A 144,179-nucleotide genomic window follows, 5' to 3' on the forward strand; every position below is an offset into this window, starting at 1 on the left:
AGACTTAAAATGATCATGGCTAAAGACACAATTGACAAGGAAATATGGCTGTTTATGTGGCATAATTAGCCATAATTATGACTTATAACCTATATCAAGACATATTAGAATTGTAGGAATCTCATATAATTCTGGAACACATATTAATAGCATATTCATGCAATTATAATACAAATAAAGTTTACACATCATTTCTTATTTAATAATGTTTAATAATACTTCCTATATAATTTAACATATCAAATAAGCCTGTTCATTATTTCTTCAGATATTTCAAGGACTTGGGACATCCCAAAGTTAGCTTCAGATCAAAAAGACTAAATATAGAATTTGAAATTTGATTTTAAGAAGCCTCTCAAATATGTCAAGGGTTTAAAACACTTTGTGTTAGCAGCAGCAAATCCATATGAGTCTGCAGCAACTCAATTCTTGGCTCCTCAAAGGAAATAATTTGCCCAAGGAGCATAAGGCAGAGTGAGAGATCAAGGCATGTTTTTGAGCAGGAGTGAAAGTTTATTAAAAAGTATTAGAGCAGAAATGAAGGGAAGTAAAGTACACTTGGAAAAGGGCCGAGCGGGCAACTTTAAAGTTCCAAGTGTGTTATTTAACTTTTTACTTGTGGTTTTATGTATTGCCATGGCACTGGGATTTGCTAGTTTCTTCTCTCCCGATTCTTCCCTTGGAGTGGGCTTTTTGAATGTGCGGTGATCTGTCTGCACTTGGGAGGGCCCACGTGCACAGTGTGTTTACTTAAGTTGTAAATGCACTCAAATGCATGCTCACTTGAGGTGATTTTCCCTTACCAGTCGAGTGTTCCTAGAGGAAGGTGATAAAGGAAAACTTCAGCCTAATTAAATGTAAAGGAGTTTAATTGAGAAAAGAACAATTCACCAATCAGGCAACCTTGCGAGCCAGAGTAGGCTTAGAGACTCCAGCACAGCCATGTGGTAGAAGAAAATTCATGGGCAGAAAAAGGAAAGTGACATATAAAAAACAGAAGTGAGATACAGAAACATCTAGATTGGTTACAGCTCGGTGTTTGCCTTATTTGAACACAGTTCAAATAGTTGGCTACATACAACTGGCCTAAACTCGGTAATTGGCACAAATGTAGGCACAGTCTGTTTGTACCTCCACTTGTTATAGTTCACAATGTGCAGAAAAACATTTAAGTCAAACTTAAAATATGTAAGGAGACTGCTTTAGGCTAAGCTTGATTTAACAATGGTCATATACCAGTTAAACTCCACCATTTTGCCTCTTAGTGCACGTGCTTCAGCCTGCTCACCCAGCTCCTGAGATCTTATCAAGAAGTCGTTGCTCATCAGCTTCATATGTTTTCTATCTATTGGAAGATTGCTGTGCCCTGGTGCCAGCTGTAACCAATTATTATTTTACAGAAACAGTTTAACAACCTCCTGACCATCACCTGGTGCTCACCTGACACTCCTGGTGGAGGGACATTTGTTGCCTGCTTATGTCCTCCTAGCTTGAACACTTGGTCAAAATGGGATCACAGGTCACTGCAAAATAATAGTCATTCATTTAGCAGAGGTGAGAATTAAAAAATTTTTAAAAGCAAAAACCTTTCTCATTAATATGGTTTGGCTGTGTCCCCACCCATATTTTATCTTGAACTGTAACTCCCGCAATTCCCATGTGTCTTTCTTGTACTGTTCATGTGAGAGTGAATATGTCTCATGACATCTGATGTCTTTAAAAAGAGAAGTTCTCCAGCACAAGTTCTCTCTCTTTGCCTTCTGCCATCCATGTAAGATATGACTTTCTCCTCCTTGCCTTCTGCCATGATTGCGAGGCTTCCTCAGCCTTGTGGAACTGTAAGTCCATTAAACTTCTTTTTTTTCCCCAGTCTAGGGTATGTCTTTATCAGCAGCGTGAAAATGGACTAACACAGTAAATTAGTACAAGTAGAGTGGGGTGCTGCTAAAAAGATACCCAAAAATGTGGAAGTGACTTTGGAACTCAGTAACCGGTAGAGTTTGGAACAGTTTGGAGGGCTCAGAAGAAGATAGAAAAATGTGGGAAAGTTTGGAACTCCCTAGAGACTTGTTTAATGGCTTTGACCAAAATGCTGATAATGATATGGACAACGAAATCCAGGCTGAGGCGGCCTTAGATGAAGATGAGGAAATTGTTGGGAACTGGAGCAAAGGAAACTCTTGTCATGTTGTAGCAAAGAGACTGACAGCATTTTTCCACTGCCCTAGATATTTGTGAAAATTTGAACTTAAGAGAGATGATTTACAGTATCTGACAGAAGAAATTTCTAAACAGCAAAGCATTCAAGAGATGACTTGGGTGCTCTTAAAGGCATTCAGTTTTAAAAGGGAAATAGAGCATAAAAGTTTAAAAAATTTGCAGCCTGACAATGTGATAGAAAAGAAAATCCCATTTTTCTGAGGAGAAATTCAAGCTGGCTGCAGAAATTTGCATAAGCAATAAGAAGATGAATGTTAATCCCCAAGACAATGGGGAAATTATCTCCAGGGCACATCAGAGACCTTTGCAGCAGACCCTCCCATTACAAGCCTGGAGGTTTAGGAGAAAAAAAATGGTTTTGTGGTCCAGGACCAGGGTCCCTATACTGTGTTCAGTCTAGGGACTTTGTGCCCTGTGTCCCAGTCTCTCCAGACATGACTGAAAGGGGCCAAGATAAAGCTCAGGCTGTGGCTTCAAAGGGTGAAAGCCCCAAGCCTCGGCAGCTTCCATGTGGTGTTGAGCCTGTGAGTGCACAGAAGTCAAGAATTCAGGTTTGGGAACCTCCATCTAGATTTCAGAAGATGTGTGGAAATGGCTGAATGTCCAGGCAGAAACTTGCTATAGGGGCAGGGCCCTCCGGGAGAACCTCCACTGGGGCAGTGCAGAAGGGAAGTGTGGGGTTGGAACACCCACACGGAGCCCCTACCGGGGAACCGCCTAGTGGAGCTGTAAGAAGAGGGCCACCATCCTCCAGACCCCAGAATGGTAAATCCACCAATGGCTTGCAACGTGCACCTGGAACAGACACAGACTCTCAATTCCAGCCAGTGAAAGCAGCCAGGGGTGGAGCTTCCCAAGGCCATGGGAGCCTACCTCTTGCATTAGCATGATGTGGACATGAGACATGGAGTCAAAGGAGATTATTTTGGAGCTTTAAGATTTGACTGCCCTGCTGGATTTTGGACTTGCATGGGGCCTGTAGTCTCTTTGTTTTGGCAAATTTCTCTCATTTGGAACAGCTGTATTTACCCAATACTTGTACCCCCTTGTATCTAGGAAGTAACTGGCTTGCTTTTGATTCTACAGGCTCAAAGGTGGAACGGACTTACCTTGTCTCAGATGAGACTTTGGAATGTAGGCTTTTGAGTTAATGATGAAAAGAATTAAGATTTGGGGTACTGTTGGGAAGGCATGATTTGTTTTGAAATGTGAGCACATGAGATTTCGGAGGGGCCAGAGGTGGAATTATATGGTTTGGCTGTGTCCCTACCCAAATCTCATCTTGATTTGTAACTCACACAATTCCCATGTGTCTTAGGAGGGACCCAGTGGGAGGTAATTGAATCATGGGGTTGGGTCATTTTGTTCTGTTCTCATGATAGTAATTTATTGTCATGAGATCTGATGGATTTAAAGAGGGGAGTTCCCCTGCACAAGCTCTCTCTCTTTGCCTGCTGCCGTTCATGCAATAAGTGACTTGCTCCTCTCTCCTTTCGACCATGACTGTGAGGCTTCCCTAGCCATGTGGAGCTCTAAGTCCATTAAACCTCTTTTTCTCCCCAGTCTTGGTTATGTCTTTATCAGCAGCATGAAAATGGACTAATACATTCTTTGATACAGAGGAGTCAGTTTTCAAATAATTAAAAGATCTTAAAAAGACAGCATAAGGCAACTTTTTTTTTCTCTCTCTCTCCTCTCTCTTTTTTAGTTTACTCAAAAAGTGAACAATAATTTCTTACTCTTTATTATCAATATTACACAGAAATCTTATGTAAAAGAGAGAAACAAATATTACTTTTGTCAGTGTACTATCGATACTAAAGTTAATTTTGATAAAATCTAATAATTCCAACCTCAGTCAGATTTGGACACACAAGATATCCATAAATCTTTTATAACCTCTAATAATTTTTCATTCTCATTTTACCCCAACTCTTTAATAATCATTTAGTTTAATCTGTATCATTTTTTCTTCACTTATTTTAAAACATCCTTTAAATAATTTTTATCTAGACAAAACTATGTGTTTTTTCAACAAAATCATGTTCTCGTAGCTTATAACATCATACTTTTCTTGTACACACTATAAAAAATTGTCTCTCTTATGTCTAATAGTTTTAACTACATATATTAATTATAATTTTTATTGCTAGTAATCCTAATTTCTAGTCAAAAACCTAGAGAGTAAGCAATTTTCACTGCTATGTACCAAAACATTTTATGAATTCATATGTAATAATTTCTAGAAACATAGGCTTTTTTAATATAACAATTTATGAATATGGAACAGGATAAGTTTACTAACAAACCCAAATATCTTTTGTTTCTGTGAAATAAAAAGCCAAAAGCATATCAGCTTGAATTTATATTTAATAATTAATGTTTTAACATTATATCTTATTTGGTTATTATCTAGATTTTTTTTAAATGAATAGCCATTATTTAATTTGACTTAGGCCTAGTGACCAAAGTGATTTGGACTAAAGTTACATAAACTTAAAAGGCATTTGGGCTTATTTGTTTAATTTACAAGTGCTCATTATTTTAATTCAATTTGGTACCATGAAGACAATATAAAAACATCAACATGTACAAATGTGTATGTAAAATGCCAACCAATATAAATAAACAATTAATAGCTTTGATTTTAAAATTTTAGCCATGAGACAAATAAAATTCACTAGCTTAAAAGGACAATTGAATTCAAATTATGCCCTGTGAATGAAACAAGTAAGAGTTTATCTGTCTTACATGGCTAAAACCATTTATCAAGTTCAATTTACATCTTAAAAGCACAGAGAAATAATGCAACTTTTTTTTCCTTAATAGAGAGTTAAGGGTGTGTCACTTAGATGAGACGTAGAGGAAGATTAAAAATGGATGACAAGGTAATATAAAATCATAGTAATTTATTGCAGGATTATACAGAGGAGCCTAGGAAAAACAATTTCAGAAGCGCTTTCAAAATAACTGGCTAAATGTCAAAAGGTTATATTTTGGAGACCAATTTTGTTATATAAGTGGCTTTTGAATTTAGTTTCTGTTATACTTATTAACTGGATTACTGAGCTCAGGGTGAACTCACAAATGAATTGAGCATTTGCAGGTCACAACGCCTAACATTTATACATATAAAAGGCAGACACAGCTGGAAAGTGGAGCACCTAGAACTTGAGAAAGAAAGAACCTCATTCATACACTAAATCCCAGGTCCCTCAGAACCAAGGCGAAAGCCCAAGATGGAAATGCTATGAGACTACAGAGCTGCACAATGCTGTCACAGTGCACCTCACTGTCAGGATATCCCCCTAATTGGTGGGAGATCCAATACCAACCCGCCCACTCTGTTACCAGCCTGTCCCCCATGGGAGCTGAATCTTTTGATGGTGAGTTCTCCCACAGCCTCCGAGTGTCCAAATTGTACCCATTGTCAGGTCATGGCCCAAGCTCTGAGATTCCCCTGACCAACCTAGAAAACAACTTTTCTGTTGCCAGTTTCCCATTTACCATCAGTTTTTTGTTTGACTAAGTCAGAAATCTTAGGCTTTTCTTATCCTGATGTATGAAGAAATGAATAGCCCCCTGCAATGATAACTCTTCACTGAAACTTTTGTTTGTCACTTTTAAAATTGCAGCCAGTAACTCATCAGTTATCACACGCCCAAAAGTTAAATGTTCTCTCACAATATGAAGTTACTCTTGGCACCCCCAAATGTCAAAGAGATCAGGGTACTCAATGCAAAAAGAAAGCAGAGTTTCAGACTTAAGAGGGACTTGCCCACAACCCTTGGTACATGAGGAAGACAGATGATCCCAAAAAAGGGGGATTTAGTTGTGCCTTCTCAATGTTCTTCAAGGAGTCCCATGGCCGATAATAGTCTCCTTCGGACCTGTTCATATGACAGCTAGAACTGTTATGTTTCCTCTTATATTGAAGGGCTTCATATCAAGGGAACTGGATAAAGGATCAAAGGTGGTAAATGAAGGAGGAGAAAGAACGAGTTTCAGAGGATCCAGTTTCAGGAGATGTTAAGTTTTCTTAAAAAGGCCAATAAAGGTCTCGAGAAAAAGTGATTCTGTTGACTGAGAAGTTTCTACAGAAAAAAGCAAAATCCAACACAGAAAAATAGAGAGGTCTTAAATATATATGTACATATATATAGCTTGAATATGAATTATGAATTAAGCCAACTTTTGATTATAGTGTTCTTTAAATAAATTATTTTTGCCTTAGCCAAGGGAACAGTGATGGCAGGAGCACCACTCTACCGGCTGCTGTCTTGGAAGGGCCCACTGTGCTTGCTCCCAGTTCCCAGTGGCAGCAGGAAGCATATCTCTCTGTCCCAGTAGAGAAAGCAAGATAAATGAAAAAAAAAAAAAAAAAAAAAAAAAAAAGGAAAAGAAAAAAATTGCTAGTATGACCTAAATATAAACCTAAATTTTAACCAAAGGCATATCTTTAAATGACTGAAAACTGAAACAAAAAAGCATGCATAAGAGCAAAACCAAGAAGCCATTGATTACTTTAACAAAAGCCTCCAAAAAGAAAGCAAAAACCTGCAACCCTTTCAAGACCCAGAAAACTCCCAATGACAGCTTAAAGAAAGGAAATTTTCACAAGCTGCAAATGGAGTAGAACCCACATCTCTGTATGGCTGTATTCTCTATGGTCCTCACCTCTTAACTAGCCATCTGCACACAAAGGCCCAACAACAACCTGTGTTGGCCCCAAATCCTAGCCATTAGATCATAGACTGAAGTGCTTTTTTTTGGTAAATCCCATAGCAGGCAGTTTGAGTGCTCAAAGGATTTGGGCTTTGATTTAAATCTAAATTGTGCTTTTAAATTCTTGCTGAGGGAGTTTCTAATTCTATATTACTTTCATGTCCTTTATAGGTATCAATTAGATAGCCGTTTAAGACATGGGCACTCTAAAAACTTTTTTTTCCTTTTTAACATAACCAATTTATGTATTTTATAAGCAACTCAAGCCAATAAGGCATTTTTTTTAATGGAAAGCCCCAGAGGTAACTTTCTAGGTTTAGAATACATGGACATTTTAAAAAATGAGTGCAGAAGATGCATCCACCATGATAAAAGCACACCAGAATTACTAAGCCTAAGACCTAGTCCATACAAATGCTTTCATCCATTCATTTGAATTTAGAAAGGAAAAAAAATGAACAATGATTCTTACCATCTGTTCTTCCAGATTTACAGACAGACACCTAGGCACTCTGACTGGTAATTTTTTTAAAACCCTAAATAGGGTTTCCTTGACTGTGGCTTCCTAAAGATCAGAGATATTTTGAGTTTTCCTGATCACAACACAAAATCTGCAGAGGCCAAGGGAAAGCTTTACTCTGAAGGTTCACTGAAAATAAACTGATAATAAACAAATGAATAGCAGAAAAGACATACAGATTTATTCAATACTCATAGCACAGGGTTAGCTAACCGTTAGCTAATAACACAATGAAGTGTAGATCCCTATATACCCTTTTTTTACAGAGGAAGGGGAGATGAGGGTTGGAGGAGTAAATGATTTTCAGTAGAAATGAATGAACCCAAAGAATAATGACTTGGAATAAATTTTCTCTGAGCTCTGGAAGAGGTGATGGAAAGATAAAGGGCAGAAATTTACTGTGAATAATGATGATGTTATTATGTAGATAAAATCCCCCAGGTAATCTCTTGGGGCTGCCCTCAGAAAAATGGATAAAATGTCTCTTTGGGTGTACTGAGAACTCCCAGTCTCTTCTCTTTTTCAGTGGCTAATCTTTCCTAATTATTTGATGAAACTCATAAGAAAGAGGTCTTAAGAAAATTGCATTTCTTTTGGAAAGAAGTTTTCTTAGATAAGGAAATTCCAGAGAAAATGCCTACTGGTGCTTTGGGAAACACTATCAGGGAGACAGGGAAATCCGGATAGATCAAAGACAGACCTTGAGGCTGCACCTTTAGTACAGTATGTCAAAGTACCATATTTTAGGGTATTGTTTCCTGAACCCTAACAATAAGAAAGATTTTGGTGAATGATAGAACCTGGTGATAGTGGTTCCCACTTTAGCAAATGGATACAAAACCAAAAATAAATACAAGTTAATGTCCCTGATAAAGTTTTCATAAAGCATAATATGGAAATTTTTTAATGATTCAGAAGATAACATCAAATTGTCTAAGGTTTTCTTAAACTTTCTCTTTTTAATCCCAAAAAATTGTTACTATTCTAGATCACGTGAGGAAAATATTGAAAGACATTTACATAAACCAGAACATCAGAGCTATAATTTATTGACTGTTGTAAAAAGAAATAAATGTATTGACTAATTTTTAGATGACTGATTTCAAAATAATTCTGAGTTTTAAGATAATAAGAAATGATTGACTAATGTAATTATTAAAATATTTTATTAATTAAAAATATAGCCAACAGTAGCTTTTATTTACTCTAAAGTGTACAACCTTGATAAGAAAAAGACACCATATTAAAATTATTGAGAAAAAAGATAAAATGAATTTTCATCACCACACTTTAATCCAAATCGAACTGGTAATCTTTGCACTGCTTTATCCAGGTATTTAAAATCTATTTGCAACTTCCAAAAAGTAGACCTCAGGAAATGGAACGTAAGAACCATGACCCAGTTCTCTGACATCTTTCTGTGTAAAATTCTCAGACATTAAGAAAGAAAGAGGGTCTTCAAAATGGCAGCACTTTTTCTTGATATTATAGCTCTTGCCTTGCACCTCCTTGCATAGTACACACCTTTTAAAAGTAGTTAAATATTTAATAATTTGATTGTAGCAGCAAATTATTGGTTAATTTGACATGTATGTTGCTTTCTTCTCATCACTTTCTCTACCAGTGATCCACTCTATGTGTCTTTCTACACATCAAAAGACAAACTTTATTAATCCAGGCATTAAATACAGGCATTATTTCATTCTATACCACCAAATATGTAATCACCTGTTCTGATGTGCATCTGTTACTGTGAACCTTTTCATTAAGCTCCAGAAATGAGTAAATACTCAAAATATTGCCTTAGCATTATAAAAACATGAAACAAAACAAAAAAACAAGAAAAAATAAATAGACTTCTTGTTTTACCTCAGAAATGAAGAGAGATGGAAGAAAATAATTCTCATTTATACAGAGAAAAGAAAGTAAATGGGTACAAATTAATAACTGCTTATAGTCTGGGCATGGTGGCTCATGCCTGTAAGTCCAGCACTTTGGGAGGCTGGCCAGGAGGATTGATTGAGGCCAGAAGTTCAAGACAAGCCTAGCCAACATAGTGAGACCCCGTCTCTACAAAAATAAAAAATAAAAAAATTATCTTGGCATGATGGCACACAGCTGTAGTCCTAGATACTTGGGAGGCTGAGGTGGGAGGATCCCCTAAACCCCAGAGGCGGAGGCTGCAATGAGCTATGATTACAGAGCAAGACACTGTCTCTAAAAATATAAAAATAATAATTTATAAATACATTAGAAAATTCAGGTTCAAAGAAAAGCATAATACTGAAATATGGAGACACAGAATCTTAGCATTTACTTACCTAAAGCAAAGTCACAGACAAGATACAATCTGATAGAACATTAGACCACATCATAGATTTAATATTTTTTTCCTCCCTAAATTCAAACGTTGAAATCTAATTCTCAATATGATGATATTTGTAGGTGGGTCTTTGAGAGTTTAGGTCATGAGAATGTAGTCCTCATGAATGAGATTAGTGTTCTTTGTGTCATGCGTATCTGTGTGAAGAGACCACCAAACAGGCTTTGTGTGAGCAACAAGGCTGTTTATTTCACCTGGGTTCAGGCAGGCTGAGTCCAAAAAGAGTCAGGGAAGGGAAATAGGGGTGGGGCTGTTTTACAGGATTTGGGTACGTAGTGGAAAATTACAGTCAAGGGGGGTTTTTCTCTTACGGGCAGGGGCAGGGGTCACAAGGGGCTCAGTGAGGGAACCTCTGAGCCAGGAGAAGGAATTTCACAAGGTTAATCACTTAGTTAAGGTGGGGCAGGAACAAACCACAATGGTGGAATGTCATCAGTTAAGACAGGAACTGGCCATTTTCACTTCTTTGTAATTCCTCACTTGCTTCAGGACATCTGGATGTATATGTGCAAGTCACAGGGGATATGATGGCTTAGCTTGGGCTCAGAGGCCTGACATTCCTGTCTCCTTATATTAATAAGAAAAATAACATAAAATAGTGGTGAAGTGTTGGGGCAGTGAAAATTTTTGGGAGGTGGTATGGAGAAATATTGTGCAATGTTCCTCAGGGCTGCTTCGAGCAGGATTAGGAGTGGCATGGGAACCTAGAGTGGGAGAGATTAAACTGAAGGAAGATTTTGTGGCAAGGGTTGATATTGTGGGGTTGTTAGAAGAAACACTTGCTGTATAGAACCATTTGCCTTGTGTGGGAAGAGATTGATAGGTGGAAGTTTCAGTGGGGGAGTAGGTGGAAGTGACCGATGAGAAGGAGAAAAACTGACCATGAGGGATAGAAGTTGGAACGCTAGCTGCTTCTTTAGCTACCTTATCAGCATAAGCGTTGCTCTGAGCGATGGGATCTGACGCCTCTTGCAGTGAATGACTCCAGCTTCCTTTGGAAGTAAAGCAGCCTTAAGAAGAGTTTTTATTAAAGAGGCATTAATGATGGAGGACCCTTGTGTAGTGAGGAAACCTCTTTCTGCCCATATAACAGCATGGTGGTATAGGATATGGAAAGCATATTTAGAGTCAGTACAAATATTGATGCGTAGTCCCTTTGCAAGAGTGAGGGCTTGAGTTAAGGCAATGAGTTAGGCTAGCTGAGTGGTAGTGGAGGAGGGCAGAAAGTATATGTGTTAGGTGTGAGGAAGAAAATAGATTTTCGAAGTTACAAGAACTGTAGAGAGTGAGTTGAGCAGTTTGTGATTTTGAGGGCCTCTAAAAGTATTAAAGCAGCGGCAGCTGCCACAGACAGATATGAGGGCTAGGCTAAAACAGTAAGGTCAAGTTGTTTGGACAAAAAGGCTGCAGGGCGCGGTCCTGGCTCTTGCATAAGAACTCCGACTGCACAGCCCTGCACTTCAGCTGTATGTAATGAAAAGGGTGTGATGAGTTAGGGAGAGCTAGTGTGGGAGCTGTTTTTTAAGGAATAGAAAGGGGAGTGGGGAAGGATTTAGGATCTATGGGGTCAGCTAGGTTTATCTAGAACAGAATAATGGGTTGTGGAGGGAGGTATTGAGTATAGTAGAGTATATGGGTTTGGCACCACAGGGTGGACAGGCAAAATAATTTTGTTGATAAGGCACAGAAATAACTTACAGGTTAGTTCAGGAACTAACCTGTAAGGCTTGTCCGGTTTTTGGACAGATAAAATGGGGGAATTGTAAGGAGAGTTTATAGGCTTTAAAAGCCCGTGCTGTAACAGGCTAGTGATAACAGGCTTTAATCCTTTTAAAGTGTGCTGTGGGTTGGGATATTGACATTGAGTGGGGTAAAGGTGATTAGGTTTTAATGGGATAGTAATGGGCTTGTGATTGGTTGCCAGGGAGGGAGTAGAGGTGTCCCATACCTGTGGATTAAGTTGGGAGATACAAGGGGAGGATGCGAAGGAGGTTTTGAAGTGGGGAAAAGGGCAGCAATGAGGTGTGGCTGTAGCCTAGGAATAGTCAGGGAAGCAGATAATTTAGTTAAAATGTCTCTACCTAATAAGGGAACTGGGCAAGTGGGGATAACTAAAAAGGAGTGCAGAAAAGAATATTTTCCAAGTTGGCACCAGAGTTGGGGAGTTTTAGGAGGTTTAGAAGCCTGGTCAATACCCACAACAGTTACGGGGGCAAGGGAAACAGGCCATTGAAAAGAAGGTAATGTGGAGTGGGTAGCCTCCATATTGATTAAGAAGGGGATGGACTTATCCTCCACTGTAAGAGTTACCCAAAGTGTCTGTGATGGTCCAGGAGGCTTCCGAGGTGATCAGGCAACATCAGTCTTCAGCCGCTAAGCCAAGAAGATCTGGGAAGGAGTCAGTCAGAGCCTTGGGACAGCTGGACAGTCCAACTTCCAGTGGGGTCCCACACAGAGGGGACACAGCTTAGGAGGAATCCCAGGCTGAGGACATTCCTTGGCCCAGTGGCCAGATTTCCAGAACTTGAAGTAAGATCCTGGGGGAGGAGGTCCTGAAGGAACACCTCACCACTGTGGCTTAGGCATTTTGAAGTTCTTGTGTGCTGGAGATGTGGCTGGGGTTTCTCTCACAGCAGAGGCAAGTAATTGCAACTCTTCTCTATTATTGTACACCTTGAAGGTGAGGTTAATTAGTCCTGTTTTGGGGTTTGAGGGCCAGAATTTAATTTTTGGAGATTGGGAGAGATTGTGTAACAAAATGTATATTGAGAATAAGACAGCCTTCTGACCCTTCAGGGTCTAGGGATGTAAAGCGTCTAAGGGTTGCTGCCGAAGAGGCCATGAACTAAGCTGGGTTTTTATATTTGATGAAAAAGAGCCTAAACGCTAACTGATTTGGGAGAGGTCAGATAAAGAAAAAGGAGCATTAACCTTGACTATGCCTTTAGCTCCAGCCACCTCTTTAAGAGGAAATTGTTGGGCAGGTGGGGGAGGGCTAGTCGTGGAATGAAACTGTAAGCCAGACAGGGTGTGGGGAGAGGAGGTGATAGAAGGATTATGGGGTGGAGGGGCAGAAGCTGAGGAAGAATTGGAGCCTGATTCAGCCTGATGGGGAGTGACCTGAAGAGCAGTCTGGGGATGAGGGGAGAGGTCAGATGGGTCTGTAGAAAAGGAAGATTGAAAACACTCAGCAATGTTTGGGGTTGGGTCTGAGGGGCAGGTGGGAGGGAAAGAAGGAGGATTTGGGATGAGTCGCATTAGGAACAGAGACTAAGGAGGGACAGATGTGTAAAAGAATGCCTGGATGTCAGGCACCTCAGACCATTTGCCCATTTTATGACAAGAATTATCTAGATCTTGTAGGTTGGAAAAATTGAAAGTGCCATTTTCTGGCTATTTGGAACCACTGTCAAGTTTGTATTGGGGTCAAGCGGCATTGTAGAAGATAATAAGGCATTTGGGTTTTAGGTAAGATGTGAGTTGAAGAGGTTTTAAGTTATTGAGAACACAGGCTAAGGGAGAAGAAGGAGGAATGGAAGGTGTAAGTTTGCAATTCCTAATCATCTCTTTGCAATTGTACAGGCAGCAAGCTTCTGCCTGTACATCTAGGAATTTCCATACATTCTTTGAAATCTAGGCAGAGGTTCCCAAGCCCCAATTCTTGACTCCTGTGCACCCACAGGCCTAACACCACGTTTAAGCCACAAAGGTTTGGGGCTTGCACCCTGTGAAGCAAGCCTAAGCTGTATGTTGACCCCTTTTAGGCATTGCTGGAATGTAGCACACCAAGTTCCAAGACTGAAAGAAAAGGAGCAAGGCCTTGGACCCAGCCCACAAAACCATTTTTTCCTTCTACTCCTCCAGGCCTCTAATGGGAGGGACTGCCATGAAAACCTCTGACATGCCCTGGAGACATTTCCCCTGCTGTTTTGGCAATTAACATTTGGCCCCTTGTTACTTATGCAAATCTCTGCAGCCAGCTTTCTCCCCAGAAAATGGGTTTTTCTTTTCTATCTCATTGTGAGGCTGCAAATTTTCTGAACTTTTATGCTCTACTTCCGTTTTAAATATATGCAGGATGTGTACATAGACAAATACAAAACACCAATAAAACAACTCAAAGAACATACAGATAAAGAAAAAAATGATTAATGTGGTGTGATTTAAAAGAGCAGTAATTTTTTCTTCTAGATATTCACAAGTGCATTCTAAAGTTTATATAAAAAAATCAATGGAAAAGAACAGTGACACCAGAAATAAACTTACAGAAACTTAATTATCGATATTTTGACAAAAGAAAAAAGAAATTCAATGTAGAAAGTCTTGTTAACAAATGATACTAAAAAATTGAATGTCAATATACAAAAACAAAAATAAAAAATAAAGTTCAACAATACCTTACACAATATTATCAAAGTGAATTCAAAATGTACCCTATACTTAAATGTGAGATGTTGAATTCCAAAATTTATAGGAAAAAATTCATATGGGCTTGGGGTCAACTGTGAGGTTTTAGGCATAATGATAATAATACTACCTATAAAAGAAAAAAATATAAATTGAATGTTATTAAAAATTCATATTTTTGTCTTACAAAGACACAGTTATGAGAATGAGAAGTCAAAAATGAGGAGAAAGTAGTGAAAACTTTCATGTCTGATAAAGAATTTATATCAAGAGTAAAAAGCACTTAAATCTTAATGATGACCCTATAACTGCTAAAAATAAAGAAAAGTAACCCAGTAAAAAATTAGATTAGGCTGGGCATGGGGGCTCATGCCTGTAATCCCAGCACTTTGGGAGGCCGAAGTGGGTGGATCACCTGAGGTTGGGAGTTCAAGACAAGCCTCACCAACATGGAGAAACTCCATCTCTACTAAAAACACAAAATTAGCCGGGCATGGTGGCGCATGCCTATAAATAATCCCAGCTACTCGGGAGGCTGAGGCAGGAGAATCGCTTGAACCCAGGAGGTGGAGGTTGTGTTGAGCCGAGATTGTGCCACTGCTCTCCAGTCTGGACGACAAAAGCAAAACTTTACCTCAAAAAAAAAAAAAAATTAATTTAATGATTTGGACCAACAGAACATATAAAGATGGCTAATAAACACTTGAAAATATGTCCAACATTATTTCTCATTAGAACAATGCAAATTAAAACCACAGTGAGTTTACACAACTACTCAATTTTTTTTAAAGTTGGCGAAAATGCAAAACCTGAGAATACAAAATGCTAGGGAGGATGCAAAGCAACACTAATTTTTATTGATGGCATTGATAAATGTTGCAGACACTTTTGAAAACAGTTTGGCAGTTCCTTATAAAGTTAAACACAAGGAATACATGGCCCAGAAATAACATTCCTAGGTATGTCCACACTAAATCCCATAACTGAATTATCATGTAAGCTTTATTGACAACTGTGAAGAACTGTAAGCTACCACGATGTATTTCAACTAGTGAATAGGCAAATAAACCGTGGTACAACTATAAAATGGAAAGCTATTCAGCTAAAAGAGGATCATGCTATTGATTCATGTAATAGCATGAGTGAATTTCAGTGCATATTGCTAAATGAATGAAGTTAGACCCCAAAATTCACATATCATAGGATTTCATACATACTATATGTTGAAAAAGAAAGAAAAAGAAACTGTAGGGACTGGGAACATAGTAGCTGCCAAGGGTTGAAGAAAGAAAAGTATTTACTGTAAAGAGTAAACAGTGGGGAAGCTTTAGGGTGATGGAACTATTCTGGATGATACTGAGCTTGTGGAGGAATGATTTTATGCATTTATAGAAACCCTGAGATGGAACATCACAAACAGTAAACTTTAATGTTTGCAAACTCCAGGAGATATCAGCTATGATGTTGAGCCATTTGTGTTAGGAGTACAAACTGTAATGTAATTTCAATTATAAGTTTTATTCTTCTATTTTTCTACAACTGAAATTTTTGAAAAGGAATTTGATATAGACCAACACTTCACGCTGGGAGCAAACGTTCAGGCAAATAGAAAAATTAGATATGGAAATGTGATGTGCTTAAACCAATAAAATGTGAGATGTAGGGGAATGTAGCACTTTTAAGTGAAAGCATTTAAGAATTGCTTTGTGATTTTCATATCTATTCCTGCCATTATGATATTGGAATTGAAGGCTAGTAGGAGGGTGCCATAACATCAAACCAGCCTGAAATGATTGACAGTGTATTGATGGATGCCTTAAAAAATGTTTGGATATACAGAAGACTGTGGGTATAAAAAGAAAAAAAAAAGTTATGTTACAAAGTCACTAATAACTCAAGGTTGTTTATTATTACAGCATAATCCAGTGTACTTTTACTGATATAAAAAATTTGTATTTAATTTTGTAAATATCCAAGACCTGACATAAATTGGTTCTATTTTCAGCCTTCTATTAAAAACAGTATCTTGAATATTCTTATTAATACATTTCCCAGTGTCTTTCCCTGGAAGAATTTTTAATACCATTTTACATTGATAAACACTTTTATTTAAAATATTTCCAATATAATGCTTTCATCAGTATCTAAAATAGTAATACAAATAATGATGAGGAATATAAAATAGGAAAGATTACAAAATATATACTAAACATAATATGTTATATTCTCAAACCATTTAGAGATTGATTAACATGTTGCAAAATTTGTTATCATTTCTTAAATGTAGTTTTGTGCATTTATAAACAGTTGACCCTCAAACAATCTGAGTTTGAACTGCACATGTCCATTTATACTTGAGTTTTCTTCTACCCCTACTACTCCTGAGACAGAAAGACCAGCTCCTCCTCTTCCTCCTTCCCCTCAGCCTAATTAACATTGAAGGCAATGATTTACTCCACTTAATGCAGTGGATCCATATCATGATCCACTTTCACTTAACAAATAGTAAGTATACTTTATCTTTTTAATGATTTTCTTAACAACATTTTTGTTCCAGCTTAGTTTAATGTAAGTAAAATACATGTAACATACAAGATATGTGTTCATCTGCTATTTATGTTACTGATAAGGCTTTCAGACAACAGTAGGCTATTAATAGTTAACTTTTGGGGGATCAAAATTGTATGTGGATTTTTCATTGTCCAGAGAGGGGTGTCAGTGCCCCTAAGCCCCATGTTATTCCACAGTCAACTGTATATTCAATTTTTAAAAATAGGTTAACTTTTACACATATTATTTTGAAATATAGGGGTATGTACATGTTGACCAAAATTAGGTCATGAGAAATGATAATTTTCTACACATTTCAACAGAACTTGCTTTTATTCAATATTCTACTTCTTGTAAATGTAACAAATCTAAACGTCAAATTCCTACTGGCCTTCCTTTTGACAGCTTTTCTTAATTGTCTAGTGTTGGGAATAGGCCCCCCCAAAATCTGGCCACAAACTGGCCCCAAAACTGGCCATAAACAAAATCTCTGCAGCACTGTGACATGTCCGTGATGGCCATAACACCCATGCCGAAGGTTGCGGGTTTACCGGAATGAGGGCAAAGAACACCTGGCCCACCCAGGGTGGAAAACCACTTAAAGGTGTTCTTAAACCACAAACAATAGCATGAGTGATCTGTGCCTTAAGGACATGCTCCTGCTGCAGATAACAAGGCAGACTCATCTCTTTATGTCAGCTCATCCCTTTGTTTCCCCTAAGGAATACTTTTAGTTAATCTATAATCTATAGAAACAATGCGTATCACTGGCTTGCTGTTAATAAATACATAGGTAAATCTCTGTTCGAGGCTCTCAGTTCTGAAGGCTGTGAGAGCCCTGATTTCCCACTCCATGCCTCTATATTTCTGTGTGTGTGTCTTTAATTCCTCTAGCGCCACTGAGTTAGGGTCTTCCTGATTGAGCTGGTCTCGGCAGTCTAGGAAATAAATAATATATGTTAATAAAATAAATCTCATTTTCCACTATCATCACATTCTTCCTCCATTTGCCATAGCATTACTGCACAGTCTCCTGCTTAAGATGATTCACCTTACAATTTTTCAACTTTATAATGGTACAAAAGCAATACACATTTCGTAGACACTGTATTTCCATTTATTAATTTTGATCTTTTCAACACTTTATTGTAAGATAAAGATTGTGTTAGATTTTTTTCCAACTGTCGGCTAATATAAGTGTTCTGAGCACATTTACGGTGGGAGAGGCTATGTACAGTAGCTTAGGTATATTAAATACATTTTCAACTTACAATATTTTTAAGTTATGATGAGTTTATCAGGACATAACCCCATTGTAAGTCAAGCAGCATCTGTACCAAGTTTATTGTTTTTGCAAATAGTCCCAGAAAACAAATTTTTGATGGTCCCAGTTCAATAATGCCCTTCCTTGACTACTTCTCTAATATTTAACTCAGAATTAATCATGTATGCTTCTATGTTTACAACCAATAAAACAAAGCAAAACCAACTAGAAAGTATTTACGCATTTTTATGACTTCTTAAATATATAACTAAAAAGAAAGCAGGGGTCTATATACTTTCCAACTTGCATCCAGTGTTTTCACTTTATAGATGTTTAATAAGCATCTGGTTTACAAATTAATAACCGTTATTACTTTTACTTAGAATCAAATAAAAAGGAAAATAACTTTTAAGACATTAGCAAATGTTTGGAAATTGATCTGCTTTGCTAATGCTTTTAGTCTAAATTAACTTTTACAGAAAAATAATGAGCTTAATTTCTATTATAATTGAGAACAATTAAATAAAATATCATGCAAAGAGACTTTTAGCTACAATCATTACAAATACATCCATTTAACTCCTAGTCTTTTGCACTAGTCAGCTTGGGCTGACATAACAAAATACCATTGACCAGTAGATTAAACAACAGACACAGGTGTGGAAGCTGGAAGTTCAAGTCAGGGTGCAATCATTATTGGTTTCTTTCTGAGGCCTCTTCTTTTGGCTTGTAGACAGCTACCGTCTCACCATGTGATCACATAATATCTTCTTTTTGTTCACACTGGGAGCAAGAAAGCAAGCTCTCTGGTGATTTTTTTTTATAAGGACATTAATTCCGTCAAAAGGGCTCCACCTTCATGACCTTATCTAATTCTAATTACCTTCCAAAAGTCCCATCTCCAAATATCATAAAATTGGAAGTTAAGGCTGCAATATATAAATTTTGTGGGGGACATCAGTTTTCATCCCATATGCCTTTTTAGAGTTGTACTTTAAATTATATGAGATGAAATATAAATGAAAGAAATTTGTATCTACAGTATTGTTGCTTTTTTGCTTGCTCGCTTTATTCTTTTTTTTTTTTTTTTTTTTTTGACAAAATCTCACTCTGTCACCCAGGCTGGATTGCAGTGGCAGGCTCTTGGCTGACTGCAACCTCTGCCTCCCAGGTTCAAGCCATTGTCCTGCCTCAGCCTCCCAAGTAGCTGGAATTACGGGCCGTGCCATCATGCCTGGCAAATTTTTGTATTTTTAGTATATACAGGGTTTCACCACGATGTCCAGGCTGTTCTCGAACTCCTGACCTCAAGTGATCTTCCAGCTTTGGCCTCCCAAAGTGCTCAGATTACAGGTATGAGCCACCCTGCCCAGCTTGTTTCATTTTTTTGTTTGTTTCATTTTTTTTTTTAACTCCTGCCCCAAGTACTGGCTTTCAGGGTTTGCTCTTTTTATTGTCATTAGTCTCTCACCTTTATATATTTAAAATGTCAGTAGATTTCAAATAAGTTATGACAAGTATATTCAATATAAATATTTGTATTTCATTTTAAAAGTTTGCAATTGCATCCCATTGTTTCTGAAGAATTGCTAGGTAAATACGGCTTCAGCTATTGTTTAAGCAATGTGTCTTCACAGAAATACTGGAGGTAACAGGCAATTAGAACAGCAAAACTAATGTATTCATATAATTTATTTAAAATGTACACATTGCCCAAAGCCACTGGAACAATGTATGGAATGTAAGTTACAATACTTAAATGAAATCTTCCACCAGAGTGAAAAAAAAATACTTACAGGATTAGCATATATGGAAACAGTAGACCAAAAATAAAAGTAAAAGTCTACTCTGATACAATGTTCACTTTATCATAAAAGTAGTTAAATTTCAGAGATAGTTTATATGCAGAAGATTATTATTAAAAGATGGATGTAGATTTTCAGCAAAAGAAGTACAGGTAATCTTAATTTTTATTTATTTTACTTAAATATGATAAAACAAAATACTCACTGGTCAAATTATAAACAAACTATTAATCCTCTCGAATGTACTAGAAATTAATATAAACAGATTAAATACAATTTAATAAATCACTGAAATAACCCCAAATAGGCCGGGCGTGGTGCCTCACGCCTGTAATCTCAGCACTTTGGGAGGCCGAGGCAGGTTGATCACCGGAGGTCAGGAGTTGGAGACCAGCTTGACCAAAATGGTGCAACCCCGTCTCTACCAAAAAAAAATACAAAACATTAGCCGGGCAGTGTGGTGAATGCCTCTAATGCCAGTTACTTGGGAGGCTGAGGCAGGAGAATCGCTTGAACCTGGGAGGCGGAGTTTGCAGTGAACCAAGATCGCGCCATTGCACTCCAGCCTGGACAACAAGAGTGAAACTCCGTTTCAAGAAAACAAAAACAAACAAACAAACAAACAGATGGACTAACTTTAGAAAGAGAATGTCATAGAAAAATTGTTACTTAATATTTCCTAGGAGATCTTTTTGTAACATTTCTCACTAGAGTTTAATCTACTTCATACTTCTGTGTAACTACTTCAGAAACGTTACTTTTAAATTTCCACTAACAAAAGGCTCTGGCTTAATTAAAGCACCAATCTAATAAATTTTCAATAATAGAGTGACTTAGAACATTTTTTAACAAAAGTAATGTTTTAATGAGTTTATGAAATAACTTTATAATAGTTTGAATGATAAAAATATGTCCCAGTAGTAATACCTGGGACCAGTGAATGTTACCTTATTTGGAAAAAAGAGGCTTTGTGTATGTAATTCGTGAAGAATCCTAAGATAATGAGATGACTCTAGATTATCTGGGTGAGCCCTAACTTCAACAGCATTTTTTTTTTGAGTGAATCAGAGGTAGATATGCAAATTGAAAATGAAGACCCATTCACAGAGCAGGAGCTAATATGAAGCAAGAGACAAAGATTGAAGTGATGCGGCTCCCAGCCGAGAAACATCACTCACTGCCCGTAGCAACCAGAAGCTAAGAGAGAGACATAGAGCAGATTCTCCTCCCAAGCCTCTGATGAGAGTGTGGCTCTGCCGACACCTTGATTTTGAACCTCTCAAACCTAGGCTTTTGAGAGCACGTTTCTATTGCTTTAAACCATCAGATTTGTGGTGAGTTCATTTACAGCAGCCGTCAACTCTTTTTACTTATCTAAGTTCTTCATGTGGATCAAACATTGGAAAGTGTTGCAATTTATTCTTAATTATATTCTGAAATCAGTGGAATGCTGATTACAACAGCTTTAATTCATTAATTTGCATATTCCTACCATCAATTCACATTCCCAGTGTTTATTAGAATGTTGCAACGAAATTAAATGGCATTTATTTTTATTTGGAGACATCTTCTCGTAGTATATAAAAACAAAAGGGATTGTATGTAAAGAGATAAAAGTAAATTTTGGGGAATCAACAATAAGAATAAGTTTTAATTTATGTTAACATTATAAAAGGTAGATTGTAAGGCCAAAACACTTTAATAACGATAAAGAAGATAATAATATAATGACAAAAAAGAAGAATACTGAATTTGAGTGCACCTAGAAAAATATCTGAAAAATTATATTGGTCAGAATTTCAAAAACATGACAGTAATACTCATAGATTTTAGAATATTTCACTAAGAAATGTGACATGTAACTTCTTCATCAAGTAGAAAATTGATATGAATAGAAAAGATTTGAACATCATCATTAACAAGCTGGACACAGTAGGTATCAATATATTAACAATCTAAAACTTAAAAGATATAAGTTCAATGCAATAATACTGAAATCAGTTTAAAAGTATTTTTAAAATAATTTATGATATAAATTAACAAGTATCTAGAACTGAGATGCAATGACAAATCAGTCGTGCTACATAAAACTGCTCATACCATATCACCTGAAAATTTTGCTTCTCCCTATACATCTGATATATCTTCTTGCAAATGTCCATTGAGAAAGTTACATAAAGTAATTTCTACTTTAAAATTGTTTTTGTTTAAAATGCAAACTTCTGGTTCCACATGTAAGAAGTTTGGAAATCACCACTCTGTTCTAACAAGAAGTTTAAAGCTGAACAAACTGAAAAATCAACAGCTTTTCTTAGCTGTATCAGAGAAATGAGGTCCCAGGGAAAATTGCAGCTCCTAACATTGGAGAGACAGGCAAGTAGATACAGAGACTCACAGTGCAACAGAGTAAAAACCTATGAGCATAAATATTTGTGGGAACCAGTGCCAGGGTAGAAATACCTGAACTATAATAGATTAATTGTTTGAGGCTCAGTGTGGACCAATCCAGGGGTTAAAAATTCAACGGGATCAAATTATTAGAAGGGGCCCAGACGTTTGTGAGATTTACCTCCAGGATTATGATCAGGTTCTCACAAGAAATATCAAAGAAAAATTGTCTCATGCTTCCTGCAGGGGAATGGAAAAGGAATCATTTTGAAATATGCTACAGCATTTTCTTCTTTTGAGTAAGGTAACCAGAGCTTAACCTGCTGGATTTTTGTTTGTTTGTTTGTTTGTCAGGGTATAATTGGCATGGGGAAAGAGAAACACCCCACTCTAGCCAGGTCTAGCCTTTCAAGTGGAGTGTAGACATATTCAACTTTAACCCACTATAGCCACCCTATTTTAGCTAAGAGGGAGCAGAGACTGAGAAACACTTGGGAAGTTCACAGCCTAGAGTTGCAGGCTTCCTAAAAGACTAAGATCTAATCACAGGACTATAGAATGTTTTCCTCCCCCCCACACCTTATCAACACTTCACTAAAGGCCTATTTATAGCAATTCCTTTTATTCGGTACATCATATCCAGCTATCAAAGAAAAGTACAAGACATACTAAAAAGGGGAAAAGTAAAGTTTGAAAAGATAGAAAAAGTATCACAACTGGACATGGCAGGGAGTTTGGGATTACCAGACAGTAAATTTAAGACAAGCATGATGAATATAATAGGGCGCTAATGAATAAAGTAGATCTGCAAGAACAGATGAGAAATATGCATGGAGATATAAAATTCCTAAGAAAGAACCAAAAAATGTTAATGATAAAAAATAACTATAAGAGAAATGAAGAATGCCTTTGGTGGACTTATTAGTAGACTGAATATGGCTGCAGAAAGAATCCCTGACCAGGAGGCTACATCGTTAGAAATCTGAGAAGTAGAAAAGCTAAAAAGAATAAAGACTGAAACAAATAGAACAGAATATCCAAAAAGTAGAACATTTACAAAAGGTGTAAGTAATGTGTAATAGAAATACCAGAAGGAGAAGAAAGAGAGAAAATAAGACAATAAATATTAATGAAACAGAATTTCTGCAACTTAATGTCAGACATCAAGTTACAGATCCTGATGTTCTCAGTGAACATCAAGTAGGACAAATGCAAAAAAATCCCATATATCTGTGCATATAATATTCAAATGACAGAAGTCAAGATAAAGAAAAAATTCTGAAAGATAGAGGAAAGTCACCTTACCTATGGAGGAACAAAAATAATAATTACAGCTCTCTTCTCAGAAACCATGCAATCAAGAAGAGAGTACAGTGAAGTAATTAAAGTGTTGAGACAAAAAAAAAATCTACTAACCTAGACCTAGAATTCTGTATACTGAAAAAGTATCTTCAAAAGTTAAATTGAAATAAAGACTTGCAAAAATTGACAAACAAAACAAAACAAAAATTAGGAGAATTTGTTGTAAGTAGACCTGCGTTTCAAGAAATGTTAAAAAAAAAAAGTATTTTAGAGAGAAGAAAAAAATAGTATATGTCAGAAAAGTCAATTTACATAGAGAAAAAAGATCATGAAAGAAGAAATAAGTGAAAGTAAACTAAAAAATATTTAATTGATTTAAAAGAGTACAGTTTGTTCAATATAATAACAACAATGTATTGTATATGCGTTTGTATATATCATATACATGTCTATGTAAGCATATATATAAATGAGGTAAATGACAGCAATAATAAAAATGATGAAAAGAAGATATTTGAATTATTTTATTATAAGATACTGACAATTCCCATGAAGTAGTATATAGCATTATTTGAAAACACATTTGAATTAGTTTTAAATGTAAATTGCAAATTCTAGGGCAAAAATGTGAAATAAAGAAGTATAGCGTAGACTAAGGGGAAAGAAAGGAAGATTATACAATTCTCAAAACAAAAGGCAGGCCGGGTGCGGTGGCTTATGCCTGTAATCCCAGCACTTTGGGAGACGGAAGCGGGTGGAGTGCCTGAGGTCAGGAGTTTGAGACCAGCCTGGCTAACATGGTGAAACGCCATTTCTACTAAAAATACAAAAATTAGCCAGGCGTGGTGGTGCATGTCTGTAGTCCCAGCTGCTGGGGAGGCTGAGGCAGGAGAATTGCTTGAACCCAGGAGGCGGAGGTTGCAGTGAACTGAGATTGTGCCACTGCACTCCAGCCTGGGTGACAGAGCAAGACTTCATCTCAAAAAAAAAAAAAAAAAGCAGAAAAAGAATGGAAAAATAAAAATATGAACAATAAAAATAATCAATAGAAACAGTAACAAATACAGAAGGTTCTAAGCCAATTATGTCAATAATTACTTTGAATACCAATGGTCTACATGCATCAATTGCATGACAGATTGTCACAATGGATTAAAAAGTAAGACTCAACTATATTGTCAATACAAATACTCAATTTTAATGTAAATAGACATACATATTAAAAGCACATGAACATAGACAAATATGCCATGCTAACATTTAAAACTGAAGTGGAAACAACAGTATTCATTTCAGACAGACAAGACATAAAGCAAGAAAAGTTATCAGGAACAAAAAGTGGCATTATTTAATGATAAAGGAGTCGATTCTTCAAGAAGATAAAACAATCCTTAACATAGATGCAACTAACAACAGAGCATCAAAAAATACGAGGCAAAAACTGACAACAGCAAGGAGACCTTAATAAACCAACTATTACAGTTGGATATTTCAGTGGTCCTCTCTGAGAAATACAGATGCCTAGCAGGCAGAAAATTGGTGAGTATTTGAACATAGTTGAACTCAACAGCACCACAAATTAACTAGATATAATGGACATCTATAGACAACTTTATCCAACAACAGCCAAATATGCATTATTCTCAAGCTCACATGAAACATTCACCAAGATACATCACATTCTGAGGCATAAAATGCTAACATATCTAAAATAATAGTCATTCAAGACCTGTTCTAAGGCCACAATGGAATTTAACTAGAAAGCAATAGTATAAAGATAAGTCAAAAATCCTCAAATACATGGAGATTAAGCAACACATTTCTATATAACGCTTACATCAAAGAAAAAATTTAAAGAGAAATTAGAAAGTATTTTTAACTAAATAAAAAAAATCAAAGTGTGTGAGATGAAGCAAAAGTAGTGCTTAGAGGGAAACATGATGTTGAATGCATATATTAGAAAAAAAGTCTAAAATTAGTCATCTAAATTACCAACATAGGAAACTAGAAAAAGACAAGCAAAGTAAATCTAAAACAAGCAGAAGAAAATAAATAAAAATAGATATATCAATTAAATGGGAAAGAGAAAGTCAGTAAAGAAAATCGATGAAACTGACAGCTGCTTTTTTGAAAGGATCAATAAAATTGATAAGCTCCTTACCAGGTTAATTAGGGGAAAAAGAGAGACGACACAAATTACTAATATCAGAAATGAAAGAGTATACATCACTACAGATCCCATGAGCATTAAAAAAATAATTAAGCAATAATATGGACAAGTCTATGCCCACAAATATGATAGCCTAGATGAAATGTACCAATTCCTTGAAAGGCACAATTTGCCAAAACTCACACTAGAGGAAATAAACAATCTGAACAGATTTTTTTGCTATTGAAGAAATTTAATCAATAATTAATATTTTAGAACAGGAGACACAAGGCCTAGATGAGTTCACTGGTGAATTCTACCACACATTTAATATACAAATTATACTCATCCTCTACAATGTCTTCCAGAAGATAGAAGTGGGAGAAATAGCTCCTAATTCTTCCTATGAAGGCAGCATAACCCTAATACCAAAACAAGACATTAAAAAGAAAATAAAATTAGGAATAAATATCTTTTATGAACACAGAAGCATACATTCTCAACAAAATATTAGCAAATTTAATTGAACAATGTATAAAAATAATTATATACCACAAACAAGGAAGAATTATGTCACATATATAAGGCTGGGTCAACATTCAAAGATCAATTAATGTAATTTATCACATCAACAGGGTAATGAAGAAAAATCACATGATTATGTCAATAGATACAGAAAAAGCATTTGAAAAAATTTAACAGACATTCATGATAAAAAAAAAACTCCCTGTAAACCAGGAATAGAAGAGAACTTTCTGAACTTGATAAGAAATATCTACCCCCCAAAATATATACATATAATTATATATAAATATATATTAAAAATACATCCCTCATTATTAATGTTGTAGTGAAAGTCATAACAAATGCAAAAAGAAAAAAAAATAAAGATATACAGATTATTAGGGAAGAAATAAAACTTTGTTTGCAGATAACACGATTATCTATGAATAAAGCCTGAAAAAATCATCAGAAGAATGCCTGGAATTAATGAGCAAGTACAGCAAGGAATCAAGTTACTGATTAATATGCACATCAATCATGTTTGTGTACACCAACAATGAATGAGTGTAATTTGAAAATTAAAACATACTACCATTTACATTACCTTCCCCCAATGTGAAAATTTTAGGTAAAAATCTAACAAAATAGGTATAAGATCTAAATGAAGAAAACTACAAAACTCTGATAAAGTAAATTAAAGAAAAACTAAACCAAGAGAAATTTCATGTTTATGAATAGGAACTCTCAGTATTATCAAGATGTGAGTTTTTTCCAACTTAAACTATAGACCCAATGTAATTCCAATCAAATACCAGCAAGTTATTTTGTGTATATTCTCAAACTAATTTAACAGTTTTTATTGAGATGCCAAGGAACCCTAGTAGCTAGTAGCTAAAACAATATTAAAGGAGAAGAACAAAGTCATGGGACTAACACTTCCTGAATTTAGCACTTATTATAAAACTACGATAATCAAGACAGTGTGGTGTTGTTGAAAGAATAGACAAATTGATAAAGAGAATGGAAGGGAGAATCCAGAAACTGATGCACATACATATAGCTAACTGATCTTGTATTTAGGAGCAAAAGCAATACAATGGAACAAAGAAAAACAAAACAGTGCTGGAACGGCTGGACATCCACAGACAAAATACATGAATGTAGGCAAAAACATTGCACCATTCACAAAAATTAACTCAAAGTGAGTCACAAACCTAAGTCTAAAATGCAAAATTGTAAAATTTTTAGTAGAAAATGTAGGAGAAAATTTACATGACCTTGGGTTTGACAACGACTGAATATAACACCAAACAACAATTGATGAAAGGAAAAATTAATATACTAGATTTTATCACAATTAAAATTTGTGCTTTGTGAAAGACAATGTCAAGAGAATGAGCTGGAAACTGAAGAAAAATATTTACACAATACACATCTGATAAAGGACTGTTGTTTAAAATATACAAAGAACTCTTAAAACTCAACAATAAGAAAGCAAACAACCTGACTAAAAAATAGGCCAAAGACTTTAACAGATACTTCACCAAAGAACATATACACATGGCAAATAATTATATAAAAAGATGCTCTAAATTATATGTCATTAAATCCAAGTTAAATCAACAATAAAATGCTTCTACACCTATATCAGAATAACCCAAAACCAAAACACTAACACGAAATGCTGGCTGAGATGTGGTACAATAGAAATTATCATTCATTGCAAAAGGGAATACAAAATGCTACAACCACCTTGGAAGCATTTATAAAACTAAACATACTCATTATAAAATACAGTAATCACTTTCTTTGATATTTATCTAAATTATTTCCACGCAGAAACCTACACATACATGTTTATATCAGCTTTATTCAAAATTGCTAAACCTTGGAAACAACAAAATCATCTGTCAGTGGCTGAATAAATAAATAAACTGTGGTAGATCTAGACAATAGAATATTATTCATTCCTAAAAAGAAATGAGCTATGAATTCATGAATAGAAATGGAGAACACTTAAATGCATATCACTAGGCAGAAGAAGCCAATCTTAAAAGGCTATATACTATATAACGGCAACTACATGACACTCTGCAAAACTATGGAGGCAATAAAAAGATCAGTGCTTGTCAGTGATTAGGGGAGGGGGGGATAGGTGGAACACTGAAGATTTTTAAGGCAGTCAAAATACTCCTTATGGTGCCATAATGGCGGACATTTTTAATTTTATACATTTCTGCAAAGACATAGATGGTACAATATCAAGAGTGAATCCTAATATAAACTATGGACTCTGGGTGATGATGTGTCAACGGAGGTTCATCAGGTGTAACAAATGTACCACTCTGGTGGGGATGTTGATAATGGGAGAGGCTATGCATATGCAGGAAAAGGGGATATTAGGAAATCTCTGTACCTCTTTGTTTAGTTTTGCTATGAACTGAAACTTCTCTCAAAAAATAAAATTGAACACAAAGCAAAGCAAAACAAAAAAATGTAAAAAATTAAATTGTCCTTTCATAGAAAATGGATTAATCCTATGTTATACAGAATTAAAATTAACAAAATAGTTCTACATAATTAATCATAAACTTCAAAATGTGAAAAATATTCAAAGTTATGGAAATTGATAGGTGTCACATAAAATTTAAAAACATGCAAAACTTATTACTTAAATATTACATATAAGTTCAGCAGAATACCACAAAATAGGAGTGGTTTGTATTTCTGGACAGTCAAGTTAGCTGGAAAAATAGATTTGATGTTAGAATTTTAAACTGATTTCACAGTTTTTGTTCATATACATATATGCTAAATGTCTAATGTCTGTTTTAAATTAAAAAATGATCATGACAAAGTTTATACTATTGTTTTAAAAATTTTTGAATGTTAAATATTTATGTTAATTGATTTAAAATAAACAAAAAAATTGACTTGTGATTTATATTTTCTTAATTTTTAAAATTTTGAACAGGTCTGCCTTTCCTTCACATATAAAAACTGATAACTTGGCTTAGTCAAAATAATTGTAGCTTTTGGCTGGACATGGTAGCTCATGCCTGTAATCCCATCACTTTGGGAGGTCAAGCTGGGTGATCACCTGAGGTCAGGAGTTTGAGACCAGCCTGACCAACATGGTGAAACCCCATCTCTGCTAAAAATACAAAACTTAGTCAGGCGTGATGGTGAGCGCCTGTAATCCAAACTACTTGGGAGGCTGAGGCAAGAGAATTGCTTAAACCCAGGAGGCAGAGGTTGCAGTGATCTGAGATCACGCCATTGCACTCTAGCCTAGAGACAGAGCGAGACTCCATCTCAGAAAAAAAAAATAAAAAAATAAAAAAGAATAAAAAATAATTATAATTGTCACTTTTTTTCCTTCTCTAGACTCTGTATTGCTCAGTTATATTAGTCACTTTTAGATTTTTTAAAAATGTGGACTATCTGTGTGTCATGCATAGATTGTCACCTATTTTATTGCCCCATGAGTACAAAATTTATTCTTTAAACTTTACACGCTTCACCTTGATATACACTGATGTCAATCACTCTTGCATTTTGCCTGGCACTTGGTGAGCCTTTTTCTTTTTCTTTTGAGACAGGGTCTCACTCTGTCTCACAAGCTGGAATGCAGTGTCATGATCGTGGCTCACTGCAGGCTCAACCTCCCTGGAATCAGGTGATCCTCCCACTTCAGCCTCCCAAGTAGCTGGAAGTACAGCTGTGCCCCACCACACCCAGCTAATTTTTCTATTTTTTGTAGAGGTGGGGTTTCTCCATGTTGCTCAGGCAGGTCTTGAACTCCTGAGCTCAAGCAATACACCCACCTTAGCTTCCCAAAATTCTGGGATTACAAAAATGAACCACCATGCCTAGCCTGATGAAAACTTTTTATAAGCTGATTTAGACCTTTTTTTTTTTGCCAAAAAATTTATAATAACTAACTCTTTTCCTCTTGCTGTTTTTTAGAGCATTTTTCATTTTTTTAAACAGAGTTTGTGTTGCTCTGAATGTTACTAATTGGAAAGTATTTATTTGTATAAATTTTCCATTTTGTATATTTCCTTAATTTCAACTACATTTTTTTCTTAGCATCCATAGTATTATGATTATTATCTTTTGCACTAGAAAATGTCTGTATAGCTGCCTTATGGTGATTTTTTCCATGTTTATTCATCTTTAATTAGATTATTAAACAATCCATTCCTTTTAAATGGGAGCTACATGTAATTTAGATTACTTTTGTTTTTATGTAGTGGGCTCCTAAGTGCTACCGGATTTTTATTTATTTTAAATCAAAAGTCTCATTGGTTTTTATTGCTTCTACATGTTCATTTGGCATATTTGCAGTTCTAAATATTAAAGTCTAGTGACTTAAAAGACAATATCCTGGTCATACTATGAATATATTTATGAGAGTAAGAGTTTATGTATGAATACTCTGAGAATATTTAAAGCAATACTTTGTAAGGAATTTTGAATTAAAATTTATAGCCAGCAAGTCCTACCTATGACTTCTTGAGGTTTAACATTTTCTCCTTCAAACTTCTTTTCCTTGGAAATGAAAACTTTCCTTAAATCATTTTTGTTGTAATATTCATTGAATAGGTTGAAATACAGCCTAAAATTATTTAAGTACAAATATGTTAGTGGGCCTTATTCAGGAGTGAAATTCTTTACTGTCTTGGAAAGCAGTTAGAAAGCTGGTTTCTTTTTCAGGTTTATCCTTTCCAAGGAGAGAGATATGAATTGATCAAAACTGCATACTGATTTTTTTCCCCAATGGCTTAATACATATTTCTGGTTTTGATTCTAAAAATTTTTCATCTTGACATGCAGTCTATTAGACAATTTTCTTTTTAATTTTTAGGGCTATTGAAATTTGCATCACTAATATTCTTTTCCTTAATCCTTCAACGGGAAGATTTTATAGAGTACATCAGAACTTTTAGTCAATTCGACCTCAAATTGTAGAGATAACACTTAGTTTCACATTTATGTATCAACTTGTTCTTATATTTTCAACTACTCAAAAGCAGGGATCATTTCCTCTCACATTTGTTGCTTTGATTTTAGTGTTTAGTGCAGTGGATACACGTGGTAAACTCTTAATAATTTTTGTTTCTGAAAGTAAATATTAATTTCATGTTATCATAATCGGAATAAAACTAATAGGTAATTGAAATATGAAAACCAATTGACATTAAGTTTACATCTCTGGTTAGTTCCTAGATCTCTGTCAGTATAATTGACTTCTGATTGACAATTATGTAAAACAATAGTAGTAGAATTCTATTTATTTATTGTCTATAAATAGAATATGAAATATATTTAAAATAGGATATAAAATAGATTACATTCTAAAAAGAAACAAAATTTTACAATGCTTTAGGCCAACAAAACACATACAATTGTAATGACGTGTTATTCCGTTTAGCACACCAATTTGTTATCTAAGTTCTGCAATATTTTTATCAATCTTATAAAAACTGCAAAGGAGAGATTAGAAAAATAATTAATTTCACCTTCAAATTATCTAAAATGATAGAGACTAGAAATTCCACTTTTATGGTGTCCTAGAACAATCTAATAAAAATGGTCATAGTTACTAGTCTGTATAACAATAAACCAAAAGAGTGTGTGTAAACTTGTGTATATTGAAAAATTCAGTGAAGGCAACTGAGATGAATTTTCAGCAAAACAATATTGAAATCAAATTATAAATCAAGAAATTGTTTTGTACAGTGTAATACATCCTATTAAAGTGGGATGATAAAACTGCTGAGAGAAAACATGGAGAAGCAGAATATACCTGTGTTTCACCAGTGCTGGCCTCCAAGAAAGTTGCACAAAGAAAGATTTTAGTACTTTCAGCAGCTCTCTGTAAATTGGAGATGGTTACATAAAGCTATTATAATTGTATACAACTAGACATTAATATCATTCTGATTTATCTGATTTGATTATATATTTATTAACAAACCTGTATTTGTCTGTTTTAATGCTGCTAATAAAACATATGTGCAAATGGGTTATTTATAAAGAAGTTTAATTAACTCACAGTTCCACATGGCTGGAGAGGCCTCATAATCATGGCAGAAGGCAAATAAGAAGCAAAGGCATGTCTTACATGGTGGCAGGCAAGAGGACTTGTACAGGGTAACTCTCATTTCTAAAACAATCAGATCTTGTTAGACTTATTTACTACCATGAGAAAAGTATGGAGGAAACCACCCCTATGATTCAATTGTCTCCACCTGGCCCTGGTCTTGACATGTAAGGATTATTACAATTCAAGGTGAGCTTTGGATGGGGACACAGCCAAACCATATCATTTATCCCCTGGCCACTACCACATCTCATGTCCTCACATTTCAAAACCAATGATGCCTTCCCAACAGGCCCCCAAAGTCTTAACTCATTTCAGCATTAATTCATAAATCTACAGTCGAAATTCTCATCAGAGACAAAGCAAGTCCCTTCTGCCTATGAACCTGCAAAATCAAAAGCAAGTTAGTTACTTCCTAGGTACAATGGGGGTACAGGCGTTGGTAAAAACACCCATTACAAGTGGGAGAAACTGTCCAAACCTAAGAGTCTACAGGCCCCATGGAAATCCAAGATCCAGAGGGGCAGTCATATAGTAAAGCTCCAAAATGATCTTCTTTGACTCCATGTCTCACATCCAGGTCACACTGATGAAAGAGGTGGGCTCCTATGACCTTTGGCAGCTCTGCCCCTGTGGTTTTGCAGTGTACAGGCCCCCTTCCGGCTGCTTTCATGGGCTGGCACTGAGTGTCTGTGGCTTTTCCAGGTGCACAGTGCAAGCTGTTGATGAATCTACCATTCTGGGGTCTGGAGGATGTTGGCCCTCTCCTCCCTGCTCCACTAGCCAGTGCTCCAGTTGGGACTCTGTGTGGGGGCTCCAACCCCACATTTCCCTTCTGCACTGCCCTAGCAGAGGTTCTCCATAAGAGCTCCACCCCTGCAGCAGACTTCTGCCTAAACTTCCAGGCATTTTCATACATCCTCTGAATCTAGGCAGTCGTTCTAAGCCTCAATTACTCTCTTTTGCACACCCATAGGACAAAAAACACGTGGAAGCTGCCTAGTCCTGGGGGTTGCACCCTCTGAAGCAACAGCCTGAGCTGTATCTTGGCCCCTTTTGGCCACAGCTAAAGATGAAGCAGCTGGGCCACAGGGCACCATGTCCCAAGGCTGCATAGGGTAGGGGAGACCGGAGCCCAGCTCAGGAAACCAAATTTTCTCCTAGGTGGCTTGTGATGGGAGGGACTATCATGAAGTTCTCATTGTCTTGCTGAATAACACTCCTAGTTACTTATGCAGTTTTTTTCTGCTGGCTTGAATTTCTCCCAAGAAAATGGGGTTTCTTTTCTATCACATAGTCAGGCTGCAAATTTTTCAAGTTTTTATGCTCTGTTTTCCTCTTGAATTCTTTGCTGCTTTGAAACTTCTGCCAGATACCCTAAATCATATCTCTCAAGTGCGAAATTCCACAAGTGTCTAGGACAGGGGCAAAATATCACCAGTCCCTTTGCATAGCAAGAGTGACCTTTAGTCCATTTCCCAACAAGTTCCTCATCTTCATCTGAGACCACTTCAGCCTCGACCTTATCGTCCATATCGCTATCAGTATTTTGGCCAAAGCTATTAAACAAGTCTCTAGGAAGTTCCAAACTTTCCCACATATTCCTGTCTTCTCCTCAGCCCCCCAAACTGTTCCAACTTCTGCCTGTTATCCAGTTATGAAATAGCTTCCATGTTTTTGGGTGTCTTTACAGGAGCACCCCACTCTCTGCAGTAGCAATTTATTGTGTTAGTCTGTTCTTAACCTGCTAATAAAGACATATGCGAGACTGGGTAATTTATAAAGAAAACAGTTCTAATAGACTTGCAATTCCACATGGCTGTAGAGGCCTCACAATTATGGCAGAAGGTGAAGGAGAAGCAAAGACATGTCTTACATGGTGGCAGGCAAGAGGGCTTGTGCAGGGGAACTCCCATTTATAAAACCATCAGATCTTGTGAGACTTATTCGCTACCATGAGAACAGTATGGGGGAATCCAACCTTATGATTCAATTATCTCCACCTGGCCCTGCCCTTGACACATGGGGATTATTACAATTGAAGTTGAGATTTTAGTGGGGACACAGCCACAACATACCACCTCCTAAATATAAATTTATATTATTTACAATTATTTCATTGAAGGGAAAAATGTGGCGCAGTGAAGACTATTTTCTTTGCTTTATATAGGTCTCTTTTACAAGACATTAATAGATAGCATTTCAGCATAAGTATCGCTTTATTCAGTAAGGGTAAGAATATAAGAATGACAATTTCTATTTTTTCTCACAATGCTGATTTTCTTATTTATAAAAAGCTGAAGACCAGAAACTGTTTCCACACAAAAGTAATGCCTCAAGACGAGATCCCACCTTCATGTACAAATAGTGACTATAAGTAATAATACTTGTAAATCATATTATCTCTTTAAACAATACAGACTTTGATTTTATTACTGTATTGAAGAGAACTTTGTTGCTGTTAAGTGCATACTACAGAAAACATGGTGTTCTAGGACTGAAAATTTAAAATGAGTTTTTCTCTGTTATGTATTGCAGGGAGAAATGATTTTATCTCTAGGTTTTTTGGCTAGGTTTTTTTGGCTAGGCCTGAGAATTAAATTTACATAAGACAGATAACAGGAGAAAATCATACGAATGTATTTAAAACAAGATTTAATGGAAGAAAGAATAATTTGAAAATTCTGAAATTTGGCATGGGAACATTCATAAGGAAATGAACATCCAAAGACAGATAGATTTGAGCACTTACATACACTTACATAGTAAATTGGACAAACAGTAGGAAATTTTGGAAATAAGTCAATGGAGCTTGGGCTACCCTAGTTAAGTGGATAGAGAAGAAATTAGAAAGATAAGAGTGAGTTCAACAAGTTTTGTTTGTACAGATTTCCCTCAGCCTCACCTTTCCAGCTTTTATAATAAGAATGATACTGATAATTTTCTATTGGTTTAGGGAGAACATCTTTCATATGGCAATTTCATTTCTTGCTTTTAAGAAGGAAGGTCAGAGTGTTCTTGGAACTGCTGTTTTACAACTACCTTTAACTTAAAATAGTCAGTATTCCAGGGAAGCGTGTTTTAGGGTGGTGTGTTCTAAACTTCTTCAATATTATGAAGTAAATTTAAGCATGTCTTCTGTCTGCTCTCTAATCTCTATGTCAATAATATCTTTTCAATTTATTTCAAAGTGATGTCAAGATTTGCGAGTTAAAAAAACAAATATAATAAATTTTGAAATGTGCTAGTGAAATGAAGAAAACCAATGCATGAAAATGCTAATGAATGGGCTTAATTCATTATTATTTTTTTTTAGATGGCATCTCTTTCTGTTGCTCAGGCTGGAGTGCAGTAACGTGATCTTGGCTGACTGCAGCCTTGACCTCCTGGGCTCAAGCAATCCTCCTGCCTATACCTCCCAAATAGATGATACCACAGGTGGGTGCCACCACACTCAGCTAATTTTTGTATTTTTAGTAGAGACAGGGTTTCATCATGCTGCCCAGGCAGGTCTTGAACTCCTGACCTCAAGTGATCTGCCTGCCTCTGCCTCCCACAGTGCTGGGATTACAGGTGTGAGCCACTGAGTCTGGCATGGTTTAATCCATTTGATACAAATTTATCCTCTCGTTGTTTAAGATAGTCACCAATGATCTCCTCTTTGACTACTTTATTGAATAATCATTAAATTAATAGAGCATACAAATTATATTCAGGTCATTTAATTTTCCTTTTTTATTTTTCTTACTAGAGTATAAAAACAGTTACCAGAATACCATTAAGTACTAAGTTACTTTTATTAGTGATGAGACCAAAAGGAAAAAAAATATACTATTGATATTGTCCAAATGACTTCAGAAAAATCTTGTAAGCCCTTGGGTGAATGGTTGCTGGTGATTAGAAAGCAATTCTGATAGGTATAGAGAAATAAATCCAGAACTCAGTAGTTGATACTCAGGAACAGCCAGTTTGCATCCATAATTAGATTTGAGCAATTGTCAAAATGTAAACATAAGTAGTTGGAGCTTTTCTAAAACCTGCAGTGTTTCTACATATAGGCAGAGCACGGTGACGTTTCTCCCTCTGATCTAATTAGCAACAAGAAAATAAATTTAAAATATAAGGGAACAAAGAAGAATTTGAAAATTCTGTTATTCTTTGAATGTACTTGGTCATTTAGAGGTGAGTTCATATTAAGGCAAATTATTTTACAATAACAAAGGAACAAAGAAATAGAACTGGCTAAGGTAATACATTTCTAGTTAAAGGCATCTCAAAAAATGGAAGGTAAGAACTTCTTTTATCGAGAAGCAAGATTTATTGGGCCATATAGTAAATTAAAGGAATAAGTCTAAAAACTTTATATCATTATGAAATGTCATTGTGAGAATCAAATTCTGTTGTTTTTTATTCCAACTATAAATAACATGTGTTGCTTTGCTTATTTAAAACATTAGTGGGTGAAATTTTTGTGTTCTTTAACATTTTTATACAACTGAAACTTTAAAATGTTTTGTGTCTAACTATATTTATCTACTTTCCACCGAAATTTTTCCGACATGTTTATATTTAAGCACACCATTCTAATGCCACTGTAATTAAAAAACAAAGCAACATGGATGTTTTTCTGACATGATATTTGTTCCTCCACATATATTTATTAATTCAGTAAAGATCTTCCCAATGTAAAAATCCTCACTTAATCAAATTCAACTAAACTATTAGAATCATATTTTAATCAATGATGCTTATCAAGAATGAAACTTACACATTTTGATCAAGGAAGGTAGAATATATTGGGAATCTATACAAATAGTACATATCAACACGAAAACCTGATGTAATATTCCAGTTTTGTTTAAAACACACACACACAAAGCACACACACACCCTTACCCCAAAGGTAAGAATTTGCCTTTTATTTTAGACTCATAAGAATTAATTTTTAAGGATATTTTTAAATAAATAGGGGTTTAGTACATAACTCTACATTTTTAAATCTGTCTTCATATTCAGTAATCAGCCCACTTGCTTTTCAATTAGTTGAGGTTACACAGTTTCATTTAATATTTGAATTATTCAGTTTAGTTCAAGTAACAAATTCAGACTTAAATGTGCTCAAAGGGGTAGAAAAATTAATTGCAATTTAGAATGTAGCATTTACAAAAATATGTCCTCCAGCAGCCTGGAACTTAAAAATATTTGGGTTAAAATTTGAAAAGTTATTCATTTGAAGCTCCAAAAGTATGCCAAGTTTACAAAAATATTAAATAAACAATATTACTCATACATTACTTGATAATTTCATAATTTTTATTTATTTGCAAAGTGAGTGGCACAGGGACATAATAGGCATAACTTAAAAATACGTAATGTAAATATTACAGCACTGTAAACAATTTTTATGAAAGCATTAATAAAATACTATTTGTATTTAGAAATGTATTTACAGATCAGCAGTCCAGTACATGAAGGTGTTCAGCATTGAAAATCACAACAATAGTGCAAGCTTACATGTTTTAGAGTACTTACTATATGAGCTACTGTAATAGAAATTTTGCAATGTGCTAGAAAATGGTACTGCCTCCTTTTTATGTTTCAATAACGTGATGAAGTATGTACTATTATGTTTTCTAGAATGTGTGGATGTTGATATCATAAAACATTGTTTGGATAAAAAATCATACATTGTAAAGCATGCATGCCATTTATTATTTAAAATTAACAACAAACCCAGATACATACATTGCATAGACAACATCAGACCAGATTTGAAAATCAGGAAGATAAGAATTAGAAAATAAAAATGACTTCCTTATGTACACATATCAAACTCTCTAAAATTAAAAATCTAGCTTTATAATTTACATCTTGCTGTTATTACTGTCTAGACCACATTTGGAATAGTATTTAGTGCTGATTAATGCTAATAACAATAATTAATGGTGAAAAATATAACCAATAGTATTTACTAAAGGGAAATATGGTTATTATTGATGTATCTTTATGATCAATTCATATTTAATATATTATCAAATTTATAGAAATATCTACTTCAGTATTTTTCAATGAGAGATGGATTTTTAAAAATTATTATGCTGTGCCCTTACCTTTAGTTTATGGCAACACATTGCCTTTGATGGACTGTTTTTTTTTTCACCTATCGATCTTTGAATAATTAGAAGACATTGTACAATCAATGTGTTTATTTAGTGATTTATTGTGAGAGTGTAACCCCCCCATACACCATTTTAATAGAGATAACAAAAAGTTATTATAAGATTAATAATAATCCTCTGGTCTGTGGCATCTTAAAATTATAAAAATATAGTAATTCCTCTAAGTAGTGTTTTGCTTGTTCTTTGTTAGTTTTCTATCGGCTGAATTTATGCACTATAGAAAATTATGTAAACAATCTGCCAATTTATGGCAATATTAGTTTTCTTTCTTTTTTAAATAAAATATTATATTAATTAGTTTATACTCACATAATGACTCTATTTCCTCTCAACTGACAGTGAGAATATAATATTAGTAAAAGCCGTTCTTCCTATGCCCCCATATAATTATTCTTGGAACACCCTTGGCATGTATAAACATCTCCAGAATTTGCTTTGACTAATGCACAACTCTAGAAAAAAAATTATTTGAGGTAAGGTGTGAATTTGAATTTAACAATGCAAGTAGAAGAATTTAGAGGAACTAATCAGGTTGCAGATGGGGGCATAATTAGTTTGCCAAGCATGTTATAAACTATTGAGAACAATTGTCAACGGCTCTTATTGAAAGTGGAAGGAAGGCTAACGTAGAGAAAAGTTTGATACAACTCTATCCCATTTTAGGTAATCTGTTGGGATTGTATTATTACAGATAATGGTCTATCTAGGTACTTGTAATCCTGTGATACTATTTTCAAATAAGCAGAAATAATCTGTTTCTTACAAATATAAAATTTAACAAATATGAGAATAATCTAAAAGAAAGCACATCGCAAAAGTCTAGGATAAAGTTTCATGCATTGCTACTTTGTTAACATTTCAAGCATAATAATAAACAAATCTTCCGAAAATTTTCTTTGCTTCACATATAAAAATGTACAGAAGTTAAATAATTTTATCCTTCTTTATTTCCCATTATTTTTGCGTCTTTTGGAATTAAATGCAAGCTAAAATAGATATAACTAGAACTTATTAAAACTACATCTTCAGAGTAATCCTGTTATCTAAAGTTTAAATTTAAGGGAGGCAGAACTTTACCTATATTCATTTTAAATTCTCAGCTGGGGCTTTTTAACAAAAAGATTAACAAGAGAAAAATATGCCCCATGCAGGAGAAATCTCAATGAACAGTAACTAAAAAAGATGGCTTAGAACCCCAACTTGTATAACTACTTTAACAAAGAATAATAAAGTTGTAGAGAAATGACAGGACAGAGAAAAACAGTTTTAGGCTTCCATAGCTGGAAACTTAAAACTCACCCATATTTTCACATTGTTCTTTTTCCCCAGAGACTTTAGCAAGCATCTCTTTATTTCTGTTGTCTCTGAGTTACAGATCTGTGAAGGCCAATTTTAGGTGTCAACTTGATTGGATTAAGGATACCTAGAAAACTTGTAAAGTATTATTTCTGGCTGTATCTGTGAGGTTGTTTCCAGAGGACAGTGGTGAACTAAGTGGGGAGGGTCTGCCCTCAATGTGGCGTGGCAACATCCAATTGGCTGAGTCCAGATACAACAAATAAGGCAAAGGAAAGGTGATCCTCTTTCTCCTCAAACTGGGCAATATAGATTGGCTGCGTCCCCACCCAAATATCATCTTGAATTCCCATAATCCCCACATATCGTGGGAAGGACCTGATGGGAGGTAATTGAATCACGGGGGTGGTTACCTCCATGCTGTTCTCGTGATAGTGAGTTCTCACGAGACCTGACGGTTTTATGAGGGGCTTTTCCCTCTTTTGCTCAGCATTTCTCCTTGCTGCCGCCAGGTGAAGAAGGACGTGTTTGCTTCCCTTTCTGCCATGAATGTTTCCTGAGGCCTCTCCAGCCCTGTGGAAATGTGAGTCAATTAAACTTTTTTCCTTTATAAACAACCCAGTCTGGGATATGTCTTTGGTAGCAGTGTGGAAATTGACTAATAAAGTGGAAACTTCACAACTCCAGGTTGTCTATCCTCTGGGCTTCAGGACTTATATCAATGGTCCTCCAGATTCCTAGGCCTTCAGTATCAGACTGAGAGTTACACCACCAACTTCCCTGAGGCTTTCAAAAATGAACTGCTGGACACTAGCAGCATCCCTGGGTCTCCTGCTTGCTGATGGCCAGTCATGGAAATTCTCAGTTTACGTGAGCCGATTTCCCTAATATATATAATTTATGTATATATATGGATATATCCACATCTATATCCGTATTTATATCCTATTGGTTCTGTGAATGTGGAGAATTCTAATACAATACCCATGTTAAACTTATAATATTGGAAAAGTTTTGGGATCTTTATTATTTAAGTTTCCCCATCCCCAACCAGTTATTGCCAGAATCTTTTATACTTTTATGTATTTTGACTTTCCAAGAAGGGCATTTGTTATTCTTATTCAGAAAATTACTTTACCAGCCCCCTCTAGTTTTTCAGAAGAAGGTATGAACTTCTGTAGAATTTGGCAAAAGCAGTTTTCATTTTTAAAATGTCCTGGACTGTGCATTTAGGGAGAAACGTTATTGGTATTTTCAGCAGGGAATAGATTTAAGAATATCTGTTTTTTAGGGGCAATAAGGCTCTGTGTGTGTGTGTGTGTGTGTGTGTGTGGTTTGGGAAGAAACAAGTGGGGAATTATGAAATTGAGCAAGAGATGAATAAATACAAGGAAGAGAGAAGGATTTTGTGAATAGGTTGTCCAAGCATCCCAGGCCTTGATTTATCATGCATACAACAATCAGGGTTGTTGCTGTTGTTGTTCTAAGCCAATAGAAAAAGGACATATAAAGTTATTCTTTCAATATACTGTTGAATTTAAATAACAGATATATAATGCATGGTATATTCATTAGAGAAATTAAACTATAATTTCCATGTCTATCTCTATATTTTTATTGGAATATTTGGATTTGAAATATTTAAAATTTTTAAAGTGATCAACAAGACTTCAGGTAAAATGAGAATGTACTGCTGTGTAAAATGTTAAATAAAAATCTCCACACAATAAATTAGAAACCTACATATATTTATATATTTTTTAATCTACAGGTTAATTCTACTTTAGGGGATGAATTGTGTAACTTATTTTACAAATATGCATGTCGTCCACTTAGAAAATGCATTGCTATAAAATCTTCATTTATGTAAGATTTTAAATCAAAGGAACACTCTACCATATCTGGGCTTACCTTTTGGTGTTTCTACCTAAGCTCCTATTCCTATTCTGTCACCAGAAATAAGTTTCATCCATTGACACTAAAATTACTTATCTTCATTGGGTTTCTTTGTCTTACAAGGGCCAACTTACCTTCTAACTTTTGTCCCTCCAGATTAATGAGTTTTCTGGTTTTGCCAGGATGCCTTTTAACTTTCTTTCTCTAGAAGGCACTTATTTCTGGATGCTTCAATCTTACAAGTTTTTCCAAGTTGCTGCCGTGACTTTGGCTCCCTCCCATAATTTTAGGGCTGATGTATGTGTGTTATTTTGCCCTTCATTTATATTTATCTTTACCTATTTTGTCAAATGTTTGAAAAATATATTGGAAGCTTGTATTCATACTGCAATAGTTTTTGGACAAATTTTAACAATAATTTATGAAAACATTGTTGAATATGTTATACATATATTCAATAAGTTACAATGCAGCTGATTTATGAACAAAAAACTTGAAGAGACTATTTTTTATGTCTTGGATAATTTAATATTTTCAAACCATTTACATTGTTTTTATTTTGGTATGAGTTTTTCTTCATTTTATTTTCAGATATGGAATTCTCAAAAATGTTATGTTGAAAGAATCTGAGATACAATGTATGGATTGAATATTTTATTTACACAGTATTTTGTCATAAAATTTAAACACGTAATATTGACCAGATTTTATGAATTATGATTACTCTCTCCATATGCAGTCTATGCCATTTTCCGTTGTGAAATACTATAATTTTATATTACTGGAAATTCCTTTTACATGATTCTAGCGTTGTATATGCAGTTCTGTTCATTAAAGTGCTATTTTCATTCAACACTATTTGCAGAAAACAACAATCAAGTGTTCTTATTCTACAAATTAGATAATTATTACTTAACACTGACCTTTCTTTTCATTAAACACTTACTCATTTCGTTGATGTAAATAGCATCATGAAAATTAAAGATGCAAGTTTCTTCAAAAATTAGCTCAATGAATTAAGACTAAGTAAAACATAGTATGTCCCATCAAATTATTAAAGTTAATATTTTCCAGTTCATAAAATTTAGTATAAATATAATTTTTCAAATTTCACCTTTTTACTAACATATTATTTGTTTTTCTTACGTATTAGTGAAGGTATAATTAAATAACAAGTCAAATCTTATTTGAGAAGTAACATAATTTTTTTAATGTATGATATTCCCAGTTTTTCACAATGGAGAATTTTTTATAGGAAGAAAAAGAGTTTAACTATTAATCCCTCATTTTTAAGTTGTTTTGTTTTTAACATATTGGTTTATCTATCAATGGCACGTTTTCTGAACAAAAACATTTTGAACCAGATAATTTCTCCTGTTCTATTTTAATGATAACATACTTAAAAAGTACTTTGATTCAGAGAAATAGTTTATATACTGACAATGCTAGCTTTTATAAAACCTATGTGTCTATTATAATCGATCAATTCCTACGTGTTAAATGATTTCTAATTTACATTTCTTGTAGTATGAATATTGAAAGTAATGCATATGGACTTAAAGTTCACATTTAGTTTTCAAATGTAGTATCACAATTTCTTGTTAATCCCTTCTTTTGAATTTGTCAAGTAAATGCATGTATGTATATACATCCACAGTATACCTATATGTGTGTGTACATACACACATACACACAGATAATATACATACACATACATACATAAATACATAACTCACAGTTCTTGGTTGTTGTATTTGTTTTTTTAGATCCATACTCTAGCTGCCACTAGTGACCTGCAAGCTGGTTTGTACTTCACAAAGCTTCTCACCCGGCAATCATTAAACCCCAATCACATTGGGCAAGCTTCTATATTTATTAGGATGGCAAGAAGATGTATCTGAACATGTTTTTAAAGTGATCAGTATATTTCTTAGACAATTTCTATCTTCCTCAACATTTGTAGCTTGGTTAGGAATATTACTAGAATGAGACAGAAAAATTTTTATGTTTAAACACAAGCAGTGTTAAAAAGTTGCAATATTTCCCTTATTATAAAAAGGACTATAATCAAGTATAAGTTATAAATAGTTTATATATTATAAATAACTGCACAATTAACAATTTAGATTTTATATATGTATGCATACTACAAAAACATCTGTGATATTTAATTACACAAAAGATTTGAATAAGGTAAGAAAATATCCCATATGAAACTCCATTGAAACTAACATACAAGCAATGAACAACAAAAATTGATAAAATTGAGTTTCACATATTTATTTTGATATATTTGTAGCAAGAGAGAGTATAAAGCACTTTATAAAGTTTTTGAAATATAGTGCACATTCAAAAATAACTTTTATCAATTACAATTATTAGTACAGATTTCATATGCATAATGAGGTGATATGTGAGGAAAGAAAAATATTAGTTTTTGCTTTAAGATTTTGTTCTGTAGTTTCTATTGGCCAATAGGCCTGTTATATTTTTAATAATTAGCATCAAATTTAAACATTATAGTTGATTATTTTTCAAAGAACATGTGGCATTCTTATTAGGATAAATGGAGTAATGATTTGACTAGTAAATGTTTTTTTTTTTCATTCTGTAAATAAAAAGACACAAAGTAAATTTTCACAAGCATATCTGTATAGCTTCATTCCACCAGAGACTATATTCAAGCACAGAAGAAAAGGAGAGAATTTTTTCTCTTTTCTGTGATAATGGGAGCAATATTTATGAATAATTGCTCATGAATTAAGATAGTTAAAACTGCCCCCAAAGACTCTTATATTAACTTTTATACTAGCATTTCTCTTCTACTCGCATCACTCTCTTTTTTCACTCATAAATTTAGAGCTATATACCAGTTTTTATGAAATATCATTATCAGAAATTTATCTTCCCCCAAATTTTCAACAAAGGGCAAAAATAATAACAATATCAAATTTTTATTTTACTATTGAAGTTACCTTTCATGGGGTAAGACAAAGATCATGGATGGAAGTCTAACATCAAAGAGAGCAAACTTTTAGTAAAAGAAAATTAAAAGGCCAGATTTTCAAGAAATTGTAGCATTAAGGGTACAGATAAGGTAACCTAGATTTTAGGCACAATACTGTAGCATTTATGCACAGTACTTGAGTTTCTGGTGTTCAAAAAGTTTTTCATCACCTTTATTTTGTTTCTATATTTTTTTAGCTGATTCCAGTTTTATTTACAAAATTGAATAGCAAAGCCTAGCCACTGGAGATGATTAATAGAGTTGATAGAGTGTTGTGTACTAAGAAAAGGCACATAATGCTAGTGGTTCTATGAACAAAATACATGTCCCAAGCTTGGAGTTTCTGCTTTTCATTGTGGTGTCAAGAATAATAGTAGATATATCCTGATAGGTGATGTGTGATGTGTTAGAGTAGAATTTAGAGTGGTGTTTTGATGCCATTTCTGTTTTTGATGCAAACTGAATTCAAGATAAATTCTAAGAGTTGGTAGGGAGGGTCTTTTTGCATATTTATTAAATAAATCAATTTTATAAAGAGGATTGTAAATTGTTTAAATTACTCGTAGAGCTAGTTGAAGAGTGTCACACATTGGTTACAAAAATAAGCCATGGAAAAAAACATGTGGGATTAAAGCCATCATCTTTCACTCACCACCAGCTTTGGTTTGACGTATGTTGATTTTAGCATCTTGAGCGTAAGTTTATTTATGGGTTCAAATAAACAACAATCTTAAATCATAGTGTTGCAGTGAGAATTAAATGAATAACACATATAAAGTAACACTGTAAAACATTTAATGACTTATTTCATAAGTATTAACTAGTTTAAGTATACATAAATAATATATTCATTTTTTGGATAAAATAATTAAAATATTGATATATGGCTACAAATTCAATGAACATATAGGTACAATTTTATTGGTTATTTACTTTATTATACCTGGCCATATTTGGAAAAAATAACTCATGACATAACAAAATTAAAATATGTTATATAACAATATGAAGGTTAAGGTAAATTAAATTTTACGCAGACTTTCTTGAGTCTTTCTTGCTTCCCCGCTAGTCCTGGAGAAACAAGCTGCTGTGCTGTGAACTGCTTATGGTGGACACTGTGTGTCAGGAATGTAGGCTGTCTCCAGACAATAAGGACCACTTCTGACCAACAGCCAACAAAACACTGAATTTTTTTTTAGCAATATGAATGAATGTGGAAGTGGATTCTCCTTCTGTCAAGCCCATAGATGAGAATGCAGCCTGCCTGACAAATTTACTACAGCCTGAAGTGATGCTAAAGCAAAGAACTAAGCTAATCCATACCCAACTCTTGACCTGAAGTAACTGTGAGACAATAAATATGTGTTGTTTTAAGCCACTAATTTTATGGCAATTTGTCATGCAACAATCAAAAATTAACACAATTCCTTTCATTTTCCACTGATTTTAACCACATTTTTAATTCTATTCTCTCTGTCTCCTAACAGCAAGCATTTCTGGACCTTCTCTTTGCATATTTGCTCTTTTCTCAGCTATTGCCTACTCCTACATAATTCTGAGGTTAAGATTTCTTTGCCCTTTTCTTTCCAATTCCAATGTGGCAGGTTAAGACCATAGCTATTTTTAACCTCTCCCATACTAATGCAACTAAATGCAATACAACTATGGCATTAATAGTTATAGACAAACTGGTAAAAATGAGAGGATACTATTTAGAAAAGACCTCAGAATAGAAATTGTGATAACAGTAAAGCCTAGTTGAGTAGTCTTAAATAATCTATCACAATGTACATAAAATCACATCATTTTAATTTTACTTTATTGGTTGTAGAATATGCCAATATACTTTTTAAAATGTGACTTCACTAAACACCTTCAAGATCATTTTAACAGTATTACTTTTTACATGAAGAAATTTAGATTCAGAAGGGCTAATATTCCCAAAGTTAAACAGCCAATTAAATGCTACAGCTTACACTGTAATCCAGACCTATAGATGGCTATGTGTATGATTTCTTAATTAAGCCAGTAATTTTCAATCTGTACTCAGTAAATCTTCTAAATGTTAACCCTCCTTTTTCATAGTATACCACTAACAATCTAATCTTCTGAATATTTCTTTTTTTCATCAATTTTACATATTTTGATTTTGTCCTTATCAGAATGCCATTATCATTATATAATGTTTTCAGTTGTTAAACATCTTTAAAGCCATTGTTTAATTAATGCTGATTTCATCATTTGATTATGATACAGCAGTGTTCTATAACAAATTTTATGATAGTTCATCTACATTGTAATGGTTCAGGGGCAGTGCTTGGTAGACGTAAAATAAACATAAGAGAAATGTCTCCTTTCATTGTTCAACTGTTAGATGAATGTGTAATCTCTTTGACTTTAAGCTGGTCTAGCCTTATATTTCCCAGCTAGAAGGTAGTCAGTGTATGGAATCCTAGAATTAACTATGACTATGAGTAATAACTATTAAGTATCATGTTTGCATATGAAGAACTTGAAGCCTAGAGAGGGAGAGATACGTTTTAGTGATACTTAACTGAATATATAATCAGTAAAAAAAGATTTGATATTTTAGCTTTAGTATTCTTTACAATACTAATTACATAATCAAGTTTCCCAATGCAATATTCGTTTGAGAGTCTTCCTCAGGACAGATAAATTGATTACAGTACTAAGAATTAATTATTTCAACATAAAGTGGAAATAAATATTGGTTGAAAAAAGTTTAAATTCAATTCTGCCAGTTAATTGAAAGTTTTATTCTTTCATCAGGAGGCTATATCTTAGGTATAAATGAAGAAATTGATGCCATACTTGATGTTTCCAACAGCCCAGGATCCTAAAATAAACAGAAATCAGTCTTAATTATTTAATGTAGATAGTAAGATTTCTACAACATGATTAATAGGATAGAAGGAGTTGAAATCTGTGGGCTAATGTGTGACTATTATAAGTTTCAAGATAAATCTACCATACCTAAATTCAAAGGTCAGAAAGCCCCTGTCATTACTACTACTACCATTTCTCTCACTGCAGCTGCCTAAAAGCCATGAATCTGAACCAAGTCCTGGAATGTGAAGTCTGACAACCACAAAAAAACTATATCCTCGGAGCTTGCTTGCCACTCTTCGCGGCCATGGGAAGAAGCCCTCTTATCACCTCTACTTTTTATAATTCGTGCAAGTGCTTCTCATTACCAATACCTCACTTAGGTTACTTTTAGCTTCAGAGGATCTGAGAAATGCCATTTTAAAAATACACTTGCCCTGTTGTAACAGAGAATTTAAAAGGAAAAAGGAAGAAATGTCATAAACAATAAACCGTTTTACAGATAAAAAAATTTATCTCTACCTCAATATGGAACATGAAAAAACAGAACTATAATATAGAGAGAAAAATAATTAAAATTGTGTAAGTCTAGTTAAAGATAACTAAAATTTTATTCCACTGGGTTGTAATTATCTAAATCCATTAACTGCAAAACAATATATCTTTCTCATTCACATGTGTAAAAAAAAGTGTCAACATACAGAAAAATTTAAAATTGCTGAATTAAACTTTATTATTATGTTTTGTATTAGTAGACTGCAAACTTATACAATTACAATTTTTAATATCAGTCTTCTTTTTTCTAAGATGGTGTTGGAGGCAGTGTTAGCATGTCTCTCCCACTTGGAAAGACAAAATAGTGAGTAGAGATTCATACTGTAAACTTTTTTTCCAAGAAGCAATGCAGGAACTTAATAGGAAAACTGAAAGAAATCACAGAACCTTTGAAAGAAATGACAGGCTGCATCCTACACTGTGAGCCAGGAGAAAAACTGTAAGTCTCCAGAGTGCAAGAAGGGGAGAGACTGCCTCCAGGATATGAGCCCCCATGGGAGAGCCTGGGAATCCAGCCCACAGGGGAAGGCCTTAACCCTTCTCAATGTTGGAACTCAATGCTGAAATAGGGAGTAGTGGGGAATATAAAACTAGGGACAACAGCAGGAGGAGCACTGCATGCATCACCAGTCTCCAGCATGGACTGAGGGAAGCCATTCCTGGTCTGCGTCCCAGGGAACCTTGTGGAAGGCTGTTAGAAACTCAGGCAGTGGTTGAACATTGAGAAAAGCTCACAACTAAAATGCACAATGTAATCTCAAGTGAGGATGAACTCCCTTGTCCAGACCTGGGGAGCATGTGGCAAGTGTGCTGCAGCCATGAGCAGAGGAGCTGTACACCTCACTGTGTGGGTAAGCAAGGAGGGTCACAGCCTAAAAGCTGGGGTTCCTGTCACCATGAGAAATGCTTATGGCCTGGGGCAGTTTTGGGTTCTGACTGTAGACTGCCTGGAATTTAGCTAACTCTTGCTAGTGAACACTCCAGATGAGAGACCTGCTTTGCCAAGTCTATGAAAGTTGGGTGAGGCTTACTTACTGTCACCTGCTACTCCCCACTCCCTGCATGAATTCTTCTGTGCAGCGGAGGCAGCTACAGTCCTCCCTGGAACATTATCACAGTGGCCAGAGAAACACCCTGTGACTCCTACAGGAGCCTCTGTTTGTCCTGCTTGTGGAAAGACAGACTTTGGACCTGCCTGACCCAACCCCACCTGGCTTTTCGCTTTCACGCATGCTGGTAGCTTAACACAATGGACAGAAATTTTGAAAACACTGTGGCATGGCCCATTGTCTGAGAAAACAGTAACTACCCTGGGTAACATAAGGCAAACACAAATCCCACCACTACTACTGCAGCTGGCACTCTTTTGCAAGTGCCACCTCCTGGCTGTGGGCCAACTGACAAGAGTCCATTGTGGAATCTACAAGTAGTATAACAGTGTGCCTAGAAGGGAGAAAACTTATGTGCGACCATTGCCTGCACCATCCTGGCTAACCAGGAGGTCCTAAGTCTGTCCACATGACCAATTCATTACTACTGCAACTGGAAATTTGAGAACCCTAACATGCTAAGGCTATTTATAACACTATCTCACATAGTCAGTGTTACTCTTTTGCCACCCCCATCAGAGCAGGAGATGGTACATACTTCTGGGAGCCTTGAGGACAAGTCACATTACTGGCTCCCTTACAGACATTCCCCAGCATCAGCCTGCAGCTGAACCCAGAGGAGCAACAGCATTCACAGTAGTCTGGTTTTCAGGAACTAGTACTTCCAGGGGAAGAGGGAGTGTACCACATCAAGGGAACATCCCACTGGTGGGAAGTTTCTTTCAGCAGAGGCACAGTTGCAGTGCTGGATTAAATAAATAAATAAAGTCTGCAGCTTTATCTCAACAGAGAGGCAGACGTGGTGCTCATCAAGGGTCTTGGAGAAGGGTATTCCTTTCCCCCTCATCCACCACTGCAAAAACAGCTGGGGCCTCTCCCATGGAAGCTCAGTGTGGGTGCACCTATAGACAGCCTTTCTGAAATACTTCAGGGTAAACATAATTCCTGTCTACTTGGAAGATCAACATTCCTGCAGGTGAAAAAAGAAAAAAAAGTGTCTCTGTGATCTGAATAGCCAGAACACTGTGACAAGAATGCCATCTGGGAGGTAAATCATCTTTCTGCTAGCCTGACAGAGGAGCAGAGGTGGCTTTTACTCTTCCCCTGATAAGACCTCAGTGTGTTTCACTGAAAGCTTCCAGCAACCTCTGCTTTGTCAAGGCTGTGGCCTCTGCCCACCAATGGGTATTGCATTTACCTACCTATTTTAGCCATAACTGGTTTCTACCCCAGGACATTGTCCCTGCGGGCCTGAAGTCTGAAATATTCAACTCAGTCAATAAAAGACTAAATAAATAAATAAATAAATAAATAAATTGCCCAACATGGGAGAATGAGGTAAGCTTCAGTAGACCTCTGCCATTCCAACCCCATAGGAGATAGTAAACTCTCTGACACACCAAGCACATTGCTACTACAACCAGTATCTGAGAAAGTCATCATACAATGACTCTCTATAACCAATGACCTCATATGAAGACTTCATCCTTGAAAGCACCAAGAGCTGAATTAGGCTACCATAAACTATAAACATTAAAGTCACATATTTAATGGGGGGAAGAAGAAATTTTTAAAAAGAAGTCAAATAAAAAATAAATTCAATAATAATTAGAAGAAATAGTCTACCAAACGAGAAGAAATTAGAAAAATAATTTTCATAATATGACAAAACAAGATTCTATAACACCCCCAAAAGATCAGATTAATCCTCCAGCAATGGATTCAAATCAAGATAAAACATTCGAAATACCAGATAAAAATTCAAAATGTTGACTATTAAGCTACCAAATGAGATACCAGAGAAAGGTGAAAACCAAATAAATAAATTTAAAAAACAATTCTGGATATGAATGAAAAAATTTTTGTAAGACATAAATATTTAAAGAAAAGCCACTAAGAACTTCTTAAATGAAAGACATATTTAGGAAATTACAAAATGCCATGAAAAGTTTTAACAATAGAGTAGAAAAAGTAAAAGAAAGAATTTCTGAGCTCAAAGACAAAGCTTTTGAATCAACCCAATTAGACAAAAATAAAGAATAAAAAGAAACAAACAAAGTCTCCAAGAAATAAAGGATTATGTAAAGTGGCCAAACCTAAGAATAATTGATGTTCCTGAGGGAGAAGAAAAAGCAAAAAGTTTTGAAAACTTATTTGAGGGAATAATTAAGGAAAACTTCTCTGGCCTTGCTAGACATTTACATATACAAATATAAGAAGCTCAAAGTACTCCCGGGAGATTAATCATAAAAAAATACTTTAGCAAGGATTATAGTCATCAGTGTATCCAAAGTCAATGAGAAAAAAAGAATACTGAGAAGAGTGAGACAAAAGCACCAGGTAATCTATAAAGGAAAACCTATCAGACTAACAGCAGACTTGTTACCAAAAAACCCTGCAAGTCAGAAGAGGCTAGGTTCCTATCTTTAGCCTCCATAAACAGAATAACTCTTAGCCAATAAGACATGAAGGAAAAATAGAGTCATTTTTAACAAACAAATGCTGAGGGAATTTATTACTACTAGAACAGCCCTACAGGAAATGCTAAAGAGAGTTCTAAATCCTGAAGTAAAGAGTATTCACCAATATAGACTCTCTTGAAGGCATAAAACTCACAGGGCCTAAAAAATAAAAACACAGTGAAGAAATCAAAGTATCTGGGTAATAACTAACATAATGACTGGAACAGTTCCTAAATCTCAGTATTAATGCTGAATATGAATGGCCTAAATGCTCCAGTTAAAAGATACAGATTGGCAGAATGGATTAAAAAAAAAATCACGAGCCAAATATCTGCTATCTTCAAGAGACTCACCTAACATGCTAGGATTTATATAAACTCAAAATAAAGGGGTGGAGAAAGATATGCCAGGTAAATGGAAACCAGAACTATAATCTAGAACAAATGGACCTAACAGGTATTTTCAGAACATTCTACCCAAGAACTACAGAATATACATCCTTCTCATCAGCAAATGGAACATTCTCCAAGATAGACCATACGAAAGGCCACAATACAAGTCTCAATAAATTTAAAATTATCAAAATCATATCAAGTATCTTCTCAGACCACAGTGGAATGAAACGAGAATAAACTACAAAAGGAACCCTCAAACCTATAGAAATACATGGAAATTAAGCCACTTGCTCCTGAATGATTTTTGGGTTAATGATAAATTCAGGATCAAAATTTAAAAATTCATTGAAATGAATAACAATAGAGATACAAGCTATCACAAATTTACAACTTAATGTCACACCTGAAGAAACTTGAGAAACAAGAACAAACTAAACCTGAAGCTAGCAGAAGGAAATAAATAACAAAGAGCAGAAATAAATTGAAACAAAAAAGTAGAAAAAGCAATGAAACAAAACTTGGTTTTTTGAAAAGACAGACAAAATTGTTAGACAATTAGCTAGATTAACCAAGAAAAGAAGAGAAGATTCAAATAAATTCAATTATAAATGAAACTAGAGACATTACAGTTTATGGTACAGAAATGCAAAAGATTATTTGAGACTACTATGAACACCTCTATGCATGCAAACTAGAAAATCTAGGGGAAATGGATAAATTCCTGCAAACATGCAACCCTCCTGGATGAAGTCAGAAATAAATAGAAACTGTGAACAGATGAATAACATGCAGTGAGATTGAATCAGTAATTTAAAAATTGCCAAGGAAAACAAAAATCCTAGGGCCAGATGGATTCAGAGGTGAATTCTACCAGAGATTAAAAGAAGAATTTGTGCTGCTCCTAACTGAAACTATTTGAGAAGATTCAGAAAAAGGGAATCCTTCCCAACTCAATTTATAAAGCCAGTATCACCCTTATACCAAAACCAGGAAACGACATCATAACAACAAAAAAACTACAGACCAATATGCCTGATGAACATAGATGCAAAATTCCTCAACAAAATTCCAGCAGCAGCTCAAAAAGGTAATATATCATGATCAAGTGGGTTTTATCCAAGGACAGCAGGGATGGCTTAACATGTGCAAATCAATAAATGTGTTATATCACATAAACAGAATTTAAAACAAAATCCACAGGAACACCTCAATAGATGCAGAAAAACATTCAATAAAATCCTGCATCCATTTATGATAAAAACACTCAATAAACTAGGAATAGAAAGGACTTACCTCAAAATAATAAAAGCCATATATGACAAACCCAAAGCCAAATTTTCCCCATATTACTGAATGGGGAAAAGTTCAAAGCATTCCCCTTGAGAAATGGAACAAGACAAGGATGCCCACTTTCACCACTTATAGTCAATATAGTACTGGAAATCCTATCCACAGCAATCAGGCAACAGAAAGAAATAATGAGCATCCAAATGGGAAGTCAAATTATCACTATTTACCCATGATGTGATTTTATAGCTAGAAAACCCTAAAGATTCCTTCAGAAGACCCCTAGATTTGATGAACAAATTCAGTAAAGCCTCAGATTACAAAATCAATGTGCACAAATCAGTAGCATGGCTATGCACTAACAGTGACCAGGCTGATAATCAAATTAAGAGCTCAATCCATTTTACAACAGCTGCGAGTTAAAAAAAAAAACAAAAAACAAAAAAGAACCTGGAAGTATACTTAACCCAGGAGGTTAAAGATGTCTACAAGGAGAACTGCAAAACACTGCTGAAAGAAATCACAGATGACACAAGCCAGTGGAAACACATCTTATGCTCATTAATTGGAAAAATTAATATTATGAAAATGATTGTACTGCCCATAGCAATTTACAGATTCAATGCAATTCCTTTCAAGATACCAATATCACTTTTCACAAATAGCAAAAACAATTCTAAAATTCGTATAGAAACAAAAGAGAGCCTGAATAGCCAAAGCAATTCTGAAAAAAGAACAAATCTGGAGGCATCACATTACTTGACTTCAAATTACAGTAGAAAGATATAGTTATCCAAACAGCATGGTACTGGTATGAAAGCAGGGACATAGACAAATGGAACAGAATAGAGAACCCCGAAATAAAGCCAAATACTTAAAACCAACTGACCTTTGATAAAGCATACACAAACATAAATTGGGGAAATGACACCCTATTTAATAAACGATGCTGGGAAAATTGGCTAGTCACATGTAGAAGAATTAAACCAGATCCTTGTCTCTAACCGTATACAAAAATCAACTCAAGATGGATCAAATACTTAAATCTAAGACAGGAAACTGTTAAAATTCTAGAAGATAACCAAAGAAAACTCTTCTGGATACTGGGCTAGGCAAAGAATTCATGACTAAGAACCCAGAAGCAAATGCAACAAATAGAAAAATAAATAAATAAATAGGACCTAATTTAACTAGTATAGTAAAAGTAACAATCATCTGAGTAAACATACAGCCCACAAAATGGGAGAAAATATTCACAAACTATGCATCTAACAAAGAACTAATATCTAGAATCTACAAGAAACTCAAACAAATTGCAAAACAATTAATAATCTTATCTAAAGGTGGTCAATGATATGAACTGACGCTTCTCAAAAGGTATGCAAATGGCCAACAAATATATGAAAAAATGTTCAACATCACTAATCACTGGGGAAATACAAATTTAAACCACAAAAAGATATCATTTTACTCTTGCAAGAATGACCATTATCAAAAAGCCAAAAAAGAATAGTTGTTGGCATGGATGTGGTGAAATGAGATCGCTTGTATACTGCTGGTGGTAATGTCAGTTAGTACAACCTGTATGGAAAACATTGTAGAGACTTTTTAAAAATTATTTTTTCTGAAACAGAGTCTTGTTCCATTGCCCAGGCTGGAGTGCAGTGGTGATTACAGCTCACTGTAGCCTCGACCTCCTGGGGTCAAGTATTCCTCCTGCCTCAGTCTCCCAAGTAGCTGGGGCTAGAGACACATGCCACCACACCCAGCTAATTTGTTTGTTTTTTTGTTTGTTTATTTTTAGAGATGTGGTTTCCCATGTTGTCCAGGCTGGTCTAGAACTCCTGGGCTCAAGCAATACATCAATCTTGGCCTCCCAAAATGCTTGGATTACAGGCTTGAGCCACCATGCTCAGCTGAGATTTCTTAAAGAATGAAAAGTAGATCTACCATTCAATCTAACTATCCCACTACTGAGTATATGGGAAAAAGAAAAATTAATCCAACTCAAGATGAGCATTCTATTCCTTGTGAAGGAGATAATTTTTACAAAAGATAAAACTTCACATTTTGAAAAAAAAATTTCTGTATTTCTATTTCTTTCTCAACAGAATATTATTTTTACTTAAAAATCCTGATTTTTTCCTGTTCTGTTGTAATATCTTGCATTATATAATTATATTCTTAAATAGTTCAGTATTTATCACAGGAGTACATTGCCTAACTTAACATGTAACATTTTCACTTTACAACTCTTCAAGTATTTACTTTAGGGGTATTAGGTACTTCCTTTTGTATACATCATGGTACAAGGTAAAAATATTATTTTTGAAATGTTAATTTCCAAAAATAAATTAATTTGAAGTAACTTTATGATTTAGATTACATTGGTACCATTGATAGCTAACTTTTCACCTTTTTGCACATGGAACATATTTGTCTTAAATTCTAATTTTAGTACAAATCATTGAGACACCAACAGTAGGATAATTTTTAATTTAACTTCATATATACTCAAATACATAAAAATCCATTGATTTATTATTTTAAAACATATTTTTGTCAGGTAAGCATTTTAGTGCTTAATATTCTGAAATGACACCAAAACTTTCAAAGTTTTATTATAATAATTATATATTATAAAAATGTTAAATTCACTGAGCTTTTAAAATAAGATTTTTAACCTCACAGTAGTAAATTTGAAACTTATTTAGATCTTAGTGGTTATCTACTTTAGAAAGATATATAGAAAATGACAGCTATATGAGATTGCTGACATGTTAATTAGTTTAATTTTAATAATCATTTCACAATGTATACATATGTCAAAATATCATGTACATCATTAATATATATAATTTTGTCTATTATACTTTATTAAGCTGGGAGAGAATAAGAAGAAAATTAAGAGCAACAAAATCCAGTCTATCGTTGTTGGACATTTGGGTTGGTTCCAAGTCTTTGCTATTGTGAATAGTGCCACAATAAACATACGTGTGCATGTGTCTTTATAGCAACATGATTTATAATCCTTTGGATACATACCCAGTAATGGGATGGCTGGGTCTAATGGTATTTCTAGTTCTAGATCCCTGAGGAATTGCCACACTGTCTTCCACAATGGTTGAACTAGTCTACAGTCCCACCAACAGTGTTAAAGGGTTCCTATTTCTCCACATCCTCTCCAGCACCTGTTGTTTCCTGACTTTTTAATGATTGCCATTCTAACTGGTGTGAGATGGTATCTCATGATAGACTGGATTAAGAAAATGTGGCACATATACACCATGGAATACTATGCAGCCATAAAATATGATGAGTTCATGTCCTTTGTAGGGACATGGATGAAGCTGGAAACCATCATTCTCAGCAAACTATCACAAGGACAAAAAACCAAACACCGCATGTTCTCACTCATACGTGGGAATTGAATAATGAGAACACCTGGACACAGGAAGGGGAACATCACACACCGGGGCCTGTTGTGGGGTGGGAGGAGGGGTGAGGGATAGCATTAGGAGATATACTTAATGTTAAATGACGAGTTAATGAGTGCAGCACACCTACATGGCACATGTATACATATGTAACAAACCTGAACGTTGTGCACATGTACCCTAGAACTTAAAGTATAATAAAAATATATATATACATATATATACACATATATATACATATATACACACATATATACACATATATACACATATACATATATACACATACGTACATATATACACATATATACATATATATATAAAAGAGCTACAAAAAAAGTCAAATAGTCAAACAACGAACAAAGATATGCAGGATACATATTTAAGTCAAAACATAAATAAACAATCCAACAAATATTAACAGATCATCTGTTATATTCCACATATGATACTCAGCACTTACATCACACCTAATAATTGGGAAATATAATTTCGCTCATAAGTATCTTAAAATAAAGCTTCAAAAATATAACTCAATACATAACATAGCAACATAAAGTGCTAAGGATTTTTAAATAAATTTTTCAGTAGAATAATACCAAACAAGAGAAATGAGTTAATCTAAGAGTAGTTGATGGGCCATAATGAAGTGGGGACTGAGACATTAAAGACTAAGTGATTTGTATTTAACAAAAAATGAAAATAAAGCCAATAGATACAATTATTTTGGTTAACTCTTCATTATTATACATGCATGCAAATTTTTTTATTAAATGACACAAAGAAATTCTCTAAAATATTTTGTGTTACTATTCCTGGATTTTATTGTCTTTGATTCATTCATATTGCACAATGTACAAATGTCCATGCTTCCTAAAGACTCAAGAAAAAAATAAACAATATAAGCTTAGGGGTATCACCAAGTTGACTAGAGGAAGTTTGACCTGGTATCTATTATCCTTGAAACCACCAATGGCAATAAAACTCCATTCAGTGGACCATCAGGGTGCATAAACTGCAGGCCTAATTTGAATGTAATAGCTGAACGCCGCCACTCATGACTGGCTAGCTTAGAAAGTTTTCCCCAATTATTTTCAATAACCTGAAAGTAAAGTCATCCTGCAATTTAAGTGAATGGATACTCTGTTCCTTACTTATCAAGTTACAGTAAAGTTTTATCTTATTGTGGCATCTCCTCAGTACATCACTTGAAATTTTCTGGGGGATGAAACAATATTTTCTGTTAAGTAAAATGACTAAAAAAATTCTACTCAAAAATTTTAGGAGTTTAGCCATGTGAGAAAGAATTTTATCTGAAAATCATTTCATAGTAAAGCTTCTCCTACATTTGCAGATAACTTTACATGGATTAAATCAATAACATGCTTCTGAATACCAAGTGTAAAAATTATCACATATTTGATGAAACTGACTTCAAAATGTTCAAATTCTGTTAAGTCTAATTTTAGGAAAGTATTCTTATTTGTAAATGTTTTAAACAATCAGTGCAAGATTCCACCTAATTTAAATTTTATTTGGTGGAGGATTACTTTCTCTTTTATCTTTCTTTTTTAAAATCACTTTCTAAAGCGACTATTACCATGGTCACAGTTATATTCTGCAACATGAGCAAAAACATTTTTAACTTAGAAATGTGTCCAGTACTATCTGTAAAGTCATTAAATATAGACAGTCTTACTAGTAACTTTTTTGTACTCCCTAGGTTTTTCTCTAATGATGAAGAACAGGGTGTGATTTCACTGGAATATGGTGATTACAATATTCTCTTACCTGATAAACATGACATGCTATAAATTTGATTGTGTAAAGTTAGAAAAGTTCTACACTTTATCTCATTATATCTTTTCCTGTAGCTACTCTACTGAAATAAAACCTTCAGTTTTTATATGCACAACTTTTCCATCACTCAAAATCAACTTAAAACTATAAATGTCCTATTTACCATTGTAAGTTTGAAGAAGAGTCAGAAGCAGTTTACAACTAAGATGAGCTTGAGTTAAACGTTTTTAAGCATTTAATTATTAAATTATTAAATTTTTACACAAAATTCCATACATATATACCTACACGTACTGCATCTTTAATAATTATTTAAATAGTTATTTGCAATAAAATCTTAGAAAATGGATTATTCAAGTATACAAGTAAATTCCACAGAAGTTAATCATCTATGCATCAGGGTTATTACATAACTATAATTATGACTTTCCTAGAAAAATGCTTCAGAGTTAAAATAACCAATATTTTGAAAAAAAAAATTTAAAAAAATCCTCAGAGTAATAAAACATCTATTGAACTTCTTTCTCTAAAAATTGAAATGCACTTAAATTACAGAATCTCATAATTCATGTGCAAAAAATACTCAACTATGAAGATTAAATGTTTGTTAAAGGGAAGAATTGGTGTTGGTGGAATAACCACAATAATCTACTTACTTTAAATTACAGGCTTGAGAAGAGATGAAACAGCTTCTCATCAAAGGTAATTCACGTTCAAATATCCATTCTGGGCAAGCCGAGTGCTCATCTACTTTCCCAGCTAAGATTCTGATGTCAGTGGCTGCTGCCATCGCGCTGACTGCTGCAGGGAGACAGGGTTGGGGCTGCACACTCCGTGGAGCCAGTGGAAGCCCCACCGCTTCTAAGTTGGGGCAGGAGCTCCCTAGATGCCTCTGCAGCCATCCAAACCATGGATACCGACCCAGGTGTCCTACTCTATGGAGCAGGCAGGAGCCCCACCCTCCTGGGTGGGGCTGCAGTTGCCCAAACTGTGGCTGTGGATGGGAGCCTCCCTAAGCTCTTGGTAGGGCGCCAGGAGCAGGCAGGGTCTGCCCTCCCAGGTGCAGCTGCAGCTGCCTCTCCTGTCTGCAGACCTGGGCCTCCAGCTCTAAGGAGAAGGCAGGAGCCCGGCCCAAACTGCTGCTGTGGATCTGAGCCTCCCTGTGCTCTTCAGGGTGGCTAAGAGCAGGCAGGATATTGCCTCTAGGGTGCAGCTGCAGACGGGGGCCTCTCACTCCACGGAGCAGGAAGGAGCCAGGGACAAACTGGACACCCGTCCCTTCCAAGCTGACAGGGCAGGAGCACCCCAGGTGCAGCTGCGGCTGCCCTACCAGGTGCAGGACCCGGGCGTCTCTGCAGCCTTCACTCTCAGGGTCGGGGAAGGCCCCCAGTCCGGCTTGAGGATGTCTGCTCTCCCTGCCTGGCCTCTCTCCCCTCCAGGAACCTGCTCCAACCTCAAAGCAGGATAGAGGCTGAGCCCCGGGGCCATGAATGGCAGCTAGAGGAAAACAGATTCCTGGGCGGAAGTAGGCAGGTTCCCAGGAAGCCTCACCTTCAGGTCAGGGAGAGCCTGAAGGCTGGGGGCTCTGGGCCCACCCATGGCCGCCCATGGACCAATCAACGTGCACTTCCTCCCCTTGAGGTTCATAAAACGCTGGGCTTAGGCAGAGCAGAGCAGAGGATGGCCAGAGGATGAAGAAGGCAGAGAGAAGACAGGAGTACCAGCTGCAGAGAGGAGCTACTGCTTCTACTAATAGCTGGAGATGACGGAACAACCAGTTGCAGAGAGGAGCTATCCTCTCTGCTGAGAGCTGCAAAGACCACCTGCTGGCAGAGAGAAGCCACCCTCTCAGGGCCTCCTTTCCGCTGAGAGGTTGGGACAACCAGTTGCAAAGAGGAGCTACTCTCTCCAGGGCCTCCTCTCTGCTGAGAAATGAATACTTGATGGATGATCTACAGAGAGAAGCACTATGGGACTTCTCTGAGTTGTTGTAACACTCAATAAACCTCATCTTCATCTTGTTCTCCCTTCACTTGTCTGCTTACTTCATTCTTCCTGGGTGCAGGACAAGAACTGTGCAAAGGCACTGTAGCCACAGAAGTTTCTGGCCAGAAAATTGATACCCCAAAGATCCCATTAAAATTCCAGGAGCAAGACCTGTGTGCTGGAATAAAACATGGGCGGCAAACTGAGGAGCTGTTCTAGACAATAAACTGTTTGAAATGGAGATTTACATGCAGGAAGTTATTGGCTGGAGTTCTCTCTGAGAAAATAAAAATGTAAGATAGTGAGGGGATTAGGATTAGGCAGAGGCAAAAATTTAACTGAATACACTAAAAATGGAGGCCTCAGAAAATTCTACAGGGAGCTTTGCTGAGTTGTTTCGATTACAGTAAGAGAGTCAGGTATGGGTCTTTGAATTCCACATATATTGCCCTTTGGACACAGTCTGCCCTGGTTAGGAATGCAAGGTTAAGTGAGACGCTATTTTCTTCAATGTGTAAGATAAACTTCTACAAGTCTCCAATGTTTCCGTGAGTCTTGTGAGTGAGACACTAATTTTTATTTTTTTTTTGGACTATCTTTCCAAGGATGTTACTATAGTAAACATTCTTGGAAGATAGAGATTGTATCTCCCTCTGGAGCAAAGAGCAAATATACTTACTGCCCAGTATAGTAAAGAGAATACTTCCAGCTAGAGCCAAGAACAAGCATGCTAATGCCTATTATAAAAGATTCAATTGTTGAGTCCTTTTATGTGATGCAACCCAATATATGTACATACATTATCTGTACTGCTTTATGTCACACTTTAAAAGTTGCTGTTGATATTTTGATTCCTGCTGTTACAATGAGTAATAATGTATCCTTTGTGTCTGAACCAGGAATCTTATGCCTTCTATTAGCAATTATGAAATTGTGGCAGGCTAACTTGCTAGCTTGAAAATAGAGTATAATTTCACACTTTTCAGGATTCTCGACAGTAGTTAGCAGCAAGCACACTTTTAGTAATTGGGTGAAGAAGTGTCTTGATCCTGGAAGGAAGACCTGTGCAGTGCATCTTGGAATCCATCAAAACAGCCATGAGAAAATCTAGTAGTAAACATTCAGGGAAGAATCAAAATTTGTAATTTAGACTGATAGTATAAAGAAAACACCAATACAGAGAAATTCACCTCCATGATCCAATCACCTCCCACCAGGCCCCTCCTCCAACACTGAGCATTACAACTGGACATGAGATTTGACTGGGGATACAAATTGAAACCAGATTACTTACACATAATCAAATATTCATTTGAGTGCTAAGAATAGAATAATATCTTCTGAAATCCTGACTGATAGGTTTTTTCACCACAAAATTATAACATATCAAAAATAATTATATACATAAAAAGGAATGTCAGAAAAAGAATTAGGTGTTGAAAATATATTGACACTTTTATAGAACTATTTTATAATCTGTTTTTCTATTTGGAATAACTGATTTGGGTTGCGTGGGGTTTTTTTAATAAATATTGTAAAAAGTTAAGGTATTACTTAGTGGCCGGGTGGCTCATGCTTGTAATCCCAGCATTTTGAGAGGCTGAGGCGGACGGATCACCTGAGGTCAGGAGTTCAAGACCAGCCTGATCAAAATGGAGAAACCCTGTCTCTACCAAAAATACAAAATTAGGCATGGTGGCACAGGCCTGTAATCCCAGCTACTTGGGAGGCTGAGGCAGGAGAATCCCTTGAACCCGGGAGGTAGAGGTTGCGCTGAGCCAAGTTTGCACCATTGTACTCTAGCCTGGGCAACAAGAGTGAAACGCTGTCTAAAAAAAAATAAATAAATAAAAAAAAAAATAAAAAAAAAAAAGATGTTACTTAGTATTTGTACATATAAAGAGAAGGGTTATATGCATTAATATTTCCCAAATAATAAAAAAGTAAAGTATTTAAATGAACTTTGAACTTAAATTGTGGAAAAAAATAGACAATGTGAGAAATAGGATATTGAACCTGAGAAAAGCTAATTATCATTTCTGTAGTGAAAATAAGTTTGTAATTACCCAACCAAAATTGTAAGGGAAACATTTTATTTCAAATTCCTGTGGTGGTTAATTTTTGCTGTGAACTTGACTTTTCATCAAATATTCTAGTTGTGTTATGAGGATGTTTCTAGATGAGATTAACATTTGAATTGGTAGAAGATTGTCCTCCCTAATGTAGGTGGACCTTATGCCATCAGTTGAAAAGCTGAATAGAACAAAAAGGGTAAGAGAGAACTCTTCCTACCTGACTCTCTAATCTGGGAAAGCAGTGTTCTGCCCTTAAGTGGAACTTACACCATCCACTCTTGTCCTCAGGTCTTTGTATTCAGACTGCAATTGCACCACTGATTCTCTTGGGGCTCCCATTTGCTGACTGCATATCTGGGGATTTCTTAGACTAAGGAATTATGTGGGTAATCCATCTCTTTATAATAAATTATATGTGTGCAACTATACATAAGTACATATACAAATGATATCATAATATTATGGGGTATGTAAATTAAATTATAGAATAGAATACATAATATATATTATATATCTTAATAGGCTATAATACTATGTATACACTTGTGTGTGTGTGTGTATATATATGTGTGTGTGTATATATATATATATCTTTATTATTGATTCCATTTCTTTGGAAAACCCTAACAGGCATATCTCAGAGGTATTGCAGGTTTGGTTCCAGACTACCACAATACAACTAACATAGTAATAAAGAAAATCACACAAATTTTTTGGTTTTCCAATGCATATATGTTAGGTTGACATTACATTGTAGTCTATTAAGTTTGCAATAGCATTATGTGTACAAAAACAATGTACATACTTTAATTAAAAATACTTCATTGCCAAAAACGCTAATGTTCATCTTCGCCTTCACCAAGTCATAATCTTTTTGGTGGTGGATGGTCTTGCCTCTATGTTGACAGTTGCTGACTGATCAAGGTGATATTTGCTGAAGGCTGGGGTGTCTGTTGCAATTTCTGACAATACGACAACGATGAAATTTGTTGCTTCAATTGACTCTTTCTTTCATGAAAGATTTCTCAGTAGCATGTGATGCTGTTTGATGGCATTTTACCCATATTCTGAGATTGGGGTCAATCCTCTTAAACCCTACTGCTCTCTTATCAACTAAGTTTATGTTATATTCTAAATCTTGTGTTGTCATTGCAACAATGTTTCTAGCATCTTCACCAGGAGTATATTCCATCTCAAGAAACCACTTTCTTTGGTCATCCACAAAAAGCAATTCCTCATCCATTAAAACTTTATTAGGAGATTGAAGCAATTCAGTCACATATTCACATTTCACTTCTAATTCTAGCTCTTTTGCTATTTCCACCACATCTTCGTTACCTCTTCTACTGAAATCTTGAACCTCTCAAGGTCATCCATGAGAGGTGAAATCAACTTCTTTCAAATTCTTGTTTACGTTGATATTTTGACCTCCTCCCATGAATCATGAATGTCCTTAATGTCATCTAGAATGGTCAATCTGTTCCAGAAGGTTTTCAATTTAGTTTCCCATCAGAGGAATCACTATCTATGGCAGCTACATCCTTAAAAAAATGTATTTGTTAAATAACAGAACTTGAAAGTTGAAATTACTCCTTGAGCCATGGGCTGCAGAATGTTAGAAGGCATAAAAATGAGAATGAAAAAATGTATAAATACTTTTTATCTGAGGAATGTTTGACTTTTACATTTTAAGGCCCAAAGAGGCATTAAAAGCAGACAGCAACCATGTCCTACTTCCCATATTGAAACTGCTTATCTCTTGAAATTGCTTGTTAATGCTCGAAGTAGCTACAAATTAAGCTAAGAATGCCACATGCCAGATACTGTAACCCACTCTTTACAGCTCAACAATGTATGGCCAATCATGAATCAATGTTATTTCTGTAAACCAATGAGAATCCCTGACAAATTTATATCAGTCTACTCAGTATTTCTTCTTTTACCTTTAGTTATATTTTATTTATTTATTGTTTGGGGGACAGAGTTTTGCCTTGTTTCCCAGTCTGGAGTGGCATGAATGCGGCTCACTATAGCCTCAGACTCCTGGTTTCAAATGAACTTCCTGCCTCAGCCTCCCAAATAGTTTGGACTACAGGCATGCACCTCCACACCCAGCTAATTTTTAAAATTTTGTAGAGATGGAGTCTCATCACACCCAGGCTGGTCTCAAACATCTGGGCTCAAGTAATCCCCTCACGCTGACCTTCCAAAGTGCTGAGATTACAGGCATGATTCGCCATGCCTGGCCTCTTTTGCCTTTAAAAACCTGGTTGTAAGGAAAGACAAATGGAGCACTCTCCAAGGCAACCTGAAAGTATGTCCAGGTAACTGTCCTCAACCTTGGCCTTTATAAACTCTCTATATTATTTTTTGCCCCAGCTTCTTGCCTTAGATATGTAAAGACAATATTAATCTCTCTGTACATCTCCACCAGAGTTCTTTTGTGATCATGTGCATTCTCAGTGAGCAGTAATATTTTGAAAGGAACCTTTGCTTTTCTGAAAATTGGATCTAAAAAGTAGGCTTAACATTCAGTAAACCATTACGTAACAGATGCGCTGTCATCCAGGCTGTGTTGTCCCATAGGCGAGTAGATTTATCATAAATTCTTAAGGACCCTAAGATTTTCACAACTGAGCATTTAGCTTTAACTTAATATGACAAGCTTCATTAGCTCTAATAAGAGAGTCAACCTGTTCTTTGTAGCTTTGAAGCCAGGCATTGACTTTTCCTCTTTAACTATGAAAGCTCTAGATGGCATCTACTTCCAATATTAAGCTGTTTAATCTCCATTGAAAATCTGTTGTTTAGTGGAAAGAGCTTCAATAGTAATCTCAGCTCGACCTTCTCAATAATTTGTTGAAGATTCTACACCAGCACTCGCTCCTTCACCTTGCACTTTTATGTAATGGAGGTTTCTTTCCTTAAACCTCATGGACCAACTTCTGTTAGCTTCTAACCATTCTTCTGCAATATTCTCACCTCTCAGCCTTCACAGAATTGAAGAGAGTTAGGGACTTGCTCTGTAGTTGACTTGGCTTAAGGGAACGTTGTAGTTGGTTTGATCTTCTATTCAGACCAGTAAAATTTTCTCCACATGAATAAAAATCTGTTTTGTATAAAGGTTCTACATAGCTTAAAGCCACAATGAGATTAAACTAAATGTTTTTGTTTAATATTTGATACTTTCATATCATTCATGTTTTCACTGAGTAGTACTTTTAATTTCCTTCAATAACTTTTCCTTTGTATTTACAACTTGTCTGTTTGATGCAAGAGACCTAATTTTCAGTTCATCTTGGCTTTTGACATGCCTTCCGTACTAAGCTTAATTATTTATAGCTTTGATTTAATTTGGGAGATGTGCAACTCTTCATTTCACTTGAACACTTTGAGGCAATTGTAGTGATATTCATTGGTCTAATTTCAACATTGCTGTGTCTCAGGGAATAGGGAGGACTGATGAGAGCAAGAGAGATGGGTGAATGGCCAACAGTGGAGCAGTCAGAATACACACAACATTTATTGAATAAGTTCACCATCTTATATGGGTCAGGTTGATGGCTTCCCAGAGCAATTGCAATAGTAACATTTAAGATCACTGATCAAAGATCGCTGTAACAGATATAATAATAATGAAAAGTTTGAAAGATTGTGAGAATTACCAAAACATGACACAAAGGCACTAAGTGAGGACATGTTACTGGAAAAATGGTGCCAATAGACTTACTTCATGCATGGTTTATGCAAATCCTCAGTTTGTGAAAAAATGTACTATCTGCAAAGCACAACAAAGTGAAGCACAATAAAAGAGGTACTTTAGTTAGCTTGATATAGAACTGAATATAAGAATTGTTATTTGGGGAAGATTTGAAATGGTCTGTGTTATATAACCTTCAATTAACCTGAATGAGTTTTTCAAATAATCTGTTCTTATGAATTGAAACATATTTTTTCAATATTATTAATTTATTGACCACTAAAACCATTAGTTGCTTGCCAAATTGTCCATTCACAGCTATTTATAATTTCTTTATTTACCCCATTCACTGCATTTTCAGTTTCTAACTACACATAACTTTCTAATTAATATAATATTATCTCCTTAAAAAGGTACGCAAAAAACATTTTCCATCTCTATGGTTATGGCTTACATCTTTTGATACTGAAATAGGAGGATTTATGTAATACATTTCCAGACAATATTTTTTTAAATCTCATTGTGACTTTAAGTTATGTAGAACCTTGGTATTTTCACAATTACTTACAGAATTATATGTCACACAAAATTTTATACCCATTATTCTGTAATAGAATATATTTATTTTGTTTATAGTTAACATATAATGTTACTATAATAGCATTTAATATAGTCACAAAGGAAAAAAACGTTTAATATTTGCTGCTGATACAAGCACATTTTAATCTCTCTTTCCATATTACTCCAGGCTTCTTTGTTATCACTGTCCTGTAAAAAGAAGTTTGACCTATTTTCAAAAATCCACTGCAGACTGCATATGCAAATGTCATCTTTGCTGTATTATTTTCATAATCTTCAGATGCTAACACATAGGTTCTCTCACACTTTGCTGAATAAGTTGTACTATGCATAGTATTTTAATATAATTATTTTTCATCTCATACTTACGTAGCCTAAGAGGAAGTTAAGAAAACCCAGGTACCACCAAACAAACAAAAAAAATAATTAGATGATCTTCTCTCACAGGACAATTTTACATTATGTGTAGGCATACATCTAGTTCCTGTGAGAAACATATGCCTTCTCCTGATCTTGGATAAAGGAGAGTGTTCTAAGAATGACATAATTGACAAATACTGGTCATTGAAATGCTGGTTTTGTTTTCAAAATGGAGGGAAGCCTTGATTTTAGTTAAGGATCTCATAGTTTCCTGGGATGCTGAGGAACTTAACAAGAGCTCAAAAGCAAATACACTCAATTATAAAAGGAGAATTGATAACAAATAACTCAGAATTAAATAGCAATCCTAATTTCAAATTCCAAAGCCCTATACTTTGGAGATGAGTGGGGTTTTGAGCAAATTTAGTCTTGAGATGATTTTTGTTACACATATTTTGTGCCTTACTCTAGAACATTCTGAACAGGTGATATTAGTTACTCTATAAATCTCTTTTCACTTACATTGAAAGTTTGAATTTAAGCCATGTTCTCTGAGGTAAAGGATCAAAGGTTTTATCTACTAAGCCACCAAACCCCTCATTTCAAGTATTTTTGAGTCCGAGTATTTCTTTGTGACAGAAGACACTCATGAGGAATTATATGCTGTGCCTGAGGGTGAGGAAGTACAAGAAAGACAGCCTTATTAAGAGTACATGTGCTGCAGACTGACAGATTTTGACCTTCACAATGACACAAAGGCAAAGATGAATGCAAAAGAGCCTCACTGCTGTTGAACATTGTAACAAGACAATCTTTAGGACCTAAAAATATAAAATAAAAAAGAGAAGGAAAACTGTTTATGAATATAGGGAGAATGAAAACAAGTCTACTATTGGTTTGAGAGAAGTAGAAACTCAAAGATAGAAAACTTTAAATACTGTTGGTCAAACAAGATATTAAGGATAGAAGAAGCAAAAGGGCTGATATTGTCTAGTATTGTCTGACAAATTATTATTTCAACCGCTTTTCTCCTTTTGTAAACAGAAATGATTATTATTCTTCAAGAAGAAATCCACTAACAGCATCCTTTTCAGGTAACTTTTTAAACTTTTTAAAATTATATTATCATTGGAAATAAACATACCAAGGCTTAAGCACCAAAGTGAAATCAGCAAAAATAGATAATAATCAGTTAATTGTACTTTAATTTTAATTAATTTTATTTGTCTTCTTTTTATTGTAATTTGTATTCTAAATTAATGCAACAGTGTTGTGAAAACAAGTTAGGAAGAACCCACCTGATGTCATATACTCTCTAGTGAGCAAACAGCATTGTGCAGTAGAATTACAACCAGAATAACTCAAACGTTTAGTTTTAAGTAAAAAATATTGTCACATGTGTCTTTTAATTTTTACTAATGAGTTGCAATAGCCTCCAGATCCTCATTAGCAGAAAGTTGTCTCCTTTTTCCTGTCTTCTCAACACTTTGCCCAAAGCATCTTGTCTCGGGTTTTGTAATACAGTCTCATCTAAAGTGGTTTAATTCTCCTTTCAAATGCCAGAGAAGAGACAACACCAGAAAGCCCACTGGCACCCATTGCTTTTCAACCTGCCAGAGTCCTCATTAGCAGCCACCAATTACAATTACTTACAGTAATCTCTCAAAGATATCTTTTTATCTCAAAATTGAAAAAATATATAAATGAAAACCACCAATATAAACTAGATAAATTTAAAACATAACTAAGCTTAATTCAAAATATATATTTTAGAAATCCATAATGTTTATATTATGAAATTTCTCAAGAATGGGTTTTTTATTTTTCCATTTTTTTCATTTCCAATAATTTCAATAACATTTAAACAGAATAATATTAAATTAGACTCTATTAAAATTTGTTAATAAAAATTTTAATTATTGAAAATCATACTAGTTAGAAGCAGGAATTAATTCTGTATAATGCCTGTATAGAAAAATGTATGATCATTTTTACTGGCTAAATATATATCAATTATCCTGTCATAAATAAAGCAACTATCTGTAAATTTAAAAGATATCGAAGGAGTTTAGAAATTGCCATGCCAAAATATGCCACTTCAGTATATTAATTATTTTTCATTGAAAGCAATCTTTCAGTGCTATTATTAAAGTTGCTACTCAATTATTTGGAAAGAGCTTGCAGGAAGAAAGAGGACTTAAATTCCACACTCACCTTGCAAAGCGAGTCTTTAAAAAAACAAACTTATGACTCTGAGAGTACCTCAAAGTCCACCCATTTTTCTTGCCAACCACAAACCCTTCCCTATTTGTCTCCAAATGTTCGTAGATAATATAAAAAGCCAGGACATAGGAACAACAATTATCTTGCACTTAAATGAAAAAAAAAATCTTAAATAATCCCTTAGAAACCAGAGCCCTTGGAGAATAATGTTTTCCCCTTCTCTCAGATAATTCCCCATTGATTGAGATGGTCATCTAATCCTTCACTGTATACCCAGTACCCACCATTAAACTTAAAATGGAGAATTGGGAATTGGAGTTCTTCATTGACAATGATAAAACTTTTTCTTCCATCAGTTTAGAAATTTTCTATCTGTCACTTCTAATTTCATTCAAGCTGTGGAATTCTCTGGGCAAGCACTTTATTGCCTATATCTCAGGCTAACCCAATATCCTCAGGACCTCTCCACATCCATGCTGCCTTTTTAGCTTCAGACTTCTCACCAGCAAATATTTTAAATAGGGATTTGTCATGTAAATGTAATGCCACTATACAATGTAATGAGGAACACATTTTTATTTCTCTGCCCTCAGACCAAACCTCAAACTTCCTGCTTTTCCTAATAGAGAACCACCTCAATTTAAAATACTCTAAAATCATGCAACCTTACGAGATGTTCCAGTTATTTCTTGGCCTCACATGCAAATGAGGTTGGATTGCTACTGAGTGCAGAACCCATGAACATTGTTTAAAAATGGAAAATATGTATTAATAGCTTATCTCCAATATTAAAATTCACAAAATAGTTAGAGTAAGCAGTGATATTGTCAACTTCTTCAAATTCATGTATAATATGTGAATTAATGTTAATTTGATCATATTAATACCAAATGACAGTCCTTAATACAGTACTTATTACATGCTTAATGGTATGCTAAATTCTTTAAATGGATTATCTAATGTTACTCACACAACAACTATATCAATTGATGCTACAATTAGCCCACTTTACAGATAAATTGAAATGCAGAGATATTTATACTGTGTACCTTGACCAAATTCACAGTCAATAAATTCAATAATCATTCTTATCTCAAAATACTCTGACTAGTCTGCGTAAGCACTTAACTACCAGGCTGCAACTTTACTGGTAAAAAAAGAGGTGATGTGGATCTACAATTTCATACAGTTATTAAGAATTAATGTGTGTCATGTAACATCTATAAAAACAGCTAAAATATTATATTTAATTCTACCCTTTTACAAAGTCACTTAAACATTTAATGGTATGTAAATTTAGAAATGTATTCTGCAACAATCTGGAATAAATAATAAATTTTAGGTTATTAGCATAAATAATCACAGAACATTTGGTATTGATAATACTTAGAAAGCCCTTCTAAACAAAGGCAAAAGAAATAAAAAAAAGTAACTGCAGTATTTCATCCATAACCAGATGGTCAGGCATAACAAATCAGGAGTATGTAAATAACAGCATTGCAAGAACACATGAAAAATGACTAGTTACTCGACATCTACTTATACGTAGATGATCCCCATGTAGACAAGACAAAAATATGTACTTTTTATTGAGACTAGTGCGGTCCCTGGAGTTGCCAGTGTCATTTTAAAGTTCATTTATATAAAGGTACGTAAACAGATGTGTGAAGAACATCTGGGTCTTGTGCTAAAATCAACTATAAAATATAGTACATATGCAATTCAAATGCACACAAAATAAAATGGGAAAATATAGTCGACTGTAAGTTACTGAACTCAGCACCATTATTCTCCATCTTGATGCCTACCGCAAGTATTTTTTTTCTATATATTAGCAAACATTCAGTAAAAAGTAATGTACAGGCTCCAAGTCAACCAATGCCTTTATAACAACAAAGTAACAATTTTAGAAAGAATACATGGGTACATTTTATATGGAGATAAGTTTAATAGAGATAGCTATATTCATCCCAACAAAAATTTTATCAAAATATTTGCTTCAAAATAAGCATTTTTGATATATTGAGGAGAGATTTTCAGCCAAAACAGGTCACCCACAGCTAATGATATGGCTTTTTTCTTTATGCATATATTATGATTGGCAAGCTGCCGATGGGCTTGTGTAAATAATGAACAAAGCAATGAATTTGAAAATTGTAAACCACTGGACCAAGCTGCTGTCTTAATGGCAGAATATTAACTTCCACACCTGGTCCTCATTCTGATAATCCTGAAGTATCTTTATCAGACTTATTTACATTGTTCTTTCTTAATATTTAACACTAGTCATATAAAAGAGAATTATAATACTTTAATAAAAAATAGGAAGATTAGTTTGGCTGAAGAGTCACTTGCTTCAGTAAAATTCCACTCTTTAAAAATCACTTCAATTCTTGTTCTACTTTAACTGTTTTCGTGAAATCATTTTCTCTCAGCCTTAACCATACTACCTATATCTAGTTTATTTCTGCTGGATTATCCTAACATAACATGAACATATTTTAAGTCAGAAGCCATATCGTGTCTTCCTTTTTATCACTTCTAAAAGCAGTATGTATACAATGAGCATTCAGATTTCTCCTTTAATGGATCACCTGGTTATGTCATAACTTTAGTTATGATAAAGCAATGGTTTAATGTTCTCTGTAATACCTTCCATGTACTTTTAAACCTTAATCCCTTTTGTAGTTGTCTTTTCTAAGACAAATTATGCCACCCAATGTAATTGTACTTTTAAAAATTAATTTTAAAACAGGTGTAACTGCATTTTGCCAATATTTATTAAATCTAGGAGTTATGACTTTGCCATAAAGTTACATTTCTTCCTGTTTTCTATTAAAAAATCTAAATATTAAATAAATTAATTTTTATAGTTTTTGTATTATTTTAAACATATCTCCCGTCATTGTCATTTAACCTTTATTATATTCTTGACCTTTTCCCTCTTATGTATAATAAAACTTTAGGTACATTTGACATTTGTAGACTATTTGGTTTAGCTTTTGTTATAAATGTTCACAATAGATTTCAAACTTTTTATTTACTTTTAAGTAAACTTAAAGGACAAATCATTTTTAATTAGAGAGACATATTTCAGATATTAATCTTATCCATCTCCTTCTTTTAACTTGTAACAAGAATGCCCCACATATGCCATAGCTGCTGTCACTGTAACTTTCTATGCCCACGTTCGGTGCTGCTGACCATCCATCATACTCCCAGATTAGGGCCAAATTTGGCCTTAAATTCTTTTCTGTAATGTGACTGAGAAGAGATAATCAATGAATATTATTTTTTATTTTAAACTGATGTTTATAAAACAGTTTTCTAAGGAATCATCTGGAAAGCTTAGACATAAAATACATTTCTAGTCAGCTCCCTAGAAGTTTTGATTGAATATGAATGGGAATCTGTATTTTAATAAAAATCTCTAATTTATTGAAGAAGTCAGATCAACAATTATTTAAGGTCCACACTTAGGAATAGCTGGTCTGAAACATTCAAATTAATGATCATGTCTTTTTATTTTACTTATTTGTTGATATATTTATACACTCATTTGGTTTATTATTTGGGTTTATTCATTCAAGTAATGTTACAGGCTAAATGTTTATGTCCCTCCAAAATTCTCATGTTGAAATCCTAACCCCAGTGTGACTGTATTTGGAGATGGGGCCTCAAAGGAAGTAATGAATGTTACATGAGGTCATAAGGGTGGAGCCCTCATCCTACAGGGTTAGTTTACTTACAGAAAGAGACAGTAAAGAGCTTGCTCACTCCCTCTCTTCTCACTCACACACGCTGGAGGAAGGGCCACATGAGAACAAAGTGAGAAGGTTGCCTTTTGCTACCCAGAAAGAGAACATTCACCAGAAATCAACTATGCTGCCACCTTGATCTTGAACTTCTAGCCTCCAAACTGTTAGAAAATACCTTTCCATTGCTTAACTCATTCAGTCAGATGTATACCACATTTTGTTAGGGTGGCCTGAGCAAACTAATATAAGTAACAAATTCAGTAGTAATTTCTTTCTATTATTATTTTTTTTTAATTACCCTATTTATATTAAAGCATCTTATTTCCAAAAAAAAAAAAATACATTTTTCCTTCATTTGGTGGTCTGGAAAGATGAAACATATGAAACAAAATAAAATAAAATAAAATGGAAAAAAAATGTGTCTGTCAGATGTTAGGCAAGAAAATGGAATCATTAATCACAATGGGAATTAGAGATTTGTTATATGAATTAGGCCTTATTCATATGTAGGGAGATTTTGAAAGAAAATTGAAATGGGAACATCAGCAAATCAGAGAAAGACTCACTAACCAGTTCTTGTATAATATTGCTGCATGAATAAGACCTCAGAGGAAAGTACGAGAATTCAATAAATCTGCAACTGAAGAGCAATCGGTAAGCGGGGATTCAGAAAGAGATCTACAGAAATTTCCAGGTCCTGGAAATCTTTTGCCCCTTTGTAACTACCTCTCCAATGGGCCTCCAGCCATGCACTGAGTGGTTGACCCGGGGCCACAGGGGCCAGCACGATTAGCAGTCAAGTTGGGTTCCATATCTAAGTGGAGTTTAGATATGGAGATCACCCAAAGGCACCCCTTCAAATGTTCATGACCAGGTTCCACTGTGAGAACCTCCCAACCTTACAGGCTGCTGCTTTTACTTTGCCTTTCACACCTCAGGTAAATTTTACCATTAGCTAACTATACTCCAAAACCTAGGGAAGGGGATTCTGAGAAACATTTATTTATTTATTTATTTTTAAATTTTATTATTATTATACTTTAAGTTTTAGAGTACATGTGCACAACGTGCAGGTTTGTTACATGTTAGACCTAAAACCATAAAAACCCTAGAAGAAAACCTTGGCAATACCATTTAGGACATAGGCATGGGCAAGGACTTCATGTCTAAAACACCAAAAGCAATGGCAACAAAAGCCAAAATTGACAAATGGGATCTAATTAAACTAAAGAGCTTCTGCACAGCAAAAGAAACTACCATCAGAGTGAACAGGCAACCTACAGAATGGGAGAAAATTTTTGTAACCTACTCATCTGACAAAGGGCTAATATCCAGAATCTCAAATGAACTCAAACAAATTCACAAGAAAAAAACAAACAACCCCATCAAAAAGTGGGTGAAGGATATGAACACGCTTCTCAAAAGAAGACATTTATGCGCCAAAAAACACGTGAAAAAATGCTCATCATCACTGGCCATCAGAGAAATGCAAATCAAAACCACAATGAGATACCATCTCACACCAGTTAGAATGGTAATCATTAAAAAGGTGCTGGAGAGGATGTGGAGAAATAGGAACACTTTTACACTGTTGGTGGGACTGCACCCAACAGTGGAAGTTCAGCCATTGTGGAAGACAGTGTAGCGATTCCTCAGGGATCTAGAACTAGAAATACCATTTGACCCAGCCATCCCGAGAAACATTTCTAATAGCCTTAGCAAAGGTGACATAAAGCAAACCAGCATGGAACAAAGAAAACTGCAATTCAGCATTCTCTCCAGGTAAAGGTTAATTTTCTCCTCTGATTCTTCACAGTAAAATAGAATGTGATAATCAAGTACTAGTTTGGGAATCATAAAAATGGGGGATAATGCTATTTATTCTTCTGATAAATATATACCACAATGCAAGTCTGTCAACATTTTCAGGTTAAATATTTTCTGTAAATGAAAAGAGCCTATTAAAATAATCATGGCTGAGGTTCTTTCCTGGACAAAACTCTGTTATACTCTTTATTATTGTACTTTGCTTCTTTGTTGTCCATAAGCAAAGAAAATCTAAAAGCATGGTAGGCTGTTGGAGTCTTTAATATATTAAAGAGGTCTGAGTCAATCAAGTACAATATGCATTGTTTATCCTTGCATCTTGTATAAAACATGCTACTTAAAGCCTTACATTATCCAGCTTTATCCCAGAAAAGATTGGCTCTACTAACTCATTCAGGCTTCTGTTCCTCTGCAATACCTAGATCATCTCTGATTATGATATTTCATCAATATACACCCAATTTTTGAAGCTGTATTTGCAAAAGTCATTACAATGTAGCTGAGTTTAGAAAGTGAGATTTTAATTTTCAAAATTGATGTTAGAGTAAAATGAAGAATCACATGCTTTCTCTTAAAATGTCACATTGTGTCAAATAAAATAATGTTTTTTTAATTAAAGGATATTATTGCTATAAGAGATAATAGACAAATGTCTCTTACAGATGAACCCCCTTAACTTGGGTGAAGATAATCTCCCCTCAAAAAGCTGGAACCATTCCACCCTCTCTTGAATATGTGCTCTGGTTAGTGACTGGCTTTGAAAGAGTAGAGTACAAAAAGGGGATGGGGTAAAAGGTTACCACGGTTCCAGGGGAGAAAGCTGGCAAACACTGCCTTCGACAGGTAATTGTTAGCATCATTAATGATGAGCCCTGTTGATAACATGTATTTCCATATAATGTGCTAAATTTAGTACTTGACCCCATAGTCTTCCTCCCAAACCACATAACCCATATCTAATTACAAGAAAAAAAGATCAGAAAAATCCCAACTGAGTGACATTGCACAAAATACCTGACCAGTACAAATTAAAACTGTCAAGGTCATCAAGAACAAGGAAATTCTGAGAAACTGGTATAGCCAAGAGGAGCCTAAGGAGACATAATGATGAAAAATAATGTGTCCTAGAAGGAATTCTGGAACATAATGAAAACAGGAGGAAAAACTAGCAAAACTGTTGTAGAAAATGGCATATGGTTAATAGCAACACACCAAATTTGGCTACTTAGTTGAGACATAGGTACCAGAAAAGTTATATAAGATGTTGAAAAAATGAGAAACTGGTTAGGAAAATATGGGAACTTTGTACTGTCTTTGCAACTTTTCTATAAATCTAAACCTATTCTTAAAAGGTTATGAAAATCATTAGTAGGTTAGGATTGTAATTATTTTATAGATTCATTCACTCAGCAAATATTGAATACTTGCATTTACACACACACATATAAATTTGATTCTTCTCTTAAAACCCATTGTTTATTGATATTAAGCCTATATTTTATAGTAGTAATTAATTGGATATAATAATGGTTTTTATTTTAGATAGGACAAGGGCCGTCTAGTTCACCAGAGTTCCCCCCAATCCATTTATCTCATTTGTAACCTATAATCTGAGTAAAGAGACAATATGTTAAAATAAAAGTTGTAATAAAAAATAAATAAAGCCAAGTATCATAAAAACCATAAAAGAGTGATGTCATGTGAATAAATAAATACTAACTTCTTCACATTTCAATATTCTGATTGTGTTGAATTTATTCTTCAAAGAAAGTTCATTCTCTGATATGAATAAAAGGGTGGCAGGAAGATACATGGGAATAGAGCAGGATAGACTAAGATGATAACAAGTAGAAGAGCTTGGGAATTAGGAAGCTAGCTACAGCTAAGTCATAATAATATTTTGAATCTTGGCATATCACCAGAATCATCTGAGAATTTGTTAAAAAAAATAAAAAAATACATAGATTCTTTAGGCCATTGTTTCTTAAAGTGAAGTCCCATCACTAGCAGTGTTGGCATCACTGGGGATGTTTGAGAAATGCAAATTCTTGAGCCCCATTTCAGGCCAACTGAATAAAAAACTCTGGAGATGAAACCCAGAAATGTGTGTTATCACAAATACTTTAGGTAATTCTTATTTCAGGCTAAAATAGGAAAACCACTTTCCAATAGATTTCCTTTAGTTGTTTTTTTTTTTTTTTTTTTTTGAGACAAGAGTCTCTCTCTGTCTCCCAGGCTGGAGTGCAGTGGCGCGATCTCGGCTCACTGCAAGCTCCGCCTCCCGGGTTCACGCCGTTCTCCTGCCTCAGCCTCCCCAGCAGCTGGGACTACAGGCACACGCCGCCACGCCCGGCTAATTTTTGTATTTTTAGTAGAGACGGGGTTTCCCCGTGATAGCCAGGATGGTCTCGATTTTCTGACCTTGTGATCCGCCCACCTCGGCTTCCCAAAGTGCTGGGATTACAGGCATGAGCCACCGTGCCTGGCCTGCTTTAGTTATCTTAAACAGCATTACATTTTATTTACCATTCAGGGTGAATCTGATGAAGATTGTGGGAAACACTGCCTATTTAAAGATGAAAATACTATGGAGATATATGCGCACCCAGTGTCCTACTGGTTAACCCAGAAAATGTAACGATTTGACCTTTGATTATTCAATGAGTTTACTTTTGATTGTGATTAAAGAAAAAGAAAGCATACCTACCTACAGTGTTAATCATTTGATGTTGATTCTGGAGTACTCTGGTCAATGGCTACCTCTATATACTTCCATTTTTAAAAATTACCTCATATTTTTGGCATTGTGCTAATGGTTTTGTTTGATTCATAGTGACATTTACGGGGCCAGCATTATTATTTCCATTTGAGAACTGAGAAAAATAAGAATGAGAGAGTTTAAATGACCTGATGAACTTGCATTTTAGAAATAAGCTTATTGTGTTCTTCACTCTACAACCTTGGCTCTTTCAATCATTCAATCCAGATCTGTTTTAACACATCAAATATTTGCTAGTCACTGGAAAATGTGTTTGGGCTGCAAGATAAGACCAAAAAATGAATGAAACAAGGATATTTTTACTATAATTCAAATTATAATCTGCTGTTGTATTCTAATAATTTTAATAATCATATATATTGGGAGTTTTTTTACCACATGAATTTCCAAATTCAGATATTATAGAAATGACAATCTACTTTTAAATCCAAGACAGGATCAGATCATCTTTTCCGTGGTTGCGTCTCCTTTAGCATACAAATCTGGGTTAGTTGGCCTGTGATTGCTCAGAGATAATTGAGAAATTATAGTAATGATTTTTCAGTCAGGTAAAGAAATCACCATTTTGTTGTAAGTGAACTGGCATTCTTTCATTTCTTATGTCATCTAGTGTATGAACAAAAAATAATATATTTGGGCAAATGTAAATACTAGTTTTGGAAAATATGTATTGAAACTACAACCTGACAACAATTTGTACCGTGGAAGAGGAAAAACTTATCCTCTTAGGTTCTGTAGCTGGGTCTAAAAACTAAACTAATATAGGACAGATTAAGAAGAGAAAATAATACAAATTTTATGGAATATTTTTAAGTGCTCAGCAGAGACATCACAAGAAAAATGGAAAACAAAAGAAGCAGTTAAGACTGATAACATATATTTTTAACAACAACAAGAAAAAAAATGGTAACTTTGTGTGGGGGTGTGAAAAGCCACATGGATTTGGTCTAGAAGCAGTAAATTCTGGGAAAGAAACCAGAAAATATATGGAAAAACTAATGAAAGATAAAGGTTGTTTTAGTAGGTTTGTTTGTACAGATACATTTGTGTATCTATTCCTAGTGTCTGGTGATGAGAATGTGCTCTTCCTGATACAGGGTGAGCATTTTCCTAGTGGGAAATTTTATGACCTGCTTTTAGCTAGAGGGGTCAGAGACCCCTTTCCTGCATCAGCTATTTTTCAAATGACTTCTCCTCAAAATAATCAATATTCCTAAGTATCATATTGTTTTGGGTCGTGTTCTGAACTCCTTCACCTCCCCTGTCTGAAACTTCCCAAGAAATTTTACGAATTAAAAAACTGAGTTGGTGGATGTGGAAAGGAGAAATAGGTTGGTAGCAGAGTAGTTAAAGATCCACAAAGGGACAAGAGAACACAGATTAGTATAAGAATAAGTAAGCGGAAAAAGACCACAACAAAGCACACGTCTCCAAATCCCATTAAAGCAAACTCCCAAACTTGAGAATGGATAAATTCAATAAATTGGTTGAGCCTCATTAATCTGACAGAGTGTTTATCTTCTTTTTTTAAAAAGTGTACATTAGACACTCTTTATCCTGTCCAATTCACTTGGAAGCAGCATTTTTTGACAATGATTGCACAATTTTCCCTCCTGCTTGAGGGGCAGTCAGTGTACCCAGGACATGACAATTTTGAAGTACAAGAGCATTCAACTTAAATTCTGATTAAAATGCTGCCAACGTTCTCATAGTGGTGTGAAATCTTGTTCTAATATCATGGAAATATTTCGGATTTTTTTTCACACCATAAATTCTAAAAGTTAGGAGTAAAGAAATAACGTCCTCAACACTGAAAATTACTTAGAGTGGTGATATACAAGAGAGTTTTCTGTTCTGTCTCATGTATTACGTTTATATGGCAATAACTTATAAACAAAGGAGCCCAGGCTTGTAATTTGACTAGCATTGAAGGTGGAGTACCAGATGAAGGAAGGAACCAAGTACCCAATTCTACATTGTTCTGACCATTTATGTGGGAGTGCTTTATATTCCTTGTCACCACAGAAGATAAAATGACCAGTGTTGTTCATGGGCAAGGTCAGAGTGGAGCCTGCAATCCCACAGTCCAGTGTGCTTCAACCATGAATACAATATTGCCTTGCTATGTCAGCTAGGAAGGGTCTTGTACCATCCATGTCTGTTTTAAATGCAAAGAAAAAAATTTCCTTCTAATATTTTTACCTGAGCAAAGGACAATCCTTGAGCTTCCACAGTGGTTTTACTTCAGTCACTTAACTCACTTGAAGAGGTAGACTGACATTGTTTTCCTGATTGTGGATGCGATTCCCTTTTATTCATCTTCTGTAGTTGATCCACAAAGTGCTCACATTGACAGGAGCAAAAGCTAACTCAGGTTGTTTCTAGATGTTGATGTAACCAGCAATCTTATTGACTAGCTAGCATGGCCAGGGGTTGAAAAAGTGGGGTAAGGCAGTGTCAAGTCTGTGCCTGACTTGTTGAGAAGACAGTAAGGGTTAACAGAAGTAAGGCAAAGTTTGAAAGTGAGCCCATATTGAAGGATCAGAGGAAGAGTAGGATAGATTGAAAAAAAGCAATCTTCATTTGGTCTTTTAATAAGTGGGCAACAAAGGAAGGTTTTATTTAAACCAAATAAATAAATACTTTTTGTTTTTTAGGATGGAGAGAGACTTCAAAAGAGGGAAATTTCTTGATCTGTGATTTTAGGAATAGCAGTCTGCTTTTTTATTTTTTTGACTTCAGAGCCTGGGAATAGCTATGAGTAGTTGGCCATTCTTGCATTGCTATAAAGAAATACTCATGTCTGGGCTTAATTTGTCTCACATTTCTGCATGCTGTACCGAAGTGTGGTGCCAGTGTCTGCTTCCGGTGAGGGCCTCAGGAAGCTTACATTCATGACAGAAGGTGAAGAGGGAGCAGGTGTGTCACACAGCAAGTGTAGGAGCAAGAGAGAAGAGGGAGGAAGTGCCATATTATTTTAAATGGCTGGATCTTACATGAACTACCAGAACAAGAACTCACGCATTGCTAAAGAGATGACGCTAAGCCATTCATGCGGGATCCACCTCCATGATCCAAATACCTCCCCCCAGGCCCCACAACCAGCATTGGGAATTGCATTTCAAGATGAGATTTGGAGAGGACAAATAGCCAAACAACCATATAACTGTGGAAATTCCTATTTTGAGCTCACCTAAAAGGATGGTCTTCCAATTGCCCTGGTAGTAATTACCTTGGTCTAGTTTAGTGTGGCTTTTATGAAACCAGGAGAATTTTTCTCTCATTTTGACGGCAGTGTTGGAGTCAGCAGTCCTTTGCAAAGCCCTTTTCAGTGTTTTCGGTACTGCGCAAGGTGACAATGTATGCTTTCTTCTAAAACCCTTTAGGCACGGCCAACCTCCTGCCTTAAAAGAATGGCAAGTTGATGGAGGCCACACATTTTTTTTCACCTGTTGATAATGTTTCAAATATACCTGTTAGCTCTTATATATAGCTAGCCATAGCATCGAATTGTTCACTTAAGTCCCCATCGTGTTCTCTCAATTCAGGAATGGAGGTTTAGAGATGCCAATAGGCATAGGGAGACTCAAAATTATTTTACAAGGGGTTTATCTGTGTGTGCTATTTGGAATATTACAGATTTTTATAAAGGCCAGGAGTATGGCTTCTGGCTATTTAAGTGTATTTGAGTCTAGATTTTTATATTCCATTTGCCCTGGTGTTTGAGGATAGTACAGAATACCCAGTGTTAATGAGAACCCCAAAGTTATTGTAAGAAAGTAGTTTATTTGTGCCATAAAATGAAATATCTGATCTGATTCAATCCACGAAGAAATGCCCAAACGAGGAATAATCTAAGTTAATTGTCTTTACTATTGTAGTAGAATTAGTATGAGTAATCACCAAACAGTGAGAGGAACCTAAATATGGTGGTAAATCTATAAAATCCATCTGGAGTGGTACTAGGAGCAGCGTAGACCTTGGAGGATTCTCTGAGGTTTGCTAATTTCCTTGAGAAATGTGAGATTTATAAGTAATGCTTCGGAAATAACTTGGTCATGAATGTCATGATTTTGTGGATGTCAGGGCAGAACCAATTGTCTTTTAGTCCTTTGTATCCATTTGTGTTTTTCATACTGGTACAGTTGTTTGATAATTAATAAAATTAACCAGGGTTAAAGGCAGGCTTATAACTTGGGTGGAGAAAGTTTAAGGAAGTCTGTTTTCAATTTCATATTTAGTAGCCTTGTCGGTTCTGCTGCTCCTTAGAGATACAGTATTAGTCTTCTTAGTGTAGGCAGGTCAGTGAACAACATAGCAATTTTAGTAGGAAGGTCGCATGCAATCAGGCAGCAATTATATGCCCTTTGGCAGTAAGAGTACCTTCAGAGGTTAAGAATTTGTGGAATTTCCAGACTGTGGCACCACATGACAGACTCCCAAAGCATATCTGGAGTCATTGTAAATAGTGGCAGCTTTGCCCTTTGGCAGTGTGCAATCTTTAATAAGAGATATGAGGTCAACAGCTCTAGCTGATTTTACAGTGGGCAAAGAGTATGCCTCAAGTGTTTCATGGGAGGAAACTATGGTGTAGGCAGTTATGATGTTCCCCTACAAATTCCATTTACAGAAGCCATCACAAAATACAAATAAGTCTGGGTTGTCTAAGAGCTCCTCTGGTGGCTTTAAAATCATTTCTATAGATGCAAGGTAATCATGTAGAATGAAGTGTAGCTAACCATCATCAGAGAAAGATAGCAAAGTAACTGCATTTAAAGAGCTACAGTGACATAAGATGATGGAGATATTGGCTAATAGGGCCTATTCATCAGTGATCTGCTGCCATGTAGAGAGTTACTATGTCTTATGAACTTAGAGCAAACACAGCATGGAGAACATAGAGGTGAATGGAAGTGTCTCATGTAAGAATACTGGCTTTGTCAATTAGGGCAGCACCTGCTGCTATCACACACAGGCATGGGGCATGCCTGATGCCACGGGTCCAATTGACATGAGAAATATGATACAGGACATGTATGAGAGGCAAAAGTTTTGCCCTGCAACAATCACATGAGTTTTATGACAATATAGGTGAAAAGGTTTGTCAAAATTAAGTAAACCACGATGCGGGCAATGCTAATTTTAAGACTTCAATGGATGTAATATGTCCCCAAAGGCCAGGGAATGAGGTGTCAAATAGTATCTGGGAGGAAGGCATATAAGCATTTAGCAAAGGCTGAAAAATTACTAATCCATTGATAACAACAGCCGGGTGCTCCTAGAAATTTTTGTAACTGCTTTTTTTGTTTGTTTTGGAGAGACAGATGGACAAAATTGACTCAAAGCATTTTGTGGGGAGGTTTTGAGTGCTTGCAGATATATCATAGTCTAAGTAGGTTATAATCATTTACACACATTGAAATTTATATTAGGAGATTTTATGGCTTTTTTCAGTTAGAACCTTTGGGAGAATGAGGGAGCCTAAAAGAGCACCCTGCTTAGTTTGGTTATAAAATAAGAGGTCAATAATATGCTGAAAAAGAACGGAGCTTTGGGTAAAGGTTACAGAGTCTGCGTTAGCTTTAAGGATTTGGAGAAATATTGAAGGGGACTTGCAATATCCCTGGAGCATCCAAGTCCATGTTAATTGTCTTTTTCTAAACATAAATGCAAAGAGGAATCACTAGTCAGGTGCAATAGAATTGAAAAGACACCTGAGCAGGGGTCAATTACTGTAAAGCCGACTGTGTTAGCAGAAATTGAGGTAAGAATAGTGGTTGGATTAGGCACTATGAGAAATTACAAAAGGGTTTATAATTCTTGGATGTTGTGCAATCAATAGATTTGGTTTTCTTCCAAATAAAACCTTTTTTTTTTCTACTGACAAGATTAGGGTATTGCAAAGTGAGTGAGTAAAGAGCAGCCTACCGTAAGACAGTCTATTATACATTCACTTCCTCATTATGTGTCTCAAGAAAGGGAGTATTGCTCTATTTATGAGAAAGGTTTATTGCATATTCTTACTGTGACCCACTTACAAAATATCACAAGAAATTTGTGATGTCATGTTCTCAATTTTAAAAATATCATTTAAAAGTCTCTTAATGAAATGTCTAAAGCTATATTTATAACAAAGTGTTTTCAAAATTTTGAAAGATATATTTAATAACATTTTGAATTATAAAGTGAGGTCCAGGTCGGGCGCAGTGGCTCATGCCTGTAATCCCAGCACGTTGGGAGGCTGAGGCGGGCGTATCACGAGATCAGGAGATCGAGACATCCTGGCTAACAGGGTGAAACCCCATCTCTACTAAACAATACAAAAAATTAGCCAGGCATGGTGGCGGGCACCTGTAATCCCAGAACTTTGGGAGGCCGAGGGGGGCGGATCACGAGGTCAGGAGATCGAGACCATCCTGGCTAACACGGTGAAAACCCGTCTCTACTAAAAATACAAAAAATTAGCTGGGTGTGGTGGCGGGTGCCTGTAGTCCCAGCTGAGGCAGGCTGAGGCAGGAGAATGGCGTGAACCCGGGAGGCGGGGCTTGCAGTGAGCTGATATTGTGCCACTGCACTCCAGCCTGGGCGACAGAGTGAGACTCCATCTCAAATAATAATAATAATAATAATAATAATATAAATAAAAAGTAAAAATAAAGTGAGGTCAAATTGTAGACACTCTCATTCATAGGAAATTTACAAATGGTGGATCGTTATCTATACAGCCATAGTGTATTTAATCAATACTCTTATACACATTTCTATGGGCATGTATGTTTAATATAAATTACTTGATGCTTCCAAGTTGTTTATCATAGTGGTTATGCCAATGCCTAAGAGTTTTGGTTTCTTAACATCCTTGCCAATATTTGCTTTTTAATAGTTTGCTAATTTTATGTACATAAAATGACAATTAGTTTCAATATGAATTATCCTGATGATTTGTAAGCTTGAGCAGCTTTCCCCACATTTATTCACCACACATGTATTATATTCTCAGGATTGTTATTCTATTGGTTAATAGTAGAAACTCTATAGTCATACACACAAGGTATAGACCCCCAGTTGCACATTAGCTTTATAAACTTGAGGATATCACTTAAATTCTCTGTTCTTAAGTTTCTTCATCTGTAAAATGAGGATAGTAATAATGCCTGTATCACAGGGATATTCTGAGGGCATAAAGCATTTAGAATAGAGTCTAGCACAAAATCACCACTTAAAATGTTAGTTATGATTATATTCCTACACGTTGGAAGAGCTTTTTATTTTCAATTAATAACACTTCTTATACAAGTTAATGTATAAGTCAATAAAGCATTCTTAGTTATAGAAAGTGAAAACATTTTGTCATATTCTGTGGACTTTATATTTACATGTTACATAGTTTCTATTCTGTAGAAAAAATTTCTAATTTAGTCATATATCGGCTTTTGTGCTTAATTTCAGAATTTTTTTTTCAAAATTTCAGGGTGTAATGAGAATTTCATGTTTTTCTGCTAAAAGTGAAAAAAATGATTTATTTTTTGTCCAGATTATGTAAACGAGATAAGGTATTTACAAATAAATGGCAAAGTATTCTTGAATTATTATAAAAACTCGAACTTTCTCAAAATTTTGCAATGTATTTTCTGCAATGTAGGTAATTTATAGTATAAGCATGGGTATGTGTTCTGCCCATTCTGTCCACTAGTCAATTTATCTCTTACTTTGCTGTTACCATGTTATTGACTTGACAATTACTATCTAGTTAAGAGTCACCGTCTCTGATCACATCATTGCTTTCTTTCTTCAAAACTATCTTGAGTATTCTTGGACCTTTGATGTTCCATGTCAGTTTTCAAATTGGCTTCCAATTCCTACTGCCAAATTTACATAGGATTGGTAATTTCATTAGCTTAGATGTTATAGATTTTTAGGGAAAAAAAAGACACCATTATGATATTATCTTCCCTTCCATAACCAAAGAATTTTCTCCTTGTATTCAATTGTTTATTCTCCAGCAATATTTAGTAATATTCATAGAATTTATGTGCAGTATTTTTGGTTAAGTTTACTCATAGTTTATTTCTAATTTTGTTGGTAATACACATGGATTTTTAAAATGTTGTTCTTGCACCTGATAGCTTTATGTAAAACTGCAGACTGTGAGGAAATCATATTATATGTAAGAAAATAATTTTCACTTTTTCCCCACATTGTATATCCTTTCCCCCTCTTTTTCTTGATGTATTACAATGCACTATAAGCCTAGTGTAATTTTAGGTATAGTTGGTAATAAAAGCCACAGGTCTGGTCTGAAAAGCATAAAATACTCCAGATAGAATTTAATATATGTACTTTGTGAGGGTTTAAAAATTACCTGTTGAGTACAGTGTTCACTTCTTGGGTGATGGGTACACTAAAAGCCCAGACTTTACCATTAAGTAATATACGTATGTAAGAAATCTGCACATATACCCTGTAAATCAATAAAAAAAATAAGAACAGGAGAGTTTTTTTTAACATATTGGAAATTCTCAAGTAAAGAAGGAAAAAGGAGCCTGTCTAGAAGGTGCAAAAAAATAATTAGATAACACCTAGATATCAGAAACTTCTACTGGTCCAGGACTAAAATTCAAGAGGCTGCACCTGCAGTTGCTCTGTTGGAGACAGTTATAGTCTGTTCTGGATTTACCATAAAATTATTTTCTTAACTAGGGCTTGAATTGATACCTGTGCTTAGAATGCTAGCGTCTGAAATAACCTTCTCCTTGCTGTTCATAACTACCACAAACAGTTGCTAGTAGCCATGAGGAGGAGAAATTTCCTCTTTTCTTCCTGCCTTCTGATTTCCAACGACTGTTTCCATTAGGCAGAACTTAGGAAGTTCACTGGCAAGGGATTCTGGGAACTGTAATTTGTAGGTTTGAAACCCAGTAATACAGAGAAAAGAATATAGATAAGCTCCTTAAACTGAATGACAAATGATAATTTATTTATGACTTTGTTTTCAGGGTAAGGATATTCTCTTCTCTTCTGAGTTTATTATAAATCTCTTTAAGTCATGGATACATGGTGAATTGTAACAAACACTGACTTTTTTTCTATAAATCTTCAGATAATCAATTTTATTTTAAATTAATGTCCATATGATACATTACTTGAACAGATATTCTGATGTTACAACATCTTTTAACTCCTTAAATAAATTCACTTGGTAATGATGTATCATTTTTATACAATACTTTATTTGATTTGTCAATATTTTAATTCGTAATTGTGCATATAGTTCACAATTGAGACTAGTATATAAGTTATTTTTCTTTCACCAGTTTTCTCCCATGTGTGGATTAACAATTTGCTAGCATGCTAAAATATATTGGGATTCTTCCCCTATGTTATTATTCTCTGAAGTAGTTTTATCATACAGAAATATATATTTATTAAATTTTATGAATGGTATTTAAATTCTATGATCTCCATTATAATCAGTGAAATATTTGATGACCAAGTTAATTTCTTTAATCTTTTTGTTGTTTTACATATATATTATATGTGAGTTTAAATATATGATATGTGTGTGTATATGTGATATGTAATGACATACCATATATATACACACATACCTATGTTATATATGTGCACATAGAGATATATAATTTCCTCTTTAAAATGTCTTCTAATGCCTTGTCTATCATATTTATCAAAGAAAGAGGTTTTGTTTGTTGATCCAATCTGTTCCTTTTGTGATGTATTCTATATTATTTATTTATGCTATATTTTTATTATCACTGACATCTACTATATTTAGTTTTACTTTGTTGTCTTTGTTACTATTTTTAGTATATTCTTAGTTTATTATTTGTATTTCTTGTGTGTCTATGTGTGCTATTTAGAGCATTTAAAGCTCCAAATTGTCTGCTTAATACTGATTTAGGTATGTCCCACGATTTTTGATATGTAGCATATCCACTACCTTCCATCTAAACCCAGAAGTAATGCAGCATTACATTTTAATTTTTTAAGTATAGGGTTACCATCCCCTACTATATTTGTTGTTTAATTAATTTAAATGCAATATAGAAAATGTGACCTGTATTATATATTCTCTTTAATATTTTATTTTATGATCGTTTGAAAATATATTTCTGGTTCTTATTTAAAATACCTCATGTGTTGCTTGTTTACATATGTATATATATTTATCTATGGTGAATGTATATTCCAATTTTCCTTCAATAATGACTTATTGAGTAAACTCCTGTATTCAAAATGTTTAGGTTCCTTTTGAAGGGATATTTTGTACCCTATGTTATTATATTTTGAGGTTGGTTTCCAATCTCCCTCTGTCTCTTCTCTCACCCCTGCCCCTCTATGATTTTGCATTTTCCCTACAACCCCAGCTTTCATCTCTTTCATGTACCCCGGACATTACATCTTCCAGTTGGAGATCCGTAGCAGAGGATAGTATGGCTCAGCTTCTGGCCAGGAGCCTGTTTCTGTTTCTCCTCATTTGGCCCAGCAGTTTGCTAGAGGCTGTAGCTTTGCCTCTTTCAATAAGCAGCTAAGAGTTATCCGTTAATCAGACTCTGAGACTTAAGCCTGGCTTCAGGTCACTCATCTTGAATGAAACACATTTTTGTCCCATTGCTTATCTCTGATCCTAGAGTCCTCTCCTAGTTTCAATGCTATTGTCCCCATCGTATGTCTGTCTGTCTTATTTCATTTGTTCATGTTTGTGTTTTTGTTTGCTTTTTTTTCTAGTCCACATTGATATTTGAATTATTTGTTCATCTAACCATTCATTGTTATTTATGTAGCTATCGACCAAATAGGTCATTAGGGTTTTAACTTACTGTATTTTTGCACCAGAATTTTTTTGTATTATTTTTATAGTATTGTTTTTCTGCCACATTTTAGTATACTGGATATTGCGAATCATGATAATGTCATTCTGGAGAGATTCATCTACATATAAAAAGCTTTGGATTTAAAGTTTGAATGATTAACCTGGAATTAAAATAATGCCATGATCAAAATCTAAATTCTTTTTTTTTTTTTTTGAGATAGGGTCTCCCGTTGCCCAGTGATTCTCCTACCTCAGCCTCCCTAGTAGTGGAACTACAGGTGTTCACTACCACAGCCAGCTAGTGTTTTGTATTTTTCTTTAGAAGAGATGGGGTTTCACCATGTTTCCCAGGCTGGTCTTGAACTCCTGGACTCAAGCAACCTGCCTGCCTCGGCCTCCCAACATGCTGGGATTACAGGTGTAAGCCACCGTTCCTAGCCCTAAAATATAAATTCTAAGATATTATGTTATTTTAGATAGCCTTGAATATAGGGTTTCTTTGTTATAATTCTCAACTTACATCTTGGAGCGATCCTTACATAAATATCTAAACTGTATTTTTGCCCTGATGATTTTCATATTTTGAAAAATGTCTGCATTACTTTCTTCTTATCAACTATATGTAATTTTGAAATTTATCATAAGGTCCTAGAAAAATTTAGTGAGAATGTGAGGAATTCACTAGAATCTAAAGAATATCTTTTTATATATATATACTTTCTATATATATATACTTTATATATATTATAATATATAAATATACATATATAATACATATGTAATATATATTACATATATTATATATTATATATCTCTATATATAGTTTATATATAATATATAAAGTATACATAGACAGTATATATATATAAAGTATATATAGAGAGAGTATATATATATTCTTTAGATTTGAGTGAATTCCTCTCTCTATATATACTTTATATATATTATATATGATATATATATTTAATATATAATATATATAATATATACATACTTTATATATATATTATATATATACTTTCTTATGTCTCTAATTGTCCAAATATAGTGACACCACACTCTTTCATACATAATAATTTTAATCCTAAAGATTATAGTAGTTGTCTTTATTCTCATATTAAATATCATAGTTGTAAAAGCCATTGTCATGAGGTTTATAGTGACTTGAGGTCCGTTTGAAGATCCTTAGATAAGAAATGATGCTGAATGTGAACTTGGCTCATTGATTACAAGGGATATGAAAAATGTGAATTTAAACGTGTCTTAAAGACAAATGTGGAATTTTGAACTTTCTTAAGTTAAAGCATCAATTGACCAGTAGAATTCATTGCACAAAATTAATATACTACTTTTGAAGCCCTGCTTTGATTACCTTGGATACTACCCTACAACTTATATTATCAGCTTACTTCTTGCTATGTATCAAAAATGGACAGAATGTCACAAGTTCTATTATATTTTTGAAAATGAAAAAAAATCTTTGAATTGAAAATGAAAAATATTGATGATACAACTTTAACCCTATTTTTTGTTTCAGTAAGTCAGCATTTCCTTTAGTAAACAAGAATAAATTCCTGTTCTGCAAATCTTAATGAATATGTATTTTAACTAGATTTAAAATCCTGACCAGTATGTAAACAAAAGATGTTATCATTACATAAATGGTTACATAAGTAGTGTTGATTATGCTGGGTTAGCATCATAAATTCTTCCTTTCATTTTGCTTGTATGTGAATGTGTGACAAGTTTCAAAGAGTACCAGATCAGAGAGGATTTTAAAATCTTCATTTTTACCCAGAATTAACAGATAGTGTGAACTAGAGCGTGTGTCTATTTTCTCATCTAAGAAACGAACAACTACATTAAATATTACTAGTCTCTTTCTGCTTTATGTGTTCTATGTGTGTCTAAGCCTACTTCTGAATAAGAAAAAAAAAGATTCAAAACAATGACGTATTGGTGAATGCAATATATTTTCATAGAAGCCCAGCCTAGAGAAGTATGAAATGATGAAATAAAGAGGGGAATGGATTTTTAACTATCTCTTTAAATTAGCAGTAAGACTCTAGATATAACAATGGTTTTAGAAATCAGAATATAATATTGCAGAATGCACTTCTGACTGGAAGGCACATGACAGCAACAGTTGTGAATAAAATTCCTACACAGTCTACTACATTACAAAAGAATAACAGAAAATACTGCTAGAATTGCAAAATCTGTCTGCTCTAGTTAGAATTACAACCTAATTTAAATGAGTCCAGTGAACCTACAGAAGAAAGAATCCATTTTCATCAAAGTGGATTCAGCTTGTGGCATGCTGTGTGTGGTTGTGGCCGGAGTCAGAGCCCACTGGGACTGGCAGCCCCTGCCATCAGTGTCTGTCATGGAGCAGACATTTCTCTCTTTATATTATCAACCAGCTCCAGGCTCCTGGGCCGGTCAGGCTGCAGTGAAACGCTGACAGTGAACTGTTGCACAGAGAGACCTGTAAGAGGCTCTCACTCTGTATTTAAAGAGCCCAGGAGCTGCAGGAAGACAGTGTTCCTGCCTCTTCTAAGTGGCATGTATGAAGAGACATCTGATTTAGCAGCTCTGACAGCTCACAGGAAACTTGACCCAGACAGAAACAGAATGTGAAATAACAGGAGCTCTCATCCTTGAATTTAAAAAAGAGGAGTGGGGGACTAAGAATTCTGAGTGTCCCTGGTCGCAAGGCTTTGTTTGGTGAGTTAAATGCACACTTTCATTTAACTTACCAAAACACCATGTATGCTTATAGAATTTAAATATTGTATCATTAATCCTGTAGTAAATAGGTAGTTGTGAAGAAAAAAAAAATCTTTTATCATAGGAACTGAAGCAGCAATTAAAACACAGCAATAAAAACTGTACCCTAGAATTCTGCGACTTAGTTTCAAAATTTGTTTTGACCACTTAGCTGCGATGAGAACTTTGACAAGTTTTTAAAATTTTCTGTTCCTCTGTTTTCTTCATCTGAAAATATGCAGATAATGCTCATATTTTGTTGTAAGAGTCAAATAAGATCCTCTTAATTGCTTAGTCAATTATCTAATGTTTAGTAATGGCTCAGAAAATATTTAAAGTTATTTTCCATTTGTCATCAAAATCTATGCTCATTCTAAAATGTCACTTGACCTCCTGTATTTGAGTGTGCTGGTCATAATATCCATTGAAATATGCTTTTCAATGCTTCTATAATCTGCATATTTATGTATTTGTGGAAACCCAGTTTTACCTCTACTGATTAAGAGGTACTATTTGATGAGTTTTAAGTAATTCATTATTAAAAATGGAAAAATTAATATGTAGCTTTATAGTATCAGGAATTGTGACTAAAGAGCAACAAAGACACAGAAAATATTTTGTAAAAGTAAGAAAGATATGAGCTTTAAAAAAGTACAGAAACAGATTAAATGCTTCAAAAAAAAGATATATTTGTGTGTCAATAGCTGGAATGACTCACAGGTACCTTGAACTTAATGTATTGAAAAAAAAAGAACCAATATACTTCCCCACTTATACTGCAACTTGGCTCTTCAGTCTATTTTGTAATGGATTAATAGCCTATTAATATTAATCATCTGTTCTTATTGGAACCAAATCTTTGTGAATTACACAGCATTAGAAAAATATGTTTGAAAATGTTTGAAAAATATATTTAAATGTTTTCATACATTGAAAGTTTTTGTTCAACAATATTTAACTAATGCTTACCATGAGCATTCACTTTTTTTTAACTTTATAAATAACGTTGAACAAAAAGCAATTATTCTTCCCATAAGGAGTTTACAGTCATTGCAGAAAAAAGCAGATCTACACAGAATACAATGAAAAATTCTAAACACAATAACAATACAAAACAAAGCCAAAAAAGAAGCAGTGGAGATAACTGGAGATTCAAGAAAAACATCCAAGCATTATTTCTGCAGTCGGTAATACAGCTTCCCAAGATAATTACATTGAGATCATTCACATCTCCCCCAGTTCTTCAAACCCCTGTTCCAATGTTGCCTTCTCAAGTAATCCATGTAAAATTTTAACACTCCTCCAATGAGAAGAGGGTTGGGCCTACCTTATTAATTTTTCACACTAATGAAATAAGTTTTACTAATTATTAATTATAAATATGCATTATATAACATGGTATAAATTTTAATACATAACCTGGTTATTATTACTTATAAATAATTCGATTTATTATTAATACATATCAACAGCTGGTCTACTGCATGTTAACATATACATTTTTTTCTATCATACACTAGAATGAAGATCTGAAAAGGAAGAGATTATCTCCTCTTTAATGCTGTATCCCAAAGCCTAGAAGAACCAGAGACTTACTAGCTAATCAATAAATATTGCTGAGTAAATAAATGACAGACATTTGCATGCAGGCCTCAAGGAGCAGCTGAAGTGATAGAGGTAGAATGAGGCAATAAATTATTAGCAAAGAGAGCGGAGTATTTACAGGCAGCGATATACTAATGAACCTAAAAATTTGGAGAATATTTGGAAAAATAAAAGAGCTTGCATCCCTGGAATGCAACGAAAAGAAAAGTGCTCAAAAAGTGATAATATACACAGTGTCAATTTGTTCACTGCTTTTTTGGAATGTTTGAAATTTATTGTAAGTAGATCATTTATCCATTAGAGTGACTAAGTGTTTTAAGAGTATAGTTCTATAATCCCATTCAATTAGCTTTTATTTAATGGGTTCCTTCTGGTGGTGGACATTTGAGTTGTTTACAGTTATTAAGAATAAAACTACTATAAACATATATCAACAAGTCTGTGTGTGTACCTATATTACATTACTCTGGGATAATGAAATTGTAAAATAGTTGAGTCATACAATAAATATACTATATTTCTAAATTTATAAGAAATTTCCATAAAGTTCCCTAAAATAATCTCATTCCACATTTCTACCAGCATTATGTTAGGATTCCACATTTTTCCCATGCTCAGCAAACTTGGTAATTTTAGAATTTCTAGCTGGTGTGTAGTTACACATCATTATGGTTTTAATTTGCATTTTCTTAATGAGTAATGATGTGTTTATGCTTATTGGTTATTCATATATTTTCTTTTGTGAACTGTCTAAACAATTTTTTGCATATTTTAAGAGAAATGCGTATCTTCTATTACTGAGTTTTAACTGTTCTTCATACTTCCTAAACAGAGGTTTCTTTCAATCTTTGGCAATAAATCTGTGTGTGAATTAGAGAGAGTATTTGAAGTTTGGGACATTTTTATCTCTTGCTTCACAATTAATTCCCCCTGGGCTCTCTTGATTTTGCCTTGCACATGTATATAGTTTTCCAGATAGTCAGGGATGCATGAGGAGTTATATAGCTTTCTATGCCTCTCTAATTTCAAAGATTCCACTAATTTTTTGGCAGAATTATCACTGACTCAACCAAGATGCTAATTCCAGGCCAGCACAGTCATGGGTTTCCTCATTGTTTCTTACAGACTGTGCTTTATTTTCTGACAATGTCACCAGGCATGGGTATTTACCTTCTGCTGAAAATCAAATCTGCCCTCTTAGCAGTGAAGCTGCTTTTTATCCTTTTCCAGCCCCACTGTAGTAATATTAACAAATCAAACTTGGCAGGGTAGAGGTTTCGGGTTAAGGGAAGGGTAAATGGAATGGCTTCAGGCAAGAAGCCTACAGATTCCCACTGTTTTCCCCATTATTCAACAGTTTTTCTTGAATAAACACTTACCAACTTGTAACTTTGTACATTTCCAGGGATGTAAAATTGTGGAGGTTTTCTTGGCAATATTTGCCAGTTTTTAACTTGTATTCTTGGATGGGGGGAGACAATTTGCCAATATCTACTGTCTATTATAGCTAGAAATTAAAAGTCTACTTGATGTGTTTGATGCTATTTTAAATATTATTTTAAATTTTCTTTTTTGTTGTTGTTACTTTTATTAATGCTATTTAGAAATGCCATTAATTTTTAATAATGTAATATCAAGTAAGGTTGTTTAATTTAGTTTTTCATGCTAATATTTCTTTTGTAGGCTTTTCTAGATTGTGTACTTGCACAGTCATATGACCATGAGTAATGGCAAGGTTATTTCACTTTATTCAATCTCATTCATTTCCTTTTCTTGCATTTTAGACCATTTAACTTATCAAGTATGACTTTGAATTGAATTAGTGATAACAAGTATCTTTGTCACATTTTTGTTCTTAGAGGGAAATAATTAATACGTTATATCAAATTAAGAATGCCTTATTAGGGGAGTGTGAGGAAGATGGTGGATAGGAGACAGGGCTAATATACAGCTTCCACTTGAACAGAAAGAACAATGTGTGGAGACTCACACCATGAACTTTTGCTTGAAGAACCACTGCAGGAATATACCAGAAAAAAAAAAAAAAAAGAATTCACAAATCCTTTGAAAAAAGTGGCATACTGCTGCAAGTTTCATGAGACAGGAGAAAAATGTGAGTTCTAAAAGTGTGAGGGGGGAATCTACCTTTGAACACACATCCTCACTGGGAATCTAAAAATCCACATCATTGGAGAAGGATTTAATCTGTAATAGAGCTCAAGTGAATATAAAGAGCTGCACAAAATACAAAAGTAGAAGCAGCAGTGGGAAGAGTATTATAGTCATTCCCAGTCTCCAGCTTGAGACCAGGAAAGCCATCTCTGACTATACCTCACATGGACCCTCAGGGAAGGCAGCCAGCAGAATTCAAAAAAGGGTTCCAGGATAAAAGAAGTTTCCAACTGAAATTTGTAACAATTTCTACTGGGCACAATTTTTCTTGAGAAGAATCTGGAGCGTGAATGGGAATTACTTCAGATATGAATACAGGAGCCTCTGCCATCAGATCTGCCCAGTGTGGGCAGATGGGGAGGGTCAAGGCCTGAAATCCATGCTTGCTTTCTTAGTGGTGAAGCTTAAGGCCTGGGGCAAGGTCTAAGCAGGGGACTGCAGGAGCAAGACCAGCCTCGCCAACTGCGTGGGAACTGGGTGAGGACCTTTGCTCCTGGCTATCCCCCAGTTCTCTGGAAAACTATATGACACAGCAGAGACAGCCATAATCCCATCTGGAACATACCCCACTGGCCTGAGAACCACCCCCATAAGAGTGGCTGCAACAAGCCCCACTCAAGAAGAGTCTGAACCCAGACCCACCCAACCCTGCTACCATCTGATAGCCCTGGTAGCCAAACACAAAAGACATAAACTCTTTGGAGCTTTATGGCCCTGCCCATCACCTGAGAAACTAGATTACTTACCCTAACCAACTTAGTGCAAGTTTACATCCCTCTAATACTACCACAGCTGGTGCTCTCTTGAAGGCACCACCTCCTGGCAGGAGACCAACCAACTCAGGCCATCACAGCAATGCATGACAGAATAACGCTGCTCCCAGGAAAGAGAAAACAACAGCTAGTTCCACTGCCTGCAAAATCCTGGCTAACCAGAGTTCCTGAGTTTGTCCATGTGACAACGTCACTGCTAGCATAACAAGCTTTTGAGAAAGCCAGCATGCTAAACATTTCTACAACCAAGAATTCTCACAGAGTCTACTTCACTCTCCTGACACTTCCACCAGAGCAGGTGCTGATAACCACAGCTGGGAGACCTGAAGATGGATCACATCACAGGACTCTGCAGACATTCCCCAGCACCAGCCCAGAGTCTGATAACCCTGCTGGGTGGTCAGACCCAGAAAAGCAATAACAATCACTGCAGTCTGTCTCTCAGGAAGCCCCATTCCTAGAGGAAGGGGTAGAGCAACATATCAAGGGATCCCCCCTTGGGACAAAAGAATCTGAAGAGCAGGCTTTGAGTTCCAGATCTTTCTGCTGAAATAGTCTACCCAAATGAGAAGAAAATAGAAAAGTAATTCTGGTAATGTGACAAAACAGGGTCCGATAACACCCCCAAAAGATCACACTAGCTCCCCAGCAATGGATCTAAGCCAAGAAGAAATATCTGAATTGCCAGATATATATAGAAAGTTGATTATTAAGCTACTCAAGCAGATACCAGAGAAAGGTTAAAAAAGCAACTTAAAGAAATTAAGAGAAATACAGGATATGGATGAAAAATCCTCCAGAGAAATAGATATCATAAAGAAAAAAAAAATCACAACTTCTGGAGATAAAAGACACACTTAGAGAAATGTAAAGTGGACTGGAAAGTTTCGACAATAAACTAGAACAACAAGAAGAAAGAGCTTCAGAACTCAAAGACAAAGCTTCTGAATTAACCCAATCAGATGAAGACAAAGAAAAAGGAATCCACCCCCCACCAGAAAAAAAAGAACAAAGTCCCCAAGAAATTTGGGATTATGTGAAATGGCCAACCCTAAGAATAATTGGTTTTCCTGAAGAAGAAGAGAAATCTAAGATTTCTGTAAGTTTGGAAAACTTACTTGAAGGAATAATAGACGAAAACTTTCCTGGTCTTGCTAGAGAGATAGCCATCTAAATATAAGAAACTCACGGAACACCTGGAGAATTTACCACAAAAAGATCATCACCTTAGCACATAGTCCTCAGGTTATCTAATGTCAAAATGAAGGAAAGAATTTTAAGAGCAGTGAGAAAAAAGCATCAGTTTACCTGATTAACAGCGGATTTATCAGCAGAAAACTTACAAGCCAGAAGGGATTGGGGTCCTATCTTTAGCCTCCTGAAACAAAATAATTGCCAATTAAGAATTTTTTTCCAGCAAAATTAAGCTTTATAAATGAAGGAGCAATAGTCTTTTTAAGACAAACGAATGCTGAGAAAATTTGCCACTATCAAGCCAGCGCTACAATAACTGCTAAAAGGAGTTCTAAATCTTAAAACAAAACCATAAAATACACCAAAATAGGACCTCTTTAACCATAAATCTCACATGTTCTATAAAACAATAACACAATGAAAAAAATTAAAAAAAAGATATTAAAGCAACAATTAACATGATTAATAGAACGGTGCCTCACATCTCAATACTAACATTAAATGTAAATGGCTTAAATGCTCCACTTAAAAAATACAGAATGGTAGAATGGATGAAAATCCACCAACCAAGTATCTGCTAACTTCCAGTGTCTCACCTAACCCATAAGGACTCACACAAATTTAAGGTAAAGGCATGGTAAAAGATATTCCACATAAATGGAAACCTAAAGTAAGCAGGAGTAACTATTCTTATATCAGTCGAAACAGACTTTAAGGCAACAACGGTAAAAAAGATGAAGAGAGACATTATATAGTGATAAAAGCATTAGTTCAACAGGAAAATATCACAATTCTAAACATGTGTGCATTCACAATTCTAAACGTATGCATGTAACACTGGAGTCCACAAATTTTAAAACAATCACTAGTAGAGTTAAGAAATCAGATAGCAAAACAATAGTAGTGTGGAACATCAATACTCCACTGACAGCACTAGACGTTTCATCAAGTCAAATTTAACAAAAAACAATGGACTTAAACTACACCCTTGAAAAAAATGGACTCAACAGATATTTCCAGAACATTCTACCCAACAACTGAAGACTACACATGCTTTTCATCAGCACATGGAACATTCTCCAAGATAGGCCAGATGATAGGTCACAAAACAAGCCTCAAAATTTAAGAAAACTGAAAATATGTCAAGTATCCTCTCAGACTACAGTGGAATAAAAGTGGAAATTTACTCCAAAGGAAATCCTGAAAACTATACAAATACATGAATATTAAACAATGTACTCTTGAATGATCTTTGGATCAACAATAAAATCAAGATGAAACTGTAAAAATTATTTAAACTGAATAAGAGTGACACAACTTATCACAACCTCTGGGATATAGAAAAAGCAGTGCTAGCCTACATCAAAGAAACTGAAAGAGCACAAATAGATAACCTAAAGTCACACCTCAAGGAACTAGAGAAACAAGAACAAACCAAACCCAAACCCAGCAGAAGAAAAGAAGTAACAAAAATCAGAGTAGAACTAAATGAAATTGAAACAAAATAATACAAAATATAAATGAAACAAAAAGCTAGTTCGTCAAAAAGATAAATAAAATTCATAAACAACAGCATATAAAAAAGATAATATGCCAGGATCAAGTGAGTTTCATATCAGGGATGCAGGGTTTGTTTAACATATGCAAGTCAATAAATGTAATACATTAGATAAACAATTAAAAACAAAAACCATATGATCATCTCAATAGATGCAGAAAAAGCATTTAGTGAAATCCAGCATCCCTTTATGATTAAAACATCCAGCAAAATTGGCATTGAAAGAACTTACCTCAAGGTTAATAAAAGCCATTCATGGCAAACCCATGGCCAACATTATGCTGAATGAAGATAAGTTGAAGGCATTACACCTGAAAAATGGAAGAAAACAAGGATGCCCTGTTTCACTACACCTATTCAACATAGACCTGGAAGGCCTAGCAAGAGCAGTCACATAAGGGAAATAAATAAAAGGCATCCAAATTGGCAAAGAGGAAGTTAAATTGTCACTGTTTACTAATGATAAGATCATACTGAGAAAAATCCTAAAGACTCCTCCCAAAGACTCCTAAATCTGATAAATAAATTCAGTAAAGTTGCAGGATACAAAATCAATGTACACAAATCAGTAGCACTGCTATACATCAACAACAATCAAGCTCAGAATCAAATCAAGAAGTCATTCCCTTTACAACAGCTGCAAAAAATAAAATAAAATACTTAGGAATATACCCAAGCAAGGAAGTAAGAGATCTCTACAAAGAAAACTACAAAACATTGCTGAAAAAAATAATCTATGACACAAACAAGTGGAAACACATCCCATGCCCATGGATGGGTAGAATCAATATTGTGAAAATGACCACACTGTCAAAAACAATCTAAAGATTCAATGCAATTCTCATAAAACTACCATCATCACTCTTCACAGACATAGAAAAAAACAGTCTTAAAATTCATATGGAACATAAAAAAAAAGAACCCTCATAGCCAAAGCCAGACTAAGCCAGAACAAATCTGGAGGGAGGAATTGCATTACCCAACTTCAAATATACTGCAAGGCTATAGTTACCAAAACAGCATGGTACTGGTATATAAATTGGCACATAGACCAATGGAACAGAATGGATAACCAAGAAATAAAGCCAAATTTAGCCAAAGGATCTTCAATGAAGGAAACAATACCATAAAGTGGGTGCTGGGGTAATTGGCAAGCCACATGTAGAAGAATGAAACTGGATCCTCATCTCTCACCTTACCAAAAATCTACTCAAGATGGATCAAACACTTAAATCTAAGATCTAAATCCATAAAAATTCTAGAAGATAACATCAGAAAAACCCTTCTAGACATTGGCTTAGGCAGAGACTTCATGACCAAGAACCCAAAAGCAAGTACCACAAAAACAAAAATAAATAGTGTACATCCTCATTGTCTTCATGTTAAGTAGGCTGAGCAGAAGAGGAACAGAAGGGGATTGGTCCTCCTATCTCAAGGGTGGCAGAGATGGAAGAAAACTTATGTATAATGGGACTTGTGCAGCTCAAGCTTGTGTTGTTCAAGGATCAACTAAATATTATTTTGGTAATTAAATTTATGTTGAGTTTTATAGAATGATTCTCTCATCAGATAGTCATATTTTTTCTTTGTATTAATGTGTATATTTATTTCGTTGTTTTTATTGAAATAAGATTGCATTACTCAGTTAAGTCGTACTTGTTTATGAAGTTTTGAATATCTTGTAATTTTATGTATTTGATTCTTTATTATTATTTTTTAAATTTCAGATTCTATATTTGTGAGAGAAATGGTCCTGTTATCATCTTTTTATTGTGTACCTTTATTAGAGTTTTGGCATCAAGATTCTATGGGTCTCATAAAATAGTTGAAAAATTGTAATACATGGAAGAGTTATTAAAAACTACTACAATTTTTTTTTCTCTTAAATGAATGGATGAATTCAACCAACAAAACCATGTGGGCCTAGAGATTTTTTTGTGGGAAGGTTTTCAACTGAAAGTTTATTTTGCTTATTGGGTATGGACTATAGTGGATTTGTGTTTATTCTTGTGTTCATTTGGTAAGTTCTGTTTTATTATGAATTTTTATCTTTTTCATCTAAGTGTATTTAATAAGCTTTTTCATAGTATCTTCATTATCTGTTTAACATTTGACACATAGTTGATACTTCAGTGTCTACTAAGGAAGTTATTGATATACACTAATCTGAATATAACATTTCAGATTAATAACAAGTTCTTAAAAAAATAAATGAAAGGCAAAAATATACTGAAAAGTCTTGCTATTCTGAGATATAATCATATATGTAACTAGATCTTCAATTTTTCAAATTTTCCTATAAAATTTTACATGTTTTAATTTCTTTTTTTTTTTTATTATACTTTAAGTTTTAGGGTACATGTGCACATTGTGCAGGTTAGTTACATATGTATACATGTGCCGTGCTGGTGCACTGCACCCACTAACTCGTCATCTAGCATTAGGTATATCTCCCAATGCTATCCCTCCCCCCTACCCCCACCCCGCCACAGTCCCCAGAGTGTGATATTCCCCTTCCTGTGTCCATGTGATCTCATTGTTCAATTCCCACCTATGAGTGAGAACATGCGGTGTTTGGTTTTTTGTTCTTGCGATAGTTTACTGAGAATGATGGTTTCCAGTTTCATCCATGTCCCTACAAAGGACATGAACTCATCATTTTTTATGGCTGCATAGTATTCCATGGTGTATATGTGCCACATTTTCTTAATCCAGTCTATCATTATTGGACATTTGGGTTGGTTCCAAGTCTTTGCTATTGTGAATAATGCCGCAATAAACACATGAAAAAATGCTCATCACCACTGGCCATCAGAGAAATGCAAATCAAAACCACTATGAGATATCATCTCACACCAGTTAGAATGGCAATCATTAAAAAGTCAGGAAACAACAGGTGCTGGAGAGGATGTGGAGAAATAGGAACACTTTTACATGTTTTAATTTCTAAGATAATTGAGACACTTTGACTTTTGGCATCTTAAATCAAAGTTTATATGAAAAAAGAATGGCTTCTAAAAGATATTATTTATGTTTAGAATATTTTGATTTTAGCTTTAGCAAAATAACTATTTTATTAAATATCATATTTGATAGTTAATAATTATAGTTTATTAATAACTATCTTATTTTATCTAATTTAATTTCTCACCTTTTATTGTTACTTTATAAGAACATTTTAATTAATTAGAATGTTTTTATTGCTTGGAATCAACAGTTGTTTATAGTTTGTTAAAAAATTGAAAATATGAGCACATTTTGCATTGAATCACTGATGAATCATTAAAATTATAATGCTCCTAAATCATAGTATTATTACAAGAATTTATAAAGCAATTAGACATTATAGGTATTTCATATATATATTATATATTATATATATTATATATAACATATAATATTTTCCACCTCAAATGAGTATTCTGAAATTGGATCTTATTAATATTCAGATTAACCCAGGAAACTGAGTCTCAGCAGATTCTAACAGAATGGAGGGGCTATTAACCAAGATATGTTATTAAAACCTTTGAGAATATCCAAGCTCATTGCCCCCATGTAATGTATACTTCATAATTAATAGAGGCCAAAAGAGTGGTTTGAGATGGTGATACACCCTGTAGAATAGGCTCATTCTCTTCCTATGTGGTTTTCTCTTGTACACCAGCTTTGAAACACAAGTAATTAATTTTTTTTACCTCATTTCAGCAAAGTCACAAACTAGTATGAAAAGTCAGAAATTTTCTGTGTTTCCCAAAGATAGCTAAAACTATAATTGTGCAATCTTTGAATGACAACACTACATTCCAAATCCTATTTTATTTTCAGTATAATATGGAAAGAAAAATCTACTTTTATTAATAATTATTTGCATCTCAATGTATTCATGAATAAGCAGACTACTCCATATTAATATAATATTAACAACTTTATTATAGTTCATACAAAAGTAACAAATACATCAAAATATTCACAAAATATAAAATTTGTATATCTGTGTGTGTATTCATGTATTAATATTTTGGATGTTTCTCTGGAAAGAGGCATTAATCCTTGTCTTACTCTGAATTTAAATCTTCTTCTCTCTTTATGGTGACCAGAAGTCAAATTACATTAACAGGACAAGGAAAAAAAAAAAAAAAACTAGTGTGCATAGCTCTTTAAGAGCATCACATCAAATTAGCTGGGCTGTACTTTCAGTTGCCTATCAAATACATAACTTTTTTACAGTAAACTTGATATACCCTCTTGTGTACTAGAAGGCATAATTGCTTTTATAAATTGAAAAGATATTTCTAACTTCAAACCTCAATCAAAAATCTTTATCTTTACTTGAAACAGTCCCATCTCTCCCGATCCTGCTATCAGTTTCTTTAAATGTTGATATTAATAATATAGTTAGCATCGGGCAGTTAACTAGAGACAAGTATGAATATCTGCTACTGTGTGTATTACCATTTATCCTAGAATAGTTTACATTGATGTTTTATACTCATTTTAATTGCATCTTCACAGAAACTTTATGTAGCTGTCTCTGACTTATGAAAACCTGATTTACTGATGCCTCCACCCATAAATCATTGCTACTGCTGCTTCTTCTCTTTCTACTCACTCTTCGTGACCATAGTACCTTTTACCCTTTTACCACAACTATGGAGGCCATATAAAAGCTAGTCAAACAAACAAGAAAAAAAAAAAAACTAAACACTAAGCACAAAAAAATTCAAAAGATAAATAAAATGCTTTTAAAGAATCAGTGGTAAGAAGTGGAAAAAAACAATAAACAAGGAGAGAACATTGACAATATTTCTTAAATGGCGGTCACTAGTTCCACTTTTATCAGAATTCTCTCTTTCGATTGTTAAAATGCAGATTTCCAGGTTTTACCTCAGTTGTATTGAGTCAGATTCTCTAAGCTACACTACCAGAATGTATTAACATTTAAGTTAAAACTCCACTGATGTTGATTTAGAAAATGTAATAACTCAACTTGATAGACTCAGATGGGAGCCCATGAACCTGCATTTTAAACAATCATTTATTTTAATGAAGTTATTTATTCTGCAAACATTTTTTCTAATACTCCCCAGTAGAATCAGAGGACTGACAGGCTCGGAATCTTAATTTTTGAAATGAAAAAGTAATTTTAGGAAAATAGCGTTTAGGGGGTGATAATGCTAGCCTGGCTGAAATATTATGTGTGACGTTTGCCTGAGGTTACTTTGTCACTAAAAAGATGGATATTCAGACTTGGAATACTTGCATTAACCAAGGGTTGATGCATAAACAGTGTTAGTCTTCTTCTTAACTTTGGCTTGATGAGAAAATTAAAGATTCTTGTAATATTCTGATAAAAAATAGCCTCCTTTCCCAAGATGCTAGAATATTGTTTTTCACAAAAATGGAAAATTATTGTATTCCAAATGTAAAAACAGAACTTTGCAAGTGCACATTTCTAGGAGTTCTTGATCATGGGAATGACATTTTTAAAGCCCATGCAGAGATAGGGCTTGAGAATATAGGCTTTATGTGAGGGAAGGAGCTGGAGGTGGTTATTTGCATAAAGGAGAGAGTTGAAATACACTACTCTCTCATCCATAAATGGAAATCCATCTCTGGGTGGACAACCTTAAGAGTGCTATGGATAAGATTAGAACTTGTCTTATTTTCTACAGCTGTATACTGAATTACTCAAAAAGTTATTGGCTTAAAACAGCAGCAATAAATATCTCAGTTTCTAAGGGTCACGGACACACAAGTGTCTTAGCTGAATGGTCGTGGGCCTTGGTTTCTTAAGTGGTAACAAGTCAGAGTACATTCATCTGATGGCTTGCCTGGGTTGATAAATTCAATTTCTTTCTTTCCTTTTTTTTTCTTTTGAGACAGAATCTTGCTCTATTGCCCAGGCTGGAATACAGTGGCACCATCTTGGCTCACTGCAACCTCTGCCACCCGGGCTCAAGCAGTTCTCCTGCCTCAAGCCTCAAGAATAGCTGAGACTATAGATGTGTGTCACCACGCTTGGCTAATTTTTGTGTTTTTTAGTAGAGATGGGGTTTCACCATGTTGGCCAGGCTGGTCTTGAACTCCTGACTTCAGATGATCCCACCACCTCAGCCTCCCAAAGTTCTGGGATTACAGGCATGAGCTACTGCACCAGGCCAGGAATTCACTTCTAATCCACACATGCCTGGCAAGCTGAGCTGGTTATTGGCACAAAACCTCAGTTTCTCACTATGTCAATGTCTCCATGTTGGGCCTGTTGACATAGTGGCTCATTTTCTCTAGAACAAGTGATCCAAAAGATGACACAGTGGAAGCTGCAATGTCTTATGACCTATCATTGGAAGTCACATGCAATAATTCCCATGATAGCCTTTTGGGTAATATTTACTGTAAGCCCTATTCTGGGTTAGAAGAATGCACAGGATTTCAAGTGAATACAAGGAGGCAATGATTATTCAGGGATTATTTTAGGAGCTGACCAGTCCAGAACCCAAACTGTTTCACTATTCTTAGCAGATATAAAGCCTAAACTGAAGTTATCTATGTGTTACAGAAATTTCAGCCCACAGACTTTACTTATGGAGATACTAGTTCTAAGCCATTCCCCCTGAGGTAGTCAAACATGCAAGTTATGTAGTACAGCAAAAATACAGCTAGTAAAGGGAATGAGCACAACCTATGGGTTCTAGCCAAATAGGAGCCATTTTTGTTAGTTTGTTTATTTCCTAGTAATCCTTTAAAATTTATTCAATAGAAAGTGCATTAACCTTCCTGTGGCTAAACATTTGTTCACTTTCCATGAGATTTCTGATAAATCATAGGTAACAGAAAATTTTGCATTAGCCTTAAATAGCAAACATAATATTTTCTTTTTTTTAATGGCCAAAGCAGTTTACCAGCTTTTGGCATTTGAGATGAGGGGCACAAGGGAGATAGACGTGGAAAGACAGACTTTCTTCCCTGTCCTTGTTTTTAACTGCTATTACTCATTTATTGAAACACAGTAAGGATAAATGGTATTAGGAAAGGGATATCTTTCCTCAACCAGCATTCTTGCAAGCTGGGGAAATGTTTAAATCTCACCCTTTCTCTTATTCAAACTTGGATGATCTCTTCACAATAGTCCAATTACCTCCTGGATTGGATTTAAGAGAGCTCAGACCAACTCCCTGTTTTGTGTGGTCCACATCTGTTCTACATTAAAAACTCACACATTCTCTAGCCCATTATCTTGTAATATGAAGGTAGTTATTTCTTTAATGGAAAGCAATTCAACTTTGCTGTGATTTCCCCCAGACATCATGGATTGAACTTAGACTCCGGAGAACATTTCTGAAGTCCTCTGAGTAAGCTTCTTGAAGCACCCTTCACTAGACTAGAGGTAAGGAGTAGAAAAGAATCCCTGCCCCTTAGGAAGCTGAACCATATTTAGATTCATAGAAATTTGAAGACCCCTCCCAAAGTCTCCTCAAAATTGTCCTCTCCAATTTCACATTCTAGATTCTTTTACAGCCTCAATCTGTTATGGTGTACATGGACCAACGGTTATAAAATTGTATGTTAAAGGTTAAGCATACAACATCTGTTTAATTTCAAAACTCAGATCAAAATGCCCATGTTAAGGACTTTATCATAATATATTTGTCTGGCCTGAATGCCATCACCTGCCTTACTCTCATAATGTAAGAGATATCCAAAATATCCAAAGAGTCTCTCTCTCCTTTTTTTTAAATTCCAAGTTAGAATCTAGATTCCAAAGATAAGCCTTATTTGACTACAAGCCAGTGATCTCTGGTTACAGACTTTACTTCTGTTCTGGTTATTTCTGTCACTCTCTATTTTTTTGTTTTTATTTTAACTTCTAATGTCTTCTTTTTAGGATGATGAATGATTCAAAGTATAACTAATTGAGAAAAATATGTCAAAGAGGGTGAGTTCAAGATAATAGGGGAGAGGCATTGTAATTATTTCAAATATATTGTAAACATCACGTATTAGCCCATATTAAGGGCTTAACATTAACTATTAATATGCTTAGGGCTATCTTTCCTTAGATCTTTGCTTGGCTAATCTTTTCATCCTTTTCAAGTTTTTACTTAAATCTCACCTTGTAAATGAACTTGCTCTTAATAATTTAATACTGTAATCTTTCTCACACCTTCCCCATTTTTTACTCCTAGTATTTTATATGTTATTCTAGAATTTCCATGCAATATTTATCACCTTCTTATATACTATGTAGTTGATTTCTTTATTAGATCGTATATTATCTATATTGGGAGACTGTATATGCAAATAAACAATGGCCAGACCAAATATAAAAATAGAACACTGACTGACACCTGGCAGCAACCTGTCTAGGAAAACATCTCCTTATAATAAACAGCCCAGGAAGCCAGTCTGCTGTAAATCAGACTTGTAACAATTCAGACTCCTGTCTCCAGTAATGATCCAGGAAACAAAACAATAAATTTCATAGCAAACAGCCCAAAATGGTCACGACTTAATAACTGACAGTTTATGTAATTTTTATTCTGCTTCCAACTTAGGACCAACAAGAAAAGCCAAACATACATCCCTAATCAATCGCACAGAATGCCTGCTTCTCATTAACCCGCCTAGACCTCCCCATGCCCACCGCCTCCAATGAGGTAATACTTGAAGCCTTGCATTTTTTCCACTATAAATCTTTCCCTGTCTTCTGTCTGCCTTTGATTGTTTGCCAAAATGTAAGCGACAGAGGCTCTTTTACTATAGCAAGGTGTGAATAAATAACATTTAATTATTCTAATTTAGTTGGTTGGTCATCATTTATATTTATAGTATCCTTACCCTAAATCTCCTCACTTTCTGAACATGATGGTCAATTTTATGTGCCAATTAGTCTGGGTCATAGTGCCCAGATATTTATTTGGTCAAACATTATTCTAGATGTTTCTGTAAGGGTTTTTTGTTTTGTTTTTTGTTGTTGTTGTTGTTTTTGTTTTTAAATTAACTTTAAATCAGTGGATTTAAAGTAAAGTAGTTTGTCCTCCATAATGTTGCTGAAACTCATCCAATTAGTTAAAGGCCTTAATAGGACCAATGACTGCCCTATCCCAGAGTAAGAAAGAATTCAGGCTTGAATTACAACATCAGCCCTTCCCTGAGTCTCCAGCCTGTCAACCTATCTGGCCAATTTTGGACATGTCAACCTCCATAAGCCTCCTTTCTTTGTTTTAAATAACCAATTCCTTAAAATATATTTCTCTCTCTCTCTCTCTCTCTACACACACACACACACACACACACACACACACACACACACAATGAGTTCTGTTTCTTTAAAGAACCATGATTAATATACCAAATACAACAAATCAACCACCCTCCCAATCTGCCATGTTGGAATAAAGCTCCATGAAGGAAGGCTTTGGGTCACTTTTGTCCATTGAGTGTCTTACTCTATTTGAGCTGTTCTAACAAAGTATCGTAAACTAGATAGCTTCTCAACAACAAAAATGTTATCTCTAACAGTTTTTGAGGCTAAGAAGCTCAGTATTAAGGCACTGGTAAATTTGGTGTCTGGCGAGGGCCCACTTTCTTGTAAATGGCTCCTTCTCCCTGTGTCCTCACATGATTGAAGAGGCAAACAAGCTCCCTCAGGCCTATTTTATAAAAACACTAATCCCATTCCTGAGAGTGAAGCCCTCATCATCTGATCACCCCCTAAAACCTCACCTCTGAATACCCCAGGTGTTAGGATTTCCACATATAAATTTTGAGGGGATACATTCAGACCATGGCACTAATATATCCCAACTGGTTAATATTGTGTCTAGTATATCATAAATAGGTAATGCATAATGGTTGAATAAATATATAACAATCTTTCTGGACTATACAGTTTGGTGTTTTAGGTTTGCATCTGTCAAAGATGCTGAAGGAGGAGAAGAAAAAGAGAGAGATAAAAGAAAGAGAGAGATTACACCAGACAGCCTCTAAACTCCCTTTGATAACCAAGGTCTCATGAGTCCAAGAAATAATCAAATAAAAGCCACTGAATATTGCCTAGGCTTACCTCTGCTTTCTATTAAGCTACAAGCAAAATAAAAAGGAAACCAGCATCATACTTCTTATTAATGGAATTTCATGAGCACATTTCATCTCAATTTATATTTCATGGCATCCAGGTGCTAAGTGCAGTTTCAAGCATACTCTACTCTCCCATAAATTATACAGTAAATCATCACTTGGTAATGGGCACTTTATTTTTCATGCTGATTTCCTTAAGTGCTGCACTCTGAGGTCTCTCAGTCATGGCCATATGCTTTTCTTTACTTTCACATATTTGAATATAGAGCCATAGTGATAGCTCCAAGATTTTTTTTTACCCTTTTCTATAAACCGTGGGTTACTCAAAATTGTTCTTTCAGATTAAGAACAGAGTAGAAATCTTCTGCAGAAAACTAACATGAAGCACACTGTTTTTTATCCTTTTATCACCCCTGCTGAGAGTCATGTGAATAAGATTTTCCTGAAAAAGATGAAAAGAAAGTATGACAACTTTTGATTCAAAAATGCCTTGTAAAGTAGAAACATAGTTCAGGAAAAATGTATTTCAATTCCTAAGAACTTTGACACATTAAAATATGTGTTATTTTATTTGTTTTGCTTGGATTGGCTTTTGTTTTCTGTCACTCTTTTGAGTGTAGACAGACTGGATGTCAGTAGATATGGGATGAATGGTAAATTATGGTTGAAAAATAGACATTATTTAAAATTTCAATGCTATAGACTAATAAACTATTCTGTTCCCTCATATTCTTTACAAATATTCATCAAAATTAGTTCATTTCATTGTCACAACCAAATCCCTAGGCGATCCTGGGCTGCTGTCTGGGAAATGTTTCTCTTTGCTGCTAATTCCTTCTATTGTTTTTTGGCCTATTCCCAACTATTCAATTTTCCTTGCCTCAAACTTTTAGTTGTAATCATTTAGTTTTCTAACATTCTTCAAAACTACCTTAGAATAAAATATATTTTCCCCTTTAAAATTTTGTTACCTAATTTTCAAATCTCACATGTACCCATTATGTCTAGTTATGGATTGGCAGGACTTAAACTGTGAGAAGACAGAATGAAGGAATTATTACAACCCATGCTCTCTGGCTTTCTATATGATTTTTTTTCCTGTATTTTCTTTTTAATATACTTTTAATATTAAGCCAAAAATCAAAACAATTCTTAAGAGTAATTAATAAGAATTTGTAAGAAATGTTACTCTGTGCCCTTGGAGATGAAAAATATAAGAATAGGTTCTTAGGCAACCAGTGAAGAATGAAAGAAAAGCACCTTTTTTAGAAAAGTTTATGCTTTCACAAGAGATGTATTCATTTGCTCACATGACAGAGGCTTGAGCAAATATGTGTAACAGATGTTAATCAACATGTTTCAGCTTTATGGCATAACGCTTTTGTTTTTGTTTTCTTTTGTTTTGTGTTTTTTTTTTTTTTTGAGAGAGGAACACACTCTGCCACCCAGGCTGGAGTGCAGTGGTGCAGTCTCAGCTCACCGCGGCCTTGATTTCCTGGGCTCAGGTGATCCTCTCACCCCAGCCATCCAAGTAGCTGGGACCAGAGGCACACACCACCATACCTGGCCCATTTATTTTTATTTTTATTTTTGTATAGACAGGATTTCAACACATTGCGCAGGCTAGTCTTCAAACTCTTGGGCTCAGCATAATGTTTTAAAATAAAATGCAAATTTTTTTTTTTTATTTTAAAGCATATTATTGTCAATACAATTGAAAATTAATAGTGACATTGCATCACTATTTTTAAGCACATAGATTTCTTAATGTTTTACAAATAAGATAATTTTGAATAATGGACACATTATATAAAGCAGAGCAATTTATGTGAAATTTTTGGGAAAAATGACCTTTTACCAAAGTATATCTTACAGGTAATTCTTCAAACTTTCAAAACAACTTTATCTGCTGACTTTATGGAAATGTTTCTCCAATATAAGATGCAATACATTGCCTCCTTAATCAGAATATTTATATACTGTATTTCTCTGCCTAGCTGGATTCTTAGGTCATTTTGAGCATTCTTTTGACAAAACATGAAGAATTAATGACATCAAAAATAAGCAATGTTCTAAACTGCTTGGTGATACTTTGATAGTCCTGATTAGGTTTCATTTTTCTCCTTATTCAGTGTTAGAGGAGTATGTTTTAATGTCCATAATATCCTCTCATTCCATCAATACCTTTGAAGGTCCCAAAATGTTCTTGATCATCATATCACCATGTTAGTTTTAAAAACTGATTATGCATGTACCCCATAATCAAAATTTATCATTAGTAAGATTGATATGGGCTAGTTAATCCTTAAATTTTTTTTTCCAAATCACTTAGAGATTGTCTTGTTTAGTCAGCTCAGGAACAATTATTCTTATTACCACCTCTTTAGATGTGGTCTTGGAATTAGGGTGAATTTATATCATATATATTTGTCACCAATAGCCTGAAAAGAGACTGTTAGTGGTATTCCAAAACAAATATATTTCTCCTGAACATATAAATTGGAATTTATCTCTCTTATTTTTTTCTGTTTTTCAGAAGTGTTAGTGTAAGTTATATGTAGAAAAGAGGGAAAACAAATTTCAAACTTCCTTTTTTTAACCTTTCTTTGACTATGTAAGGCAATACCCATAAATCTCTTCTTATCTTAAAGCCTGGAGATAGTATGCTGCCTGACATACATATCTCAGAATGTAATTCTCTGCTTTGTTCTACAACTTTTGTTGACAGCATCAGTCTAGCTCCTCTTTTCCTGGTCACTGCTGCTACTGCTCCTTTGTTAAGTGCCTTTAACCCCAATGGGCATTTTCATTAGGACCTTCATCCGGGAAGCCACAAACATAATATGAGAACATGTACTATTAGCTCAGCATTCCATATGGCACAATTCAGTTGCATGTTCTTTTCAAGGGTGCAGCACTGTGGTCTGATTCTCCCCTCCAGCCCTGTGCTTTCTTATCTAGCAGACACAGCATCGTGTTATAATGATTAAACAATTCAACAGGTCTCTAAATTAGTCTAAAATATAGGTAAGTTAGAGGGTGGGGTTTGGTAGGATTATTCATCTGTCTCAAAGTCCTTGCCTTTTTTTTTTTTTAGAATGTTAACTATACTACAGGTTTAGTTTGTTAGAATCCAACTTTAACATGCATTAAAATACTACAGATTATTAGTGGAAACTTATTTCACCACTGTTCCTACTGTAAAACTGTGTACTTTTTTTAACCATGTATGCTATAATACAATTATTTCTTTTTATATATCTGTATTTATGAGATCCTAAATTGTCTGATGAAGTCTACTTTGCATTTGTCTTCATAATACACAATTTTGTTTCAGAGTATACACTTACTATTTGGTTGTTGGATAAATCCATTACATTCATTTATTTTCAATTATACATTTAATATATGATACATTGTTATTAAAATACTGAATTAAGATTCCTTTTAATGTAAAAACAAATATTATAAAGTTGCATCATGTATTATTGCTGGTAATATTTTATTGAATAAGACTTTATTTTCTTATAGAGCTTGCATTCAGTGAGGAAAAATAAAATTCATATATACTCAAATAAAGAATATATTATTTCAGATAATTATTCTTTGATTAAAAAAATAGAACAGGATAAATGAATCAGGATTTTCCTGGGGGCAAGTAATAAGGATCCTCTTTTAAACTTGAAGGAAGAGAGAAAATATTAATATAAAAATATGTGAAGGAAGAATATTCCAGGAAAAGAAACAGGAAAAGCAATCCAAAAAGGAAAGTGGGGAGGGGCCAAACAAATAAATAACAATTAAAAAAGACTGCAACAGAAATGAGGACTAGGTAAAGGGGGAACATGCGATTAGAGAATGAACCGTGAGAAATGATCACATATAACTAACTTTACAGGTCGTATAAGTGTATTGGATATTATTCTAAGAAATAGGATTGTGCCTGGGAGAATAAATGTAGATAAATGAGGCTTTCTTGTTTTATTTTTTAACATAAGAAACATATTAAATATGTTAGGAAAGAGCTGAGAAAAAGAGTCTCTTACAAAAAGAGACTTAAAAAAATTTGGAAGTGCTAAATTGGTTAAAAGAGTGCTTAGCCTAGGAAAGGAGATCTCTCCTACGTAATGAGAAGAAACAGAAGATTGATATGTGTGTAAGTGTATGTTTGTAACTATACTCATGAAATTGACTGCTCAGATACTTCAAGATAGCATTAATTGCCACAGCTGCCCTCTAGCTCAGCATTGGTCTCAGCTATCAACAGCCACTTTGCTCAAAGGAATGGCCTTCTTCTCAGGACATCATACATCAATGACTGGTTGAGGCTGGGGTCTATTTTGACTCCACACTGGGCAATTCTGATGGGGCATATATGATTCAGAGTTCTCTATGGAGTCTTCCAGGGCCACAGTTCTGCTTCTCTCTGCCCAACCCTGCTTCCTTCCCTCTCCTTCAACAGAAGTTGTACTGGAATAAATACTCAGCAAGGCAAACTCTGCTACAGAGAACCTCATCAGCCACAGTTAGGAAACTGAAAAATGTTTCTTCCAATAGATTTTTTTATTTTTGTGTGTGTAAGTTAGAAAACAAAGCCTTCTCTGAGAATGAGTTATGAGATGCATGTGGGTGTAGGCATGGTGAGTTCAAAGGAAATGTAAATGTTTGAAATAGTTGCTAGGAAAACTGGAGCTAAGAATAGTTTAAGGAGACAGAAGCACTGCTAGGCTGTCTTGGTAGCCAAATTGAAGTCACAGACCAAGATAACTGTGAACACTGCTTCCGTTTTAAAAAATATCTTCTCTTGGCTATTTTGAAGACACATATTTATGGCTTTCCTTCTATACGTCTTCCACTTTTTCTCAACTTCCTCTATTTTTTTTTCTTTACTTATCCTGTTAAATTTAATGTTTGTCAGGGTCTGCCCTGGACTCACTTCACACATTTTTTCCGAAAAGGCTCATTTATTCCTTTGCTTCAGTTTCTCTCCATACACTGATAAATCCACAAACTCTTTTCGCTGCCCACTTCCCTTTCTTAACTATATGGCCATATATCCACCAGTCTGTTGATCATCTCTAACTGATAATCAATGATCAAGGTGGAAATCTCACAGGTGCCACAAAAAACATTATCTATCTATCTATCATCTATCTATCTATCTATCTATCTATCTATCTATCTATCTATCTATATGATATATATATAATGTAACAAATTGTTTTATGTTTTTTCCCCAAAAAATCCATTCTTCTCACCCTTAATATTGCATTCCATGGCTTAAACCTAAAAAAAAAAAAGGATAAATATCTGTAGGTTTTCTTTCTTAATCACCACATGTGGTCAACGTTGTAGCCTAAATAACATGTACATCTATCTAATATATCCTTCATTATGGCCTCCAGCATGCCTCACCTATGTTATTGCGGTATCCTGCAAATTGGTCTGCCCACTTCAGTCTTTTTTCTCCAATCCGTTTTATTTTCCCTAAAATAAAATGTAGCATTTTTTCAGATCTTCACAAAACTGTCGGAATTGAGAACCAGACATACATTTTAAAAATCTGCAAAAATAAATTCTGAAAGGTCTTTTTGTTTAGGGCAAGCAGTCGTGGAATAAGCATGTAAACTAGTTAGCTTCTCAAGTATACACAGTGGCTTCTCTGTTTGACGTTACAAGAGTACCAAGTGTCTGTTTTTCTAGAGCTAGTAGTTGGTGAGTTTTGGCTAGTGTTGAGTCGAATCACAGTTTTAGAAGGATATCTGAGAAAATGTCTCTTCTGCTTAAAATGCCTCAATATTTTCCCATTGCTATTGTTATAATTACAAATTGTAAATGCCTTAATATGGCTCAAATAGCCCTTCAACACCTAATTCCTGCTTTCTTTCCTGTATTATCTTTTGCCAACCCCAACAGCTCTGTTCCCATCCCTATCCTATAAATTCTAGGTTTACTGAATATATTATACTGAATTTCTTCAGGTTACTGAAATTCTTCAATTATACTGAATTTCTTCAAATTCCTAATAGTTATAATAATTTCTTCATATTATACTGAATTTCTTCAAGTTCCTAGCACATAATGTGTTCCAAGTTTTAAGTCTTTCCTTATATATCAAATATCAATATCCATAGTAATGCTGTACCACACTAAACATTTCTTTAGTGCTTGAGGCTGTGGTTCTGTAATGTAGGTGGTCTCAGTTGGATGCACTTAGTTATCTGTAGTGGCCTTGGCTGGAAAGATTATATATGGGAGACTGAAAAAAAGTCCCCCAAAGATATTAGGTTCTAATCTCTGGAACCTATAAATCTCCTTATTTGGAAACAGAGTCTTTTCAGGTATAATTAAGGATCTTGAGATGTATGGATCACTCTGAAATTACTAGGTGGGCCTTAAATGTAATTATGTATGTCCTCAAAAAAAGAGAAGCCCAAGCTGTGGGTCCAGAGGGCACAGCCATGAGCCCAGAGGCTGGAGCCATAATCCTTGGAGGATCATTCCTAGACCTTGAAACTTAATAAAATTTGCTCTGTTGGATTTTGAAATTGCTTGGAATTGGTGATCTTTTTCTTTCATTTTCTACCTTTTGAAATAATGTCTACACTTGTCCCACACTAGTCCCACTCTTCTATTTTGGAAGCAGATAACCAGTCTTCTATTTTCAGAAGTCCACAGAAAGGAAAGGGATTTTGGAAAGGAATTTTTCCCCAGATGAATCAGACATGGCTGCACACACATCTTATTTACATGATTTAGATCATGATATTTATAAGTTTTGAACTGGTGAAATGTTGGACTTGAGTTGATGCTGTAATTGATTAAGACATTTAGGAATATTGCAGTGGGGTAAATGTATTTTTCATGTGTTATGAATGTGAGCCTTTTGAGCCAAAGGAAGATTGTGGTAAACTAAAAAATTTGCACTGCAGAGATATCAGGTACTAATCCAGATGACTTGTAAATGTTGCCTTATTTGCAAAGTGGGTCTTTTCAGATTTGATTAAGTTAAATACTTTAAGATGGAAAGATTATTCTAGATATCTGAGTTGGCCCTTAATGCAATCACAAGTGTCCTTATAAGAGACAGGCAGAGGGAGATTATAGATAGCAGAAGGGAAGAGAGTATGACTGTGGAGGTGGAAATTGAAGTAATATGGACACAAGCCAAGGAATGCTGGCAGCCACCAAAAACTGGAAGAGGCAAGGAATAGATTGTCCTCTAGAGGTTTCACAGGGAGTATGGCCCTGCCAACCCCTAGATTTTGGTCCAGTGACACTGATTTCACACTTCTGACTCCAAGAGCTGTGAAAGAATACGGTTTTTTCAGTTTTAAAAGACCCAGTTTGTGGTAATTTATTACAGCATCCACCGGAAAATACATTCATACCCTGAAATGAATATTCTATATCCTACATTTCTTACTTGTTTTCATGGCCATTTCAGAAGCAAAACCTGAATCACAAATGATCAGGGTCTTAACAAATCTGTGTTTGCATCTAGTTTACTGATAGCCTGCTGGAAAATTTAAGTTACCTGGCTGGCTGGCTGGCCTGGAGTCAGAGTGAGAGAGAATTGCATTTGCACAACAAAAGATGTGGATACAGGGTAAAATCAAGAATCAGAGCCACTTTTTGCAATCTACCATTCATTCTTAGGTTTAATTTTTTTTTAATTATCTGTATCCCTAGAAAAATAACATTCATGTTCAGATTTTGCCCTTTCTTAACGGCTTAGGTATTATGTTATAATATAAGTCAAAGTTGATTAATTTTAACTACCATTTAAAAAACCTTCAGTAAGATAGCACTAATTGCCATATAATTATATTCTAACTTGCTGGACAAAGATCATTAATGGTTTTTTTCAGCTTATATTTTCTATCATTCTCCTACTTACTTTCCCAAGAAGCTTTGGGGAACAGACTGAAATACTAAGAAGGTGTTTTTGCCCCACACACCCATTTAAACATTTGCCTATTGTTGAAAGGACATGTTTAAAATACCTGATGTTCCAGTTTGTGAATTATTAATATTTTGTAACTACTTTATATTTTCAACCTTTCAAATAAATGTGGAATGCTGAGTAAAGAACAGACATTATGTTTTCCATTTTTTTCCTTTGTTTCATTTAAAGTGATTGGAAATATTCTAAGCATGAACTTGATTTGAGTCAGAAACACGAGGTTAAAAAAATGAAGGCTAAAAAATTTAAAGTATCAAACATACAAACACATACATGTTCCTATTTATTTTACATTATTTTATTGATATTGCTATTTATCCTTTTTTATTACTGATATTCATAATGTTCTTTTTAAATTGTAATGATAATGAAATATTACTATTTCCAACAATATCACTTTCTCTATATTTGGTGTTTACTTCTCATTTGATAAATATTCATGAAAAAGAAAAAGTAGTGGTTAATATTGGCTGGAAAAATATTTTAGACACATGCTCCATCAGGTCCCCCAAACAGCTGTGCTACTACACCTTCATCCAAAAGCACTTGTCAAGTTCTGGGCCTTTGCAGAGCAAAAGGTGCCAACTCTTGGAGCCTGTGCCAAACTGTGCGGAAGTTGCCTGATGCTGATTCAGATCCAGTTGGAATTATGATTAAAATCTAAATTCAGTACATTTTTATTTTGGAAATAAAACCACACACTCCTTTCATCTTTTTCTTCATAATATTGCTTTTGAAAGGATATTAACTATATAGAAAAATCACAAAATGATTGTCCTTACTGAGATCATATTTGCCATTTTGCAGCTTCCAGACCACAGAAATCTCATGATCTTCAGAAAATTGGATCTTATTCTTTCTAACATAATTATCTATCAAAATTTTCTGGCAAAATATATAGTACATAGTAGCTTAATTTGCACACATGCAAGCAGTACAAACATTTGAGCTATTGGACAATTTTTAGCTCGGTGGTAATAAGGGAATGTAGTCATACTAGTCAAACTAGTGGTCTAGATAGATGCAGTTTCTATGGGACTAACAGGCAGTGTCAGAATTAAGTAAGTTTAATAAATGAAAGCACGTGCTATGATAGGTCCTTTGATTTACTAAAAAAAATTTAAAAGATCACAGCAAAAGTCAAAAAAAGAATGCTGTTGATGCCTTATAACATGTGTCTTATATTGAGTTAATTATGACAAAATGTAACTTAAGTCATTGTCAGCCAAGCCATATTAGCTATCTTAGGAAAATGAGCAAATTATAAAAAGAACTGCCATTTATTACAAAAAGTGTATTAAATGTAGCTTGTTCTTATCACCTAGAAAAAAATTAAACAGAAAACATTAATTGAATGGATTTCTCAAAAATTTAAAACACTGATTATGAAGAAAGTGGAAAATCAAAATATTGATTTGTTTCTCTAGTAAGCATGACATATTTCTGAACTGAAAAGTGCCAATTACTATACTCATTACATTAAGCCTTTTGGCTACTTGTGTGCTGTTATAATAAAATAAAGAAATTCTTATAGAAAAGAATGCATCCACTTCCATTGCCCTCAGTGGAGATGTAATTGTGGTTATTTTCCCCTTTCTGAAGTTTCTATGGAATTTTTCAGGTAAACATTATGGAATTATTTTTTTAAATATTACTGTACATAAAACAATATCATAGGAATATGTAAAAAAGTCAGTATATTTTGTATTACAGAGTAAATGTTGAATAAATGATAATTATTGTTCATTATTTTAAAGGTTACCATTGAATTTCACTAAAAATAAATATTTTATTAGTCAAATTGGTTGCAGCAGGATACTAACTTTTGATAGTAAATACAGGAACACTGGCGTAAAACCTGATCCAGTTCACTTTAACCATCTTAAAATTCAAAAATAAAGTGATAATAAGAGATCCCCTGTATGCTACATGGAAATTGAAAATTATACATAAATATCAGTCTAAAATATTTGATGATTCTCTAGCTTTATTTCCCGTAAGCTTATACTCCTTTTGGTTTTCCATTTGCTAGTGTTACGATAATCAGTGACCTGATGTTTTGCAATGCATAAAATTGCATTATTAAGTGGACATTTGGAAGATAATTCTAGAGTCAATATTTTTAATAATTAGATATAAGTTGTTTAGTACTCCTTTTAGGTATTCAGTTGATGGAATTTAATACTGATTGATGATAAGCATAGGACTCATACGTTGACCCTTTTTCTGAATTAATATTGGCAAGATAAAAAACATTATCTTCTTTCAATAAATGTAATAATTTATAAAATATTTATAAATAATTTTATAAATAACTGCGTATGTACAATATGCAAAGATATTTGTTTGCAAAGAGATGTAGTAATCTCTTTGCAAAAAGATATATTAATGTCTTTGTAAACAAATATCTTTTTATATCTCTGGTATTTTATAATAAATATATACATGTAAAGTTATTTAATTAAGAAAAAGGAAAGGTGCAAAAATCTTACAGCATCTCTTTTTAAATTATTATGGCCAATTTTAAAATAATTTTTAGTAAATTCATGTTTAGACAACATATGAGATTAAAGGAAAATTATAATTACAAATTGAATAAATTTATAAGTAGGTATTTTGTGAGTCTAGGTTTTCTTTCATAACAATGTTTCAACATGATGGAGGCTTCTACAATATGGAGTGAAAGTGCATTGATGTAGCTCCAATAATACTTCTTTACTGACTACATTGCAAATAGCCATTAGATGTTTCTGAGGTTGCCAATAGATTCTACTAATATTAAAAAGGAACTAAGTTTTCTACACATCAAACATTTTACAAAATTTAGAGCTGGCTAGGGGCCTATAAAATTGTCATTTTGTAGCCTAGTAACATACTCAAAATTAAATGCTAACTAAGGGGAAAATTGCATAATATAAATATATAACAGGCAGAATAAGAGAAGCATGCAGAGAATCACTCTAAAATCTTTTTATGATTTTGTGTCTCCAGAGACACTTTACATTCTCCATGGTCCTAAAGGAGAAATCCTTCAACTCTTGCGATAGTCCTCCCTCAGCTCGAAATGTGGAGTTGAATTATGATGTGCAATGGCACTTATCTATGAATATCCTAAATCAGAAGGTAAAGAACAGAGAAAAAGAAAATTACTAATCCTCTCATCTTCAGGAAGAAGTAAAGAATTGGTTAAATGCAACTGGCAAGAATAAAACTCAAGTCACCTTCTAAGAACAAAAGTTCACTGTCATCAGTATTTGCTATATGACTGAAATAGGGAAGGAAGGTAGAAATAAAACTAGAGGAATTTTCTGCTCAACAGAACATCTGCTGTCATCCTTACAAATCAAACTATTTGGGTACATGGAATAGTTTAGCAGTTACTCAAATGAATTAATACCAAATTAAAAAAAAACACATCAAAAGATTGATTGCTGGTAATCAAGAGAGATATTGGAAAAAAAGAAATTTGTTTTTTAGTTCAAAAGGGAAGTTTCATTGTAATCACAAAGATGCTGGGAGTAGCTCTTAAAACTGGGATCACTAAGAACACAAAATATTATTAGACAATAGAAAGAACTCCACAAATAATAAATTATGTATTATTTGCATATTAACTTATTTAGCAATTATAACTGCAATTATAAAATACAGTATCTTAAATATAGTGACCTCCATATGTGTGTAGAAAAAAATGATGCTTGTGTGTCTTGATATTTTATAATAACTAAACTCTATCTCTTCTCAGTAACAGATATACAATGCAACCAAACAAACACATATTCAAATTTAGTTTTAGAAATTGGGATAAATTCAAAATTATAATTAATAATTAAATAAACTAATACTTATTTTTAACACATTTAATAATGTTCAAATATGGAGTTTTCATAATGCCCATATGTTTTAGTGTGCAGTTGCTTATTTTTCTGACACTTTTTAAAAAGACAGCTATCCTGCCATGTTGAATTACAGTATTTCATTCATATTAGCTAATCCTAAGAGACACTGTCTAATTAGAATCACAAAAGAGTTTTAAAAAATCATATCATTGTTGATGTTTTATTAGTATGAAATGGTTTTACTGTTTAATTAATTGTCATACAAATATTTGATATCAAAGGCTGTGTTGCTGGTGTTTGTTACTTAGTTCCTATATCTTTATGGAAGAAAGCAATATTTTTGCTTTCTCCTCTCCTAGGCACATAGGATGATTATACTTCTCTGCCACCTCGAAGTTAAGCATAGCTATATAACTTACTTTTGTCAATGGAAAATAATCTAATAAAAAGTGAACCAATTACTCATGGAAATACATACGAATTAATAGGAGATTCTCCATTCTCTCTTATCTTGTCATGTTGACTGTGGAAAAAAAAGAATTCTACATAGTGGAGACCCTATCAATATGGATTGCTGATACGTCACATAGAGGAGAACTGCCCTGAAAAGACACTCATATTCACAGCTGATGTGGTGAATGAAAAGTAAACATTCATTATTCAACTACAGAGTTGGGGACAGGAAAAGTTGTTTGTCAGCAAAGTGCGACATAGCTTATCCTGATTAATTGAACTTTCTTTTCCTTAATTCCCACAACTGGATGATATGACTTTCTGCCCACTCCACTGACTAATGTCACACATTTGAAGTAATTCTATGTATGTAGAGAGGAGGTATTAGGGAAACTACTTTGAAAACTTTCAGAAATATCCAGCAGTGCTTACCACTTTGACGAACATGACTCAAGTGACAGATGTAATGCTAAGTTATTTATCAACAGTAATTATAAGATCAGTCCTTGTTCTCAAGGAACATATGTTTTAAAGGCAAAACCAACAAAAACACAAATGAATTGGTTTATTTAAATGTAATCATCCCTTTAATGGAAATATATACAAAAAGAGTGAAAACCAAACAGAAAGAAATCGAGTCTCTGCCTGATATAGTTAAGAAAACCTTTGCCGAAAAAGAGTATATTTAGTGGCTGAAAACAAAAGTCTGAGCATACTCTAAGCAAGAAGAGTAGCATATACAAAGGCTGGGTGATGTATGAGCTCAGGACAAGTTCATCAAATATTTCCAAGTATAACATAGAGAAGGTATTGGAATAGATAAAATTGAACAGTTCAACTTGGTCGTATAGTATACAGTCAAATAAGTATACAGTCTATGTGAAGGGCTTTATATATTAGTATTTATAAAAAGCTTTGAAAGAACATGGAGCAAAAATTGAAACGATAAGTTTACATTTTAGAAAAAAACACTGTACAGTTTAGCATTGATTGGAATAAAGTTAACTAAAAGAAAATATTATGAAACAACTAAAAATACAGTTATAGAAATGCAAAGCATTAGAGACATAGAAAAAGGAATAAATTGAATAATGTTTTAAATAGAAAAAATAGATCTTGGTGACTAGATTTGGGAATGAGGAAGCTCAAGAAAACTAGAGAGTCTCCAAGGTTTCAAGTTGGCGGAATAACATGTGGAACTATTGACAGAGATGGGGGATTTAAAAACAAAACCTGTTTTGAGACATGATGAGTTCAGTTTGGGACAGACTGAAATTCTATTTATGTTGCTTTTGGGTATAGATGTCTAGCAAGAACTCAAAATAGAATTTTAGATCACTGATTTATTCTACTTTGATACAACTGTATGAATCAAATTAGTTAAAGAAAATGTATAGATTGTTTAAAGACAAGTGAGGATTAAATAGAAGGTAATAAAGGTGATGGTAAGAATAACTCTAAAATCTTATGTGTTTTTTTTCCTCTGCTTGAGTCCCTGGCTTGTTTCCCTAGTTTTACCATAAAGAATGCCTATTTTATCATTCTCTAGTGCCTAAATTTTGTAAAATCAAGGACATCTGTTTATTTATATTTTACAGTCTACAGAAGTTATAATAATGTTTATAGTTAGGAATATCACTAAATTTTGGCCCAGAAATTAGCCTTTAGTGGAGCTAGCTAAACATGTCGGCACCAGGATTGCTAGCCTAACAATTTAATTTAGCCAGCCACTGGAAACCTTAAATTTCTTAGCTGTTGAATGTATAAATATGAGACTTAGTCATGTGATCACGATTATGTAGGAAGGATGCATACTTCCTACATAATGGAAGGGGCTGACCATTGTCCTACTGTGTTCTGATATGCTTTTCTATCATCTTTGCAAAGCTGAGACAATCTGAAAAAGAAAGTGTACCTTTTAGTATTTCCTTTTGGAACGGAATTTCTGAGCCTTTAACAGCTTGGTTTAATAATACATTTGGCCTCACAAACAAGAAAGGTAATTTGTTTGTTTTCTCTGTGGAGATAAGATCAAAGAAAAGAATTTATCAAGAGATCAGTGCCCATAGCCAAGCTTCAGAACCTTCATAGAATCTGTCACATCTCAGTCAACAAAGTACCCCAAAGGACTCTGTGAAGTAAAATCACATATGTTCATGGAGAAACAAGCCTATTCATTCATATTGCTGAGTAATAAATGAATGTATCATAAGTCAGATTGTAACTGAGGAGTTCTGTATTTGCGCTCATATCCTGATAAATATTTATCTGTCCTTAAGTTTTACTGTTTAGGATTCTCCATTGAAGCTCCATTCTTACTTTACCTATACCACCATATCAACTACATGATTTCAGCGAGGCTAGCTGCCAATCTAGAATCACTGCTCAATCTTTTGGACTTTTCCTGCTTGCCTTCCATGCCCTTGGTCATATGGGTATTGGATTTTGATTAGCAACTTTCACTTATGGTAATAATGACAGGTCTTATATTTATACGTGTAAACCAGTTTTTAGTCTCAAAGCTCTATTTGGACGCATACCCTTCTGTTCTGCCTCTATAACCTTGACCTTATTCTCAAATCAGACCCCTGGATATGTTTGCATTCTAGTTTTAATCCATCTACCGACTGCCATGAAACATTGTGCTGTACATTCAGGAGGATTTGGCATATAGTTTCCTGATGTTTATTCATTCAAGAGGCTTGTACCAAGTGAAGAGACAAGGATTTTTTGAAAAATCAAGAATCTGTAGGAAACTAGTCAAGTAAATGAGTTAATATGACTTTGTTTCAGAATAAGTTTATTGAGAGAACTATTTACTCATGTATGAAATAATAATAGCACCACAAATGAAAAAACATTAAACTGAGAAGGGGTTTTTTTTATTGACCGATAACTCTGTATTTTAAAGATTACCAGACAATTAAAATAACTTTTGTAATCTTAAGAAAGGACAACTAGAAACATGACTGATGTAATTTAATATGACGTAAGATGACATTTATTTATAAATATTCTGAACCACAGCCTGCTTACTATTTCCAACTCAAGACTTCAAACATACATAGCTGATTTGGATTCATTTCTGTTGGTTTGTTTCAATTTGGCTTTAAGCACTTCTCTTTTACTCTTGATTGTATTTATGTTTAAGCAGTTTGTCATTTGCATGATTTACTAGGAAATTATTTATATTTTATCAGAATACAGCATGAATTAGGTTTTATCTTATATAATCTCTTTTAAAATGAATTGCACTTTCTTTGCTTATTCTCTACTATGTGCTTATTCTCATGATATTATAAATCTAAGGCAAGCTGTACCTGTTTTACAAATATGCTGTTAAAATATACATTTGTATATCTATTGTACCTATCTAGAGGCTTTTAGCGATATTCTGATATAAAGATTTTAGAATAACTGTGAAGTTAGTTGGAAATGCACAGGAATCTTGAGATATGATAAAATATAAAATATTTACTGAATACCAATATATTAACTTCTTCATAAGTGTCATGCTTATGAAATAAAACTCCATATAAAATAGAAATTTACAAAGTTGACAATAATGTTAAATCAATAATAAATATTATAACCAAATAATAATGTTAAACCAAGAATACATAATAGAATAGGAAACTAGAAAACACTTTTAGGACGCCAACCATGTATAGGTATATTAGGTGCAACTTGCTAATTCAAAGTAGTGCATTTGATACAAGGATGGAAGAAAAATAGTGAAATGGAAAAGACCTCGAAATGGATGTGCAGGGATAGGGGTTCTGTGCTGATCTCTGCCACTAATGATATCAATTAACTTGAGCAAGTCACTTAATCTCATAGGCTTTGTAGTTTAAAGATAAGTTAAATCATTTCTTGTTCAGTTTTCCTTTTGTTGTATGTCGAATTGTGCCCTCCCTTTCAATTTATTGTTGAAGCCCTAACCCTCAGGACCTCAGAATGTGCTGGTAGCTGGGCATGGTGGTTCATGCCTGTAATCCCCGCTACTCAAGGCTAAGGCAGGAGGATTGCTTGAGGCCAGGAGTGGCAGCCCAGACCAGCCTAGATAATATACAGAGACTTTGTCTCTAAGAAAATTTTTGAAAGTAAATCAAGCTCGACAGGGAGGACCTGTAGCCCCAACTAATCAGGAGACTGAAGTGGGAGAATTGCTTGAGCTAAGGAGTTCAGGGTAGCAGTGAGCTAAGATCATTCCACTGCATTCTGGGCAACAGAGTAAGACCTCATCTCTTAAAAACTGCAAAACAAACAAGTAAACAAAAAACAACAGGAAAGAAATGAGAGAAGAGAAGAGGGAAGGAGAGGAGAGAAGAGGAGGGAAGGAGAGGAGAGGAGAGGAGAGGGGGAAGAGAGGAGAGATGGCAGAAGACAGAGGAGAGGAGAGGAAAGGAGAAGAGAGGTGAGGAGAGGAGAGGAGAGGAGGTTGGGAGAGGGGAGAGGGGAGAGAGGAGAGGAGAGATGAGAGAGGAGAGGAGATGAGAGGAGAGAAGAGAGAGGAGAGGGGAAGAGGGGAGGGGAGAGGAGGGGGAAGATGGGAGGGGAGAGGAGGGAGAAAGATGGGAGGGGAGAGGAGGGGAGAAGAGGGGAGGGTAGGGGAGGAAAGGGAGAGGAGAATGGGGCTGTATTTGGAAATAGGGTCTTTAAAGAGATAGTGACATTAAAATGGGATAATTAGAGTGAGCCTTATTCTAATATGATTTGACTCATTTGTAAGAAGAAGAGTTTAGGACTGTGTGTGTGTGTGTGTGTGTGTGTGGTGTGTGAAAGAGAGAGAGAGAGAGACAGAGAGAGTAGACACATGAAGGTACAGAGAGACAACCATGTGAACACAAGGCAAGAAGGTAGCCATCTGCAAGCCAAGGAGAGAGAATTCAGAAAAAATCCAATTTTGCCAACACCTTGATCTTGCACTTCTAGCCTTACAGAACTGTGAAAAAAAATGTATATATATACACACACACATATATACACACATATATACACATATATATACATATACATATATACATATATATACACATATATATACATATACATATATACATATATATACACATGTATATATACACACACACATACATAAGTTTTTCAAGCCACCCAGACTGTGGTGGTATTTTTATGGCAGTCCTAGCACACTAATATACCTGTAGCATACGAATATACCTGCTCTGATCCTTAGAAACATGTAATCAAATATCCTTTGAATCATATCTATTAATTAGGATTGGTAATAGGAAGTGACATAGTGAAGATTCAATTTATTGCTATAAATGCAAATGACTTACAGAAAAACAAACTAAAGACATTTAATTTAGTCCACAGTTAACTAAACTCAGCAGCACATATGCCTCTCTAAGCTTACATTTTAGTCCTAAAGGATATGGAGATGATCAAAATCTACAAGACCTCTTCTTTTTTCAGTAGAAAAAAGAATATGTATGGAAATCTTCACAAACTATAATCATAATAAAATTCTAATGTCTATTATGATAAATAATCATATGTCGCTATGATTCTTTTTTTGTTTTTTGGAGACAAAGTCTTGCTCTTGTCACCCAATCTGGAGTGCAGTGGTGCAATCTCGGCTCACTGTAACCTCCTGGGTTCAAACGATTTTCCTGCCTCAGCCTCCCAGGTAGCTGGTATTACAGGGGCCCACCACCATGCCCAGCAAATTTTTGTATTTTTAGTAGAGATGGGGTTTTTCCATGTTGGCCAGGTTGGTCTCAAACTCCTGACCTCAAGTGATCTACCCACCTTAGCCTTCCACTATAATTTTAAATAATGGTAAGACATATGACCTCTACTGTGATTATTTCATCATCAACAATTATCTCTACTGTGTGACATGACTGCTTCAGATGCTTTCTCTTATATGTTTAGGCTAAAAATGTAGAATACTCTTTTAGAAATGTTTATTTAATTTATTACTAAGTATCTCACACAAATGAACAATTGCAGAATAGAATTTAAAACACATTGACTATATTAGTCAGCATTACTCAGGAAAACAGAAACTATATTAGTTATTTTAGCTGAGGGGATTTAATTGTAGAGAATGGTTAAATTCCTTAAATTTTATGTGCGAGGAGACTAACAATAACAGGGGACCCTGAAGTAGCATAAAGAGAACAACTACAGGGACACTTTTACACTGTTGGTGGGACTGTAAACTAGTTCAACCATTGTGGAAGACAGTGTGGCGATTCCTCAAGGATCTAGAACTAGAAATACCATTTGACCCAGCCATCCCATTACTGGGTATATACCCAAAGGATTATAAATCATGCTGCTATAAAGACACATGCACATGTATGTTTATTGTGGCACTATTCACAATAGCAAAGACTTGGAACCAAGCCAAATGTCCAACAATGATAGACTAGATTAAGAAAATGTGGCACATATACACCATGGAACACTATGCAGCCATAAAAAAGGATGAATTCACGTCCTTTGTAGGGACATGGATGAAGCTGGAAACCGTCATTCTCAGCAAACCATCGCAAGGACAAAAAACCAAACACCGCATGTTCTCACTCATAGGTAGGAATTGAACAATGAGAACACATGGACACAGGAAGGGGAACATCACACACCAGGGCCTGTTGTGGGGTGGGAGGAGGGGGGAGGGATAGCATTAGGAGATATACCTAATGTTAAATGATGAGTTAATGAGTGCAGCATACCAACAAGGCACATGTATACATATGTAACTAACCTGCACGTTGTGCACACGTACCCTAAAACTTAAAGTATAATAAAAAATAAAAATAAAAAATAAACAACTACACGAAACAGTTACCCATTCTAGGCCTGGATGAACAAAGAGTAAAAGTTAGAGTACTGGAATCTACCTACAAGTTTAAACAAACAGCTGAATGGAACTAACTGTGATCCAGATTTCTCATAAGGGGGATGCTACTGGTATCAATGACTGCTGGTCTCAACAGGCTAGATACTACTGGTATCAGTGAGGTGGAGATAGGGTGCACTGAAGCTGGTCCTTTAAGTAAGAATAGAGGCTAAGTTTATAACTGAAATAATAGCCTAAAAACTAATACATAAACCAGATTTTAACAGCTGTTTGAATGTTGTCCTATTTCATTCAGATTATTAGGTTTACTTGTTTTTCTGAGTTTTTTAAAAATACATATTTATAGAAAATAAAATGAGAAAGCAACTATTTCACACTTTTAATTATGTTGTCTCTGTACATATATATATATATTTGTTATTTTGGGTATGCAATTCAACATAATAAATAGTTTATATAACCAAGTATTTAAAATGGCCCCAAAATATTATTAAAATTATTTTTGTGTCACCATTTATGAAACTGAAACAAGTCTGCAAAACATGCTCAGAAGTTTGGAGAATGACAAGTTGAAAAAAATTCAAATTTATTTCTGGACAAGCTTACTACTTCCAGGTGTATAAGAGTTCATTTACTGATGTTAGCAGCAGCAGCCTAGCAGCCTGGGTGATTTAATTTTACATAGAAGTATGAGGTGTTTATCTCACCTTAACGTAAGTAATCTGGCCCAGATACAGATAAAATTGTATGAGGACTGTTCAATTGTAATTTCACCTAAAAAGAAAAAAAACACACACACACACACACAAACATAAAACCAGAAACCAGCCATGAGATTGTACTAACTTCACAGAACTACTACATCATACAACAATCTCACTTCTAGGTGTAATCCAAAATAAATGAAAGCAGTGTGTTGAAGAGTTATCTATATCCCCATGTTTAGTGCACCACTATTTAGAATAGTCATACTATGAAATCAACCTAAGTGTGCATCAACAGATGAATGAATAAAGAAAAAGTGGTACATATACACTGTGATGGTTAATACTGAGTGTCATCTTGATTGGACTGAGGACGCAAGTATTGATCCTGGGTGTGTCTGTGAGGGTGTTTCCAAAGGAGATTAACATTTGAGTCAGTGGGCTAGGGAAGGCAAACCCACCCTTAATCTGGTGGACACAATATAATCAGCTGCCAGTGAATATAAAGCAGGCAGAAAAAAGTGAAAAAGTGGGACTGGCCTAGCCTCCCAGCCTACATCTTTCTCCCATGATGCTTCCTGCCCTCGAACTTTGGACTCCAAGTTCTTTAGTTTTGAGACTTGAACTGGCTTTCCTGCTTCTCAAGCTTGCAGAAAGCCTGTTGTGGCAGCTTGTGATCATGTAAATTAATACTTAATAAACTCCTTTATGTATCTATCCTATTAGTTCTGTCCCTCTGGAGAACCCTGACTAATGCATACACAATTGAATATTATTCAGACTTCTAAAAGAAATTCTACCTATTTTTAAAACTAGGTTTGCCTTTCATTACTGAGATTTAAGGGCCCTTTACATATTGTGGCTAGCAGATACAAGTCTTTTCTAAGACCTATAGTTTTCAGATATATTCTCCAATCCTGTGGTTGTTTGACTTTGATGATGGTATCTTTTTGAAGCATAAAGGTTTTTAATTTTGATAAATCCAATTTATCTATTTTCTCTTTTGTTGCTTATTCTTTAGGTGCAATAGTTAAGAATTCACTGACAATCCAAGGCCATGAAAATTTACTCGTATGTTTAATTATAAAAGTTTTTAATAGTGTCCTTCAAAAATTCATGTCCACCTGCAATCTGTGAATATGCCCTCATTGGGATATAGAGTCTTTTCAGATAGAATCAAATTAATATGAAGTCATACAGGATTTGGGTGGTCCTAAATTCAATATGACTGGTCTCTTAAAAAAAGAGAAAAATTTGGACACAAATACACATGGAGGGTAAGTGGGCATGTCATAATGAAGGCATAAATTAGAGCTAGGCTGCCACAAACCAAGAAATGCTGAAGATTTCCAGCAACCACTGAAAGCTATGAAGAGGCAAGGGAGAATTCCATTCTCCCTCCTCCCAGCCTCCTGGTCTTCTTATTGCTACTTGCTTTTTTGTTTAGTGACTGGTTGGATTATATTAATGAAAGTTAACCACCACCACAAACACACAATATTCACTCTCTGCTTCTGCTCGTGAGTGAGCAGTCCTTTGGATATTCCCACAGTCACTTTAAACTCTGGGGCAACAGTGCTTAGCTCTTTTTTCTGGACAGGGCAATCAGGCAGGAGAAGGAAATAAAGGATATTCAATTAGGAAAAGAGGAAGTCAAATTGTCCCTGTTTGCAGATGACATGATTGTATATCTAGAAAACCCCATCATCTCAGCCCAAAATCTCCTCAAGCTGATAAGCAAATTCAGCAAAGTCTCAGGATACAAAATCAATGTGCAAAAATCACAAGCATTCTTATACACCAATAACAGACAAACAGAGAGCCAAATCATGAGTGAACTCCCATTCACAATTGCTTCAAAGAGAATAAAATACCTAGGAATCCAACTTACAAGAGATGTGAAGGAACTCTTCAAGAAGAACTACAAACCACTGCTCAAGGAAATAAAAGAGGATAAAAACAAATGGAAGAACATTACATGCTCATGGGTAGGAAGAATCAATATCGTGAAAATGGCCATACTTCGCAAGGTAATTTATAAATTCAATGCCATCCCCATCAAGCTACCAATGACTTTCTTCACAGAATTGGAAAAAACTACTTTAAAGTTCATATGGAACCAAAAAAGAGCCCGCATCACCAAGTCAATCCTAAGCCAAAAGAACAAAGCTGGAGGCATCATGCTACCAGACTTCAAACTATACTACAAGACTACAGTAACCAAAACAGCATGGTACTGGTACCGAAACAGAGATGTAGACCAATGGAACAGAACAGAGCCCTCAGAAATAATGCCGCATATCTACAACTATCTGATCTTTGACAAACCTGACAAAAACAAGCAATGGGGAAAGGATTCCCTATTTAATAAATGGTGCTGGGAAGACTGGCTAGCCATATATAGAAAGCTGAAACTGGATCCCTTCCTTACACCTTATACAAAAATTAATTCAAGATGGATTAAAGACTTAAATGTTAGACCTAAAACCATAAAAACCCTGGAAGAAAACTTAGGCAATACCATTCAGGACATAGGCATGGGCAAGGACTTCATGTCTAAAACACCAAAAGCAATGGCAACAAAAGACAAAATTGACAAATGGGATCTAATTAAACTCAAGAGCTTCTGCACAGCAAAAGAAACCACCATCAGAGTGAACAGGCAACTTACAGAATGGGAGAACATATTTACAACCTACTCATCTGACAGTGGGCTAATATCCAGAATCTACAATGAACTCAAACAAATTTACAAGAAAAAAACAAACAACCCCATCAAAAAGTGGGCGAAGGATATGAACAGACACTTCTCAAAAGAAGACATTTATGCAGCCAAAAAACAAATGAAAAAATGCTCATCATCACTGGCCATCAGAGAGATACCATCTCACACCAGTTAGAATGGCATTCATTAAAAAGTCAGGAAACAACAGGTGCTGGAGAGGATGTGGAGAAATAGGAAGACTTTTACACTGTTGGTGGGACTGTAACCTAGTTCAACCATTGTGGAAGACAGTGTGGCGATTCCTCAGGGATCTAGAACTAGAAATACCATTTGACCCAGCCATCCCATTACTGGGTATATACCCAAAGGATTATAAATCATGCAGCTATAAAGACACGTGCACACTTATGCTTATTGCGGCACTATTCACAATAGCAAAGACTTGGAACCAAGCCAAATGTCCAACAATGATAGACTGGATTAAGAAAATGTGGCACATATACACCAATGGAATACTATGCAGCCATAAAAAAGGAATGAGTTCATGTCCTTTGTAGGGACATGGATGAAGCTGGAAACCATCATTCTCAGCAAACTATCGCAAGGACAAAAAAACCAAACACCACATGTTCTCACTCATAGGTAGGAATTGAACAATGAGAACACATGGACACAGGAAGGGGAACATCACACAGTGGGGCCTGTTGTGGGGTGGGGGGATGGGGGAGGGATAGCATTAGGAGACATACCTAATGCTAAATGACGAGTTAATGGGTGCAACTACACCAACAAGGCACATGTATACATATGTAACAAACCTGCACGTTGTGCACACGTACCCTAAAACTTATAGTATAATAATAATAAAAAATAAAAAATAAAAAAACACACTTTGCTATTATTTTAGTAACTAATAAGACTTCATTCAGAATTAGAACAAAGATCTAATTACTCAGTAAGCTACTTTCCTTTAATACTGATGCTTGATATCCCAAGCATATTTTGTTACCTAAAAAATATTTATATTATTGCATTGATTAAAAATAAAAATATATTCAAAATATTAAAAAAGAAAAGAAGTCTACTGGTAGAAAAGCAATTCTCTCTAAAACTGTGCTAAATAGGGTATACCACACTATTTCCTTCTTAAAATAGTTTGCATCTCTTGATTCTTATAAAGGTCTACCTTCAACTTAATCTCACCATTGCGAGTATTTTTATTTCAATGTCCTTGCAGAAGAAATTTCTGAAAAGAACTATAGAAGGTATTTGATTTTCCACTTTTATTTGGAAAAATGTCTACTGGATGAATTAAATCAATGTTTTTACACAACAATTATTTATATTTGTGCTTATTCCCTCTTTCTCTCTGTTTCTCTCTCTCTCTCTTAAAATTTTGTTTGAGGAGTATAAGGACCAATATTGAAATCAATCAAACAACAAAAACAAATCTATTCCAAGGCAGGTAGAAAAACACATTTGCTTTATCATTTCTTCACTGAAAACACCCCTTGGATTGTAACTAGTATCTTTTTCAAAGAAAGAGATTTGTAAAATAGTTCTTTCAGAGTATATTACCTGAAACTCAACACACTTACTAGAAACGCAGCACTATATTATAGACACAATGTGTTTTTTAGTATATGACAACAATAAAGTATTATCAGGAAGTATGTGTATCACCATATTAACTGATTGATTGAAATAAATGTGCCATAGTTTATTCAATATATATTTATATTTAATATCTGTAACCTATGAATAAAAAATAAGCACTCTGGGTGTCAAAGCTTAGAATGTCAACAATACCATCTTTTGTGCTTTTTGGAGTGCTTTCAAAATGTTGTCTTCTAAGAATCAGTTTAGAGACTAGAAGGTGAGAGAAAGTAATATAGGCTAGGTATACTTCATGACCCAAAATCACTGATATTTTGGTCTTTTTGCAGTGTGGAACTACACATGAGAAAAACAAAAGAAAAGATATTTTAGAGGCAGAGACTGTGTGTGTGCGTGTTTTGATGTAATATTTTTTTTTATTTTTTCATTTTCCATATAGCATCTAGTAGATTATCTTGTTAAAGTAGCTCATAGCCGGGTGCGGTGGCTCATGGAATCCCAGCACTTTGGGAGGCAGAAACCGGTGGACCACTTGAGGTCAGGAGTTTGAGACCAGCCAGGCCAACATGGTGAACCCTGCTCCTAGTAAAAATACAAAAATTAGCCCGGCGTGATGGCTGGCGGGCGCGTGTAATCCCAGCTGCTCGGGAGGCTGACGCAGGAGACTCGAGATTGTGCCACTGCACTCCAGTCTGGGCAACAGAGCGAGAGTCCATCTCAAAAAAAAAAAAAAAAAAAAAAAATGTAGCTCATAACCAGATTTCTGACCAAATAAAACAGCAAGAGGAAATGTTTGGTCACTCATATGCCAAAGAGTAATGTCAGGAAAAAGATAAATGAAGGAGGGAGAAGAAAAAAAAAAAGACAAAGAAAAAAATAGATTTTTTTTTCCAAAAAAAAAACCAAGCAAAGGAGAAGAAGGGAAGAAAGGGAAGGAAAGTGTTAAAAAGAGAGGAAGAGACAGAAAATAAAGTGAAATAGTAAAATGGATGAAAATTGTTCTCTCTTTTTCTTTATTTATTTTTATTTTTATTTTTATTTTGGCTTTCAAGTCAAATTGTGACAATGGATATCTGTGCAATTGACTCTCACGGCTCAGAGGTAGATTGGATTCATAGACATGAGTGTAACCCCAGGGGCTGTGCCCCTCTGCTTTAATAGTGATGCACAGTTACTTCTCTAGAGAAAATTTGCTTAAGTATATTCTCACAATGACACCATTCACTTTTGTTACCACTGAGCTAGGAGGTAGTAATGTAAATCATTTCTTTACACATTATTTTGGAGAAAAGTGAGGTGGGTGATGGGGCATATATAATCTATAATTAACTAATGTTGAAATAATTTAATTTTTTGTCAGTGGCTGCTATTCTTACTTTGGAAGTACTTGAGTTTAAATACAAAAAAAAAGGTTAAAAATTATATTGGTTAGGAATGCATCAATGAAGTTTCAGTCATCAAAAACAGCATAAGAATTACCGAAAAAAGGTTGACCATTCTATATTGAGCTATATGTGCTTATCAATAAACTTGAAGTCTGATAGAAGAGTACATCTCAGTTTAAGCATTTAATAATGAGTTTTTCCAGTAAATATTTATTAGGATTTATTTTTTACTTGTTCTAAAAAATATAAAAATTTCTTTAAGCTAATAAATAGCCATAAGAATTTTCCTTTAACTTTTTATCACAATCAGGTGTGGAACCTTATCTATAGTGTATTTAAAAAAACTTTCAAAAACACGTGTCCCATTTTAAAACATTACTGAAAATTAAGGTCTTAGAAATTTAATATTGCCATTCTTCTACATCACAACGTTGATTGACTTTATCTTGATGAACTAAGTCATTTTTGTTTTTCTAATAGGACTTATCAATTACCTTTGCATTTTAAAATTTTATATTAAAAATAGTATAGAGTAAACCATATTACTGATAATTAACTTAAAAAATGTAGTCTACTTTATACATGCTATGGGAAATAAAATGGGAAGCTTTGTTAGTTAAGAAGTTTTGTTAGTTAAGAAGTTTTGTTAGTTAAGGTAGTGCTTTTTAAAGGAAAATATTCATGCATCCATTTTTATATTCAGTTTTGAAAAACTCCAAGTGTTTTATAATTCTCGCAGGAGACACAGTTTGGTTTAATGGTTAAGAGGACAGAGAAACTTGGATCTGAATTCTGACTCAACTATATGGTTTTATTGCCCTTTACATAATATCCCTGAACCTCAGTATAATCATAATTTTAACCCATTTAGAGAACACTAATAAGAGTGAAATAAATTGATAAAGGTTAGTGAATAATTATTAGTTGCCTTTTGGATTTTAAGCAATTTATATAATACTTTAAATAAAATTTTTATTGTAGAATAATTTTAAGTTTACAGAAATTTTGCAAAGGTAGTGCAAAGTTTCTAATATATGCCACACCTAATGTCTTATTATTATACATTAGTATAGTATGTCATTAATATCACACATTAGTGTGATACAATTAATGAACCAATATGGATACGTGATTATTTACTAACATTCATACTTTACTCATTTTTTTTAACCTATCCTTTTCTCTTCCAGAATCCCATCCAGGACACACATTACATATAGTAAAACTGTCTCCTTAGCTGTGAAAGTTTCTCAGAGTCTTTCCTTTTTGATGACCCTAACAGTTTTGACGGTTACCAGTCAGGCATTTGTAGATAATCCTCAAATGGAATTTGTCTGATATTTTTCTCATGACTAGATGAAGCTTATGGATTTAGGGAAGGAAGACCACAGAGTGGGATGCCCATCACATCATATCAGGGGTGTATATATCAACATGACTAATCTTTGTTTATGTTAACCTTAATCATGTGGCTGTGGTAGTGTTTGTCAGTTTTCTCCAATGTAAAGTGACTTCCCCAAATTTTTCATGCTTCATTTACCCATGCTTTGGAAGAAAGTCATTATATGCAGCTCACTCTTCTGGAGTGAGGAGTTATTATTCACCTCCTTAAAGGCAGAGTATCCATGTAAATTACTTGGAATTTTGCATATGTATTTATTCTTACCATTTGTTTATTTATTTAATAATATATTTATATCAGTGTAAATTCATGGGTTTTTTTTCTTTACACATTGCCATCTAATTCAAAATTATTTACATTGTTGCTCAGTGTTTTAGCTGTGGTTATTAGAAATCTTTACATAAGCTTCTGTGTCCCTTTGACATAACCTGCTCATCAGGGGTTATTCATTTTTTTATTTTCAGCACTTTCTTACTTTCTGCACTACTAGATGTTCCAGATTCATCATGTATATTTCTTGTTTCAGTAGAATTAGTCCTTTCTCCAAGGAGCACTTGTTTCTTTATTGTATAATAATATTAGAAACCAATAACTGTGTAGGTTTACATAAAATTTAATGAGAGTTACTTTTAATAAATTTTTGAAATGTAAGGAATCATATATGTAAAGAATGACATTCAACTTTGTATCTTCATGGCATACTGTAAATTTTAGTCAATTACAAAAGAAAAAATGTATATATTCCCCCAAATATGTATTTGTGTATCTCAATTTTGTATACAGTATATAATTTTAAAAATATACATATATGATACATTAACTATTTTACATATAATAGTAATATAAATTATATTAGTTATATATAAGTATTATATCATGTGATTACACACATATACAAAATGGACAATTTTAATATACTTAAATATAATGTAACTGTCTGCATTAATTTATTAAGCAAACAAGTTTAGAAAAAAATGTAATAAACATAAGATATGGTCTGAATATTTGTGTCCCTCCAAAATTCTTCTGTTTAAACCTAACCTCTAAAGCAATGCTATTAAGACGTGATGCTTTAAGATTTGATTAGATACTGAGTGCACTATCTTTATAAATGGGATTAGTGGACTTATAAGAGAGACCTGAGCTGGGTGCAGTGGCTCATGCCTGTAATCCCAGCACCTTGGGAAGCCAAGGCAGGCAGATCACTTGAGGTCAGGAGTTTGAGACCAGCCTGGACAGCATGGAGAAACCATGTCTCTACTAAAAATACAAAAATTAGCTGGGAATGGTGACAGGCACCTGTAATGTCAGATACTAGGGAGGCTGAGGCAGGAGAATTGTTTGAACCCAGGAGGCGGAGGTTGCAGTTGGCAGAGATTGTGCCACTGTACTACAGCGTGGGCGACAGAGCAAGACTCCATCTCAAAAAGAAAAATGCCTGAGGGAGCTTATTCACCTCTTCTACCATGTGAGGTACATAGAAGACACCATCCATGAGGTACAGATCCTCACCAGACATGAAATCTGCTGGGTTCTTGATCTTGGACTTCCCAGCCTCCAGGACTGTGAGCAATACATTTCTGTTGTATGTATTACCTGATCTACAGTATTTTGTTATAGCGGCCAGAACAGACTAAGACAGCATATAGTATATTGTTAAAAACACACTTACTTAAAGAAAGTATCCTTTGCCATGTTTAATCAAATTATTGCTAAATAAATAAATACATCAAATTGATTGATAGAAGTTATCTTACCGGAGAAAAGTTAGAATCCCAGGTCCTCTTTAGGGATAAATATTATTCTTTTAATCCATTCTTATGATCTATTTTTCAAAGTGCTTACGTATTGTGAATGATGTGGAATTGCACAAAGACAATAGATGCAAGGGAAAAATAGTTCAAAGAAACATCTGTATTGATATAATCACAAAACTGAAGGGCATTCAAAAAATATTGCCTTGTTATCCCAAGTTAACCATTACTTATAACAGCCAGAATACTTGATGATCATATATGCAGATGATATCTGAAAAGTAAATTTAAAAATTAATTATTTCTGTTGGTCCCCTCTAAGTTCAGTATTTTTCCTGGGCTACTTTCAAGATCTGAAAAGCAATAACTGAGAAGGAAGCACTGCAAACTTGCCTCGGGCTGGTCCCACACAAAATTACCATAACCATTTTCACTTTTTTTTTTTTAACTAGCCATTTCGAGAAAAGAACAAATAGGCAAAATTTCCATCAGTCAAAAGATTTATTAAGTTGTATGAAGACATCCTCTCTTCATGCCTCCACTCAACCCCAAACTTAAAGCATAAACATATTTTATTTTACTCTATATACTTTATTCCATCATAGTTACTTTCCAAAAAAAAGCCATTGCATATTTGTCCCAGAGTAGAACAAATTTAGTTATGTTTTTAAGTTACTAAAAATTATCTAATATATTCTACTACTTATAAAAATGTAAAATACATTATTTCTGTGATGAAATTTCTGTGTTTGAAATTTGTCACTAATTCAGACAGTGAAAGTCACAATACTCTTGAGGTAGGATAGGCTGTCAAGGGAGTAACTATGTCCTTGGGACATGACAGCCTTGGGACTGTACAGTCAACACAATTAGCCCCACTGTTTGCACTGTCGTCAAGGTTATTCAAGCAAAGCTATCTCCAATAGAGAATTTTCCCTATAGAGAGCATGTATATTTTGATTTTACCTGTGTTCAGACTGACTCTTTGCTCATTATAATAGTAAAATCACAACCTTAGGTGGAGATTTAAGATGCTAATGAGAAATGTGATATATGAACAAGCATCCACAGTTACTTCACATGTGTGCCCAGAGGACCACCCAGAACATCCCTACTATAACAACTCTCCCCACACCCTCATGAATAATCATGTAGGACTCCCATAAAGGGAGTCTCCCTCGTGTTAGTTTTTCCTGTCTCATTCTAACGAACAGACCACACTAAATTCACTCTCTCTTAGGGTGCACTGTCTATTCCGTTCTTAACTTTCAAAATATTCTTTTTCCTTTGCAATAAATTGCTCTGTGCTGCATTTCCTTTGCTGTGTATCTCTTGTTTAAATTATTTTAAACTAAGAAGTCAAGAACCAAGTTCTCACAACAGCTGTCAACACTCTGAGATATTGATATTCCTGATTGCAAGACCCACAAAATGTCTCTGAAATTGAAATAAAAACATTCATATGATTACTGGTAGCTACATGATATGGTTTTGCTCTGTGTCCCCACCCAAATCTCATCTTTTAGCTCCCATAATTCCTACATTTTGTGGGAGGATCTTGGTGGGAGATGACTGAATCATGGGAGTGGGTCTTTCTCATGCTGTTCTCATGATAGCGAATGGGTCTCACTAGATCTGATGGTTTAAAAAAAAATGGGAGTTTCTCTGCACAAGCTGTCTTTTGCCTGCTGCCATCCACATAAGATGTAACTTGCTCCTCTTCACCTTCCACTGTGATTGTGAGGCCTCCCCTGTAATGTTGAACTGTAAGTCCAATTAAACTTCTTTCTTTTATAAATTGCCAAGTCTCGGGTACGTCTTTATCAGTAGTATGAAAACAGGCTAATACACTACATAATGTGGTACAGGTATCCACAAATGTAGAGGAAAGTACATTTTTCATAATTTATTTAAATTGGTTGTATAAGCATGATAAAATTTGCTACCGTTTTTAATAATGGCCAAAATTTAACCATATGACTATAAATTTTATTATCTAATATTTTTTAGAAAGTAAATGTACAACTTACTTTTTTGTTTTGTCTAGATTGCTTTTTAAATGGATGCATATTTACACAGCCTCAGGGTACATGTGATAATTTAATACATTAATATAATCTGTAACGATCAAATCAGTGTACTTGAGATATTCATCACTTTAAATATTTCTCTTTTCATTATGCTAGAACCATTCTAATTCTTCCTCTCTAGCTATTTTGCAATATAAAATACTTTATTGTAAACAGCATTAGGTCTTATTTCTTCTAGCAAGCTATACACCTGTACCCATTAATCAGCTTCTTTTCATCCCCCTCTCCTCCTTACCCTGCTTAGCCTCTGGTAACGACCACCCTACTTTCTATCTTCATGAGATCCAAATTTTTGGCTCCCACATGTAAGAGAGGAGACGCAATGTCTTTCTATGCCCAGTTTATTTCCCTTAACATAAAGTCCTCCAATTCCATATATAGTTGCAGATGACAAGATTTGGTTGTTTTTTGTGGCTGAATAATGACCCCATTATGTATACATACCATATTTTCCTTATTCATTCATCCATTGATTGAATTTTCTTTTTCTGTACAAATTCATATATTTTTCAGATTCTACTTAAGCAAAAGTGTTTTGATCCTGAATAAAATTTAAATGTTAAAAATGCATCTCCTAAAATATGTGTATTAAGCTTTTATAAAAAATTAAACTTTAGTGTTTTATGTGATTTGACTATATAATAAAATATTCTCTAGATTCATAAATTTAGTATTCATAGTTTAAATTTTATTGGTTTCTAGGTCCTGATAAATTTCCAAACCTGTCCAAGTACTGATTTAACCACCAAAGATTATGCTTTTCTGTGTGTGAGATTATGCTTTCTTGTACGTATGAGATTAGAAGATATTTTCATGTAACATTAAAAATCATTATAAATGTTGACGTTAACTCATTACTAATAAGTATTACAAAGTAATTAATGAGATGTTATTTTTATGTAATGGCTTTGATACTAATCATCTAATAAATATCTTTTAAACTTTATAAAATTTGGAAGTAGAAAATTATAGTTTATGTTTCACACACACATTTTTCACAATCAATTTGTCATTCTTTTGATTTGAATTAGCTTGGGCCAAAAGTAAAAATCTCATTTTTCTTATCCACCTCCAATTCTCTGAGTGTGCACTTTTTGGTTAAAATCAAAACTAGATTAAAAGCACAGATATCATAAGAGGCAGATTCTTGAGCCATTTCCTGCTGTTCTTAAATCTATGCTTTTTTGTCTAACTCTTTCTGGATGGAGAATAATGTGTTTTTTATTTCCTTATTTCCATTTTTTGGATTGCCTTCAGTATAGCACCAACAAACTGACAGTTTTAAGTTAAGAAAGTGCTCATGAAAGGGATAAAGTAAAATAGGGACCTTTAGAGCATCTTTTTTCTCCACAATCCTCTCTTTCTTCAGCTAAATGGAAGTAGCAGCAATCACAGCTTTTTATGTTAGTGTTGGCATTTTATAAAGACTATATGCAGCACATTATTAATCATTTTATAGTGATATTTTAGATTAAATTAATATTTTATGTTATTTTATAATTACATTTTATCTGCATATCTATTTTTCATTGATTATTGTTACACTATATTATGTACAAATAATGAATATGGGGCATTGGCTGTAAATTTCTGTATGACAGCCAGAGTATTAAAATATCAAGTTAGGTATACCTTTGTTGACCACTAGTTAATATATTAATAAGAGTTATTTCAGTGGTAAGCATGGCATAGTTCCTTCCCGATGAAGCATAACATGCTTTTTAAAAGGTAAAACAACAAGTTAGTGGGCAATTACTCAAAGTGTTAAGTACCTGGGAAGTAGAAATCATAAATGAGAGTCATGTAATAAAGTCCTCTTGGCTTATGTATGGAAGGGAGCCAGTCAGCAGAGAACTAAAGGCATTCACAAAATAAATTACAGATAAACTGAAGCATTAAGATCAAAGTTAGCCAGTCAAGAAGGTGAAGCATAGAAAACAGTATGTTCCAGCTTTCAGTGGCTAGGGAAAGAGTACCACAATTAAGCAACTGAAAAGACATTTTAGTGGGGACATGGGGAGAAAAAAATTACAGGAAAAGAGGGTAAACAGGCAAGCGGAAACCAAGCATACCTTATTTTGGAAGTCATGTAAATAAAGTTTGAATTTTATTATCAGATCACTAGTTTACAGTCCTTTTCTTATTTAGGAAAAAGCAATGAATGATGCTAATTGGTAATGGAGATTAGGTTTTGAATATCCTAAGTCAGTCAAGGAAGAAATTACACACATACCTGATGTGTTGTTTTCAGATAAACATAGATAACTGGTATTTATTAATAAACTATTAGGTTAAATTTATAATTTATATTGCTAGGGAATTTGGTAAATAATGCCTAGAATTTAGAAGAAGAATGAAATGAACAGTTTCTAGCATAAAAAAAGAAAAGCCATACAGAAGTTCCTTGAGACCGGAATATATCTCTGGAACTAGTGTCAAGAAAAAAGTAGAGCCTGGCAAAGCCATAGTCACTGGGGAATATCTACCCTGACATCTATGGTTGCTGCTTTCAGGTAGAGGACATTAAGTGGTCAGTTATTTACAAAAGGAGTAGAATAAAGTAGAATATTGTCTGCAGGGACTTACTAGCAAACTGCCTGGGATCTAACCCTGGTTTTGCAAATGACTATGTATATAACCTAAGATATTTTGATTCTCAGTGTCCGTTTCTATAGAATAAAAATAACAATAGCATCTACTTTATCAAAGGATTATTGTGAGAATTAAGTTAGCATCTGTAAAGACAAACAATATATGGAGTACAGAGATCACAGGTTCTGCTTAAATTTTAGCTGCTACTATTATTTCTGAATCTGGAGGTGGACAAGGGTAGAATAGGTAGACTTACTTTGAAATTATAATTTATCATCTATAGCTAATAAATTTAAGTTTAAATTTCTTGTATAGATGTATATTAAACCTTTTTGCGATGAGCAATTGGGTATATAAATAAGGTCATCATATACTTTATTACACAAACAGGAAAATTTTGAGATTGAAAATGGGTGTTATTAATAATTATGGCTGAAAAATAGGTGACACTGGGACTATCTTCAGTCAACAGAGAACTTGTGGCCTCAGTACCAGGTTTGATGTTACAATTTGTGCTCTCAGAAATAAAAATTCTTTGATCATGTCTTTTTAAGTAAACTTGTATTTGGAGTTTTCAATAAGGCCAATAATTTTTGATATCGTTTATGTAGGTCTTTAATGCTTTCAAACATATTATATGTTTTTATTTCCCACAATACGGACATAAAGCAGGTAATATGTTTAATTATCACTGTTTCACAGGTGAGGGAATTGATATGTGGTAAATATAAACATATTTCTTGAAGGTAAAGTTTACTCAGCTAATTAGCATTAAAGGCAAGATCCAGTGCAGGCATTTTGTTGTCACACCAACATTCTTATACGGTACACCAAAAGCTCTTGCAGAATCTTATCAGGAGGGTAACATAATCATATTTCTATTTTAGAGAGTTAATACAGTTCTAATGTTGGAAAAACTTCAGGGGTAAAATGCTGATGCAGAGAGAGCGGTTACAAAAATGCTGAAGTACATAAAGTCTAGAGTGAATGGAGAAATACTGAACAAATAGCGTTCATATGGATTAAGATTTTGATTAGACATTGGTGGAGGGGCAGAGAGAAGAAGTGGATATGGCCTCTCAAATCCCTTGGGAAACTATGTGCATAATTACACTCTTTATTCATTTTCAGTCAGTAGGCATTTTCTCTCTCACAAAATATGTGAACTTTGATTTAGTAAGGTATAAGCTAGATAAGTGGATGTCCTGATTATCATCCTTAGTGTAGAAAGAGACATTTTAGAGCAATCAATTTTGAAGTTTTAGATTAAAATAATATGCTAAAATATTATAAAAAACTGAAATTTTAGTAATCATGTAACAATCGCTTTGCATTTGCTTGATTATATCTTCTTTTACAAACATAGACAAAAATATATTTTAAGGATAAATTAAGAGACATGTTTTTACAAGATCTTATAATAATCATTTTCTTTGTATATTTTTAAACAGGAATGAAAGGTATTTACATGAAAAATATTTTCATGATTCCAATTTACTTTAGCAGTCGCTGATAACAATTTCAAAATTTTAAGGGCAATAACTGGTCCTCTTTCTTCTTAGTGTGAATTAAATCCTGGTCGTGTTACATATTGAATTGTGTCCTTCCCCGAAATTCATTTGTTGAAGTCCTTACCCCCAGTACTAAAAAATGTGACCCTATTTGAAAATAGATGCAGATGTAATTAGTTAAGTGAAGATGAGGTCATTAGCATGGGCACTGATCCTATATGAGTGGTGTTCATATCATAGGGGGGAATTTGAGACAAATGCATTCATAAAATGCCACTGAAGACGAAGGTAGAGATCAGAGCAATGTTCTACAAGCCAAGGAACAACACAAATTGCCAGCAAGACACCAGACTCAAGGTGAGAGGCACAAAACAGATTTTTTTTTTTCTCATAGCCCTCAGAAAGAACCAACCCTGCTGACACCTGCTGCTGGTCCCTGGACT

At 34.6% G+C, this 144,179-nt stretch overlaps 2 long non-coding RNA genes across 3 annotated transcripts; one reads left to right on the forward strand and one right to left on the reverse strand.

The window, feature by feature from the left end:
* Window positions 1-47,460: 47,460 nt before the first annotated feature.
* On the reverse strand, window positions 47,461-60,135 carry LOC105377181 (uncharacterized). The gene is made up of 3 exons (XR_941003.3): window positions 60,050-60,135; window positions 59,253-59,397; window positions 47,461-47,561 (listed from the first exon to the last, which is right to left on the reverse strand). It is a non-coding gene; the product is annotated as an uncharacterized LOC105377181 (long non-coding RNA).
* Window positions 60,136-68,340: 8,205 nt separating this feature from the next.
* LOC105377183 (uncharacterized) lies at window positions 68,341-107,459 on the forward strand. 2 transcript variants are annotated; one of them, XR_941006.1, is made up of 5 exons: window positions 68,341-68,390; window positions 93,005-93,366; window positions 106,086-106,170; window positions 106,669-106,719; window positions 107,339-107,459. It is a non-coding gene; the product is annotated as an uncharacterized LOC105377183 (long non-coding RNA). The 2 variants fall into 2 exon arrangements; XR_941005.1 differs by lacking the exons at window positions 106,086-106,170; window positions 106,669-106,719; window positions 107,339-107,459 and having other exon boundaries at window positions 93,005-93,517.
* The last annotated feature ends 36,720 nt before the right edge of the window (window positions 107,460-144,179 follow it).

The sequence above is a fragment of the Homo sapiens genome, chromosome 3 (assembly GCF_000001405.40).
Source record: "Homo sapiens chromosome 3, GRCh38.p14 Primary Assembly".
Classification (NCBI taxonomy): domain Eukaryota; kingdom Metazoa; phylum Chordata; class Mammalia; order Primates; family Hominidae; genus Homo; species Homo sapiens.